The sequence below is a fragment of the Sander lucioperca genome, chromosome 22, assembly GCF_008315115.2.
Source record: "Sander lucioperca isolate FBNREF2018 chromosome 22, SLUC_FBN_1.2, whole genome shotgun sequence".
NCBI classification, from domain to species: Eukaryota; Metazoa; Chordata; class Actinopteri; order Perciformes; family Percidae; genus Sander; species Sander lucioperca.
This window is the reverse complement of record NC_050194.1, coordinates 23,205,788-23,330,787: the sequence shown is the minus strand read 5'-3', so window position 1 is coordinate 23,330,787 and position 125,000 is coordinate 23,205,788. Positions and strand designations below refer to the sequence as shown.

The following is a 125,000-nucleotide window of genomic DNA, read 5'->3' as shown; positions in this document are numbered from 1 at the left end:
ACTTCCTTTACCCCTCTTGTGTCTTCATTTATTTCTGCATCAAGAAGCAACTTTAAGGAAGTGGCACATAGACTGAACATGCTATATCTTCTGTCTCTTTCAAATGTTTAAGAATACAAACAACTTCTGAAAGTGTTTTAAAAGCACGTAATTTGAAGAAAACTCCTCTAGTAGCCATGTCTTTTTTGCCACATTTTCACCCTGATCTGTTCTTTTAAAATTCTCTCCTTAGAAACTGTCTAATTTCATGTGCAACACAAAGCTTTGATGTTAATATCAATAAAGAAAGAGGATGTGAAATGCAGCCGAGAGCAAATGACATCATCATTGGTGCATAAAGACGCCAGTTCACACATTATTTCAGTGCATGTTCCAGTTTATTCGTTAGATTATTTACAGAGAGAGAGAGAAAAAGTGACTCTTTATATACCTCTGTTGCTGCTTTCGTTCTGTTTATCAGACTCGTAAAAGTCCTTGAATGCCGGCGGTGTTGTTCCACCACACAAATGGAGTGGAGTACACATTACTTCTCATTAGTGTTGCGGAGAGTTCATTAGTGCTGAGGTCTTCATGTGCGCTTAGTGTTACCCAGGAGAACAACCTGACTCACACAGTTACTTATAGGAGAGAGGAGCTATACAAGAAAGAAATGTGGTATATTGACATTCTATAACATTCTATACACTTTGACTTAAGAGTTGGTATAAGGAGGATGCATGAACTTTACTCTACATTCACTGAGAACATCTGGAAATTGTTAACAGGAGCAGAGGTCCCCCCAAGACAGAAGATACCTTTTTTGGAGTTGTGCCAGATAACAGGCATTGATTGGTCAGTTCTGCGGTCGAATCATATACTCACACATATCACGTCCTATGTTAATGTATGCATGGAATATATACGTTGTTCACACAAAAAAAAGGCAGAGCGACAAATTTTGAGGTTTGGATTGGTCGTTCTCCAAGCTCGCTGCAGGAGTTTGTAAAATTGATGCTGAATCTTTGCTTGTAATAAACCTTTTTATAATCAAGATCAGTGTCGGCGGATTCCTCTTCATACAGCATCACAGCATTACTATTTAAGACACCACAGAAACAAGGCTTTTTTTTAAAAACTGTTAATCTTTGTTGGATCTAGCCGTTTGCCTCCTGAGTAAATCTGAGGGAAGTTTTGAGTGAAATTTCATTATAAACACATTTTGATCCGAAAGATCTGATCTTTCCTCCACTGGGTTTGTCTCTCTGTTAATCTCCTAAATAAAACCAAGGAGACAGGTTGCTGTTAGAATACCAAAAAAAAGAAGAAAAACAGATGAGATCTCGACTGTCGGTGGGCACAAAAAGAAAAATCTTGAACCTGAACTGGCGATTCTAATGTTTATGTTTATGTGATGGACCTCAGCACAGCTTCTGTACGTGCAAATGTGTTGCAGCATAAACATCAGTGTGCATCATATTGTGAGCTTTGTACAGGGTGTGATCACTCTGCGTTGCTGCTGCTGGCCAACAGGTTGTGGTTTGTGAACATCCCAGCACCATTGACCACAGTGTAGCGTCTACCTACACACTGACAGGAAATAATTAGTTGTCTTTGGTTGTGAGTCAACGTAGGTCCTGTGATCAGGGGGAACAAACGTGCATATTGTTTGTGAAATCTTTAACCGCTGCACTTAAACATGACTTGCTATGAAGAAAAAAAAAAGCTACGGTCTGACTTCAAATTGAAATTACATTATCATAACTTAAAGTTTCCAAATGCAGTTTAACTACTTGTGGTTTATGATGCAACATTGCATCCTCGTTGGTGAAGACCGATGCACATTTTGATCGTGCTTTTTTCTTTCTTTGCTGCATGATAAATCTAACTAGAAAAACATGCATTGGAGACTTATTATTTCTTAATAACTGAAACCTTCAGACAAATGTTGATTTTTCTTTAAACCTATAGTGTACTTGTAGCCCAAATCATTTGATGTGACAAAGTCTGAAAATGCACACTGTCACACATCCCACAGCTGAAAACAAACAGAGGTTTATCTGCAGGCTGTAGTTGGATATTAGCTGACTAGAGAACATATTACTACGTAGTGAGTAAAAGAGGAAAAGTGTAGGGTAGTACTTCTATATAACTCGCATATAATTCATAAGTCGCGTGGTGGTGGCTAGGATTATATATATACTGATTTACAGACACTCCAATTTGAAGTTGTTAAATAATAGAGTACACGTTGCATTAGCCTTACACACTTGCAAAATACCTGTCTGTACACAACTTTAAATATTTCTTTTTACACAGACTGATATAGGAACATACATACAGTATAGAATAATTGGGCGTCATTGAAGCCCGCTTCGATTTTATGGTCTCTGTACTAGTTCTCTTAAGGAGCATTCCAGTTCATTCAGTTTGGTTCTGTCAGTTACAATAATCACCAAGTGAATTTGCTTAAATCTCTGAGCTAAAAACAAGTCTGATGGGACAAAAAACACATACCACACACCTTCTTTCTTGTGCAATTCTGAAGAGTTTTCAGGGTTTCCCCAGGACGTGGTTAGTGGAGGTGGTAGGTGCATTTCCCATTTGTAAAAAGTATGTTTGTTTTTTTATTCCCAACATTGCAACATCCGTTTTCTTAAAAGTATGATGGATCAATCAATTAATGTTACCTGCTGAGCTGAAGCCAACAAATCCTGACGCATCTTGTCTTGTGAGGAATTCAGTTACTGGGCTCACTCCTTAAATACCTCTGCTTGTTTTATGTTTCAAAGTACAATAATTTCTTCTGATGTTGGTCTTTATTCCAGGCGAGGCAAAGCGCCTCTACTGTAATACGCTGCAGAGGCCTCTAAAATAACTAAAATGAAACTGTCTAAAGGCCTGCTTGCACCAGGATTTAAAATGAATGATTAAAATTCAACCTGGGTGAACTTTGACCCGCAAATTTGTACCATTGGCCAACACCAAGCTGTTTTGACAGTGTTGACCTTTTGAGGGAACAAAAAGCATGAGATTTCAAAATGGAGAACGCTATCGTAGCTTATTAGCTGTGTTGCACCATTCACTTTCATTTAACTAGCCTAGCGAAGTAAAAACTGCTCTACAAAAGAGGAATGGTTTGCAGACATTTATGAGACAGGAGTCAATGGTACAAATACTCCTTTTAAAGCAACACCAAAGATTCTTTTGTACCTTAAAATAATGTTTCCAAAATCGTTTCAGTGGTTCATCAACTCGTAACAGGGTGAACGGCACTTCTGCATTCGCTTTGCTGCTCTCTATCAGCTATAACCGCACTATGCAAGTTTGCCAGATTGGGTAGCGCATCTGTAGTTCGAATGACAGCGGTAATGGACAATTCTGCTTCCAAGCTGTAGGGGGACCGAAGAGGAAAAGTGCTTTGGTGTTGCTTTAAAGTGCCCATGTTATGAAAAAAATCACTTTTTCTGGGATTTGGAGTATTATTTTGTGTCTCTGGTGCTTCCACATGAATACAAACTTTGAAAAAAACCCATCCATGCTGTTTTGAGTGAGATACAGGTTTCTGAATGTGTCCTGCCTTCAGTCTCTGGGTGAGCTGTTCAAAATGTGCCCGGCTTTCTACATAACTAGCCGAAAAGAACTGGCTAGGGGGCTAACCGTTAGCATACTAGTTCGTTCTCAATGGCAAAACACTGCTACAACACACACAAATTCACCCTAATCTACAAAATAAATTGTATAGAACTACTTACATGTCCCTGTTCTGCAGGTATTCCACGCAAAGTTGGAAGTGCGCCCTCGTTTAGAAGAAGTCTCCCGGCTAATCCTGCCTTGTACAGGCCGAAGTTGGAGAAACAGCTAGCTAGCTCGTGTAATCCTTAGCTAGCTGCTATGCATGTGCGACTGCCAACAAAGATTTTACAGAAGTTGCGAGGTCTCACTCTGTAGCCAAAACAGAGACCTGAACACAGGGTGAAAAGAGGAGCTGCAGCAATGTGCAGTACAACAAAAATATGGTGTTTTTTGAAAATTAAACCATGTAAACCTATTCTGATACAATCTCAAATTACAAGTATGAACCTGAAAATGAGGATAATATGGCCACTTTAAATAAACTGTGTGCACCTATTGTCCTGTTAGTGACTGAGATAAGCTAATGAGCTAACACGTTTGCTGACATCTTGGAGCGATTTCATTTTTCTCTTCAAAACCTTTTTATTGGACAAAATGTAAAGCAAAGGAGAAATGGCTATGCCTGTGCTGTCCCAGATCTCAGCAATCAACAAGGTAAGTACAATGTTATCATAACCAACAGAACCAGTGTCCGAACCCACTAAAATGATGTCCAAGTGGTAATACACCAGTTATCCTTTTATCTGATATGCTTTGACCCCTGTTGGTAAACTCTCTTTAACTTTTTTATAAGAAGTTGTAGCCTGGAGCAGAGCATCCAGAGCTTGTAGGGATTCAATGTGTTGCTCAAGAGTACTTGGACATGAAATCTTACATGTCCTACAACATCCTGCTGCCACAATCACTGCCCTATGTGCTCTAATGTACCACATTTCATCTCCTCAGTAACTTCCAGTTTAAATGCATGGGTGGGTGTGTAGGGACATCCCCTACATTAGAAACTGCACATGGAACTGAAAGCCTCAGATTAGCTGACATCAGTATAACTTTGTTGTTTTTTTCTTTTCTCTTTTTCAAAAAGAAGTTCAAGTCCCACAAGCAGATCTCAAGTTAAGATTCCACTTGTGAAAAAAATGAAACCCATGTATCAAAAGAAGAGTATTGTCATTGTTGAAACCCTGCAGAGATAATTTTGCTGTTTGGAGATTAAGTTTTTTGTATCAGATCTCCGAGATAGAAATATAGTACAGTTAGAAATTCTGCCTTTTTTTCTCAAAGCAGGTCAGAAGTCTTGATCTCATGCAGCCCGCTGAGTGCCTTCTTTTTTCTTTCTTTTCTTTTTTTTTTTTTTAGATTTTTTTGTTGGGTGGTCTGGGCAGTCGTGACATCAAACTGTTTGAAGGTCAGATCTTGAGGGAGACGAGGAGAATCCCAGTTGATAATTTGTACAGAAAAATATCCCATGCGGTGGGATTTTAACCTCCAACTCCTCTAATATACAGCAGTGTGCAAGCACATGGGAGAAACACCAACATGAGACGTGGTGCATTAACATTTGCAAAAATATATCTTCATATTTTTTTGCCTTACAGATCGACAATATAAATAGGAAATAATACATCGAAAATATATATGGGGACTGAAAACGGATACATTGTATAGGCTTTTCCAACTTAAAGTTTAGCTTAGATTTTTGAACAAGCAAGCATAAAGGTATATTCTGACTAAAACTTTCCCTTCACTCGCATCAACACCACCGCCCCGCCCTGCAGGGCATCATCATAAAACCGCCATCAGGCTGATCCAAACATACTTTCACATTCATATTCTCCAGCTTGATTTGTCAGTAAATGAAATGTGAGACTGGAATGTTTTATACGTTCTTAACTGCCATGAAAACCTTGTTTTCGAGAAGTGAAAGTGAACTGGCATCAAACCCTGATGGCCATACAGAATTCCTTCACAGTGTTGTGTTCTTTCCTCACTTCAGCATCAAAAACTTAAAATCTTCACTCATACAACTATTCTGTCAGATCATTTTAATAAGCCAGCTTCTACCAGATGGCTGTCCTCTGCTCTTACTCCACAAAATCCTCTGCAACATAGTGTACATAGTGTTTCTGTAGTTTTGTTTGAGAGATAGAAAATGTCCAAGCGTACAGTATTTAAAGCTAAGTGGTGACAATGGTTTGTCAGAAAGGACGCCTCAGATCTCCCTGATCTTTACCGATGCACACTGAAACTAACTTTTTGACATGCAGAGCCCTCTGAACCTGCCAGCGTGCCTCTCGAACCTCGTCTTTGGCTTACTTTGCTATAACTAAGTGTACTACACTGTGAAGCGAAAAACAACACGATACCTGAAACTGTCTGAAACCACACAACAAGACTCACAACAAAACAGCAGCAACCAGAGCCAGTGATTATACAGGCAGAGCTGTCTGAAGGGCGATCGGTAAAGGACTCAGAAGTCCAAGAGAGACCCTGGTTTAAGTACTTCCCAAATATACCAGGCCCCTGCATCCATTTTGCATCCCTAACTATCGATAACTGGTGATTCTACGTTTGACTTTCCATTTGGCCACTTCTGCCAATCTTGTTACCTAATCTATAAGAGGAGAGCGCAGATGTGTGCGGGCTGGTTTCCATGGCAATTAGATCTTGCTGTTCTCCAGGTGGGAGTCAATGTGCTTGATGAGGGCATCGTCAGGGTAACCGATGGGGAATATCAGCTGGCAGAGAGGGCAGCTCCGCATGTCGCTCTCCTCCGTCTCCATCCAGAGCTGCGGGGCAACACACACACACACACACACACACACACACACACACACACACACACACACACACACACACACACACACACACACACACACAAACACACACAGACATTAGACATCAGGATAAAGCACTACATCTTCTACATCTTCACTGGATTGTATTAATCATTCTGTGGGAGGCGACAAAATTACATTACTACTTGGTGAGTGATCACTTCAGACTTACACAACAGGGTTTTGCCATGAAATAGACCTTTGTAGTAAATCCAGGTGGAAACTCTCATCCAAACACTGATTCATTGAGTAATCCAGTTAAATTTAGAGAGAAGAATAGTTATCAGAGGAATGTCTCAACATCGTGGGAACTATATTTGCTTTCTATCCAAGAAGGAGATGAGAAGATCGACACGGAAGTGCCCTCCAGAACGACACATAAAAGCGTGTTCTGATCTATCAGCAGGATGACATCATTAGTCAGTGCCAGTGCCTGTAATGGGCCAGTTCACCAGTACTGAGTACCCACACTTCTGATTTTTGTCCACATGAGTACCCTTATTTCTGATTGTTATTAACAGTATTATGAATAGGCTGATATGTAAATGATTTATTTGGAGAAACCAAGCAATTCTATGTGAAATCAGACATTCAGCACCCCCATATAGCCCGAATGGAATGATCCTTTGTTTCATTACCACATCTTCAGACACTGCAATGATTCGACTGTGTGATTGGTAGTCGAATCAGGCTCTTTAGATTGAATAGTCAACTATTCGGGGTCACCCCTACAAGAAAAAAACCTACAAATGTATCCAAGACCCATGCGATGATCATGTCATGCAACTGCTAATTTAGGGTACTGGCACCTTTTTGGGTCCAATTCAGGCAGTGGTTAGTGCCTTCCAAAACTGTTTAAATCATTTTTACAAAAATAAAGGCATTTTCTAACCTGACAAATGTTAAAGTTAAGGTTAAAAAAACAACTGTTTATTTATATGATGTATCTTGTGTGTTTAAGTTAGAGTTGGAGTTATTTCTTGAGTAACAGCAAGTAATCCCTGTGTGCCGTCTCTGTCACTAGCATGGGTTGCCATATTTGTATGGTGAGCACAGGTTCTTGCTTTGGTCTCTGCACAGGCACGATGGTACCAAACTATGCAACCTTACTTTGAAAAAGCTGTGCACAATATTTGCATTCAGTTGTTGTTTGCCAAGAAATAGTTCCGACACTCACTATCTCACTCTAAAACCACAATAGTTGTTTTTCTGTTCATGTACTGTACAGGTTAAACAAACGAGATGTGTTATTTAGCCGTCAGGCTTTAAAGATGTTGTTTGGTGTATATTTTCAATTTGGCCAGAGCTGTTTACCCTTTATGCTAAGGTAGGCTAAACACACTAGATTGATATCAATCTTCTCATGTCATGCTCAGAAAGGAAGCAAATAACTGTTTCTGTTTAGTAATTACTTTTAAGGAACTAGAAAGAGATGTGATAAAGACAGAGGTCTTAAGATGATTGTGACATCGAGTGTGCAAAAGGCTCATTAGTTATTTTCTGTGAAGCAGCTCAGCACTCCCACAGTAACTACAGTTGTGACAAAGTGACAAACAAAAAATGCTTCACTGCTGCAAATTCATAGTTTCAAAATCACTCAAACATGTAGCTATACTATCTCTTTTACATCGATGTGATCGAGTTTTACATTTTGTTTGAACTCACATTGATTGAAGGCCAGGACTGAGCGTGCTCGGCTGACATGTACCCCGGCTGCGGGTGGCAGCTGAGGTTGTTAGACCTCTGAGGGATGGGGAAGACTGAGCAGGATGCTGGGCCTCTCATGACGCCACTGGGCACTGCCGAAGAGAGCACGCCCAGCGTCCGTGGTGGGCTGATGGGATGCGGGCAAGTCCACTCCTCCTCATCTTCAGAGGACTGTGGGAGCTGGCGGGCCGGTGTGGAAGGAGGAGGGGGCTCAAAATGCAGGTGGGCCACCTCAGACAGAGGGAATGGCATCTCTCTTGAGTGGCGCATGGAGCTCTCCCCGAGGCCCCCGTCTCCTCCTGCACCACCCTGATGGGGAGACGGGGAGCCTCTGTGCTGCAGTCCACCATGAGGAGAGCCCACATGTTGTTGCTGCTGTTTTGCGTAGCCGTCAATGTAGGGCCGAGGCTTAGGCAGGGTGGCGACAGGGTCCAGGGAGAAGCGGGGTGGGCACTGGTAAGCGGAGGGATCAGCAACCTCGGAGTAACTGCGACGGCCCTGGAAGCTGGCCCTCAGGTGCTGGCTGGGTGGCCGGCAGGAGTAAGAGGCCGGACCGCCATTGACGTCCAGCAGGGGTGAACGGCGGTGCATGTCTGGAGAGAGGCGCACCGGTGAGCGCCTCTGTTGGATTGGGGAGTGGTGTGGCGGAGGTGGGACCGGAGAGTGGCGCTGGGAGATGGGCGAGTGGCGCTGAGATACTGGAGAGTGGCGCTGGTGGTGGATTGGAGAGTGGCGCTGGACTGAGGGAAGAAAAGAAAAATGTGTAAAAACACATTAGAAAAGAAGTTTGGTAACCTGACCAATAGTACAGTATGTGGACACACTTGTGCATATACTTTTGTGTACTCTTGGTCTGGGGCTGTTCATCATGGTTTGGGGTAGACCCCTTCTTTCTAATTAAAGGACATCTTAATGCTACGCTATAATACAATTATATTTTAGACAATAGTGTTATTTCAGCTTTGTAGCAACAGTTTATGTTTGACCTTTTACTGTTTTAACATGACAATGCCCCTGTGCACAAAGACAACTCCATAAAGAAATGTTCCAGTCTGTTGTGAAAGAACTTCATGAACTTGACTGGCCTGCACTGAGCCCTGACCTTAACCCAATCCAACACCTTTTGGATGAACTGGAACACCAACAGTGAGCCAGAACTGATCGCCCAACATCAGTGTTGGACCTAACCAATGCTTTTATGTCGGAATGGCACAAAATCCCTGCAGCAGGTTCAACATCTGGTGGAAAGACTAAAACCAGAATAGTGGCAGATTAATGTTCATGGTTTTGGAAGGTGTTCAACACCCGCACATGGGTGTAATGTTCAGGTGTCCACATACTTTTGACCATGTTGTGTAAGAGGCGTCAACAACACTTTTGTACCAAAACAGTCTATATGCATTTTATGAGAAGACATTCATGGCAGTTTAAAAAAAAAAAAAAAATCCTACAGATGCTGCATCAGGGTATGAATAGAAATACACATTATGTTCCTCTATGTATTCATAAAAAGATAAAGATCTGTACAGTTGTACAGTTTTGTGTAATTACAAGATATGTTGATGAGTCAGTCACAACTTCAGCTCCACTTCCCATATCAAAGAGGAAACATCATTTATGGCCGGTTGGTTGAGGTGTTAAAAGAAAGGGGGGTGTTTGTGCTCTAAGGCATGCTCAGAGCCTCCGAATGAGGTGGAAACCGTCCAATGGGACTCTTCAGTTCACATTTACTTCTGCAGTATAACACCCAGGAGAGCTTGTATGGCTCCGCACAAATTCCCACTTCTCTGATTATTTCAACAATTCACGAAAAATATTTGTTTTGTTGTTAAAGATAGCCGAGAGGCATATGTATCAGCCACACAATCCTATAACAAATTATGCAGAAGTGCCATTTAAGTCACATTTTCTAGATTAATAGATTAATGTGAAACAACCTGCCTTTCGGGAAAAATTAAACGCAGTTTGGGGTTTTTTGTGTGTTCTCCCTACTGTTGTCTGCTTTAAAATGCACAGTAATTTATTGATTTATGCAAAATCCTTTTCCAGTTTGGACTAGCTACAGCTAAGTAAAGGTAATGCGTGTGGTGCCATTTGGTTTGTGGTAGGCAGACAATGCACTGTGTGTGACTGTGTGTGCAGGAAGGGAAAGGTGTTGCTACTGTTTAGCACTTGTACGCTGCTTTGTATGTTGGTTTCTATCTCAAATCACAACCAGACGTTCTTTGTTTTATGTCATTAGACAGCACATGCAGAACTGTAGAGACCTACAATAATGTATTTAAAGTATTTTACTTAATTTTAAAACATACCTGCATCTATCGAAAAAGAAAATGTAACTATTTTTGTTGAATTTACAAACAATTAGGTATAAATTATGTTGAAGGTACTGAAGTACGTCTCTCAGTAGTAGAATGTAACTTAACAGTACTTAAGTACAAATTTGAGGTACTTGAGTATTTAAATGTCATGCTACTTCAGTATTTCCACTCCACACAGATGGAAATATTGTATTTTCTATTCTACCACATGTATTAGTTACCTTGCTTAAAGATTTTATACGCAAAACATGATGATGATGAACTCATAAAGTATGTTGCAATGTTACAGGTAAAAGTATCCAACAGCTGTACAACTATACTTAAGATAAGATAAGCCTTGATTGTCTCCTATAGGAGAAATTCATCTTGGGCATTCGAGAGAAACGAAATGGCGACACCTCACACAATACCTCCCCTACCTTTCCTCACAATCACAGAAGAACAGAAGAGAACTCACAACACATTGCACTTAATTTTGATAATGATTGCACATTTCCCGTTAACTCATGCCGTGGTCAATAACTTCTGTATTGCACAATTGCATAATACCATATCAAATATAACATAGCATAGTTATATATAAAAATATTGCACCAGTACCCTATCAGGCATTGCACATCCTATAACCATAATGGTAAGTACCACAAATATTATTGAGTAGTATTAGTCACACATACACCACTGCAGCCAATACACACACACACACCTTATCTCTTATTCATTCATTATTATTCATTTGATTGAAAGAGGCACAAATGAGTTTGGTAACCTGTACCTTCTGCCTGAAGGCATCAGCTCATACTCACTATACAGGACGTGATTTGGGTCGTGGGTGATTTTGAGACCCTGTTTCCTCACCACCTCCTCGAAGAGCTCCTGAAGAGGAGTTGGTGGCATTTGGCCAATTCTTTTTCCAGCCCTTTTTATTACGTTTTGGAGCTGTGATTTTAATTTAATGGACAGGTTACCGAACCGAGCCATAATGCAATAACGAACAATAGATTCAATGGCTGCCTTGTAAAACAGTAGCATGATATCTTTGTCCACTCCATGAACTCTAAGTTCACTGTCACTGACTCATCTTTGAGCAAACAAACTCCACTTGATGGGACCACTGCAACTGACAGTCTAATTGTATGCCTAAATACTTATATGTTGTTACCTGCTCAACAAGTACACCTTAAATTTGGAGTGTGCATTGATCTCCTATAGACCTGGGGTCAAAAATAATTTCTTTGGTTTTACAGGTTTTTTCAACTGCTTACACACAAAATCTTTTCATGTCACACGATTTTTGAAACCTCTCACTCAGAGTGCAAAATTACACAGCAAATCTCCAAAACTATGTTATTTCTCAGCCTTTCACTCAGTTTTCAATTGCATAAAACACTTTTTTCAAAACACTACACACAATTCTCATAACCTATCAAAATGCTACACTTATTTACCAGGGCACACACACACACACACACACACTCCTCACATGTGCAAACACATTATGTCATAACTGAACACTAACCAATCACTGCTTTAGTATAGGCCTATACAGAGGTCAAAGGTCAGATTACCTGTTTTGAACAATGGATGCCAACAATAGACAGAGAGCAAGGGGAGGAGGAGGGAGAGACAGGGGACGACAATGAGGAGGAGGAGGAGGAGGAGGAGGAGGAGGGAAGAAGAGGAAGAAGGAGAGCCATCTCTGATGAGATCAGGGCCACACTTATTCATCATGCGATCAACCACGGATTGAGTAGCTTTACAGTGGTGTCCACACTGCATGCAACTATCTAATGACTATTACAGCATTACAAATCAATCAGACTTTGTTTTGCACAAAGTGCATACAATTCTCCCCCCCCCGCCCCGACACACAAGCACGCACAAACACACACAACACACACACACACACACACACACACACACACACACACACACACACACACACACATATTCTTTATTCTAAAAATGATACCTTTGGTTTACATATGTTTGTACTTTTGTTTTCTTGTTTCATGCTACTGTATACAACACTGTGCTACTCTTACAAACGTGATGTTTTGCCCAATAAATATTTTCTGTTTGTTTACAGTGCACTTTTCAACCACTCTCAGCAGATTACTTTCACTCTAGAACATTGTAAATGTAGATATAGGCCTATGAAAGACAAAAGAGTTTTAGATTTAGAACAACAGTGTATACATGGTATATCCAAAAATGTACTATTATGAAAAAAGTGTTTGTGCATACAATCAAGCAAATGCTTCATTTTGAGATGTGTTTATGGTATTTTGAACGCAGTGTTTAATTTTGAAGGAGATGTGAGGCATTTTGCATTTTGTGTGTGCAGTTTTGGGAATTGTGTGTAGAGTTTTGAAAAAAGGAGACAGTTTTGAAAACGTGTGTAAGCAGTTGGAAAAAACTGTATTTACATTAAGTGGCAGGTTATGCCTGTTGCACCACTTCACTACCTCCTCTATCTCCTGTTTATAGATAGCAGTGTCTGAAAGTAAAGGAGAGCTTACACAGCCTTGAGGGTCACCTGCACTTATGTTCAGAGTATCAGAAAGAGTAGAGTTGACTCTTAACTGCTGCTTCCTGTCAGAAAAGAACCATACCATCTAATAATGAAGGGGTTCACCTCCATCTGTTGTCATTTACATAACAGTGTCTGAGGGAGAATACAATTGAATGCAGAGCTGAAGTCCATAAATAATAATCGAACATAAGCTGATGGATTTTCAAAGTGCTTTAAGATAGCGTGCACAGTTTTGATTAAGGCATCGTCAGTACCCCTGCCATTATTATAGGCAAATTGGTAAGAGTCCAAGAGATGCTGTACCTCGCTCCTTAGCACTTGGAGAGTATAATTCCATAATATAAGAGTAGAACACTTAACAGCGGGCATTTACTTTTTGATTATTTTGCATACTTTTTATTTTGAATGCAGGACTTACCTGTAATTAAGTATTTTTACAGTGTGGTATTTCTACTTTTACTCAAGTAAAGGAACTAAATACATCCTCCACCACTGAGGGAATGTGGTGATAGCGACCCAGGATTTCACATTTTTGATATGCAGTATTTTACATGCTAACCTGGACTAGCCTGCTCATGTGACGCTTTCCTCAGGATCTCCGTCTGCTTGGAGCTCAGCGCTTGGAGGCGTCCCAGCTCCTCTGTTAACTCTGTGTAGGCCAGAGCCAAGTTCACCCTGCAGGAAGGAGGAAGGGAGGCAATTATGTAATTATCATAATAATTGTCATTACAGAATATCACAATGCTGGTGGAATGTTAATGTCTTAAAACTGTAATCTGTTCAAAGCTTGTGATGGTAGTTTTCTGGAAAAGGCACAAAAAAACCCGCCAGAATTGAAAAATGCCAGGCCTCCTCTTCCAGCTCTCCCCTCTCTGTCCTCAGCCCCTCCTTTCATACAGTAACCTGTACGAGTTCTAGTCATTCCCCGTTGTGATTAGGATCCTGATGCCGTTATATGGCGGCAATTCTATGAGAAGTACCATCCTGTTTTCTTTGTAAAGCCCTTTGAGATGACAAACTGTACGAGGCTGTAGCTCGCTACATAAACATGAACTTGAAATAGCTGAGACTTTGGCTATGGTTAGCAGAAGGATAAACTAATACAAAACATTTTCTCTCCATCTCTAAAACGCTTCGTCGATACTGACACGCGTTTTACTGCGTTTATTGCCGGACTTTATTTTATTGTTAGACTCTTTTTAAGTCTGTCTTCCCTTTTTTTGGGCATTGCTTTGCATTGTCTGCAGTTGTTGCCAATGCCGGAGTAGCAACTTCTTCTGCAGGATTTTACAGCATTTAATTAGGTTTTTTACCAGCTGAAGGGAGGCGCACGTGCATCTGCGTTTTGTAGAACAGCCAATAGGAACGTCCTCTCTCTGAAATGACCTGTGATTGACCAAAGTCTCCCTTCACGAGCTAGATTTTCTAAAGCCTGAAATCAGAGCCAAGAGGAGCTGCAGACGTCTAGTTCTTGCTCAATGATACAAAAAACTGCCTACCCCAGCTTTAGGTAATCAAAATGTATACCATGGATGGAAGTTAATCAAAGTCTTTATTTAATATTGTAAGATTTATGGAAGTGCATCACAAATCCACACGCGTCTCCATCTCCTCTTCAAACTGAATGAGCTCTGCAGCACTGACACATCCTCACAAATCCGGGCAGCTAATTGAGAGAATTACAGGCTTTATATTTTTAGAGTGCAAGTCACGGCGCATAATTTGAAGTGCATAAAATCGCACCATTTAATGCAAGATGTGTCATGACTCTCCCAGGGGCCGCACTGATGGAGCAACTCTCTCTCCGAGAACCGTAAACAAAAGCTGTGTCTTTTTTAGCTTCTGTGTCTTCTAACCATGGCAACAAGCTGACTTTGAGTCAAATCATTAGCTCGAAACTGATCTGAGTCCCACAATATAAATTACTTTATAAGCAATATACAAGCAGATATAAGGAATAATCTCTATATGTCTTGAAGCATGTATTTGATAGCTTAGATGGGATTAAGAGTGATCAGTGATCAGTATGTGGTTAATAGCAGAGAGATTTGTAGGTTGAGGAGGATTTTTGTTCAGATAGAGAGAAGCAACTATAGTAGTTAGTCACTGCCGACGCCATGTAGCTGCCCTCAAATCTGATAACGCACACCTTATCTCAAATGTCTAACCAATTTTTATAAACTCCCCAGTCTTGACCTGAAATTCACTCATTCCAGCACTGTCAGCGGTAGATTAGAATGTTAATTGCGCGACTGGCGAGACGTGAAAGTCACAAATCTAACTTCAAATCTGTTAAGATAATCAGTTTATCCTGCCAGCGTGAGTCAACTTCTTGTATCTAGACCTTTCAGAGGTTTGATTAGTTTCATAAGTGCAATAACAAATGTAAAGCTGTTAGAGCTGGGACACTGCACTGAACCTTAAATACTCATCAAAAACCATCTTGCTCTTCTATCCTGTATTTATGTCTCTAAATGTTTGAATTTTCTTTAAAAAGTTAGTTTTTTTAATTCGCATTTTAATGTTTTTACGATGTTTTTCTCCACTTTTTTCAATGTTTTTAATGAATTTCGTACAGCACTTTGAATTGCCTTTTGCGTAGGTGCTTAAAAAAAACACCTCTTATGAGGGCAAAGGTTCAGTCAACTTTAACACCTGCCACTCATGATGAATGGAACGATACATTTACCCAAATGCCAGATCGTTGCCAGGCTCAGATCTGATAACCATGTTTACCCTCTTTGTTGATGAGAATTTGACTGAGCTCATTCCTCCATTAAGATTGTGCCAGATAAAAAACACGTTTGCATATCCTGGGGATTTTTATATAAAGAGGAATAGCTTTCACTGCAGCACCAGTAAAAAGAAAGAAAACACATATGTATCCTGCCTACACAGCAAATAAAACAAACTGTCAAATTAACAGTATGTTCCCCGGCACACCCGCGCACTAACTTAATCGTGTCTTCGCACTGCATATATTTTTGTACTAATAACAGTAGATAATTTGTTTTCTTTAAACTACAATCTAATTCTTTTTACATTTACATACAGTATATCTGCAAAGAAGTGCACTGAAAAACATGCTTGCTGTGATGCTACGACACACTGCTACACGTTCCTCATCCCAAAATCATTTAAAATAAAGTTAGAGACTCCATTTCAAGGAAGCGCACAATTTAAAAAAACAAAAAACAAACTGAAAATAAGTCATAACTTCCACTGGTTAGTTGGCTTTTGCGAGTGGCCCACCTAGTTTTCCACCAACTCTGCTATGACTCAAACAGAGTGGGGTACCAAACCCCCTTTAACCCCCCACCTTAGAACAAACAACATCCTTCTTTGTGGTAAAAGTCGGTGGAACCTGGTGCTTTACATTGAAATGATTCACAATCATCTAAAATCTCCTGCAAACGTATGCATACATTTTAGTGCATCAGTAGGAAAATAAAAACTATTGCGTTACTTACTGGCATGGTGGGTGGAACATGTAGTAGGCTATAATGTGATAGCGCCCAGAAAAAGTAATTATCCTCTCTACTCCCGGAGACCCTCATCTCCAGCTCTCCTTTGACTTCTTTCTTTCTAAACACCGGTGTATACTGAATTTCTTGACAGTTAAGATTCATGCACCTCTTCCTTTTTCACACTTGTACTATCTCACTTTTCAATTTTGCTTGTGTGTTTTGACAATCTGTGTCAGAGGTCTGGGTCAGGCTGCAACACCTCTTACTCCGGGCCCCGCGTAGTAAAGCAGATGTGTGAACATCTGCACACGAGTGCACACACACACACACACACACACACACTTAACCGAGTTTCTCAATCATTTTCATTGAATTCAACTTTAGAAAGTCTTTGAAAAGAGGTCTCACGTTTGTTTGTTTTCTCTGCCATGTCTAAAAATAAGTTCAGAAATTTGCCAGCATGCGCCGGTTCTTTTTGTTTCCTCTTTCTTCGCTTTGTATGCGCAAACATACTGCACAATGTACAGTACCGTGCGTAGGAGGGGTGTGATAATGCAGATGCAGCAGTGATGAAAGCTACGTGCCACTAAATTGATCAGATAAAACAGTTTATATGTGTGTTTGTGGGAGATGAATTGAAGAGAGTGTGGGCAGAAATCTGACCTCTGATCCGACCTTTCAAAGAATGAGCTGTCACTGCAGCTGCCTGCGTGATCTGAGCTCCTCTATGTTAACTACAACTTAAAGGAATGATACATTTTCCTTTTCAAGGGGGGGGGGGGGTTCTAACAGGTAAATACACGGTGGTAAGGGCGATGTGTCGATCCCAAATATTTTTGTTAACTTGTCACTGTGTGGTTGTGTTTTCTGGAGAAAAAAAAGTTAATTGTAGCCTACTTAAAAGAAATGAACAAACTGAATATGGGTCTTCACTGCATGCCTCCTGCCTCATGGAGGGCAGGTGTTAAACGGTGGGGGCTTTTCACACTTGCATGAAGCACTTTCAGCCGAACACAGAGAGGTGTCAAACTGTCCTCACACACGTCATACTGCACCAAACATTTAGTGTGTTAAGATTTGCTACCTTTGGGGCTAGATAGCAATTAAAATTTTCAAAAATGGATTTCCAAAAACTGCACTTGGTTTTAAAAGCCAGGCTCTATTTCAGGCAGAATAAAGTTTTCTAAACTTTTTTTTTTTAAATTTCCAACAAGAAATGGGAGATCAATTTAAAATCATCATGTCTGTCGTGATTTATTGGAAACTGCTCATATTTTATGAAAGCTGAAGGGGGATTAGTCAGTCACTCTACAGAAGTAAAGAGGAGGGGGGGGTTACTGCCAGGTGGCTGCTAACATCTACAGCCGTGTGGCTTGTGGTTGGCGAGGGCAGCTCATTTACGTATTACTAGTTATGAGTGAGGCACATGAAAATCCACAAATGTAGTCACGAAAACTCTGACAGGTTATAGGATTAGCCACAAACCGCCTCTTACGAAACAGAAACATTTCCAAAACAAGAATAAAGAAGATCAAATTATTTTTGTTTGGTTTTTTAGGTGAAAATTTCATGAATCCATCAGTCCAGTTGCTGGTATATCAACAGTTTCAGTGTACATGAGAAGCTTTAAAAGTATCACAATAAAATGAAGTTACTAACAAAAGTCTCCATTTTGAAATACCAGCAATTTCCTCCAACACTCTCCTAAAGTGCTGATGATTATTAGGGCAAAGCTGGTGTTAATGTGATCCACAGCCAGTGGAACAATGTACAAGTACAGTTACTTAAGTACAAATTGCAAGTACTTTACTTGAGTATTTCCATTATATGCAACTTTATAGTTCTACTCCATTACGTAGCCACTCAGAGGTAAATAGGGTAAAACCATCTGACAGTTTTGGTTACTTTTCAGTTTTTCATCCCCTTCCTGTCCAGTGAAAACTGTTGAAAAATGTTGGATGTTTGTGATAAACTGAAGGATGAAGTGTCCTTTTATGTGTTGAGACAATTCTACTACTACTTCTTAAGCTACATAGTCTTTAAAAAGTCTAAAAAAAGCTGAAAACAGGGCTGTGTTTCTGATACCATGAAAAGTCTTAAACCTTTTTAAGAGATACGTGGTTCTCACAAGACAGCGACGCTACAAACATATGATGATCTTATATAGAATATGATGCATTTTTTTACAGCATGAAAATGAAACATTAATGCAGCAGGAATATTAATCCAGAAACATCAGATATAATGGGAAAACTCTGACAGGGAACATTTTACTGCACTGAGACTTAAAGGTCCAATGTGTAGGAATTTCTCCCATCTAGCGTTGAGATCATATATCGCAATCAACTCTCTCGCGCCACGCAGTTCAAAGTACATATTACAGCTACAGTAGCCTTCACGCGTCAAAAAGCCGGTCTCTTGCTCTTTTCAATATCCGTTTTCTTTTTCTGGGCGAAGAAGAAGACTCCTGTTCCTGAAATTTGGATTTTGAATACATTCAAACTTGCCGGGGGCCGGGAAGCTACGATACCCATTAGCAGCATTAGCAGCACCTGTGAGTTTATCATGTGGCAGCGAAAACACGAAAGGCGGAGCAGTATGTCCTGTATGTCCCTTACCGGCTAATGTATTTCAAGATGGAGCATGAATATGGAGCGTCTACCCCAGTTCATGCAAATGCAAATGTAAAATGTCAAGCCAATAGGAATACTTGGAATTGATGGTGGTGGTAAATATTCATGAAAAAGGACAAGTTTGTGAACGGGCAACACAGAGTTTGATAATGAACAACTAAACACGTTACACACTGGACCTTTAAAAGTACATTTGCTGATACATACTTTTACTTACATGTAAGTAAGGTTTTAATTGCAGGACCTTTACTTGTAGTGAAGTATTTTCACAGTGTGGTAGTATTTTTACTGAAGTAAAGGATCTGAATAATTTCACTTCCACCACTGTCTACACAGCACATGAAAAATCTTCCATATCAATCTGTTCAGTTTACACTAAATGAACCCAATTACAAGAAAAAGCACCAGGAAACAGAGTCGAGGCATCACAGCTTTTCAGTAGGAGTAAGTGATATTGTTGAGTAAAACCAAAAGGTGACCGTGGTCTGGAAAAAGCAGTAGGCTTTCACCACACACTCAATACAAACTCAGCCTCTCTTCGCTGCCGCACCATTTACTTTCAGTTTGTTCCCCATCGAAACACTCTTGGGGTTTCACTGTGTGGAAGTCATCTGCCCAACCTGCTGTGGTTTTTACTTCTTTTCTTACCTGTAACACCTTGTAAACAGTAATGTGATGCCTGGGGCAATAAGATGATAAGCTACTTTCTTTCCTCTCAGCACAAGTTTATCTCTTTGGCTGTAAAGTGGCAGAGAAATAAGTGGAAACAGTGCTGCTTGAATGCTCACTATTGCTCTTTTTGTAGATTTCAGGTGTGGAAGCATAAGACAGAGAATGTATAGATAGACAAAACTGGAATTAATGCCTCTTAGAGATGAGGAAGTGGACAGGAAGGCGTCCTACACTGCGCTCACACTGCCCCCTACTGCTCAGTCTAATCTCTTGCCAAATGAGCAATGTTTCAGTTGAATGCACATATCTTGCAGTATATAGTAAATACAGCTGTTGTGCTCCAAGAATAAGGCTCCTTTATTAATGCTGCATTTGAATGCAGTTAGCCAGCGATGGCGAGCTTGTCTAGTTTCTAATGAGGCCCCCGGAGGTCATCACATCAGCCGGAGAATAAAGATTTAGATGAGGAGCGGCTTTTAGTGAAACATTTCTCCTTTTGCTCTTTCTTTTCTCTGACGTTGCCATAGATCAGGGGTCACCAACACGGTGCCCGCGGGCACCAGGTAGCCCCCAAGGACCACATGAGTAGCCCTCAGGCCAGTTCTAAAAATGAAAATTGAATATTGATATTATCTGTTTCCCACCTTGTTAAGTCATTGTTGATAATTATTGTGAGAAATCATTAACGTAATCAGTGTCTTCACATAGATGAGTATCATTAATCATTAATAATCATATATAACTAAAGGCAAACTGAGCAAATTTGTTACTTCAGAAGAGTGTATCAAACTGGTAGCCCTTCATATGACTCAGTAACCATGAAGTAGCTCTCAGTTTCAAAAAGGTTGGTGACCCCTGCCATAGATGATGCTCCTTAACCAATATCTCTTCTTCCTGACATAACTACCTAGTTCCTTCCTACTACCCCCCGCACCCCCGACCCCGTAGAGATCGGCTGTAGTCACTTACTGCTCATCTCCCACCTTCTTTATCCATTCCACATCACACTGCTTGCACGGAGAAGTCATTTCCTGCCGAAGTAGAGCGTGAAATTAGATTAGCATGCAGGTGCTGGTAGAATATTGGACAAAATCTAACAGCAAGAGCCCATCAAGGCAACATGTTTGAAGTTTACATCATATAGAAATAAAGTGGACGTGGGTGAAAACAGGTCTATTGATAATTATTATTCAAGCACTGTGTGTGTGTGTGTGTGTGTGTGTGTGTGTGTGTGTGTGTGTGTGTGTGTGTGTGGTGTGTGTGTGTCTACATGTATGTGCCGCTGTGGACCTTTTTTATGGCATTATGTGTGTATGTGAAGTCATCCCAGAAGCATATATATTTCATATATTTAGCAATATTGCCACAACAAAGAGAGAGATAACTGCATTTGAAAAGTTGAGATTGTGTTGTCTTTTTAGTGACTAATGAGATGCTCTGATGTGGCATTAAATGTCAGCAAATCAGCTGTAGGAAGATCTTAAGGAATAGTTCAACATGTTGAGATACTTTTTATTTTTTGCTGAGATGAAAACCCACTTTACCTTTACGTGCTAAAGGCTGGTTAGCTTAGCTTAGCATAAAGATTGGACACGGGGGAAACGGCTAGCTTGGATCTGTCTGAGCTAGCTGTTTCTTCTTCAAAAGTTGAAGCGTACAAACCTTAGGTTATCTTTGGACAGAGCCAGGCTAGCTGTTCGCCCCTGTTTCCAGTCTTTGTGCTAAGCTAAGGTAACCAGCTGTATATAGCTTCATATTTAATATAGGCCTACAGACATGACAGTGGTATTAATCTTCCATCTACAGTAACTCATGGCATAAAGTGAATAATAGTACTTCTCAAAATTGCGCACTAACTAGTAGGGCTGGGACAATATGCTTTTGTCCAGTTCCGATTCTGTCACGATACATGGGTGCCAATTAGATTTGTATTGCGATTTTCATTTATTGCTCTTCTAAAAGTATTGCGATTAGATAGTATTGAGTATTGCGATTTTCTATTCCTTCTTTAACAAAAACAAAAGTTGAATAATACACTTCTAGAGACAATATATCATGAGAAATTTCTAAAAACAAATTGTTTTCTAAGAAGAATGCACATCACACGTCAGTCAGTCAGTCTGACAGTTATTTCATTTGTAAAGAAGAACATAACGTGCCATTTTCTGCTTTCGCTCTGTTTAGCTGGAAACGGATACGATGTAGTCGCATTCGACGGTACCGTATAAACACTACAATATTTAGGTCAATCATTGGTTTAAAAAAAACCCACGATTCTAGTGAAAAGAATCGATTCTAAAATCATCACAAAAAAAATCACGATACATACAATTTCCGATTTTTTCCCCCCATCCCTACTAACTAGGTACAATATTGATTTCAGCACTAATGGAATAAACTGTAGCATATTCAGTCCTCTGTCACGTCCTGGGTAGAGCTGGACTCTGACACTGATATGTTGGGATTTTAGTCCATACACAGCTCAATGCCTACAGCTTGAGCTTGGCAAGGTCAGGGTTTTGTGTCCCACTGGAGCCAGGAATACATTCCAAATCATAGGAGAATCATGTCTTTAAATATTATATCTTTTTTGTGTTCTTTTGTTGCAGAATCATCCGATATCAATGTTTTGGACATATATTTTGACATTTACATTTCTCTTAACACTTTATCACAAACCAATCAGGACATTCACGAGAATCCATCACAAGATATTATTTTGGGGTCAATTGCGTCTCTGACAGTATTCTTTACATAATTTAAAATGTCCAGGCACAGTACAGTCCACTCGTGTGGCAACCCAAGCACTCTAAAACACACACTTACCCTGTCCCTCTGGCTGTTCTGCAGCATCCTCATCTCCTCCTTCATTCTCTCGCACTCCCCCTTCAGCTCCTCTTCCCTCTGACATGCCCCCTGGGCCTCGTGCCGCGCCCCTTCCAGCTCGGCCTCCAGCCGCTGCAGCTTCAGGTCGGACAGGGTGTCCAGGCTGCGGGAGCTCTGAAGGGTCAAAGCTGGACAGTCCAGCACTGGGAGGAAAGAGAGAGAACATGTCAAAGTGAACAAAACACTTCATTTTCATTGCTTGCATTTCAACAGCCAGGTTGTGTCTGAACTTTCTGCCTGTTAAAGGGAAGTTTTTTCCCCGCAGCTGTTGCACCAAATGCTTGCTCTTTGGGGCAATTGTTGGGTCTCTGTAAATTAGAGTGTGGTCTACCTGTAAAGTGTCCGGACATAACTTCTGTCATGATTTGACACCATAAATACAATTGAATTGAATTGCTTTTAGCCCTGACTAATGCAGCGTTCTGCTGTCCACGGTTGTTGTACAGTAGATGAGTATGAAAAAGCAGAAGAGCTGACTTCTTCCAAGGGCAGCATCTTTCAGTTCGTACCTGGGTGATGTGATCTGTGTGGGAATGTTAGTGATTCAGCTCCGCTCACACAGACTCAAGTCCTTGAGCCAGAAGACAAAGTAACAGTGCATCATCTTTTATATCCCAGCTTCTACTGCCTCCTCACCCGGGTGTGGACACATACTGTACATGGATATCTCCTCATATTCACTCACACACACACACACACACACACACACACACACACACACACACACACACACACACACACACACACACACACACACACACACACACACACACACACATACACACACACACACAGCTACTAATCAACAATACAACCTTGCAAACTCAAACAAATTTAAGGAATAAAAAAAAAGCTAATACACCCCTTTTTTCATTAAATACGAGAGCTTGATGCAGAATTATACCTCCTCTTCATCAAGGTATGCCATCATTTAGAGGCATCTGTTGAGGTGGCGGTGACACATTTCTTCCAGGTTTCAGTCAACCGCCCACGTCGTTGAAGGGAGCAGAGTTTAGCATCTACTGACTCTAGAACAGCTAAAGTTTAAAACACTCTTCTACACTCTTCTACAACAGTGGTGGACTGCATATTTTATCTTGAATTCTGTGCTGCTGTCTCAAAATGAGGGAATCTGCTGACTTGGTGAGGCTTTATAGTTCAAAACCATATGTGGTTTAAGGTTTTAATCACATTTTTCTCTCATAAATGCAGTTAAAGCAATGGAGTGACCCGCCTTGTTTGATGCATCTGATACAGGAATGGATTTGCATCATAATAAGTCAAATTATCTCACAGGTTTTCTAGCATTTGGTGATGCAGTCTAATTACAATAGAGATCACTTGGCTGTACAGATGGAAGCAACAGGCTGAATAATACGGAGAAATCCTCAAATTTATAGTACCAGGCGCAAACAAATGTTCTGAGTTTCAGTCACTAGCAGCCACATTGATTTGGAGGTCTTTTTTTCTGCGACTGTGACTGAGGAGTTAGAACAAAATGTCCAAGCTTCTCTCCAACAGGCCAAAGATTCACCTGACCTCAACTAAAAATGCTTTTCTGGCCAGATTGTTGGATTTGATTAAAGATACAGAGAAAAGATGAGTGGCGAGTGACTAACAGAGATATTGGCTGGTTGATATTAAAATGTATTTTCTTATTCAACTTATTTTTTACAGTAACTATCAAAATGGTTATCAGAGTTGAGTAGTTAATGAACCGAAATATCCAAGCAACCGTCTGAATTTTGTATTTTACATTTTCATTACATATATTTATTTATAGATATATAAATGAGGGATGTGCCGGTTTTTAAAATATCATGTTACGATTATTGTGGCGATAATCACGGTAATGATGGTAAAAGAAATTGTTGGCTGTACTGTTGCCATCAGAATTTCTTTACAGTAGAACCGGCACATCTCAACTACAGATCTACATCCTGAGTGAGAGTTGACAGCCACTCACTGTGTTGGTCCGGTCCGGCGTGCAGCTGCAGATACTGCATGTCTTTGCTGTGCAGCTGCATGTTGAGTTTCTGTAGGGAGTTTTCCCTCTGCCTCAGAGCTGACTCCAGGCCCAGGATACGCTCCACATGCTTCTCCACCAGACTGGACTGTAATCACACACATTTTCAATGCTTTAGTAAAATATTCCAACTACATGACACGTGCACAGGATTAACATAGTTACAGAAGTTATATACAGTACGTTCTTAGGCACTTATGGCCAGCGACACACAGCCAGGCTACTTTTTCTACTTTGTAACTCGCTAAAAGCCAGTTTGTGAACATGTCCCTTTCTGGTCTATATATCCCCCCCTACCCCCAAAAGTGATCAATGCTACTTCACCAATAGATCATATTATCAATAGAAGTCTTTTAAACTAAGTAAAGTCTCGCTGCCTGGAAGGCACTAGGATTAGGCAAAAATCCGAGCGGAAGATGTTGGTTGTGTCTAGCTCCGTGACGCCGGCTACGGAGCTAGACACAACCAGCAACTGCAATTTGTAGATGTGTTTAGCCGCCAAGACTGCGAGCCGGCTATATACACACCGCCAGATGACGGTCTTTTCAGGGCCATGGTAGTTGAGTTTAGCAAGAAAAAGTTAAGTTTAGGCACCAAAACTTAAAAGAAAAAAGATTGTGGTTTGATTAAAACACTCCCGAGGAACGACCACATGTTTCCTGTGTGAACGTATTTCGTTTTCGCTGCGAAGTGAACTCCGCTCCCCGGCTTGAAAGCGCTGTGTTTTATGTTGACACCAAGTTGTGCTATTTCATTTTGAGTTTATTTTTCCTTTGATTATTGAAGTTCATAAATAAAAAAGTGTTTTGGCATGCCTGGCCGAGTGGTCTACATTCACATCCTGGCACTGATATTATAATACTGATATTTTCAACCAGGCATTGGTGTTTTATTTCAGCCTAAAAACTTTGAGGTATGTACTTTTATGCTGGACTCAGTAAACTTTGCTTAACTGAACTCTTCGTCTCAGATTGATCCTTGTGTTCTGGTAAACTTAAGTCCGATGTGAGAAGGCGCAGGAATTAATAAATTGGAGTCAGATTTGACAGGCCTTAGGGCCTTATTTTGGACATAATTCCCTCTACAGTACATGGAAAACTACATTTTTAACCCTCGTGTTGACCTTGGGTCACATTGACCCATTTTAAATCTTTGTTTTATATCAGAAAATATGGGACGTAGAAATAAGCTCTGAAAATGTGTAGAAGAAAAAAATTAAAACGTTGGAAAAAGCAAAAACAAACTGTGAAAAAAAGGCGTCAAAAATGTCGTTTTTTTCAAGGTTGAAGGGAAGACAACACAAGGGTTAGGTTTTTCTGTCATTGTGCAAAATACACACACATAATGATATATATATAATATTATGTTGATGAGTGAGTGGAGGTTAAAGATCAGTGTGGCCCAGCAGTTAGCTGGAGCAGTATTAACCGTTGCTGCCACAGACTTCAGGTGACATTGACACTGTGTCAGTCCTCGGCAGGTGGCAGTTCCAACGTTTTTTGGCTCACTTCCTCCCGTAATCATTCTGCCCACATAAAACTGCTGAGGCTGCTCGGCATGAGGTGCTCAGTGGACTTCACTGTCATATGAGAGGGTTTATTATCACAGAGGGGATCTGGGAAAGACCAGCCAGCCAAGCTGTTCAGTTGGAAGCGTCTACCTGGGGCTGGATCGACTTTGATTTGTAACCAGTTACAGAAATGTGCTTATAAAAGGAGATTCTCACAGTATGAAAAATGCAACAAAGGAGGATTAAGCTAAAAACTAATCTTAGCATCTTTTTTTTTTAATTAAAGGAAGTTGCAGTTTCTTGGAAAAGAAATATTTACCATACTTTCCTAAATTAAATCTTTCGATATTGATGTGGCTTTACAGTCAATCAAGAGTTTGTCTGTGTCAGAGGAGACATTTCACTGATTAACTCTAAAAGGATTCTTCTCTCTGAAGGACTGTTGACTCAGTATTAGAAAACGGTTTGCTCAGAGTGCAATTACTTTGAAATGAGCAGTGTACTCTAAAGTAACCGGTCAAAGTGTCTGTCTGTTTTCTTTATCGTTCCATCAGAGCGACAAAAGGAAAAGTAATGTCAGGAGAGAGAAAACAGACAGTCGTAGTATACATTACTGTTTCCTTCATTTACCATTTACACAGGGTAGTGATAATACAATATTACCCACTGAGGTAATGGGGAGAACGTTAATGTTTTCGTTTTGAGGTATGCAACAGAAATATAGAAACTACAAGAATGTATCAAGAATTTGATATTGTTTTCAGTTACATATCTGTATGGAAAAATTCAGGTGACGTGTCCTGCGTGATAGCAAAAGTCAACGTTGACTTATTGTAACTTACTGTTGCAACGTAGTTACGTACTTAGCTAACACCACATACATAAGCTGCAAATACTTTCATGCACGCTATGATCTTTTCACATCTAAGTTATTGTGTAACCTCTCCACAAGCAGCACCTACAATAACAAAGCCTCTTATGATGATATACAATCGAGCAATTAAAATTTTGGACAGGAAGCCGATGAGATCTCATCATTGCCATGTTCTCAAGAAATTAAATATGTTACATTTCGATTAATTGTACTAAAATTGCAAATCTTAAACTTGTATATAAGTGCCTACATAGCCAGGCTCCCCAGGTGCTCAGTGACCTAGTGGTTCCTCTTAGAGCTTTGGGTTCTGTATCGCGCGGTGCATCCAACGGGAACTTTAAGATGCCCTTTTGTAAATCTTCATTTGGTCAAACAGCCTTCTCTGTTCGGGGGATCAATATGTGGAATGCATTATCTACTGAACTTAAAAATTTATCCTGACTGGGATCATTTTAAACTTCTTCTGAAACAGTTTTTGAAGAGGGAGCAGTCATGTAGTCATGAATGATCTGGTGCTCCTGTTGTATGGTGATATATTGTATTAGTCTGTGTTGTGTATTGTTTTGTCTGTATCTCCTTGTGAGTTTTTGCATTTTAAGTCATGTATCTATTGTTGAATTTGTGTTCTCTACTGTCCCATCTAGGGACGTGCATTGCAAATTAGCTTAGGCTATAAATGCTGTGGTGTGTGGCATAGGTCTATGCTACATACTTGTCCCCATACAAATAAGCATAAAAAAACAAAAGTTACATAACTAACGTACTAACATGAACCTAAACCACAATCTTTTCCTGACCTATTAGTTTTTTAACAGGTCAGGTTCTGCACCGCAGCTTGCGCAGGTGCACTGGCTGGAGTTGCCTGAACATGTGTAGGATAACGCACAAAAAATAAGTATATGTTGGCATTGTCATGTTGAAACAGGAAAGGGACAGACATGATTGTCTTGAATATTATTGTGTTGTAGCATTAAGATTTCCCCTACATTGGAACCAAACCATAAAAACAGCTCCGGACTACGTTTACATAAATACATTACATGTATGCAGAGAGGTGTCCACATACTGTTGGCCCCATAGTGCATTTGGTGACTTAAATGTAATCATCTCTTTTATGTTTAATGCATGTTCATGATGTCAGCCATGCCGACATATACACTTTACATTCAGCAGAATGTGAAAGAATGTATTAATGAGCCATATGGCTTCTGCGTAAAACTAATGCACAGTGTAGTGGACTGAATAATGTCTCAGACCATTTTGTCGAGATCCCTCTGGAGGTTGCTCTTCTCCATGTGAATCTTCTCGTAGGCCTGGATCACATCCTCCAGTTGCTCCTCTCTCTCCTTCCTCTTCTGGAGCTGAAAGCCAGATACAGAGAAAAAGGCATTGAGACCGAGGAACAAAACAAAAAAAATATGGGTTGGAATAGATTCACTTCATTTTTTTTCCTCCCTCATTGTCAGTTTTCAAACATCCTCCCAAAAAGCAAGAAAAAAAACAACAAAACCTTTCATAGTGAGAGTCGGCAAATGTGTCACTTAAGAAACTGTTGTGTAACCAAGAAAATTTAGGACACCGAAATCCTGACACCTCAGCATGTACGCCTCCCCCATCCATCTTGACACACCAGAATTTCAACAATCATCTTTAGCACTATTTAAAAAAAAAATGAATGTCTTACTGTTCTTTCACACTGTGGCATAATAAGGGGGTGAATGTCACTGGATGCCATAATCACATACTCTTTGACAGATCTGAGGGAAGTGACGTACACCAAATTGAGTGAAAGGGAGAGATTTTCAAAGCAGGAAGGGAAGTGTGTTTTTGTTGAAGAATATGGTCACTTTAGACAAAAGGGAAAATGAGAGTGGGAGCAGCGGCAAGGGAGTGAGATAGCCGGCGAGGACAAAGAGGTTTATCACTGCTGTGTGCCGGAGCGGTGAGGCCTATTCAGCGTGTCTATGGTAACATATGCTTGTATAAATCTGGCACTAAGGATGGCTTGTCAACAGCATCGTGACTGAGGAGGGGGATTACTGGGAGTTGGATTTCTGTGAGGAGATTTTATCATTATCACCTTTTTTCCATTTTCACTTCTGTCTGGATTGTGATTGGTTTGTTGTTTTAAATGGCCTCTTGGGTTCAAAGCTGTCTGTTTTGTTCTAGTTTTCTTGGAGAGTGTTTTTAGTTTAATTAGTTGGTATAAAACAGTTGGTGTGATTGCAGTGTGGAACTGAGGGTTTTTGTTTGAATACATCAGAGAGGATCACTTAAACTGATAGTTCTCCGTTTTTACAAATAGGATCTTATTTCCTATCTCTATCAGTTATGATAACACTGTATTTATCATAGTAAATGCTAAGCTCCAGAACACGCTGACATTAGCCAGGTTTCCTTCTAAGTGTAGTGCAATTTTGAACCGGATTTCCAGAGAATCTGCAAAAAAAAAAAAAATGCAAATGAATTGCGCTTCCATTAGGGCTGCACAATTTATCGTTTTTTTTAATCGCCATCGCGATGTCAACTTGCACCATAAACACATCGCAAAAGACTGCGATATTGCACTGAGGTTTTTTTTTGTTGTTGTTTGAAAGAGTATGAGTAGAAACCTGCACTTTAAAATGTAACTAGCATTCATATTTTTTCTATTGGTGCCTTTTGTGTTCAGTTTAATTTGTTCAATAAAAGAATGTTGGAAATATTTTTTTTGTTTTATTCAACAATGTGTTGTATTTTAGCAGAATACAGAAAGCAGCAGAAAGGCAGAACTGCGTACACTTAATATCTTTATTTATCGCAATTGCCGGGTATTGCATATTTTCCTCATATCTTGCAGCCCTAGTTTCCATCCACTACTGTTGCATGTGTCCATACACCACTTGTTGAGGTAAAACTGTTGTTATCAAGGCCAGATAAACAAAAAAAAAGGGGTACTGGGACATGGGACATGCTCAGTGAGCCGTGTTACATTTCATCACTCTGAACGCCCGTTCTCAGAGCAGTGTGACCTTGTGTGTGCCACGCTAATCGCTTCTGCTGCTCCCATAAACCATTTCCTTCCTCTTTCTAGCTCTCAAGCTTTTTTTTTTTTTTTTGTATATATATATATATTTTTTTTTTTGTACAGCTACCAGTTCAACCACTGCCTTCCTGTGTCAGTCATTTCTCATTTCTATTTCCCCACGCTCTCGTTCACACAGTCATAGAAAATAATAGAGTTGCGAGCGAAGAGAATGAGTTGTCCTAGCACATTATGGACGCTGACATTCTCCTCTCTCCCTCATGACCATTTTTTGGAAGGGAGTTGCACTCAAGTATGCGGCAGAAAACTTTAAAGTAGTAAAACAGGTTTTTAATTTCTTTTGAAATACTGCCGGTGTAGCGGGCACACATCTTGTTTTAAATTTTAAATCATGCTGTATATATATTTACTAATTCATTTCAAAATGTGTCATCCCAAGTCTACTTTCTTCTCTCTTAAGGCGCACATATTCAGCAAAAATCTTGGCCAGGTTCGTGCCCAATTATAGTGCGTCTCAAAAATAGAACAGCAGAGTGAAAATCCCATGTCACAATGCTCCTTGGACGGTTTCTTAAAAACACCCAATCTCAGTAATATTTTGCTTGGGCAGCAGCTTTAGTGCTTAATTAGTTTTGGACATCTTTCAGTGTAGGTCCACCAGGGTTGGCCTATATTTTCTTTTTGATTCAATTAATTTGCAATGTAGGGAGGGATTTCTGCAGAATTCAAATACTGAGAAAACCATTTTGTGTGATAAGGTTTATTCCAAATGAATATAGTAAGAATGGACTTTCCTCTTGTTTCATACATATCCCATCTTGCCTCTGCCTTCTCTCATTTCGTTTCTTCTCTTCCTCTCCCACCTCTCGTCCCCCGTCTTCCCTCTCTCCTCCCTCTGTCCGTCTCACCCTCTTGTCCTCATCTCTCCTCTTACCTCGTGTGTCAGGACGTTAACCCTCTGCTGCAGGTTGCCATTTTCTGAGTGCAGCAGTGCCGTCTCTTTGCTCTCAAAGGAGCAGTAGGAGTTGGTGTCCTCTCCAAACTCGTTAATCATAGGGAACTGCAGGAAAAAAAAGAAGTTAATTACATCATAGAAACATAGAATTAGATATGTAATAAGACTGAGTGTTGAGAACAAGATAGCTTACAAATATATATATATATATATATATATATATATATATACTGTAAAAGAACCCTTTTACTTATTTATACTTTTTGTTTGTGTGTTTAAACTTCTTTTCCCTGCTGTTTTCTGCAATTTTTGATGATTTCACACTGAGATCATAAAAGATTCATCTTGTATCAACTGCAACTTCAGTTTGGCCCAGATATTACTCCGGGGATCAGGGTGTTTTAACTTCTTCATGAGGAAATGTTTCATTCCTCATGAACTAGATTTTATTTTTCACTTCTCCTAAACTATTCTGTGAATTTACATAGCAAGTTGCTTTAGTCGTACTTTCGGATTTCATCCCACACAATGAAATCTGGGGTGGGTGTGTGACTCAGCTGCTGTTTGTCCACCCATCAGTCACTTTGTCCATCTGTTTACATTTGACTAAACTCAAAACTACACCCATTGGTCCGAGAGTGTTTTTATTGCCAATCAAGATATCTCAGATGGCAGGGGAGTGTCACATCTCATCGCACCACTGTGGCATCATTAGTGATTAGGCAAAAAGGCTGGCGACAATTTATATTATTTTATTGACGACAAATCCCATGAAAAGACCAAATGAAGGAATATGTCACCCAGTGCAACAGTGTGGCTCATTCATGTGTTTTTAACAACAATGGACCTCTACGGCACAGAGGAAGATGATATATCAGGCTTTGATACACACATAATACTTGTTAGTAGATCCAATAATTGTGTGTTTAGTTTTTTTTTTGACAGTAAGAAAAATAAAGATATTAACATATGTATATTATTATATAATTATATTATTATTGCATCTTATTGCCTCACAACTCATGATTCCCGGGGGAAAACATATTTGCTGTTGTATATGATATGAGGTGCAACTATGATGCAAACAGCATTGTGAACATTTAAATTATGGAGAAAGAATTGCATTATATGCAGCTGCAATTATGCAGATATGACTGATTATGTAATCATAACTGTAGGAAATAGGCTGTGCCACATTGACTGTTGTTTTACTTGTGAAGTAAGCAATTTGTCTAGTTATAGTGCTAAACTGTTGTCTGGTAGCAACTGCTGTGCTAGAAACACACGAGAAGAGTTATATAACTGCATGTGGTTCACCCTAAATGAACACATTTACATTTAGAGTGCCTACCATGAGCAGGGAGGGCTTTTCATTTTCTGTGTGAAGTCATTGCCGCTGATGCGATGTCTATTTGAGGAGCAAACAACCCTTTTCCATTTAGCAGAACACCTCTCTGTGCTTAGTTTAACAGTAAATGTTCGCAACAAGGGCAGAACCCCCTTGGGGTCTCAAGAATCCTCATACTGCCGAGCATCGGGAGCTCTGAACTGGAGAACAACCTAACTTTAACCCATAGCAAGCACTTACATCTGCATCTTTACAGCAGCTGTACTCAGGCATCTTGTATTTAGAGAAAACCTGCAGCAACACTTACCTCTCCTTTCAAAAAAAAAAAAAATAAATAAAAAAAGGCTTAAAATAATAGAAAAGAATCCAGATTTTTGCAATTGGGCAAAAGGTCTTTCCAGATGTGCATTTGGACATTTCAGGAGTTAATGTTGTGATTATTGTTATGATTGATTATCCAAATCTAAAAAATATTTACATATGCACAGTTATGATAACTCCAAACAGCCAACACCATGCTCTCCCCAAAATCAACACCTGTCTCTCTGGGAATGGGCCCTGAACAAACTGCCGCTTGCGAGTAAGCCAACAGCGATGTGGCAGCCTTCAGTAACAGCTGCACACTCAAAAAGATGAACGGTTTTTTGCACTGATACATATGTCAGGAGAGAAAAGACAAAGTCAAAGCACATTTCCATCATACTGCTCTTAATTCCTCCTATACTGGGAAAAAAAAATCAATCATAAAATACCTTTTCTAAATCCAACAAAAAAACTCGGCAACACAAGCTGAGGAGAAAGTAGGTACGTTACACCATATAATTCCTAGAATAAGTAGAACGCCATACACTCATGTTAATTATAAGAATATCCAGGATTTCTTTTTTCTTTAATCCCCTTTGTTCTTAATTTCAGCAATTTATCTCTCCCTTGCTCTTTGCATCATTATCTCATTTTACTCTCTCAGTTCTCTTCCTCTTTCTGTGTCTTACACTGCATCCTTACACCCATTTAGCTCCCTCTTTCCACTTATTTTTTCCACTTTTCCTCACTTTCTGTCCTCCCACGCTATTCCTTTACGCTACTACCCCCCCTGTATATGTGTCCTTTGGCCAGCTACTGCGAGGAGGTGGATTTCTGCTTCACCTGCTTTCTCATCCAACCGAGAAGTAGTCTGCTTTCCACCATCAAGCAAGCAGGCCTGGCTATGCAGAAATGTTTGCAGTGTCACTGACTTGAAGACAAGAGAAGAAACTCTGTTTCTCATAAAGATCCAGAATAATATTTTGAATAGTAAAAAAATATTTGTGCTTGAGCTCATTTTTTTGGGATCAGGCTAGACTCTTTATCTGTTTTGAATATCTTGGGGATGAGCCCTTCAGAACTCTGTGTGCAGCTCTTTGACGTGACCATTCTTCATATACAGTAACTATTTCCCCGCTGACTCCCAATCGATTTCACCAATAATCCTAATGTATAATAATTAATCAAACTGATATTGTCAGCGCCAGTAAACCTAAGATAAAATCAAAGAAGAAGTAACAAAATAACTACTTACTACAATTTACTAAACGAATGGTCATACATTGGTTGGGACAAAAGTTATAATATAGTTTTTATTTTATTTTACTTTTGAGGTTTTTTGTACTGCTTAATCCTAATTCTCCTCAATCGAGATTTCATTAAATGTTTCTCAGTAAGTCATCAAAGTATCCAGAACCTTCTTCACGTATCCCAAGTCCAACTGCTCCTGCTATTTTCACAACAATGACAAAAAATAGCTTGAACTTGAACCAACTCTGCCGACATAATTTGCAAACCGGGATCCAATTAGGCAAAATCATGTAACGGTTTAAAGCAAAAGCCTGTGACCTCTCCTCTTCATTACCTAGATATCATGCAGACACAGATTCCATGTTAAAGCCTTTGAACACCCACACAGGTGTTTTCAGTTATTCTGGCTGAGTTGAAGGTGGGCCGGAGCTTTGATGGGAACTTATTAGGTCACAAATTCATTCTACCAATATGGATGACAAAGGTGTCATTTGTCCCGCCCTAACAGGTGCAACAACACTAACAGTGGACTCAGGAAGATGTCAATCATTCAGTCTAACCACACCCACACAGTCTTGCCATGCGTTCATGGACATCGGAAAAACGTTTTTCCGAGTGAAAACGTCATCATTCACAATTTGATGAATCAGAGGTGGAAAACTCAGGCCAGATTTTGCTAACCGAGTTTCCCAGTTGGTGACGCGTTGTTGATAACTGACGTTTGATGTAGGCGACTTTGGTTCACTGAACATATTTCAATGACAATAAACTTATTTATTGTGGACAAATGCCTCTGCTGAGAAACATACACAGACATAACATGTTTCAAATTATTCATAAATAGGCCTATGTATAAAAAAACCCAACACCTTATCCGTGACCTTTCCCATTGGTTGTCCTGCAGATAACACAAACACACCTGACGATGTGCTGTTTGTATGCTCGCATAAGAAAACAGCAGCAAATTATTGTGGCCTCCATGTTTTCACCAGGTTTTCACACACCTGATGCTCTAGGCTACGGCCAACAGTTGGTGGCAGTCATGCAACAAGTTCATCCCGACCATCCTAACTATGTGAACGCTGGTAGTCGGAAAAACAACGTAATCACGGGGGCGGTCCCTGTCATTGGTGGCATGAACGCGCCATTGGAAAAGGTCCAATCAGCCACATTAACTATAAACACCTGTGTGGGTGTTCAGGGCCTTTAATACCAGGCGTAAACATCATCAAGATCATGGTAACTTTAAAGGGCTATGTTTGCTCAGCTACATTAGCTCCTGTGAGATATTAATTCAGTTTCAACAAGGGGTGATGTGTGCCAAACTTCTTTTACAGCCCCTCAGTTGCTCCCAGGGCTCCTTGCCGTTGTTACTCAATATTATTTTTCACTTAAACAGGAATTAGAACATCAATAGCCTTCTGCTTAGAAATAGTAGAATGATTTATCATGTTTATTTCCCCGCTGGTCAAGGATCAAAGCCCACCAAAGCTTTCGCTCCTTTTATCTGTGTACAATGTCGCTGCCTCCATAATGCTAAAGGGTGGACAGCTCACTCCCCTTTTAAAAAACTCATAAATCAAAACATAACTGGCCTTATCCTTGTCAGCACTGGAGGCTTTCTGTCTGATACCAACAAGGACAATAATAATTGGTTTAAAAAAAAATCTCCTCATCCTTTGACTTTGTGCTTCGAAGTGAAAACTCTTTACCTTGATCTCATAGATCTTGAGCTTCCTCTTGATACTGGTGTTCTCGCGCTCCAGGCAGGACAGCCTCGTCTTGATGTCCTGATAGGCGGTGATAAGGGCGAAGTGGGAGGCCGAGTAGACATCGTCGGGGGGCAGCTGCGAGGAGTGCCACACCACACTGCCACAGCCATCCTCCTTCAGGCCTCCTGCGTCGCCGCCTCCGCCCAGCAGCCCCAGCTCCCCTCCTCCGAACAGAGACTGCATCACTCAGAGCCTCAACCTGAGGACAGACAGTTATGTGCTTATTCATTATGAAATCACCAGATTGTTTCCATTCAATTAAATGTACCTACCAAAAAAACACCATTTCATATTCCTGGCAGGGGTCGACTATCAGTGCTACGGCAGCAGTGCTAAAAAAAAAAAAGGCAGACAAACACAAGAAAACAAAGCCACAGTCGTCTGAGAGCAGTCGGATTTCTGGCACACACAATGTAAAATATTCAAAAGCAAAATGGGTACAGAGAGAGATGGGAGGCAGACTGAGGGACACTGTTGGTCCATGTGAAATTTAAAGATGACTCAGTATATTTGAACAAAGAGAATCAGGATTATTCATCTCTGTGTGTCATGATTCAAAGAGAAGCTTAAGTGAACTTTAGAGGCAGACGTGATTGCACATCAAGTCGGTGCAAAGATGCAATGCAGTGGACGCAAATAGATGGAGAAGTGAAGTGAAGACAAAAATGTGAAAATGTGAAAATGTTTCTAGTTGAGCAAAGAATTTGCCCTTAATCAAAGACTGAATTCAATTCACGAATGTACAGAACAACCTAGAAAAGAAGGAAAATAACTTGGTAAGTTCTGAGATCAGTCAAGAGGCTGAGCTCACACACACACACTCTCACACACACACACACACACACACACACACACACACACACTAGCAATAAGGTTCCCAAACTACAGCACACCTCCATACAGATTCTTTTTTTCGGCGTGGCACTTAGCTTTCAGAGTACACTTTTTTGTCCCTTGAGGGCTGAGATGTATCTTTCTTTGAGCCAACTTACAGTGGTAAATCTTCCCATCACTTCCATCTGATGATCGTTATTTCTTACTGTTGTGTGACTCGGAAATGCATCGTGTTAACAGTGGCCAAGAACGACCGGCGAACCAAAACAGTAAAGTTGCAGCCGGAAAGCTAAACAATGAGTTGAGAGAAGCTGCAGATTCAGCGGATAATTCTCTGTAGGTTCATCACTCTGAGCGACCCCTTTCACATTGTCTTTACATTTAAATTTGACACTTTTAAATTAAAAATAAAACATTGGTTATAGCAGCTTTGAAGTAAATGGCCTTGGCCCTTCCCTCAGGCACCCCAGATGCAGATGCAGAACCACTGGTTAAGTGGTCAAATTTGCACGAATAATGCGAGATTAGCCTGAACACACTTTAAGATTATCCAGGTTTCTGATCATCTACGGGGATGTGGGCCTGTCTTTGACTCCTCCACATCGAGCAAATCTGTCATTCTGACAAGCGAGGCAAAGCAAGTATTTACCACTATGTTGGCTTTAGCTTCCCCATCTAATTGTCAGCAACGGAAGATGAGAGACTTACCAGAGTCAGCTTTATACTTTTATTTCTGCACGTAGAACATCATTACATCAGCTATCCTCATATTGTTTGTGTTTTCTAACTTCATGCACCTGCACTATCTTAATACAGCCTTAAGTATTTCTTTTTTTCTCTCGCAATAACTACATATCATTTTTGGTGAGAGCTGCCCTGCAGGTGCATGAGTAACCAGTGTGTGTACAGCAGCTAATGTGTTAAACAGACTCTGATTCACACATGAGTCTGGTTAATGCTCTTGTTCCATTTCACAGTACTTAAAAAAATATGAGCTGTGACAGCCTATGCTCCTTGAGTGGCATGATGAATGAGCTGGGTAGTTAGATGACAATACCACAATGCAGCCAACCAGCCTTGTCCTGCCTCCCCCGGCCATAAAGGCTCTGGGCAATGCTGTCAAAAATGATAAATGGCAACTGTGATGTCCCCGCCCTCTTTATATGCAGCCACGGAGGGGACATGTGCACATAAGCCATACTAGACACACCAAGAATGATCTGATTTACAGGTACTGAGGGAGTTACACAACAGCTAGTTGATTTGATGTATATACTGGAATGGATGCCTGGATACCAGCATTGCCTTGTGAGTCAGCGATTGCCTACTGAGCTATTTTCATCTGCTCCCTTCCTCCACAGTTGCTATTTTCCTTGTGTTTTAAGAGAGAGGGGAGAATAAAGCCTCAGCCAATCTACGGCTCTTTTCCTAGCTGGTCTAACAGGATGATCCAAAAGCACTCCCACATGCACACAAACACACGTCTGTGCACATGCTGCCAAAAAAAAAAAACATGGACAGAGCAGGAGTCGCACAAAGAGAAAATGCATGTGTGGAGAAAAACGCCTGTTTGATCAAAGAGATGACACACACACACACACGCACTCATGCACAGACAGACTGTCACCTGCCAGCTGACTGGAGACTTGTGTTTGCACTGGAAAGATATTATGGTCCTGTGATGTGTACTGTGCTGACATCATGTTGTCGAGTCTGGTGCACTTTTCTCCGGCCAACACGCTGTCACTCTGATATCATAACTGTACTCCCTGTGTATCATATATGAGCTAAATAGATTTCAGACTGTTATAAAAACAACAGAGGATAAGAATTCTAAGTATGGAAATATGTGATGGAACATAAGCTTTCACCGTGCTGTATGTAGTGACTGCATTTCCATAAAAATCCTACGGAAGGGCATACACCATCCGCCTACATTCAGACTTGAGGACATAATTATGCATGGACCAAAAATCGGATCAAATTGCCAAGTGGGTTTTGTGATTCAATTGTGCATGGAATACAATACCTACTCACATGCTACAGTGGAGACGGTGCACTGATAGATGGCCAAATGTGGCCTCGGACTGGATTAAAAAAAAGTACAGGGACACGGGAACATCCATTTCGTCTGTGCTCCTCTCATTGGCAGCACAGAAATGAGGAATTTATCACACACACTCTCACAGCTCAGACTAAGCTTCCCTTCCTCGATCCCTCTCTTGCTCTCAGCTCCTCTACCCAAAAATATTCCTCATCCAGCTTCATCCGACCCCTCCCCTCCCTCCTCCTTCCCAATCACACACTATCCACTCTATCTCCTGGACCTCTGGGCTCGTTTGCTGAGGCTCTCAGGGCCCCACCGGACTGTAGAAGTGGAAGCATGCTCTTCATTCTCAACCAGCTCCCTGCTTCATTACAGCGATTACCACAAGAAGTCATACATTACCTTGGCCCCACATGAGACTACCTCTTCCTCTGTCTCTTCTCCCTTGTCTCCAGAGATTAAAAGCAGCACCCCTCCCATCCCTGTGTGTCACTGTATACAGCCCTGAAAGGGCCGAGCACTGCTGCCGTCATCAGTGGACCTGCAAAGGCTACAGCCATGAACTGAGTGGGTGACTAGACGCTATTGTATTCATAGTGGCAATTTAACATGTAGCTCTCCTTTTCTTCTTAAACGTCACAACAACAATCTGACAAGGTCGACATTTCCTTCCAACATTGCTTCAGTCTAAATCGAATGCTGTCACATTTGACATCACAGCTACAGCAACACAAGTTGTAATTCCTCTCTCTCCTGTCCTTTCCATACAATCCTGTCTCACCCGTACTACCTGTCGTCCTGTCTAATAATGGAATAGGCCTACATGAAGTAAAGTATGTGATTAAGCAAGCTACAAGAATGAAAACGATTAACTCCTGCTAGGCATTTTCACATACTTCGTTGTAATAGATTCAGTTTCAGATTAGTTTATTGTCATTCAAACATGTTCTGAAATGAAGGAACGAAATTCGTACCCAGGTCCAGCAGCGTACACAATAAGTAACATTTGCAGTGTCTTAGCTAAAATATCGTCTTTTGTTCCCCTTTTAGTCTCACAAAGCAGTGTGTTGGTGTACCCTATTGTGACTCCTGAAAATACCCTCTTAAGAGCCCAAGTGAATAGTTTGCTTTAATGTGTCCACAATCTTCTAAAAACTGAAAAACATTCTCTTTTAAAAATACAAAATGAAACACGGTAACAACACGTTAAACATGCAAAACACAAGCAAGGTCAAAGATGGTGTGCTCTCCAGGCTTCATAGCTTCATCTAAAGAATCAAACTTGGTCTACATATTTACCAGTTAGAGGCAGGAGCTATGTATGAATTATTAGCGATCTGTTTTTACATAATGGCTTTTTTTTTCATACCTTACAATATGTTGAGTTCTCCACACATTGAGCAACCACAACAGAACTGTGAGGTTGTGAAATATTAAATGTGCTTTATATTTAACTTCGAAACAGAAATTGTAATATCGCAAACACTTGATGTATCCTCGATTTCAAGTGACATACAGCTAGAGTATTCAGCAGGGTATGAATTGAACGATGAGTAGAAAAGAACAAGCCTCATACATTCACAAACATTCCTAACCCAATCAAATGCCACAGCTGGTGCTGTATGTAAATACTGCAAATCATTTTTGGGGATCCTTTAAGGATTGAAGCAACAGATTGTTCACTCTGTTTGTGTTTTCTAGTTATCTAATCGTGGATTGCAGTAGTGGAGCAAATGTTTTTTTTGCAGATGTTTGATATTGATGCGTTCTATTCTGGTTCCTGCTTTGTGGAATGACCCTTTTATACCGTAACACTAAAGAAAAAAAAGTATCTAATCATATGCAATTCATTTCTTCTCTATAAAGCCAGTGTTTAAAGAAGGTCTGTGTATTTCTGCGTCCCTGTTGTTTCCCAGGGCATAAATATATGAGAGCAGTAGAAATCATGCCAGCTAGGTCAGGGCTGTGTTTTCCGGTGAGAACAGAACCAGGATCGAAGAGGAAACAGGGAGTGATTCCCTGCGGACTGTGATTTTAATGTTGGATCTTGTATGAAGGAGATGCAACCCCTTTCCTCCCGCTCTTCTTTCCCCCAGCCAGATTTCAAAGTGTTCCTTTCTCTCTTTCACCAAACCCCTCTGTACCTTTTCGCTCTTTTCATCCCATCCTTTCTCTGTCCCCTCCTTTATCTCCTCCCTCCACCCTGCCTCACACTGTAAAACAGTCCAGCTCTTCTCAATGCCACCCTGTGATCCCCACAGGCTGAACATTTGGCACCTCAGACTCAGACAGTATGCCTGTGAATGGAGAGTCCAGGGCAGAGGGTTGGTGTGCTTGCTCTGCTGCACCTGTTTCCTCTGCTAAAGTCTCCTTTTTACAGAGCTGGATGGTACAACACACACTGACAACCTATTAACATGCCAGCAGGTGGCGTTTGATTGTGTGTGAATGTGTATCGGTGCGGACATGTGAGCCCATGCACCTCAATGTGTATGGAAATGAGTCGGTGCAAAGAGAGTGTGTGTTTTATGTGTGGCAGTACAAGGACATATCAGCAGCAGTGCAAGCAGGAAAAGTGCTGTGTGTGTGTGTGTGTTTGTGTGTGTGTGTGTGTGTGTGTGTGTGTGTGTGTGTGTGTGTGTGTGTGTGTGTGTGTGTGTGTGTGTGTGTGTGTGTGTGCTTGTTTTACTATATTCGTGGGGTCCAAAAACCAGGGAATACAGTATACTTGTGGGGTCTGCACAGCAAGGTTAAAGGTCTGTTTGAGGGTTAAGACTTGGTTTTAGGATTAGGGTTAGAATTAGGTTATGGTTAGGGTGAGGGTAAGGGTTAAGGTTAGGCATTTAGTGGTGATGGTTAAGGTTAGGGTAAGGGGCTAGGGAATGCATTATGTCAATGACGGGTCCCCACAAAGATAGTGAAACAACCATATATGTGTGTATCAACCCTGTGCACTGACATTATTTAATGGATCAGACATGTCTGATCCACATCATATACTGTTTCTCATTATAAAACTAACAACTATTAAAAACTAAGTGTTATAAATTGCTAGACAAATATAATTTAACATTTGCCAGTTATAGCTCTTGGTATCAACACAATTCCCCACTCTCACCCTCTCCTATACTCATGTAGGTAGCTACTGTACCCATCTACACATTTATGGATACACTCTATATCTAGGCTATATGTATTTACAGGTACATATTCATGGTGGGGGTGGGTGAGTATTTGGTATGAAAATAAATATAAAACAACAGATGGACAACAGACGTACAGTATCTTTTAACATATCAGACTGTTACTGTACCCTGTATATACACACACACAATTGTAATATTGTTGTTGCAGTGCTGCACACTTACTATTCTTGATATTAAAGCCTTCCTACAGTGGTTTATACAGGTTTTAGGCCCCTCACTTAAAACAGAAACCAACCTCCGCTAATATCCAAAAAACAAATTCACCTTTATAAAATTTAAGATTAACCTTCAGGTATAAAAACAAAACAGAGGTGCAGTTCTTCACACACAAAAGCACATGATGTCTAGCATAGCCATGGTTTAGATCAACATTTACTAACTTAAAGCTATAGTGCGTAGTTTCTGTCTCCCCCATTCTAAGGAATTCTAAGTAATGACAACAACACTGTCGGCGCGTCCACATGATACAAGCCTTCCATGATCGTGCACAGTCCCCACCCCTCCTCAACGCAGTTGCTAGTAGCAACATGGAGGATTAAAAAAACATGATGGACTCTTCAGAAGAGGTGATTATCTTCAGTCTGTGAGATGGTTTGTTTGTGTGTGTGTGTGTGTGTGTGTGTGTGTGTGTGTGTGTGTGTGTGTGTGTGTGTGTGTGTGTGTGTGTGTGTGTGTTTCTTTTTAAACTGTGCGGTGTGAACCTAAAATGAAATAAAGATACAACAAAGTAAAAGTTTGGACAAAAGAAAATGATTTGTGAGAACACCCATTGAGCCATATGCTTTTTGGTAACCAGCCTAATAACTCTTAACTCCAACCTGATGTGATAAAATCCAACCATCTGGGACTCCAGACTGGTTCAAACTAAAGCCAAGAGATATTAGCAAATACTATTTGAGTCAGGTACCTTGAGAATTGTCATTCTCACCTGCCTGGATGTGTCGAGAACAGTGTTTGAATTTGTACAGAACATTGGCATATTCGATTTCTGCAACTGAATACCGTGTTGGGCAAAAGGCCTGTTTCCTGCTCAAAGAATCTGTGACAGGAGGCGTACAGGAAGATGTGCAGCTGTGTGAGGTACAATATTTGGTCTCGTTAAGTCGGACCTCTGAAACCCAAGCCATTTTTGAGCGTTTTTTGCTCCTGTCACATTATTACTCACTGTGAGCTCATTTTCAGTTTCACTCTATCTGCAAGTTTTGCATCTCAAATTAACAAGCACAACCATGGGCAGAAGTAATAATAACTCCTAAATGTCTTATGAGCAGTATAACAAAGTTATAATGGCATAAACATAACAAAAAGGAAAAACGTAAGTTACATTTATTTGATTTTTTTTTTTTTTTTTAAATAGAAAAACAATTGAATCAGATAATAACTCATTTCCCTAAGAGAACACATGTATACACAATACAGGGAAAAAATAATGTTGGCTGTAAATCATTCACACAAAGAATTAATTACTGTCATGATTGTGTGTTTCTGTTAGTGTTTCCTGTTTTATTTTGTAGTCTCTGTTTTCTCCCTTGTCTTGTCTAGTTTTACTTCCTGTCTTTAGTTTTCCGGCCCTTGTGATGCTTGTTTGCTCTTTACCTCCTGTGTTTAGTCTCTGTGTTTCCCTTGTCTGTTGTCAGGTCATTGTATTTTCTGTGTCGGAGTGCTGTGTATTAGTCTGCCTGTTTTTGTCTCCGTTTTGCTTATTCCCGTGGTTCCTGGCCTTTGTTGCTTCGTTTTTTGGATAACCTTGCTTGCTGTTTTTGGACACCTTTTGTTGTATGGATTTTTTGTTAATAAATATTCAAGCTCATCACATCGCCTGCCATCTCTGCATTTGGGTCCAACATTCTCTACTGTTATGACCGTTACATTTTCACAGGTAACACCAGTGGTGCAATGTAAGAGCTTTAGTTACTAGTTTTGCATTGAGTACTTTTACTTTTAATACTTAAACTACATTTTCCAGATGATACTTTATATACGTTTAATGAAGTAACATTTTCAATGCAGGACTTATACTGTAACAGAGTATTATTGCAGTGTAGTATTAGTACTTTTACTTAAGTAAAGGATCTGACTACTTCTTCTACCACTGTTCACCACTAGGCTGCGCTGTGTTTTGGTGCAGGTCTCAGTCAGTTTGGATGAATTTTCATCAAGTGGTTGTGCATGGCAGTAAACAAACATGGCTGCCTCCACGTAGCTGAGAGCTGTAGAATTATTTTGCATTTTACAGCTCCTTGATCATGCAAATGGTTGATTTGGCAGTGTAATGATTATATAATCAATGTACTATGTGAGGTTTGTATCCACTTAGTATTTTTTTGGCCTAACTTTGGAGTTTTTTTACATAATGGCAGCGCTGTCAACGTGGCGCATTCAGGGATCCCATTTTAAGAATCTGATGAACAACGTTTTTTTCTGCTTATTTCTAGGGGAAGTGTTTTTTCTTTGGCACTCTTTTAAACAAAACATGCTTTTTCTAAGCCGCCGTCGGGTTTTGGGGTTAGGATTAATACATTGACATACATGTCTGTAGCATTGAATATTGATGTATCCAGTATCAAGAGTTTTTATACAGTATTATTTATTTAACTGGTGTGCAGTTTGCTACAATCTATATAAAAGGGTCAAAATATGTCTACATCCCTTAAAATAAAATATTGTATCTGTTCCAATATCATTACCATCCCTTTAATCATTTTTTTATGTGTCCTAGAAGCATCTTCTTCCTTGCCTTTGCAGGCACAATGCCACATTTCTTGGTACATCACGGCCACCTTTCAATCACTGGAATAATGTGAAACCTTTGGCAGGAATGTTTCATCATCACCTGGTCGGCTTTGCATATACAGATACAAGAAATATTGGGGTAAAAACTCTCTTCCATAGCACTACAAGTGGTCAAAAATCCCAGAGATATATCTAAACATACAGGAATCAGCCTGTACAATGTTTTTAGTTCTATAATCTAATAAAGAAAATAAAGAAATGTATTGCTAAAAACCCCCAATTCTCAAAAAAACACGAGTACCTGACTTCAATGTCTTCAATTTTAGCTACCCCCCTGATTTGTATCCTTAAATTAATCATTCATAATAAATCATATTATATAATAATAGGATTCACAACAATCCTGAGTAACAACTCTGTGTCTGTTCTCTGTTTCATAAAGCTGTTGTTGCTGGGAGGCGACTTGGTCACATAGAAGACACTTTGTACTCTTAAAACACATGTACGCTGTACAGTACACACACGCAGCCGGGTGCTGGGCTACATGCCACTACTTTCCATATCCACAGTACACACACACACACACACACACACACACACACACACACACACACACACACACACACACACACACACACACACAATACAAAGCACTTACACAAAGCCTGTCAGTACAGGAGAAAAACACCACCTCAAACAAATGCTGCACTGTGCCATACCTTGCCATGATTCATTACTCCGCGTAGGCAGGCGGGCTGTGTGTGTGTGTGTGTGTGTGTGTGTGTAAGGCTGCTGACATTCAGGAGATTGATGGCAGGGGCAGGATGGAGACAATGAGCTGTGTTGCTGTATTTTTTTTGTCTCCCCTGTATTTTTTTTGTCTTCCCTTTCTGTTTTCTGTCTGCTCCATCACTCTTTTCTCTCTTCCTCTGTAGCTCCCCTCATCTTTCTTTCCACCAGAGCTGGATTGAAACCGTCAATTCCTTCCCTGCAATTTTTCTTTCCACCACCCCCTCTCCCCTTCCTCTCTTGCTCTTTCTCTCTGTCATTCATCTTGATATTCAGCAGCAAAGTTCATCACAGCCCCCCTGAGCAGAGGAAAAAAAAAAAAACCTCTCTTGACTTTGAATGAGAACTTTCCCCACAAAAGACATTAATCTCCTCATTATTATTACAACCAGTCCAATACTTGGATTCCCTCGCTGTGAGATCTGAGTCAAAGTCGAGCAAGCTGCAGCCCAGAAGCAAAGAGCAGAGGGAAAAGGACGGAGAGGACAAGATAAGAAGCCCACCCTCCTCCTACCCACTTCGCTTAGCCTTCCTAATTAACCACCACCAGAGCAGTCATGAACAGTTGCGGTGTACATGCTACACACATATATGCTGACACGGTGAGAGAGTTTGATTACTCACGAGCACTAGTGTGTCTCCCAGTGAAACAAAGCCTGTAATTTGGTCTCAGCTGTTAAAAAGGGCATTAAAAAAAGATTGCGATGCTTCCTCACAATGCACAGTTGGTACGCCTGCAGGATGGAGTGAAAGATGGCTGCTCAGGACATATGAAATGCACTGTGGTGAAAAGAGAAAGTGAGATGCAGTTAGCTGTACAACTGCACACGGTCCAGAAGCAAACATCAGACACCACAGTTACCTGGTGGACATAGTGGAGCATTTAGCAGCTAAAGAGACCGATAATGTGTTGGTAGCGATCAAAACAGCTAACAGGAGCGAGAATATTGGACATGTATTCATCAGGTGGCCAGAAACATGACTCCAGACAAATGATAATATATATAAAATATGTAAGTAAGTAACTGTTTGCTAACACGTTAAACATAACAACTTTATAAGATGATAATATGACAGATATTGTCTTTTCAGATTGTTCTGCTGCCCCCAAGTGGCTACAAAAATTATTTCATGGAGCTTTAAAGTTTCTAAATAAAAATAGTTCTGTATTCACAAATAATTGCAAAAACAACTACTATTGCGTATTGTACGTATGTATAATTGTTAGTTGTAAACAATTGAATTGATAGTGAATTTCTCACATCTGTAAAAAGTAAAACAAATATATATATATATATATAATTTAGTGTAGAAACGATTATTCAAATAATTTGGCACCAGTTTTCAAATCTGATTAACAGTTTAATGAGAGACTGTAACCTTTGTGGAACAGCAGCCATTGTGGCCCCAATTAGCAAGAATAAACACAAGGGTAAATGCTAAAACGCTTTGAGCGGTCACGGAAGGCTTGTATCATGTGGACGCGCCGACAGTGTTGTTGTCATTACTTAGAATTCCTCATGGGGGAGACAGAAACTACGCACTATAGCTTTAATGAGAAAGTTATTGTATATTATACAATAATTATATTTATATTGTATATAAAGTTACATAGTGTGACTTATCATTTATTAAGAAAATAAGCCAAACACTCACTGCTTCCAGCTGTTTAAATGTGAAGATGTTCTTGCTTTGCTTTTTTATCTATTTTATATCTTTGAAATTAAAAGGACTTTGGATTGTTGGTTCCACAAAACAATGAGTTTGATGATGGTCCCTCGGGCCCATTGTCGTTTTTTTCTCATTTCATTATACACAATTTATCGATTAATGTTAACAAAATAACCAACAAGTTGATAATGAAAATACTGCAGCCATAATTTAGAACTGAAGCTTTCTGATCGCCATATGTCCAAAGGGAGGGTCTGATCCTCTGAGAGTCTTATGGTTTATTTATCAATAGTTTGTAATTATTATTCTCAGCTCATTGTAGTTCTGGAGGGAGGATTAGGTAACGAGGACGACGTTGTAATGCAAAGTTGTAATGGTACAGCGTAGTTTGACGATCTCAGCCTTAACGTGAAAAGCCGTATCAATCAGATCCCATCACACAAGCACACACACACACACACACACACACACACACACACACACACACACACACACACAAACACACACCTCTGTGTGCTTCCCCCTTACGGTAAATTCATACATTAATGCCAGCCAGAGACATGGACAGCTGTAGCAGCTCGAATCATTCCAGCATCAGTGGCCCTGACTCTCACTCTTGTCTTGTTCCCCCTGCTTCACATCCTCCTCCAATGTGTCTGTTCTGCTGTCATGCACTGACTAAAAGACAGACTGATAATCAGACACACAAGGTTTGGCACACACACACACACACACACACACACACACACACACACACACACACACACACACACACACACACACACACACACACACACGCACACAGCTATAAATGACTTAAATGAATAATGATGGTATTCCAAAGATGCATGAAATGAAAAATGCATATAGAGCACATAGAAACACAAACACATTAATTGTGAATGTATTTTTAGATTTTAATTTCATCCCATTCAAAGGAATTTAATTGCTCTCAAGTGGAACTTTTTGAGACATCATATGCATGCAAAATGCCCCAAAAAAAGCACATTACATAACAGATATACCCACACAGATTTATCATAAAATGCAAAGCATAACATGGTATTATGCAGGCAAAGGCTTATCCAAAGAGAGCTGAAGCCCATCGTTATATATAACAAAAATCTTTATTCCATTTCTTATTTATATAGCAAATTAAAATCCAATCATATCCAATTACATTATCCAAACTGCTGTAGATGGAGCTGCAAAAAAACAACAGAGGTTAATTCCAACTCTGACCTCTGTTATTATAAGAAATAAAGATCTATAAGAACCTGCTTAAGAGAGGAAAATATAACCAAGTGTTTAATTGGCTCCCAGTGCCGATCTGACAATGATGCCGCTGCTTGTTGGATGAGTCCAGAGACAAGATGATGTGTGAGCACTGGCTTGGATCAGAAAGAATATATGATAAACATGCGCAGTGCATTGTGGGAGCAGAGCGTGTGTGTGCACGTGTGTGACATAATCTATACACAATGGATGTACCTCTGCTTATCCAGGTGTCATTAAAAGACAGTGTGTGTGTGTGTGTGTGTGTGTGTGTGTGTGTGTGTGTGTGTGTGTGTGTGTGTGTGTGTGTGTGTGTGTGTGTGTGTGTGCGTGTGTGTGTGTGTGTGTGTGTGTGTGTGTGTGTGTGTGTGTGTGTTTGTGTGTGTGTGTCCTCTGAATGAGTGTGTGTGCTCTAGTGGCACGTGTGCCTCTTTGTCGAGGTGTTAGCACATTACTTTAATGAAAGTCCTTGGCTAAGGACTCGACCGATCAGCCACTGAAGGCCACTCCCCGATGTGTGCGTGTATGTGTGTCAGGCACACACAAATTAAACCCTCCCCTTCTGCTGCCCTGTGGTGCTCATCTTCTCAGAGACTGGAGTGTAAAGGAAGGTGTGTAGTAAATGTCGAGCAACTTTTCTGAAGTCTGTGGTTGAAAGTGGGGGGGGAGTTCTGGGAAACAGACTAATACCTCAGAAGTCGGAGCTTGGAATGACATCACATCCGAGTTGACCACGTTCCATTAAAACAATTTGGGTTTCACTGTGGGGTTAGCTCTATCCAGGTTAGCTATTGTTAGCAATACCAGTTGATAACAACGTGTGTGCGTACAAACAGCGTATCAACATGTCCACAGATAAAGTTGGACACGACTGTGTGTACAACTGATTTAGTGAGACACAAATAAGACAGAAGTACTAATAGACGGATAGAGGATGTTACTACAGCTTTCACTACTGTTCATGCACGGAGCAGCCATGTTGGATTTCGACTAAATACATTACTTGAGTACTTTGATTTCCTGACTTTACACTTCTATTCCACTAAATGTCAGATGGGAATATTTTACTTTTTACTCAACTACATTCATTTTATACCTTAAGTTTCTTTGCAGATTCAGATTATTAATACAAATATAATCAACAAATGAATGATTATGTATTATTGTGAATAAAGGTCACAAAATTCACAAGCTACCTGGTAGTGTATGGCCCCACCTTTACCAGCTGTAACATTAAAGTGATGTATTATATTAATGCATCAATAATTATAAATCAAAAACTTAATTAACATTATTCTGAAATGGGCCATTCTGAATATTACTTAGTAATAGTAATATTATAGTACTTTTACTTTTGGTATTTTGATGCTACAGTACAACAGTAAGTTAGCACCACCTTAAACATCTACAGCAGTAAAATGCAACATACACATTAATGCAGAAGGAATATTAATCCAGAAATGTAAATGTTGCTGATAATATTTACATCATTTTACTTTAAGTAAGGTTTTGATTGCAGGACTTTTACTTATAGAGTATTTGACAGTGTGGTGTGTTAGTACTAAGTACTGAAGTAAAGGATCTGAATACTTCCTCCTCCAGCAGTCACCATGTTCTGATTTCTGAGAACATTCATATGCAGCTGCCAGCAGAGTGAGTCTACATCCACACTACTGCGTTTTGGTTTAAAACAAATACCTTTTGCTACGTTCATGCCTCGCATCCCCACTACTCCGGCGTTTCTGAGCCACCAAAAAACAGAGACATTTGGAAACACTGCTGCCCCCGTTTAAAGGTCCAGTGTGTAACGTTTTTATTTATTTATTATCAAAAGCTGTGTTGCCCGTTCACAAACTTGTCCTTTTTCATGAATATTTACCTCCACCATCAATTCCAAGTATTCCTATTGGCTTGAAATTTTACATTTGCATTTGCATGAACTGGGGTAGACGCTCCATAATCATTGATCATTGATCTCAACGCTAGATGGGAGACATTCCTACACATTGGACCTTTAAGTTTGAAAACTCTGGGGTTGCTTTGTATTTTGGACGAGCACAAACGGAGACCTTTGGAAACAATGATGCACTTCAGTCATTCTTACAGTATCGGTTAGGTAGCTTACATACCTTTCAGTAACAGTTCCACCTCGTCATCAGTCCAAGATAATAAATCCCTTGTAAATGTAGCCGTTTTTAATTTGAAATTCGTACCTTTATTTTGAAAGGAGTAAAAAAACGGAAGTAGCGCCTGTTAGCTCCGTAAGCTATACACAGAGACTAAGGCACCTGTAGCGGTGATGTTACCTGCTAGTTGTTTCTTTATTTTATTTTTTATTATTACTCCATGCTTCGTGGTGTTCGCTACAACTGTGTGTAAGTTGAAGAATCATATTTTTGACTGTGAAGATTGCTTCTGGGGAATGACTCTGCCGTTGGTTGAGAAGCAGGCTAAAGTGGTCAGTAGTGCTCTGTATTCTTTATCAGCATTAGCTACAATTCTAAGCCATGCTATTTATGTAATATTGCAATATTTGATGTTCTCTTTTATTTTGTTTACCTGAACTTTTAGTTCTACGGTGTTAATAAACATCTGTAAAAGGAACCGGAGTCTCGCATCCAATCAATGGGCGGCATATCCCTGCTCTTACTTTTCACCATTGTTGTTCTTTCTCCAAAGTATTTTCTGTATTTTCAACTTATACATCCATGATTTTCAACCGCAGAGTAACTGCGGACAATGTGTTGTTGCTGTTAACACCGGCACGCGCGTGCCCAGTGAATGCCAATGGTCATGTGATATGCATTGTCAGACGTGTTAAAGTTTTAAAATGAAAACGTAGCAGCGTAGATGTAGCCTGAGAGAAAGAAAGAGAAGAATGGCAGAGGAGTGAGAGAGAGCCATGCAACACTTGCAAACAACTACAGTTGATCACAGCACAGCTGAGAGGACGAACAAAGACAGAAGAGGGAGGGAAAGGAAGAATGAGGGGATGAAAGAGAAGGAGCAGGGATGGATGAGAGGTTTGCAGGCTGTGCTTTCTGTTTATAGTAACATGTACAATGGCTTCTATTGACAGCCAATTATTACACACAGCCACAACAACAGACTTGTTAGAGCATTGAACCCTTGTGTTCCAGTTCACTTGTCTTTGCACACTTCACACGTATAGACCTGCACTGGAGAGCATGCTGATCATTAACTGAAGAAAGACCACTCATCCACCACACAGAGAAAAGGCTCACAGCTTGTTTTTTGTCTGTGTATAGTAAGCCTCTGCACACATGTAGCGCCTTTCTATCTTTTATCAGCTGGCGTAAATAAAAGATGCACAGGGAGGTGTTGAAAAAGGGTCTTTGACGGTATCATCAAACCACACAATAAAAGAAGGCGATACATGAGAGCAGGAGAGTTTTTGACATGGGTTGTGAACTCTGTGTACTATTCTTTGTCTTCAGCTCAAATAGCAACAATAGTGATGGCAGTACAAGTCAGGGATGAGCTCTGGAGAGAAAACCTTGTTCTTAAGGAGTGTTACATAAGACATTTTGTCCCAATGTGGCAAAATGACGGGAAGAGTATGGAGATAGATCCTCCTGAAATATCGATATCATCGTATTGATTTGCCCTGGGAACCGTGAATTCATTGTGTCCGACCTTTGTGTACAGTTCATCTGGTTATTGGCTTTCAGTACCATGGACAGCAGCCCACGCAAGCAACAACACTGCCAAGGCCTGAAGGATACACGCTGAATACGTTTACATGCATATAAAATGTGCTAAAAAGACAATATTCCGACTAAGCTGTTTACACAGCTAATGAAAGTGAATATTCCACTAATTTTGCCGTTTACATGCAGCCTTGCAAAATAGGAAGTTTTCCACCGGTGGTGGACTTGTTGGACCGTGCGAACACAGCATCCCTCTTTCATTCCTTCAACCACCTTCTTGAAAACGTTGGCGTCGCGATGCGTGCACATATCCAAAAACCTGTTGATATCCAAGTCTTTCATGATGTTTAAAAGCAGCTGTGTTTCTCCTTCCGACAAGAAATGTGGGTTTTTTGGGCATGCATCTCTACTTTGCCTCCCTGCCTTTTACTGGAACATTGCTATATTTCTTGGTGTTGCTGCCACAGATTGTCGATCAGTGGAATAGTCTGGAACAGATCAATTAGCATAGCTTGCGTGCACTATGTGTTTTATTTACTGCCCTCTGCAGTTAGCTGGAATGTGTATCAATTCAATTCAATTCAATTTTATTTATAGTATCAAATCATAACAAGAGTTATCTCGAGACACTTTACAGATAGAGTAAGAGTAAAGCCCCAACAATTCCAATAGTTCCCCCAAGAGCAAGCATTAGCAGTGGCTATTGCGACAGTGGCGAGGAAAAACTCCCTTTTAGGAAGGGACATGTGGGTATCACATCACCCACATGTCCATTCACACGTCCTGTGCGTGCTAGTGGAGGATACGATACAAACTAAACAGGGACCTGCATGTCATAACATCCCTCCATAGCGCCACTAGTGGCCAAATATTCTACAGGGCTCCTTTAAACACTGCTGCAGCTAAATATAAACCTGATGTGTATGTTTTCCTGACCGGCACTGGCAAGCTAACAAGCCGTTTTCTGTTTCTGTTTGTCATCTAGCAACAAGCGAGTCCTCTGTGTTTGGCCTACAAAAACACACCATCTAAGACTACAAGGTTGTAAATACAAAGCAGCTGGTCCCCTTTAGTCACTAAAGTAAAGACCTACATAAGACCACCTCTCCTCTGCTCTGTAAAATAAAATGATGCAGCAGACAGAGTACAAACAGAAACTCACTGCTTCCTCTCAGTCTCAGTCTTGCTCAGTAGCCTGAGCTACTGAGTTTCAGTTGTATTTCGGCTACATATTTATTGGAAAATATATGCGCTGTGACCACGCCCTGCTGCAAACACAAAGATTATCTCACACATGGAATTATTTTTTTGATGATTTGACGACAGTTTGTTAGTTAGGTCTGAATCCAGACAGCACAGATGGGACAGTGTCGTCAATAGGCCTTTTTTTTGTCTTTGTGTATGTATTTCCTTTTCAGAGGAATAATGTCACAGGATTAAAATAGCAAATATTTTCTTACACGACTGGGGCATTCTCAGAGTGTGAGAAGATATTTTTGGGTGGACCAGAGGGAGTTTAGGCAGTCCAGTAACAAGTGACAAGCAAGTGGGTAACCTGGTTTCTCTGAGACACAAAAAGAATCATGTGAATCCCCAGTGAGCATGAAGACTCCAGGCCCAAAACGGACTTTCTACTTCTTTCTGGAACTAAGATATCTCCAGTGTCACACACACACCAGGTCCTTTCTATAGTCTATTTTTCTCTCTTTTTACTACAACTCTCTGTAGGTTCTTCAGAGCCTCTCTGTCATACAGATAACACACACACACATGCACACACACACACAGACGTACTGTGCATATGACTCTACGCTATGCCTCCACGGTCGGCACAGTGCCTTGTGTGGGCAGAGAGAGTGAGTGGTCACATTACACTGCAGTTACATCACATTCCTTCAGTCTCCTAAGCAACCAGGTGTCCTCTAACAACAAAATCAACATAACTAGAGCATAACCCTGTTATGTCATCCTCCAGTTGTCACACAACACACACAGTGGTGGTGTTTGGTGCAGTCAGTGGAACAATGAAAGCAGTCGGGACAGGGGAGTGGGAGGTGTGAGTTTGTTGCTTCTGAGAGTAGCAAAGCAGAGTTTGGGAAGAGGTGAGGCTTTCTTTCCTGAAAGAATAAGGCAAAGTGATTTATCTAAAGCCAAAACTCTGATAGAGAGGAGAGTTTTGATGCAGGTGGGCCGCCCATGGCTTTTTCAGAAGCAAGTGAAAAGAGAGAATCACTGGTCACTGCCTTGGCCCACAGATATTACACCACAGTTATGTAAAAATATGGAGAGAAAAGAAGGTAGAGAGAGAAGACAAACCAAGTGAAGCCAAAGAGGGGTGATGGTTATAAAGAATGACAGAAAAATGTAGCTCCTCATTCTTTTACCGTGTGTTCAGGCAGAAATGAAAGCGTGGCATGATTGCATACAAAATCAATGCATTGTCAATACAGTCTTACCTTAGGGGAGGAAATACAACCAGTATTTTTTAACCTGTTATCCAGCTGTAGTTTGCATCTTAAAGGTATTTTTCCAGAATGGAACCAACATTTGAACACATAGTATTTCCAGAGCATGTCCACTGCTATAGCTTACAACTATACATTGGCAGTTTGTGTTGAATCAATAAAGACTGAACAAGTTGACTGCAAATTCACTTCTGTCTGAACACACCTTTAAATTAAAACGCTTTCTTTCTCAATGCCCACAAACAAAATAAAAATCATTTTCAATCAGGTTTCCCAGAGTCACAAAATTGTTTTACTCCTGAGGAACCACATGAATGGAAAATTGTGGTATATTACAACTTGGATCTTATTTTTGTAGTTTAAGCCATAATTTCTATCAGTTATGATAATTTTGCACAACACTGACATGAGCAGTCAGATGATCAGTGTCACCAAGACACTTTATTTTAAAGGTAAAACTGAAAGTGTAGGCAATGTCATCAATAATACCTAATTTTCCAGAAAAAAACTGCACACAATTGGGTAATATTTTCTTACTGTTTCTGTTAAATTTGTTTAGCCTGCACACTTGTTCTGATTATCTGACTGCATGTGTTTTATTTTGCCATGTTGGACTTCTTTTTATTGATGTTGTAATGTTCTCAGATCTCAGCAGTTATAACTTTGCGAGCATGATGTTATTGCCCACAGAAATGATGACCCGAAGTACAAAAATAAGACCCCTTAAAAATGTTATAAAATCTTGTAAACTCAAGCTGCATGATTCACACTGAATGGCAGGAACATCAAAGAGAAGATGACATAATGAAAGAAAAAAATAGAGAAGTGAAGGGTACATATGAGGTGTGTGTTTGTGCGCCCGCCTCCGGGGTTTTCGACCCTGTTATCTCCTGAAAGTAATGGAGGACGAACCCTCAGAGGCGTTGTTTCCTGGAATTATCAATGCTTTGATTTGGCACAGAAGTGTCCTTCAGATGTAACCGGTCTGGCAGCCTTTTGCACTCTGCAATAACCCTGATTAGTAAACTCTGGCTCGTGCTGGACGTGATGGACATTACCTCCGTGCTCCAGGGAGCTGCCTGTCTGTCACTGTCTAGACTTTGGCTGCTGTTTGCTTTCTCTCTTTTTTTTTTTTTTTTTTTTTGGCTCAAATATCAAAGGGGATTGATACTCTGTGTGCTCTGGAACCAAACACTTTTATCAACCATACTTCAAAAAGAGCCTCTCATCTGTGTTTTTATCCTGGCGAGCCTGAGGACATATTGTGGTTAATTGGATTTCAGTGCTTGCTGTATTGAAAATAATTAACACTTAGTCACCAGGCGTGACTGGTTAGCATCTTTTGGAAATGGTCATTATCTCCTGTTTTCGTCCAGAATGATGATTGTATGCAAAATTCTAATTTCGCAGAAGTTATACACAGAAACCTACTGCATTGACAAAACATCTGACACATATACAATACAGTATTTTGATTCATTCAAGAGCCAAGCCTATAGAAAAATCTGATGTACAATAAAGACAGGAGCACAGCAGTGCAACATTTCCTCTTTGTTCTCGCTGTCTCCCCCTTCCTTTACTCCTGGTGACACATAAAACCATCTATGAATATTCCATCAGCCAGCAGGGCCTCTGCTCTCCCTCTTCATTTAGTGATTCAGTCTGTAAGTATCTTACATAAAAGTCCATATTTATGTATATGAACATAATCATAGTGTGTGTCGATTCACAGAGAGAGCAGACCAAGGAGCAGGGAACATTGAAAATGAGTATGAAAAAGTGGCAAAGACATTGGAGGAAAATGGAATAGGTTTTGCATAAATTAGCACTCTGTGAATTATGTCTGCACTGTTTCTAGGCAGGACACTTCCTCTGTGTGTGTGTGTGTGTGTGTGTGTGTGTGTGTGTGTGTGTGTGTGTGTGTGTGTGTGTGTGTGTGTGTGTGTGTGTGTGTGTGTGTGTGTGTGTGTGTGTGTGTGTGTGTGTGCTGCAGAGTGAGATAAATGACCTCATATTCTCATGTCTGAGCCCGGGTCTCAGGTCCTCAGTGCAAACTACAGCATCATCTAGCTGTAGAGTTATTAATGCAACTTCAGAACAAAAATGTTCCTGTAAATGGTGTTAATCGTGTTGTGATGCTAGAATCAAACTTTTATGACTGGAAAATGTAATAACTTTAACCACGAAATAAGCATAACAAGCAGTCTGCCGGTGGGTTAGCCATTACAAACTTGTGCTGTGCAGCCAGAAATTGTTCAAACACACAGAACTTTATTTCTAGTGGAAGATCCTGAAGAGTAGGTGGTGATATTTCTGTGGGGAAATGATTAGGCGCCACATTTGTATGGCAATCTGTCCAATAAGTTGTTAACATGTTTCACTCAAAACCACAAATGTCAACCTCATAGTGGTGCAAGAGGAAAAGTCAAGGGGGCCCTAATGTAAGTAGGATTCATCCTCTGGGGATACTGAATGTGTGTACCAAATTTCTTAGTAATATATTCAATATTTGTTGAAATATTTGATTCTAAACCAAAGTGGTGGATGACCAATCATCAGACCAATTTACCTAGAGCCACGCCACTAGCATGAAATTATACAAAGACATCTAGAATATCTCCATTTGATTGAATGGTGCAGCCATAAACAACATGGAGAGTTGGGTTTGAATATTTCACAAGATCATAGAGCTTCAGTGAAGAGTTGGAATAGGCCATTGACTGTAAAAAAAGTAGACGTAGCCACCCTGATGTCACCCATTGGTTTGTGGACTACCTTGAGTTTTTTGGCCGTCACCATTTTGTTTTTTTGGAGCCGGAAATTACCATATTTCGACGAGAGAGTGGAGCTGGGGAGGACCATGGGGTCGATCCGACTAGGAACCCGAGAACGTAGCTGTGGTAGCGACTTGTCAATCACATGGTTGCTGCACCCTAAAGCATACCTCGCTTTATCGTCTTTTTTCTCTAAACCATAATTTACAAAATGAACACCATGCTGTATTGAAGAAGACTTTTAACTAGCTAGGGTCATTTTGGGGCGTTCCATATACTAAGCGTCAGTCCTTACCGCAGTGGCCTGGGTTTGAGTCCGACTTGCGGCCCTTTGCTGCATGTTCCCCACCCTCTCTCTCCCCTTTTTAATGTCTTCAGCTATTCTATCAAATAAAGCCCAAAAAAAAACAAAAATAATCTTAAAAAAGAAGAAGAGAGATAGAAAAGATAGACTTTTATACAATCGAACTTTGAGTCGCCCCCTGCTGGCCATTAAAGAGAGTGCTGGTTTAAGGCACTTCTGCATTGGCTTCACTGTTTAGGCCTGGTGGTTGCCACTTAAAATAGGCAGATAAAGAATAAAACAGAAAGGCCCACACTGAAAATAAAGTTAATCTTTAAAGTGGCTATTTGTAACTTTCAGTTTGTGTTGATTCTAGTGGCCCCTTTGGACAAAAGCGGTACTGTTTTTACCACACCTGCTGTCGTAAAGGTCTTTTCTTCACAGTGCTTTATTGCCCACTGTATATTACTTAGTTAGTGTTACCGGGAGGTCATATAGTTGCAATGAATGTTTGCGCAGACAGAAATTCATTCATATACAATAAGAGAACACGTTACAGACGCATCTTGCATTTCAAGTGTTGCTTACGGTAACTTAGTCTACTTTGGATGTCTCGTGAACTAAACCGGGTATCACTGTCACTGTGTCACAAGCCAAAGAATTAAGATATTGCAACCAACGTAATAATAATAACTTTATACACAAGTAGGCTAAAGGGGAACAAAAAGAATATAGTAGGCCAACACAAACACGGACTGAAAAGAAATAAAAACCGGCACTAAATGGAAGGGGGACATCATTTAATTTAGGCTACTGACTACGTACAACCACGTCTCACATTGTAAAGGATAAAATAGACATATTACATACCTGAGGGCAAATTCGGGGTCAGATATGAATAATTTACAATTGGCTCCATCTGTTGAATGCCCATCCTAGATTTACTCGGGTTTTCGCCCGTCGTCTGTCACTCTACCTTTTAGTTGTTCTTCGTTTAGTTTCCTTCTTTTCTGTGATGGCCCTGCCCCAGTATCAACCATAACTACAACAGATAACTTCTAAAATAAAATAAAAATACAATTAGGCCTATAGAAAGAAATCTCCTTCTACATTTCACCCGGGTGGATCCACTAACACAGGCTTTTCCGGTGTTAAACCAAAATCTGTGACCCGTCAGAATGTGTGCTCTGTAGAGCTGGTCTACCTGCCGTAAATCATTTTGTGACTTTGCGGGAAAAATCTGACCCAGGAAAGCATCAATAAAACTGTTTTTTGTCTAAGACTGTTTTGTCGTTACATGGCGTTGCTCTCAACTAATTGACATCTCTAGTTCTCAGATTCTGTCAAAGACGATGGTCAGATTCAGGGAAAGCAACAGTAGAAAGAATGCACGTCCAGACAATAAAGAACATCAATCTGATTCATTACTATATCCTCACAACAGAAATGGCAGTATTCGTCGTTTGTTAAAATGCTCAAAACAACATGTTTGTATTTAATGACGAGGACCTTACATGACCTGTGTAGCCCGCTCCTAATCTCAAGGCTACATTAGCCGCTACTAGCAAAACAAGTTGCGTTGTGGGTAATGTAGGCACTAGGTTTTGACAAAGAGGAAAAATTAGATTTTGATGCCATTTTTTTTAACTGTCTATCGTGAAACTGACACTGTCATAGTATTTTAACCATGTATTGTGTCTGCCTAAATCTACTTTAAAGGGTAACTACCATTTTATTTATATTTTTTTTGTGTCTAAGTAACTGATGGGAACAACAATCTTTCACATCGATCCAGTATTAAACAAGGTCGCTGAAGTCGGCAGCGGCGAAGCGAACTACAATGTAAGTTAATAGGGCAATTGTCCAAATTGTATTTGTATTGTATTGTAGTATCTGACAACATTATGGAAAGGATCCCTTCAGAGATAGACCTTTAAAACCTATTTAAGACCATTCTGTTCAGCAGAAACAGTTCTGAAGTTGCTAGCGGTAAACCCACCAGACTCCATTTAAAAAGTAATACTTTTAGCGTGTATAGAGCCAACATATTTTCACATGTAAATCAGTAAACTATGTGTTTATTTCAATCAAAACTAGAGTTGTGATGGTTGGAAAAGTAGAAAGACGACCCAAAATGGCTTTTCAGTTTTATGTTGTTTCTGTCAACTTTGAATGAAATGTATTCTATGATGATCAAATTACTGTTTATTTACATGGAGTCTGGTGGGTTTAGCCAACGCAATTTTGCAAATGTTTTTATGTTTAAAAAAAGGATCTTACTCTTAACAGAAAGGTCAACCTCCATTGAAATCCTTTCCATAATGTTGTCAGACACTTAGAATATTAATCTGAGCCTGTCAGCGGCAAAACGAGCACTTCTGTGAAGGTAAATACAAGCTGGACAATTGCCCTATTAACTTACATTGTAGCTTGTTTCTCCGCTGCCGACTGCAGCGATCTCGCTTAATACTGGACCAATGTCAAAGATTGTTGTTCTCATCAGTCACGTAGACACAAAAACACAGGAAAATAGGGTCCAGTTTGAAAAAAAACTGTGGTTACCCTTTAACTATGGTATTAAGAGATCAAAAAACAGCCATATAAATCATTTATAATGCTTTTGGCGCTACAGAGAGTCGGTCTTATAGGCTATCATCTGTCCTGAGAGATGACGGATTGGACTTTAAACTGAAGCTTTTATATAATATGCATATATATATATATATATATATATATATATATATATATATATATATATATTAAAATTCAGAAAATGCAATCAATTCTTGCATTTGACTTTATTTATTTATGTATGAGACGGAAATACAAAAGTAACAAAAACCTGAGCCTTGTGTGAATTTACTGAATGCAATTATCCATGTGTTTGGGAGAAGAATACTGCTTATGATAATAACTGAAAAACATATGTCATATTTAAATGTTTGTCAGAATTTAATCTGCAATTTGCAGAAAGAAATGCAAAATGTGCCTCTTAACTTTTCTTAAATCAACTTAATAATCTGCTCCTTTCTTGACTTTGCAATGCTGAGGCAACACTTTGCAAATGCCTCTTTTTTGTAAAAGGGCTAAAAAGTATTTAGTTAGATTTCTTTGATTTGAATGAGGCCTAATAGTGTGCAACTTTGAGTGCAATTTTGTTCTTTTAAATAAGATCTACATGGTTTAATGTACGGATATGATTTCCCAGATTCAGCAGCATTTTCCACAACATGGAACAAGTCGTGTTGACAGCGACTGTTTCGGCTGTGATTCCCATTTGCTCCTTCAGTTAATTCATTCAGCAGAAAAAAACACGTCTGTTCAATCAAAGGTGCCAATGTTCTCGGTCTGAATGCGTCATTAACAACCCCTCCCACCCCAAACACAAACGTATACACACACAAACGCACCCTCTTTCGACACTTTGCAGGAGTTACTCCAGAACAACCCTCCGCAAGGTAAGCTGGAACAATGCGAACGCTCTAATTAAATCAAACAAACACTTGGCGGGTGTGTCTCTGATTATGAATCATCCACGATGATGGTTTCAACCTGTTGTGATACATTCTCTGTAAAGTGTCTTGTTGCCATCAAACAAAATAAAACAAAGATATAAGGGAAAGTGTCCTTGGTCATAATCTAATAATTCTCAAAACAAAATCAGACTGAAAGGCCATTTCCTCGTGAGAATGAAATCACTGGCATACTCTAACCTCACTTCACAGCGAATCATGTTTCAGAAAAACAGCATCAACAGCACTCATCTGCAGATAACAAAGTAAACGATACAACAGCTTCAAGCATGGAGGAGCTCGCTGGGATCCAATTTAAAAGTGTGGGGCATGATTAACAAGGGATGAAATGCTGAAAAACAAGCCCAGATCCATGAGACTGTACAGAAGTACAGTGGATATGTGATTGGTAATTAGCAGGTAGTCTAAAGCCATCATTCAATTACTTAAATTAGCTTATCTGGACAGGACACCCTGGAAACTGACAAGAAGGGGGTGCTGAATACTTAAAATGAAGTGGTGGTAATCAGGTGACCAGTAAGATAAGCAGTTTGTGACCTACTGACCTCGCTATTAGGCCACTGCAGAGACAGTGACTGACAGATTTTGGCATGGAGCTAGTTATCATCAGGCCTGTGTGAGCATGTGAAATAATGACCTGAATCCGAGATCTGAATGCCAACAGCATGAGTAAGTCGTCAGCATAGGCACTCCTCTTAAATAGCTAGAGGTTATCCGCCTGGTTGCATTTCAGCACCACGCCGTTGTCCACTCTTTATCCACTCCAAGCTTTCTTTGAGGACAATAACAAAACCTCACTTCATACAACAAAAAAAGCCTGTGTGTTTGTTATAAAGGCAGGACATGAGACTCGCTACTACAACAAACTGAAACATCTTCATCATGATATTTAATGCAGTTAAATTCAAATGCTCTTCCAGTAAAAGGAGAAAGGCGAGCAATGTCTTCCATTTTGGTCTCACCTTGCATTTATCTATCCTTAGTCTCATGTAGTGTTTGTTTACCTTGCACGGCAGCTGGATTCTTGCGATATCACAGGATCGCGCGAGAATCGCAGGATCACATATCACACCAAAATCCATCTTGTCAGGCTTCATGTAATGTGTTTGTGTCTGAACTACCAGCTTACCGCACCAATCGGCATCTGGTGAGGAGCCACTGGCAGCTACGGGCGTGGTTTAGGTGTGTGTGAGGTGGACGTGATAGACAGGTGGTTCATCGAATCACCTGCCAGGTATTTTTTTTGAAAGTGCCTGCACTTTCCCAAACAGTTTCCAATTAAGGCTTCTCAGGTGGTTCTGTGTAACAAACCATCTGGCTCGTCAGGTTAGGTGTTTGTAGCTCCAAGACAGACATATTGCTTTCATCTTATATTATTATAGTTTGTAGCCATGTTAGTGTTGTGGAGGAGGAATGGCAGTCTTGTCCGTGTTCCATCACTGTGGTGCAGACTGAAATATCTCAACAAGTATTGGATGGATTGCTATTTGCGATTGCAAATTTTGCAGAGAAATCCATGGCCCCCCACAGATTAAATTGTAACAACTTTGGTGATTTCTTAGCTTTTGCTGTAGCACCACCATAAGGTTGACATGTTTGGTTTTGAGTGAAATGTCTTGACAACTTTTGGATAGACTGCCATGGAATTTGGTACAGATTTCCATGGTCCTCATGATCCCCTGACTTGATCTAGTGCAACCAGCAGCTCAAATGTTCAAGTCAAATCTCTCAACATCTACTGGATGGTTTTGTACAGACTTTGGCGAGGTTGAAATTTGACATCATAGCTTTTTATGTAAGTGAGTTTGTAGATTTTATTTATCAGACTCATACAATTTTTGGTATTATTATAACATTGAAATTATACTTATAAAACTGTAGGTACTCCACAGAAGGGTCCAACAGTTCACAAGCCCCTTTCCCTTAAAAAGTCCAGCTTCACATTCTGTGTTTTAAATTACATTTTGACACCATTTTAGATTAAAAAAGCCCCTACTGGCCTAACATTTCTAAATATTCTCACAAGGTCTTAAGTTCTAACAATACAGAAATGAATGTTTGTATTTATATGCTTACTATTACTTTTGACACATTAACGTTCAAATGATCATCCAAGGGAGTGATCTACACTGCCAGTTCAGCTGCGATGTCTTCATAAAAGGCTACCCTGAGAGCTGTTACCTCTACAATAATGTAAAACATCATCATTCAGATGTTCAGTACATCTATATTATGCAAGCTTTTTTTTAATATAAGGAGAAAGGATGAATGTGTACGCATGGATATTTAGCCTGATGTGTAGTGTTTGTATTTACAAGACAAAATGTTCCAACAGCTTTATGAGCACCCCCTTTTTCCTTTCACTATTAACCTATTGTTTTACAGGAGATATTAGATAACATAGTCCAACCAAGTTTTATATATATATATATATATATATTTTGTACAGTCCAGCTGATACATTTGCACAGGAGTATCCTGATTTTTTTTTTCCCCACTTGGAAACTAACATGCGGTGATAAAACCATGCCAGAGAACAACTACCCGACAGATGTAGGCTACTTTCGCTGACCGCTTTCCATCCGCACTGAGCTGAAGTTGATGGTTGCCTGCAGCCATGGCATCGCTCTGTCGGATGCTGATGTTGCCAAAGCGCCGAGCGCCGACGCGTCTCCTTTAAGGAGATGTATGCATCAGCTGTGGCCACTGCAAATAAATTGCGCGTACAATAAATAAACACAGCAGATGATGCTTTTTTTTTTTTTTTTTTTTTTTTTTCAATCTTACATTCCCGTGTGTTGGACTCGTTTCAAAACGACGCTGTTGTTGCGATTAATGACTGTTTGACATTCAGTTCGCTCTGTATCTTAAGCACACATTCTATCCATCACATTAAAAAGACATTGCACGGATTGTATAAGGAGGATAACTCACGCGCTCCCGTTGATCGATCCTTAAATGCCATCGCTCGGGAGTGTGGGAGGCGGGTGAAGAGCACCCCAAATAAAGCGCTCGGTTTCACGGTGTCTCCGGTGCTCGGTAATAGCCTGCTGGTCGCTGCTCCGGTCCTCCTCCTGTGCTCCTGTGGCAGGGACAAGCACGCCTCCTGTAGCTGCTACTCTGCAGAAATGAGCATCACATCGCACACCGTGAAGCCCCACTAGTGTAGGATGATGATGTCGCGGGAATAAGAGCGTCAGTCTCTTCTTTTAACGAGAACATCTATGTCTCCTGCATGCTTGAGTCACCCCGCATTTTAGAGGGAGAGCCAAGGCAACGGATCTCTCAGCAACCTGCAGAAAAGACTCATGTATCTAATATTCTGATTTCGATATTTGTCCCCTTAGGAATTCAGATTATGGCCAACCTCAGAAAAACAGAGTCCTCAACAGGAGAGGCACAAACAGTTCAACAGCTTACATTTAGAGCCACATGGCTCCACCAATGGCCATATCCTCTATACATGAACACTCTTCACACCTTCTGTTTTTCAGACTGTGAAGAAACAGCGTCTTTATGTGGCGAGAATTGGCAAACTACATATGGTGTCAGGGAGGTCCGTGTACTTGGCGGCCAACGGATTTTCGTTTTGAAAGGAAAAAAACAAAAACGAAAAACGGCCAGTTTCCCAATTACCATTAGTAAATAGGAAAACAAAAAACGGAAAACAACCCATTATTCGTTTTTTGTTTTGATATTAAAAAACGGAAAACGAAAAACAATCTCGTTATCCGATTGTCTTTGATGTATTTGTAGATGGAACTCGGAAATTAAAATGTGTGTATAAATCTTATTCCTTTGTCAGTACCCGATCTGTACCGCCTGTAAAATCCGTTCTGTGCACTGCCTGATCAGTTCTACGCTTGCGCGAACACCGGCAAACTTCACAGCTCTATGCACGCATTGGCGTAAGGATGTTTGGACATTCCCGGTTACCGGAAGAAAACATTAGACAGTGACAGTAGACCGTTATGATGGCAGAGATGAAGTTTACAAGGTGTTTGCTGGAGTTGCCTAAAGTATCTGTTAATGATATATGGAGGGTCGTCCGGCCATCCAGTACAACACCATGTAGCAAATTAAATAAAGGCTTCAAATTTTACGTTTCATCATTTCTTTGCAACTTTGAAGGTAATTTGCTAACGCTAGCTAGCCTGAGCTAGAAGCCTTGCTTTGGTGTTTTAAGTCATGACTCCGTCCTGCTTCAGGTTAACCATGCTTTTAATAAAGTTTAAGCATGTGTATACCTCTCACTTTATGTGTTTGTACTTTTATGAAAGTATCAGGTAAAACAGGGCTACAAATGAGATCTCTGTGAGAGACCAGCTAACTCCTAGCAAACTATTATGTAGCTCAATGCTGGACATTTCACCCCTAATTCCGGTCACTTTACTGTATTTGTATTTGTTTAGTATTTGGTTTAGAAGCCTTTATTGGTGATTTTTACGGTACAAAGTCCTGCTACATACGTACATAGCTAGCTATATGCTCCGCTATGTCGCGTTAGCATGCAGCTACAATAGTTAGCTATGAGTATGCTAACGTTAGATTGTAGTGGAACGAAGCAGCACTTTCTAACGTCAAAAATCACAGATAAAGGCTTCTGAACCAAACACTACACAATCGGACATGTTTCAGCAGGAATGTGACCCGGAATTGGGGAGAATTTAACAACATTGCCAGCTAAAATGACCGTTAGCATGTAGCTACTATAGTGTTTACTGCCGTTATCATGTAGCTACTATAGTGGTATACAGCAGTGGTGGCTGGGAGAGCTGTCATCCCATCTTCAAAAGGACACTTATGTACGTTTACACTTCATCGCATTAATAATAGACAGTCTATGGTTATTAGTCAAGACGAAGTTTAAAGGTAAAAACATTAACGTAAACAACACAACAACGATGTCGCTACACGGTTTTGGATCAGTGACAAGTTTCGAATGTTTGTAGCTATGACTATTGTATAATAAATCCATCCATCCATCTTCTTCCGCTTATCCGGTAGAGGGTCACGGGGGTAGCAGCTCCAGCAGGGGACCCCAAACTTCCCTTTCCCGAGCCACATTAACCAGCTCCAACTGGGGGATCCCGAGGCGTTCCCAGGCCAGGTTGGAGATATAATCCCTCCACCTAGTCCTGGGTCTTCCCCGAGGCCTCCTCCCAGCTGGACGTGCCTGGAACACCTCCCTAGGGAGGCGCCCAGGGGGCATCCTTACCAGATGCCCGAACCACCTCAACTGGCTCCTTTCGACGCGAAGGAGCAGCGGCTCTACTCCGAGCTCCTCACGGATGACTGAGCTTCTCACCCTATCTCTAAGGGAGACGCTAGTCACCCTCCTGAGGAAACCCATTTCGGCCGCTTGTACCCTGGATCTCGTTCTTTCGGTCATGACCCAGCCTTCATGACCATAGGTGAGGGTAGGAACGAAAACTGACCGGTAGATTGAGAGCTTTGCCTTCTGGCTCAGCTCTCTTTTCGTCACAACGGTGCGATAAATTGAGTGTAATACCGCACCCGCTGCGCCGATTCTCCGACCAATCTCCCGCTCCATTGTCCCCTCTCTCGCGAACAATACCCCAAGGTACTTGAACTCCTTCACTTGGGGTAAAGACTCATTCCCTACCTGGAGAAGGCACTCCATCGGTTTCCTGCTGAGAACCATGGCCTCAGATTTAGAGGTGCTGATCCTCATCCCAGCCGCTTCACACTCGGCTGCGAACCAATCCAGTGAGTGCTGAAGGTCACAGGCCGACGATGCCATCAGGACCACATTATCCGCAAAAAGCAGCGATGAGATCCCCAGCTCACCAAACTGCAACCCCTCTCCACCCCGACTACGCCTCGATATCCTGTCCATAAATACTACAAACAGGATTGGTGACAAATTGGCGGAGGCCAACTCTCACCTGAAACGAGTCCGACTTACTGCCGAGAACCCGGACACAGCTCTTGCTTTGGCCGTACAGAGATTGGATGGCCCTGAGAAGGGACCCCCTCACCCCATACTCCTGCAGCACCTCCCACAGTATCTCCCGGGGGACCCGGTCATACGCCTTCTCCAGATCCACAAAGCACATGTAGACCGGTTGGGCATACTCCCAGGCTCCCTCCAGGATCCTTGCGAGAGTAAAGATCTGGTCCGTTGTTCCACGACCAGGACGGAATCCGCATTGTTCCTCTTCAACCTGAGGTTCGACTATCGACCGAACCCTCCTTTCCAGCACCTTGGAGTAGACTTTACCGGGAAGGCTGAGAAGTGTGATACCCCTGTAATTGGCACACACCCTCTGGTCCCCCTTTTTGAAAAGGGGAACCACCACCCCGGTCTGCCACTCCTTAGGCACCGTCCCCGACTTCCACGCAATGTTGAAGAGGCGTGTCAACCAAGACAACCCCTCCACACCCAGAGCTTTAAGCATTTCTGGACGGATCTCATCAATCCCTGGGGCTTTGCCACTGTGGAGTTGTTTAACTACCTCAGCAACTTCCACCAGGGAAATTGACGACAATCCCCCATCATCCTCCAGCTCTGCCTCTACCATAGAGGGCGTATTAGTCGGATGTAGGAGTTCCTCAAAGTGCTCCTTCCACCGCCCTATTACCTCCTCAGTTGAGGTCAACAGCGTCCCATCCTTACTGTACACAGCTTGGATGGTTCCCCGCTTCCCCCTCCTGAGGTGGCGAACAGTTTTCCAGAAGCACCTTGGTGCCGACCGAAAGTCCTTCTCCATGTCTTCTCCGAACTTCTCCCACACCCGCTGCTTTGCCTCTTTCACGGCAGAGGCTGCAGCCCTTCGGGCCCTTCGGTACCTTGCAACTGCCTCCGGAGTCCTCTGGGATAACATATCCCGGAAAGACTCCTTCTTCAGTCGGACGGCTTCCCTGACCACCGGTGTCCACCACGGTGTTCGTGGGTTACCGCCCCTTGAGGCACCTAAGACCCTAAGACCACAGCTCCCCGCCGCAGCTTCAGCAATGGAAACTTTGAACATTGTCCACTCGGGTTCAATGCCCCCAGCCTCCACAGGGATGCACGAAAAGCTACACCGGAGGTGTGAGTTGAAAGTCTGTCGGACAGGGGCCTCCTCCAGACGTTCCCAATTTACCCGCACTACCCGTTTGGGCTTACCAGGTCTGTCCAGAGTCTTCCCACACCCTCTGACCCAACTCACCACCAGATGGTGATCAGTTGACAGCTCTGCCCCTCTCTTCACCCGAGTGTCCAAAACATACGGCCTCAGATCAGATGAAACGATTATAAAATCGATCATTGACCTTTGGCCTAGGGTGCTCTGGTACCAAGTACACTTATGAGCATCCCTATGTTCGAACATGGTGTTCGTTATAGACAATCCATGACTAGCACAGAAGTCCAACAACAAACAACCACTCTGATTTAGATCAGGGAGGCCGTTCCTCCCAATCACGCCTCTCCATGTGTCTCCTTCATTTCCCACGTGCGCGTTGAAGTCCCCCAGCAGAACTATGGAGTCCCCCACTGGAGCCCCATACAGGACTCCATTGAAGGTCTCCAAGAAGGCCGAATACTCCGAGCTCTTGTTTGGTGCATACGCACAAACAACAGTCAGAGTTTTCCCCCCCACAACCAGCAGGCGTAGGGAGGCGACCCTCTCGTCCACCGGGGTAAACTCCAACGTAGCGGCGCTCAGCCGGGGGCTTGTGAGTATCCCCACACCCGCCCAGCGCCTCACACCCTGGGCAACTCCGGAGAAGAAAAGAGTCCAACCCTTATCCAGGAGTATGGTTCCAGAACCGAGACTGTGCGTAGAGGTAAGCCCCACCAGATCCAACTGGTAGCGCTCCACCTCCCGCACAAGTTCCGGCTCCTTCCCCCACAGAGAGGTGACGTTCCACGTCCCCAGAGCCAGCGTCTGCTGCCCGGGTCTGGTCCGTCGAGGCCCCTGACCTTCACTGCCACCCATGTGGCAGCGAACCCGACCTCAGCGGTTCCTCCCACAGGTGGTGGGCCCATGGGTTGGAGAGAGAGGTGCCACGTAGCTTTTTCGGGCTGTGCCCGGCCGGGCTCCGTGGCAAACCCGGCCACCAGGCGCTCGCTGACGGGCCCTCCATCTGGGCCTGGCTCCAGACGGGGGCCCCGGGCTTCCTCCGGGCAGGGTCACTCCATCTCTACCTCGTAGATCTTTATTATACAACAAAAAAACCCTATTGTATAATAAAGATTTAATAAAAAAAGATTTAATAAAAAAGTTGTAATGTTTGGTCGTAAAGTGTTAAAGTGTTCTCTTAATACATCCATGGTTGACACATGGTACAAACATAGACTGTAAATCGCACATGGACATTGTTAGTTAATTATGCGCATGCACAGAACGGATCTTACAGGCGGTACTGGCCAATAAATGCTATTGAAGGGCGGGTCTTGGCGTGGCGGGAGTAACTTCCGGGTCACGAAAAAATACCAATGCAAAATTAAGGAATACGACTTATACACACGTATTTTAATTTCCGAGTTCCATCTACAAATACATCAAAGACAATCGGATAACGAGATTGTTTTTCGTTTTCTAATATCAAAACAAAAAATGAATAATGGGTTGTTTTCCGTTTTTTGTTTTCCTATTTACTAATGGTAATTGGGAAACTGGCCGTTTTTCGTTTTTGTTTTTTTCCTTTCAAAACGAAAATCCGTTGGCCACCAAGTACACGGACCCAGGGACTGGAGAGACCATTTAAAATGGTCTATATTTGACCCTAATTTTGGTCAATGCCCCATTTTTGTGGTGCACATAACCTCCGGTGCCAAGAATGAGATATGATTGTTTTGTTGATGTCTCTTTAGTTAATTTTGTTTTGATGATCACAAATCATTGTCTCTCATCCTTACTTTGTTACTTTGTCAGAAAAAAAAAATGTGTTTTTGCATAAATATCTTTATTTCTGAAGTGAACATTGAAAATGATCTTGCACATATACTAAGTTGTCCCAGCTGGGTGTTTTATTATTGTATCTTTTAAATTGTATTTGGTATCTTATAATTAGATGGCTTGTACTTAGTGACCACAAACAATTGTTTTCATTTTTTCTTTTTCTTTTTGTAATATTCAAATATGTTTAATTTATACTCCAAATTATTTCTCAAAGACTTGAAATCCTTTACAGCCACTCTTATTGTCTACACTAGACATCTTCCTACATTAACATGAATAATTCCACTGTTAATTTCAGTGTAACCTATGGAAGATTCTCTTAACCATTTATACAGTACGTGGCAAAAAATATGTGAATGTGGTATTATATGTTATATGTGGTATTGTATAAAGTATTTGCACACCCATATGTGATTGTTCAACATGTCATTTCAAAACCATGGACATTAATCTGCTGCTGTAACAAGATCCACCCTATGGGAAGTCTTTCCATCAGATGTTGAACCTGCTGCAAACATTTTCTCCCATTTATTTATTAACAAGAGCATTATTGAGGTCCAACACTGATGTTGGGTGATCAGTTCTGGCTCTCAGTCTGTGTTCAAGTTCATCCCAAAGGGTGTCTGTGCAGGCCAGTCAAGTTCTTCCACACCAAACTGGGAAAACATACAGTATTTTTTTAAGGAGCTGGCTTTGTGCACAGGGAGGAAGAAAGGGGTAAACACAAACTGTTGCCACAAATTGGAGATTTCCCTTCAGTGCCCAAACATGACAAACAGCCCCAGACCAAAAGTGCACGAAAGTGTGTATGCAGGGGTGTCTACATACGTTTGGCCATATAGTGTAGGTAATTATTTACTTAACGTTGTGTCCCCACAGAGCAATTACATTGGATAAATAAATACATACAGTGTACAAGTACTCTGGCAGTTTACATACAGTCCACTGCAGTCAGGACACATTATGTGTCATCATACTGCACTACCCCATATAATATGACCTTTATTTTCTCTGCTTGGATGGCAGAAACTATTATTTTAACCAATATGGACTATACCAGAGCCTAATGGAAAAAGGGGATATTTTGGGTGCAGAATATGAGCTTGGTCAGAGTCACTTTTACCAGCATGTTATAAAACATCCTACTCATGCAAGGTGTTGCTCAACTCCTGTGATCTTCCAGACTGTCTGCTTCAAAGTATTTAGGCTTTTAGCTGCACAGGAAGGTCACCAACCCGGGTCAAAATACTAAAACTTATGATCCTCTTCAGGAATGTGAAGCTCCATAAACACTGTCTTGGTAAGAAGTCTTTGTTGAGATCAGGAACAACATATCTCAATGTACACTCCAAGTTTCCTTTAAGGACAGACGTGAATTCATGATGAATAACTGCGGGCTTTTACCTTTGGACCTTTGGGAGATGGTTGATCTTATTACACCATTTCACTACTCTTCCTTTATACTGATATTGTGCTATTCTTGTGCATTAAGCCCAAGATAGCTGCATCATCTGAGAATTTGATGACACAATTACCAGCTTCTGCGGCCGTGTACGTTACTCCATACAGGACAGGAGAGCAAAACACCGACAACAGACTCCTCTAGATCATGTGCAGGATGTGGATTTATTTTTGAAGAGAAGAGAAGAGACCATGCATAGAGTTCAGTTATAAATATATTTGCTGTGGGAGTAGTAATAATAGAAGTAGTAACATATCTAAGTATTTTGTTTCATATTGCATTATATAACTCATGTCACTACTATGGTCTCAGGCCAGGATAGGCTACTAGCACTGCATTATGCTTTTATATTATGACATTATATGCCATTTCTCTTCAATTTGTATTATATACTTCATAGTATTGTATTACTACTGTCTACTGCACATATATAATATATGACATGATTTCTTTTTTTATTTTATATTATTATGTATGTAGTACTGTAAATCTATGACACTTCATAGCTGCCGGAGTTGCACTATTAGACTTCTTTTGCACATATTTTTTCACATTTTACTGATTTAGTCTAAAGTATTGTGATGTATATATAATATATAGCTTTTTAATGGCACCTCTCTGTCTCTTTAATCTCTTATTTTAGTTCATTTGAGTCTTTTATGTGTGTTCTTACCTCTTAGCCTGTCTCTGTGCTGCTGGAAACGGAGATCAATGAAGTCTTATTTTATAACAACGTGCTGACTAATACAATGAACTGATATGCATAAATGCACCCAGGCACCATGCACTTTGATGTTTTATGTATGTAAGTTTATGCGCAATAGGTTATATCAAGGTTCAAACACTATTTCTATTGATCAGTAAAGTGATTGTTCAGCTAGGAGACTAAAAAAAGCATAAACAGTTCAATATTATTGATGGAACTGGGCTGTTTGTGGATGTAAGTGTAACTAAATACCAATGCTTTTGTAAATGAATGTTACATTCAAGACTTTTTATCTATTTTAAAATGTTGTTTTCCTGGAGTTTGTGCTGTTAATTCTTGGATTTGGATTGCATAGTAATCTCAGTGGTCATATAAAGTTATGAGGTTTTCTCCATTAAAAGTATGCTGTATACTCCAGATACAGATATTCCAGATACAGATATTTTTTTTAAAAAATAGAACACTTTTAGGAAATACTTCCTGGCAGGGCATCAAGCTGTGGAAGTGCTCTTCTGAGGATATGCCCTTGTGAAATTAATTGTTTCTTTTCTCCTTAGACATATAACAGCAGTAAACAGATGAGATGAGCACAAGAAACAAAGCTTCCAGATCAAAATTTGATTCAAAGAAATGTTCCTGGTTGAATTTGACAGGCCAGAGAGTCCTGAATCTGAACCTTTCAGACTCTGAGCCTCTGATTACAGGGATAACATTGGGATTTCCTTCAGTGGCAGAGCACACAACCATCACCCTGGAGACATACATCCTCAAATAAATCACATACTTGTGGATGTTCCTTATATAACATACCCTACATATTTTTATGATGTGATGAATTTACTGGTCCATACATTTTCTTCACTGCAGCTTATTCATTATTTCTCAGGGGACTGAAACCAATCCAGCACACATGTGGGCAGAAGAGAAATATTTTTGAAACATCGCTCTTGAGCCTAAGTGCAACCAAATTATGTCTACTGTAAAAGAAATTTTGCCCAGAAACAAGAACCAGCCCATCAGTAAATGATTAATAATTACAATGCTACGTATAACACTACAGGTGAAAGTGACTGGTATAGATTTAAGAAAATAAAAAATAAATTGTATTTAAATGTCAACATTTCACTTGATGTTTAGGTGCAGTGTTCTACAGTGCAATGATACATTTGTAGGAGTATCTTAAATTCAAATATATATATATATATATATATCAGTGTAAGTGTAAGTTATATTTAGAATATTTTCATCGCTTTACCTTGCTGTCAGACAGCCCTTTACGCTGGGAACTGAAGGTGTTATCTCTCTTCAAAGACGCCAGACTCCTTTGACAAAAACAGTAACTTTACCTCACAGAACACTGGAGTTGCTGGTCTGCTGCTGCCTCGATCAATTAGTTTGTGTGCTAGTTTTGTTTTTTCCTAACCCTTTCTAAACCCAAACGTCACACAATAACACTAACTAACTAATCGAGGCAGCGATTGACCAGAAACTCCCTTGTTTCAGTGAGGTAAAATTGCTGTTTATTTCAAAGGAGTCTGGTGGCTTTGAGGAGAGCTTAGATAAGAGCTTTAGTTCCCTGTCGGAAAAGGACAGCAAGGTAAAGCGGTGAAAATATTCTAAATATAGCGAACACTGAAACTACTTTTGTAGGTGTCTAGAACACGTTTAGCTGCTGCCCCCGTTCACAGCAGGACATTGGTTAGCTTCTGTGTCAGTACTCCTGTCTGCTTCTCCAAACTGGGGGCGCGGTGACTGCCATCTACTGTAGCTAATACATTGACTATGGAGAAGTAGCTCATACATCCCCACTTCAAAATATCCAAACTGTCCCTCTAACATCTCTGACAATCAGTGGACAGTCAGTCTGACAGAGAGACAATGAGTTGAACACGTATTAATCGCAACACAAAGCTACAAGTTAAAAGTAGAGATTTTAGACATGTACAGTTCCTAATAGCTTTTTGAATAATCTGCAACTGACACGCGTAACTAGATGTACAGATAAAGGTATTTAAAGCAAAAGAGCCAAGTGTTCTTTCAGATGTTCTTTCACCTTTTGATTCAATATTCATCCTGATGTCAAATCCTTCACATCACTTTGTCCCGCTCCACCACTCTCCTGTGAAATTCTGACTCTCTCTGTGCAACACTGTCTCCTAGAAATTTAGTTTTTTAAGAATTACGGATGGTGGGCGTACAAAGCGCAGGACGTTGACACCAGAGAGCTGGATTCGCGTCATGAGTCCTGTGTGTTGTTGGGTTTTTGAATAAGCTTAGGTAACAATCATGATTTTGCTTAAATGTTAATAAAGTGAACATGCCCTGTGTGCTGTTACAAGTCAGCGTTGACTTTTATTAACATTTAACCAAGACGACCATCCTTACCAGACATTAACCAAGTGTTTTGAGTGCCTAAACATAACCTTAAAACTGTTTAATTATGCTTTAGTTGGCACGAGTGGATACTGTATAGAAAAGAAATTAAATTAGTTGTCAGTGATTGTTTTGCAGGAATGATCAGGATCATGTTGACAGCGGTGGAAAGTAACTAGTAAGTAAGTACACAGCTGTTGCCATTACGCCTTATTTATGTTTTTTTTGCCTTCATAAACAAGTAATTTGACTAATATCTCTATGACTGTATGCCTGGTTAACAGGTAGAATTCATTAGCAGCAATCAAATCACTTTTTGTGTTTGTTTTATTTTTCTGACAAGAGAAACAGAAGAGTAAAATGTGTAACTAAATCTTGAGATTGGCTTCATTCAACCAGAGAGCAGGAAGAGACAGAACGGAGGTTTAAACAGCTGAGATTCTTTCATTCAACCCTTTATTTATACTCAAGAGATCATTGAGGGGAGACCCTCATTCACAACGGCAATGAGTCAAATTACAAAAACAACTAACAACACAGAAATGAAGCGACACCATCATAAGAAAATAGAAAATCAATAAAACTCTCTGAATTGGAAAGATTTTCAAGATTTGATAAATAAATTAGGAACAGGAGGATGCAAAAGAAAGTACAGTTTTGTGAAGCAATCACAAGTAGAAGTTTGCAGGTTTATAACCAGATTTCTAAACTGTCCAAAAGACACAAGTGAGTTGATTTTCAGGAAGTGTTGTAATACTGTTCAGTAAAGAGCTGCCAAGATATTGGCTGTGATGCGCCATGTTGTTGTCTGCCAACGAACAGAGTATGAAGAAGAAAAGATTTAGACATTTTCCTATTGTATTAGCATTTCAGTATGAGGTCTTAATAAGAAAGTGACCTCGTGGCCTACAGAAGCTCCATCTGATTCAGTAGGCTAGGCAGGGAATACATCATGAAAAAATCTAAAACATTTGTTGAAACATAGTTCAAGTTTTTTTTTTTTCTTTCATTTAAACTTTTTCATTGTTGGCTGTCAGCGGCTTCTTTTAAAATGATAATAATTGCTTTTTAAAAGTTCAATTCATATGCTTGATTAGTGGAACGTCTTCTCTAATCTGCATTCATATAGCGCTGCCATTGTCAGTTGTTTCATGAAAAGGAACTAAACACACTGTGAATGTCTAATGATTGCACTGGCCAGACAAATTGTGAAAATGCAATGGGCTTGATTAATTATTACATGTTTTGGGTCTTTTGGAAGCAGACTGTAAGCAGGACCGTGTAATGAGTGAGAATAGAGTTCAGTAAGAAGATTTGATTTCCACTTTAATCAGGGGGATTCTTTTGTTCTCTCTCTCTCCACCGGTACATATTCCATACTGTATGTACGGGGATGATCCCCCTGAGTTCAGGTACGTGGAAGAATCACTGATAGTTTGATCGGAACCGTCTCTGAGCGGCCTACAGCTGGATAGATAGTCCCTTCACTCAGAGAACCAAGGTTACAACATAACCGAGTGTTATGATGAAGTCACACTCTGTAAACTGAATATTCTAGGAACCACTTCTGCCTAATGGGCCATCAACAGCTCCCCCTGGCCCACAGCGAGAGGAAATTTCCACTGGAGTTGTTGTCCAGTTACACACTCTTCAATCAATACAACACTGACAGAATGCCCAAACAGTTAGGCCTGATATACCAGCTGTTTGTTGACAGTGGGGAATAGGAGTGGACTATACTGGCAGGAATGCATGCTGATGGAGAGCGGAAAAGTACTGGGTGCAGCCAACAACTACCCCCTCTTCCCCCCAACCCTTCACCTGTTAAGCACTCTTCACTAGATGTGTCTGTTTTAAACCCCAGCAGCCTGCAGTTTCAGGCATCAACAGAATAAAATTAAACTTATAGAATGAAAAGAGTTCTAATCTGTTGTGGATTCATAAAAAATGTGCTGCTACTCTTTATTGGCGACTGAAAGGCCACAATTAAAGCCATAATGACGAGGAAAACTATCCAGTGGTTGTAGCAAAATGTACTTAAAAGTATCAAAAGTGAAATTATGCATCATTATGCAACCCTGAAACAACCCCTGGTATTTAGGGATGTACTGATTAGACATTTGCTCTCCCAATGCCAATTCCGATAACAAAAAAGAAAGAAAAAAGAAAAAGAAATACTCAGCAGATATCCGATAGCCGGACCTTGCTGTGGTGCAAAGACCTGAATCAGTGAGATGCCCAATGTTACTTAATGAATGTTACTGATAATGGAAACACTAACTTTTCTAAAGATGCTGATAAAGAAACTGTATTTAAAGTGGATCAGTCATCTCTGGCTGATACCTGATCTGCTTAATAAGGGCAGTATCAGCGCCGACACCACTCTGGCAGATTACTTCTAGTCACTGATGCATTAATGTGTAAATAGCACTTTTAATGTTGTTGTAGGTCGAGGTGGAACTAACTTTAACTTCTTGGTATAGTTTCATCTAAAACAATGCATCATATTTTGAGCTCTCATATGTTTTAAAGTCTTAATTTGCAAAGTAACTTGTATCTGTCCAATATTTCCCTCTAAAAATGTAGAGGAGTGGAAGTGTCAAGTAGCATTAAATGGAAATACTCAAGTACCTCAAAATTGTACATAAGTACTTTGCTTGAGAAATACTTGAGCTACTAACTGAGCGACTGATCAAGCAAAGAAGAGAATAATAACGTGGAATACAATCAGGAAAAGAGAGTTACCAAAACCTGAATCAACATAATTAAGTCCTAGAAAAAGACTAAACAGGTCTGACCGCACTGCTCAATACCCATTAGACATCTGGGAATTGCAGTGCATGCACCTTAGCATTGTGTCACACAAATAAATAGCCAAGACATTTTACAGTTGACCACTTTAAAGCTTAGAAAATGCCCTTTCAAATCAAATCAAATGGAGTATCATCAAATTTGATGGGAGTACAAACTTTGGAGAAATTGGACTCCACATATATTAGGGTGGTAAATAAGGATGATTAGAAACAATCACAAAACCTACTTTCACATGCGTGTGGAGTAAACTGCAGTGAGAAAGAAAGCCTTCTAGGCCACGTCCACATGTACTAAAACAATCTTTTTCCCCCCCGTCTTCCCTAGCATCATTTCAAGAATATTTGCGTCCAAACGGATCCATTTGTAAATGACTCAACACGCTACTTCATATTCCAGGCCTATAGGTGGCGCTGTTTCTGCTACAGAAATTCAATTGGTTGAAGAAATTGCGCTGTATACAAACAGACAGTAGAAGAAGAAACCAAACACAATCGATACGCAAATATGTGGCTTCGCCGTCCAAACAAAGACACAAGGGCGGCGTTTTCGAATTTTTTTCACCCTGGGACCAGGTTTAAAAAAAGTGCGTCTTCAGGCAGTGCGTTTACAGAATTCGTTCGGACAATCGGCCAAAACGATGCAAAACATGTGCGTTTACACCAAAAAGCGTTTCCGTGTGGATAGGCCCTAAGCAAATATGAAATGAACTGGCCTAAATAAAGGCCATGTCTTTACTTTACTGCTCTCAATTTCTTGTGACCAAACACAAATACATCTCCAACCCAGGTAATAAATCTACTGCTGACCAAAGCCTGTTCTTTCCCAGCAGGAGCTCCTTCAGTTGATTGACACATTTTTTACCCCCTGTACTCTCTTTCAGAGGACACATCTGCCTGAAGGACGACATATTTTGCTGTGACTGGCAGATTTTAAAGTGTTGCGTGACAAGTGACACGTTCTGTTGCAGACTCAAAGGTATTTAAATCCAGACTGTACTGCAAGCAAAACAATAAAAAAACACCTGGATATAAAAGATGCTGATATCTTGTATCACAGGTGTCCTGCTCAAAATACTTTGAGCTGGAAGATTAAGAGCACGGTTGTAGCTGATATAGTACAACACAAAGCCAAGCAGCTGACATTTGAAAACAATATGACTAATACTTGTTTGGATATTGTCTAGCAGGGATCAGCATATTATCTGCTGTGAGCTGGTAAAGCTGAAATGAGCCGTGATATTTTGTGGGGGCAGATCATTCTGCAATATTAAATTCAGGTTTTTATCGCCCTTCGTGCAAAGTACAAAAGGTATAAACTAATGTTTTGATGAAGAGGCACGACAGACTGGCTTTATAAGGACAATCCCAACTGTACTGACACAGCTGCTGCTTATGTAATGGAAGATTTGACCAGGACACTGTGTTCCCTGACTAAGGAATTTCTAATCAAAACATAGGTGGCAAGCTTCCAGTGGATCATTCACAGACGGTGAACTTCTGCCCATTAACAATTTTAGACCTTTTTACGGGGGCTTGAAATACATAATATTTTAATTATTATAATATTATAATAATAAAAAACAATATTTTTAGTTTTTTTTAAATCAATTTTAGTGCTTAAAGTTTTGTTCAAGTTAAGTTCAAAGTTTGCGAACTTGTTAGTGACAGAGGACAAACAATTACAGGTTCAAAGGGCTTGAAAAAGGTTAAATATCCTGTGTCGCTGTCGGCGATGCTATGCACCTGTAACCATAGACATATAGAAAATGGACCAACAGATCCCGTTGCTCTGGACGGAAACCAGTGAAGGATATTAGAAGTACTTTTCCGGTGAGCGCTGAGCGTTACTGAGCAGTCTCCAACTGAGAGAGACGACGTAAATGTGACGTGAGCAACCTGTCTGAAAGTTGTAAGTCTTCTGGTAGCTGTGCCAAGAGAAATCTCAATCATTCCCAATCTTGCAGAGATGGAGAGCGTAGGTATATGTAAGGAGATAACATAGGCACATGCTAATTATTGCTAACTAAAATGCTAGTTAACATTAGTAATTAAACTTAAACAGCTAATGTGAGTCGAAACTGCTTGCGAGCTTCTCCTGTACTATGCGGTAATTCCTCTACTATGCGACAGTAAGTCGCGTGGTTATGACACAATCGTTAGCCTATTTTTACAAAAACGTCTGCTACGGAGCCATAACGTGAGATACAAGGTAATGGAGCCTTTTATACATTGTCGTGTTTCTTAAGAAATAAACAATGGACAAATAGAGTCTTTAAACGCTTCAGATGTAAAGTTATTCGCTGTCAAAGTGGCGCCAAAATGAATGGCAGTCAATGGGATGCTAATGGGACGTAGTTTTGGCTAATCAGAGGAGGTTGTGCCAGACTCCCGTCTTTGGCTGAGTCTCTATCTGATCTGTCAGAGGGAGAGCAGGAGACGGTTGTGAAGTTTAACGTTGGTAGTTGCCAGAGAAGAAGTTGGTTATTTCATGGTGCAGATTAGAACCCAAATTTAAACGTAAGCAACTAAAATTGCTGAATGTTAGAACATTGTGTCAAATTGGGTCGTTATTACTGTGACTTATAAAGTGTCAGGTTTAGTGTTAATAGTGTCAAAAAACATTAGCTGACGTTGTTGTTCAGTGGCTAGCTCCGAGATTATCAGCTAATGAAATGACTTAGCAGGGGGGGGTGGTTAACACTTTTGCAAGGCACTGCATCTGTGTCACATTCTCATAAGGGGCTGAGCCCCCCTAAAGTCTGATCCTAGAATCACCCCTGCTTCTGCCCTTCAGGAGGAGGAAGTTAATAAGGAGCAGAGGGCATCTGACTGTGTTATCATCCCGATATGGATGAAGGTGGATGGAATTCCCTTCAGTTTATGAGCAACTTCAAACTGCATGGCCTCCCCCAAGAATAAGCCCATCGGCAATTTATTGAATTGAATAAAAATCAACATGAAAACAGATCTACAGAAAGCCTTTTAGTACAAAAACTCTCCTTGAGCAGCTGCAGCAGCTCTTTTGTTTGACTGATAGCAAATTGGCCTCTTGTATGTCTATTTTAAAACAAGTAAAACCGTTAATGTTCACTAATTCAGCCAAACTGAGCCTGCTCACTACCACTTAAAACCTGCTCATAAGCATGTCAGATATAGTCAAAAGTATTCATACTTTTACTCTGGGACTGTTTTTACGGTACGGACCTGGCCGTTTAATTCCAATGAAAATAAATCGTAATGATACAGAATACAATGACATTTAAGACAATAAAGTGCATCCAACTTTGCTCTGTGGTTCCAAAAAGAAAGAAAATCTTATCTGTTTCTCAGCATATTAAATTATGTGCAAAATGCAACAGTGTCTAGTGCCTTTTTCATGTTTGTAAGGGAAATCTCCAACTGTGTGTCAACGGTTTGTGTTAGTCCCTATCCTGTTTTAACATGACAATGCCCCATGCACAAAGCCATGCTTCAAAAAGAAATAGTTTTCCCGGTTTGGTGTAGAAAAGGTTGACTGGTCTGCACATAGCACTGACCTCAACCCCATCCAAATGTAATGTAATGTATCCTTACGAGATCAATCAAGTAGGCTTCTTCTAACACCTTTGGATGAACTGGAGCGCCGACTGTGAGCTAGATCTGATCACCAACATCATTGTTGGACCTCAATAATGCTGTTATGGCTGACTGGGAAGAAATCCCTGCAGCAGGTTCAACATGTGGTGGAAAGCCAGGTATAATAATAATTATAATTAATTCATTACAATGTTTTCACTCTGTTGTTATTACACACATTACACACAGGCCTGAAATACACACACTTGCTCAATACCTATACGTGCACTAATGGAGAGATGTCAGAGTGAGGGGGCTGCAGCTGTCAATGGACAGGCTGCCCCAAGCAGTTGGGGGTTTGGTGCCTTGCCAATAGCACCTTGGCAGTGCCCAGGAAGTGAACTGGTTCCCAAACAAACTGCCTACAGACTGAGCTACTGCCTCCCCTAAATTAGTAGGCTATTGTTGATTATAAAAAAGTTAAAACATTGGTGATGTTTTAGAACAATATACTTTTAGGTCAAAAATGTAACTTATTTAATGTAAACTGCTGTGAGACTGAGTGACACTGAAACTGAGCCGAAAATGATTGTTTCAATGCTGATTAAGCCTAATCCTCACCCCAAACCCTAGCTTCTAAAGAATTGAATAAGTCACGTCTGTTATTTAGCATAAAGGTAGAAGCTCTGGAAGACCTATTGTTTAATCAACTTTGAGAGCCATCCCCTGTTGGGCCAGACAAAGAATGAGTATTCCTGTAGTTTGGAAACAATTGACACTGTCTTGGATTAGGGACACTTTTTCCTTTGAAGACATCTGACCAATACGGAGGGATTTAATTTGAGGAACCATCCTCAGCTCCTTAGGATAAATTTGGAGACTTCACAACGGTTAAGGACTGTTTGAATGTGTCTCCCGAAGGGGAGGCATGTTTGGCAGTCCACTGCTTACAGTGTTGTACATGTATTGTCTATGATGTATTGTATTTTGTCAAGTCACATGACTGTTTTTATGTGACTCCATCAGGGAGAAACGTAGATCAGTCCACTGTCAGCTGCAGTGTAACATTTGCTTTTGTCATGTCAGTTTTCACCATGTTGTTTATTAAACCTTTTGCTTAACTTTCAATTGGAGCAAAGCCTTTCTCCTTCCTTCTCAGAAATCAAACGATCACGTTGTGTGCTTTTATATTTTCTAACACTATCAGTATATTCCTATTCCCAGGAACATTATTTTGTAACTTGGGTGTTCAGTTAATCACCTAGTTATTTATATAATAAAAGCCTCTCTTATCATACCATTCACTAGCCCCGCCCCTCAGCGCTTCCTATTGGCCAATCTGGAACGTAAATACAAAGAATCCCTCCCTCCCATTGGCTGAAGCTCGCCTCTTTTCCGCGGTCCCCTCCCCTATTTTTAATAACAGGGCTGTTGGAGACTACTAGCCTAGCTCCCGACGTTTTCGTTCACAAGACCAAGGACCCTCTACAGCAAGAATGAAGTTCGTTAGGTTTATAATGAAAAACGCCGCCTTGGCCAGTGTGCCAAAACACATCGATCATTTCTCTAAGTTTTCTCCTTCACCGCTCTCCATGAAGCAATTTCTTGATTTCGGTGAGTATTGATCCGCGTTCAGATGGGTTATTAACTAACTAACCTAGCTAACTAACACGGAGCTCTGTGGACAGGGACTGTTCGAGCTCTGTAAACCTGATCAGAAAAGTATCAGTGACAGATTATTATCTAATGCATTATTTGTCAAATGGACCACCATCCGCTCTGCAGCAGCATCTGCTCATAGTGCACAGTGTTGCATCAGATCTGTAGCAAGCTCACTGGCTGCACTGTTTGGGCCCTGTGAAGGACACATTGAATGGCTCCTGCTAACATATTACTAATAGGTTATATTTTTCTTTTAAAAAAAAAGTCTTTCAGCAGCTTGCAAATCAAGCAAATTGTCCAGAGGAATGTGTTATTAATAGGGATGGAGGTAATGGTTATTTTCATGATCTATTCATTGTTTTCACTAATTAAATAAGTCGTTTGGTCGAAATGTTAGATAATGTAAAAAAAAAAAGAAATCCCAATATTTTATTGACCAAATTGCCTTTTCCAGGTCAATCTATTGATCTACTATGATCACTTTAACTATTGATTCATTATCCTAGGAAGTATTGTTCATTAAGTCTATAAAATGTCAGGATATTGTGGAAAATGGCCAACCAACAGTCCAAAACCCAAATATGTTCAATATGATTTAAGTTGAATGAGCTTCAGCTCTGATGATTATTGTCTCTGTGCTGATTCAGGTTCCATCAACGCCTGTGAGAAGACATCTTTTGTTTTTCTGAGACAGGAGCTCCCTGTAAGACTTTCAAACATTATGAAGGAGATTAACCTGTTGCCTGACAAACTGCTCACCACCCCATCTGTGCAAACAGTGCAGAGCTGGTAAGTCCAACCAGGAAAATTGATTTATTTGTATTGTTGTGATCCAAATTGCGTAACGTGTCAACTGTGACATTATATCCCACAACAAGAGAACAAAACAAGTCTCTCAGCCTCTGTGGCTATTCATTAAAACCATGTTTGATACCAAATTTCATCCCCTGACGAGTGAGACGTGTACAGTCACAGCTGTTGGCTTGTTTATGTCCATGTAGTAGGAATGTTCACCAATTGAAATCCTTCCAACTTGCTCTGTGCAGGGTGGGGGCAGGCTCTCAGCTCTGAACCTTACCCTAGTTTCACGTCACACTCTTGTTTTCAAGAGCTGCCTGTCTTTCCTTTTGTGAGCAGTGACCTACGGCCAAAATACCCTTAGAAAGATGGAAAAACAGCCTTTTTAAAACCACAAACTTTCACTTATACAATTACTGCAGGCTCACTCGACTGTTCCTCATTTTACAACATATGTTTATGCGTGTGATTATAGATTATATAATTGAAACTTTTATTAGTTTTTAGTCTTTTAGTTTGGTTTTGATTTCACTGTAGTTTTAGGAGTGCAAGTACTTTTTATTTAATTTTTACTTTAGGAATTTTAGGAATTGACTACTTTTAATTTAGTTTTAGTTGTGAGGAAAGCCTTCATTTTTTTATAGCTGAAAAAGGCAGGATGAAAGAATGCATGACATCAAATAGGAATACGGGGTTTTATAGCAGCTGACATCCACTTTGTTGCATTGCTGCCACTTTCTGCAAGTAGTTACTGTCACAACAAGTCAAACAGAACAGGGCAAAGGTATGGTATACTGTAGCAACCACAGTGCAAGTGGAGGGAGAAAAGGAAGCTGATTTTACCTGCAATTCTATTTTGTTTTAAGTTTGTGTTGTGTGTTCATTGTAGTTTTTGTTTAGTTTTTTGTTAATGACATTATATTTTTCACAGCACGTTTTAGTCTTTAAGATTTTGTTAACTGTAATAACCCTGCTGTGAACATCTTTATGATTTTTTTTTTTGTCAGGTACATCCAGAGTTTAATGGAGATCCTTGAATTCCTAGACAAGAATCCTGATGACTACAAAGTCCTGGGAGAGTAAGTTCCTAATTTTCCTCAACAATCTCACATTTTTTCTTGAGTTTGTCACTCTAAACTGCTGGTACGTTTTCAGAAACAACACTCCCGCACTCTTTAGGCTGTGTGTTTATTTCACATACTTGGGGGGGGGGGGGCAAGGTGCAACTGCTGATAGTTTGATGCTCTTAAGATGCTTATTTCCCACACATGTCTTAATGTAGTCTGTTCTCCCAACCACTCTGTCCCTTTTGAAAGTGATATAACAGAATGAATGACATCCGGATATCTTTATGTCCTTCCCAGGTTTGTCGACGCATTGGTTACCATCAGAAACAGGCACAACGATGTAGTGCCTACTATGGCCGAGGGTATCATAGAATACAAAGAGGTCTTCCCTCAGGACCTAATGACCAACCAGAACATCCAATACTTTCTGGACCGCTTCTACATGAGCCGCATCTCTATTCGCATGCTCATCAACCAGCACAGTGAGTAACATTCACATTTCCCTGGATTGTTGGCATGCAACCAACGCAACTAGAGATATCACGTTACGTATTTTTTTGTACCTTCACACACATATGAACATGGTATGAAAAACTTCTTCAAGATTTCTGAATTAGATTACACATTAGCCTTAATTTGGTTTGATCAAATGTTTTGTATTTTCATCCCAGGCTCTGTTACATTTTAATTTTATTGACATCCAGGGGGAAAAAAATAAGTCTCTACCCTGAAATAATCCTTTGCCTCAAACTTTATTGTCAAATCAATTATGGTTTTTCATGTGGGATGTTTTTGTTCGCCTAGGGAGCAGTTTGAGTCGAGTTCACATCATAAATTTTATACATGCAACATGCGGTACAAAATGATTGGGGGAAAAATAGGGGTGTTGAAATAAGTCATTGCATTGATGCATCGCGATGCGGACAAGGATGATTCTGTATCGATTTAGTGACAGATCATAATCGATTATTGCCTACTGATTGTTGATGTTACTTATTGATTTTCCGGTCGCTTTTTTTTTTTTTTAGAGCAGATTCAATAAAAAGGGGAGTTCATATATATCTGACTGCTTGAATTTGTTGTTGAAAACCATGTGTAGCAATATATAATAATACTGAGGAAGTGATGCATCGTGATATCGATTTGAAGCGTTGACAGGATAATCGTTATCGAATCGTGAGACCAGTGAAGATTCACACCCCTAGGGTAAACGGAAGAAAAACTACTGCATTTGTTTTGTTTCTCCTTCTTCCATTAGTCAGCACTAATTTATTTTATGGCATTGATTTCAGTTTTTTTATTTATTTATTTTTTTTTATTACATCATCATAAGACAGATTGGCTGCCTCTGGATAATAACATGCTATTTAGAGTTGTTTGCTCTTGTTGCTCGTAGAGTTATCATCATCATCATCAGTCATGTGTGGAACAAAGACTGTTGATGCGTATCATGTTGTGATAGTGTAATCTTTCAAAACTACTGCTGCATGAAGGGAAAACCATTATGTTGTGTGTTAAGTGAATTTAGAGTAGCAGCTTGTACCCGTCTTACGTCAGGTTTTGGCTTATGTTTTTTTTTGCCTGCACTTTATTTAAGCATTTCTTGTGTTATAACTTCGGTATCAAAGTTCTATACTTCTGGGCACCAGCCAATGACGGACTGGCCATCTGGAATTTGGGCAATTGCCAGAAGGGCCGCCTCCCTATGGGCCACTACTGATAATATGTCTTTGGTTAATTTTGATAAGTTATTTTATGCATGCAGCCACAAATATTTTTAGACTGTACTGCGGCGAGGTGCGTGGAAAGAGTCACTCGGAAGGCAGAGTTACTAATTTCCAAGCTAGGTTATTGACAAAAATAGAGCCGGCGTGTTGCAAATGCCAGGGCCGTTTTTAGATCCCAGTCCGTCACTGGTACCAGCCATGTAGCCATCTTCTGATCCCGGACCACCCCAACCAACCACCCCTACCACCCCCGTTATACTTTCTGTTGGTGCCATTACACAGGTTACACCCAGCAGCAACCTGCTGTGAGCCCTGGCGCTAGGGGTTTGCGCAGGCAGAATTAGAGTTTCTACAGCTAACATGATCCCCAGCTCAAATTTTTGCTGAACTTATGTATGTTAATGGTCCAACATTTACAGATAACACACTGTGCTTTCTGTTCTTCCTAACTTGGTTCTTTTGTTCTCTGCAGCTCTTATTTTTGATGGTACCCTCAACCCTGTCCACCCAAACACCATTGGGAGCATTGACCCTCACTGTCAAGTCGGAGATGTAGTCCAGGGTAAATACTAAATCTGTATTATAGTACTTTTCTTTTTTGTACTGTGATCATGTGTATACAAAATATTTCCTTTTTTGTTTTGTATTGTAATCATAATTTCTGACATTATTGTCGCTTTTTTTCGGTCAGATGCCTTCAACAGTGCCAAGATGCTATGTGAACAGTACTACCTCCGCTCCCCAGATCTGATACTACAGGAGATATGCGGTAAGCTTACTTTAATTTAAGCTGGCAGTTCAAACCCAATTTTACTCTTAATGCCGACACCCCAAATGGCAAAAATCCTCGTTGTTTGTTCAGGAGATTTAAAAAGGAAACAAGTCCTGTGTGTGTACATACAGTATGAGTGTTTGAATGTAGATAGAACGTTCAGCCAGGTGGACCTGAGAGGCCTCTAATTATAGCTCTGGTAAAGGCTGAATGAGCCCGGGCTGACTGCATCAGACAATATTGACACAGACCCTTTTCTCTCTCCATCCTCTCAAACCGTAAAACCAGAGCTTCGCAGAATAATTGCCTCTGGTGGAAAACGTCCACGAGTGGTGAGGATAATGCATTTGAAATGAAGTGGAATGATTCAAGAATCTTTGTGTGTTTTTTTTGCAGTCAAGGAGAAGAAGAACTATCCAATAAGCATCGAATACGTGCCCTCTCACCTTTACCACATGCTGTTTGAGCTCTTCAAGGTGTGACACGTACTATAGTTTTGATTTATAGACTGACGGATATTACAATGGAAAGTACATTTTAAAAACTACGTTAAGATCACTTTTACTATGTCATATTATCCTTTTTGTAGAATGCCATGAGAGCCACTATTGAGACCCATGACGACAGCAACAACCTTCCACCCATTAAAGTCATGGTGTCTCTTGGAGATGAGGACATGTCAATCAAGGTGGGTAGCAAGTTACAGTACAGCTTCTTGAAAAAAAAAAAAAGGGTGTTCTTTTGGTTAATACAGAAATTGAAAGAGGGACTTTTTGGTTGCTGTCAAATCTTTACAATCTGTACAACACACAAGAAGTCTTTTTGGTGTGAACTTTGTTTTTGCATGTTCTTGCTTGTGCAAGTTTGTCCCAGGAGATTCCTCCCATAATGGTCACATCACTCACTAACAGCAGGCGGATTAGAGTTTTGGAATTGTCTGTGGGAGGGGAAAGTGTGTTTTTATGTTTGTAATCTCAGTTTAATGAAGCTTAAAAAGATAATACCCTTTCAAGTTAATCTTTTACACTGTTGTTATCGCACAAGTTCAAATCAGTGTGGTATTACATTCATTATTCAAACAGCTGTATTGAATACAAAATGTGGTATGCCTTTGCTCTCAAAACTGAGAATACCACCCATTGCTTTGTCATTGCCCTAGTCTGGTATTGCCAGACCTATCTCCAGACTATCATTGTGCCAAAATCTTTCTCTAAACCTGTTATGTGATGACTTCACCCTCAATTAATCCCATTGCAGGCCGCAAAGCTACTAAGCTCTGATAAGATTAACTACAGTACATGGGGGCCTTCATGTTGTTACCAGGACATGTTAATGCTTGTTGTGACTCAACATGCTTGTTGTGATACCTACACAGTCAATGATGTACCACACAATAAAAACTGTACTGCACATTGCTGCAGCGGCCAGTCACTTGTTGTGTTGCAGCCTTGGAGCACAGTAAGCAGCGCTCTAGTGTGGCTTTATTTTACGTTGAAAAAGCCTGGTAAAACTGCAACCCACCATTGAATCAAAATAAAACTTTCCTCTTATTGATGAAATAAGCATGTGACCCGTTTCAATTCCACCCCTCAAAGAATCGGAATCGAGAATCGATAAGAACCGGAATCAGAAGGAAGAATCGCAATTGGAATCAGAATCGTTAAAATCCAAACGATGCCCAACCCTATTCTTTTCACCCTGTGTGTTGAGCTCTCTGTTTTAGCTACAGAGTGAGACATCTCACTTCTGTTCCATCTTTGTTGGGAGTCGCACATGTGCAGTAGCTAGGTAAGGACTACTAGCCAGTCAGAAGCAGAGTATGAGGGCGTGCCCTGACAGTACCTAGGTAAGGACTACTAGCCAGTCAGAAGCAGAGTATGAGGGCGTGCCATGCTAGCAGCTAAGTGAGCATTATAACGTGTGTTCCAAAGTGACCACGTTTGTCTCTGAAGTAAAGGCTGGACTACAATAGAGCTGTTTGGAGCAGTTTGTGAACAGTGTTTTCTGTTGGAGATGGTAAGTCCCTTTGGGGGGGACTTTGGGCTTTTTCACTTTGTAAACCTATAACCTGCACAAAAAGATATATAACACAATAAAGGAAAGGGAACAAGCCAAAAAGCATAATATGAGCACTTTAAAGCTGCATTAAACAATATTTTTATATCAACAATTGATCCAATTTCTGTGTGAAAGGTGACAAATCCACAGGTTATCACCGGACTCTGCAATTCCCCTTAGCTTAGCCCATATTAATATCTTTAAGCTCATTGTTTTGCTTTTACTGCCCACAACTGTTTGTTCACTCTGAACGTACGTACGTTCCAGCAGCAGCAGGCAGCTATTTTCAGCGAAAAAAGCTTAAATAACCCCACTGTGCGCTACCCGTCGAGCGCCAAACAGCCGACAGACAAAGTTAGTGACTAGCTGGTGAACGTAGTGGAGGATTTAACAGCTAAAGACCAGTGGTAGAAGAAGTATTCAGATCCTTTACTTCAGTAAAAGTACTAATACCGCACTGTAAAAATACTCTGTTACAAGTAAAAGTCCTGCATTGAAAATGTTGCTTAAGTAAAAGTATCATCACGAAAATGTACTTGAAGTATTAAAAGTACTCAATGCAGAAAAATCCTCACATTTTACAAACTGGAAACGATCCAAACAGTTGTGTGTTTAATCGTCTTATCATTTCAGCTGGACTTGTAGGCCGTTGTATGATGCTGGGTAGTTTAATTCATAATAAAACATATTGTAGGGGCGCCCGGATAGCTCAGTTGGTAGAGCGAGTGCCCATATATAGAGGTTTACTCCTCGACGCAGTGGGCCCGGGTTCGACTCCGACCTGCGGCCCTTTGCTGCATGTCATTCCCCCCTCTCTCTCCCCTTTCATGTCTTCAGCTATCCTGTCAAAATAAAGGCCCAAAATGCCCAAAACATAATCTAAAAAAAAAAAAAAACATATTGTATAAACTGCATGTGTTTTGTGTGCAATAATCTTAATTCATAAAGTAACTAGTAACTAAAGCTGTCAGATTAATGTAGTGGAGTAAAAAGTACAATATTTCCCTCTGAAATCTAGTGGAAAGTGGCATGAAAAATAACTATAAGTACCTCAAATTTGTACTTGAGTACAGTACTTGAGTAAAAGACATTCCACCACTGCTAAAGAGACTGATATTTAGTTAGCAGAGCCCAAAACAAAGCTAATAGGAGAGCGAATATTGGTAATCTTAAAGAACAAAAAGCTATCAGTCATATTTCTTTTGATTTCAAAATACTTGCATGTTACCCTTAAATGTTGCTGTCCTAGATGGAGACAAAGGTGAGCATGCACATTCTGAAAAAATGTTTTGGAATGACTTGCGATGATGGAATGATTCACCTTGACGATATGTGGAGTAAACAAACAGTAGGCCACTTCGCTTTTACCGTTAAGTAGATGCCATGTGTTCAAGGACCTTAGTCATTCTCTCTCCTTTCCCTGATCTGTCTCACCACTCAGTATCCGCCTCTGTCTGTACAGGTGAGCGACAAGGGTGGCGGTGTCCCCTTTCGAAGGATCGAGAACCTTTTCAGTTACATGTACTCCACTGCTCCTGCTCCACACATAGGAGAGCGCACACGGCCTCCACTGGTAAGTAGAGATGCAAGCGGTCGGATGGCGGGATTTCATTTATTAACTCGATTTCACTCCTACATATATTGAAAAACAAATGAGGCATAAAGTCGTACCATATGCCATTTGGTATCATTTCTATACTGCCTACAAGTATCCACATGCTTGTAGGCAGTATAGAAATGACACCTTTTATTTAGACTCTCTATTCTATTCTATTTAAAGATTGAAATCCCGGCCTCATTATTTTTCTCAAATAATGAGTGACTTACAATCCACAAAGCAAACTTGACAACAGCCCTGTTTGTGTGCTGCTGCATGCAGTGTAACAAAGAACAAAGCCTTCTGAAACCCTTGATCCCCTCTTTCTCCCTCCATGCAGGCTGGCTTCGGCTACGGTCTGCCCATTTCTCGCCTCTACGCCAAGTACTTCCAGGGAGACCTGCAGCTCTACTCCATGGAGGGCCACGGCACAGACGCTGTCATCTACCTGAAGGTGAGCCAGCATGGCGATCATGCATGAAACTGTGACAAGACGGCAAGGGTTTGAAAGTTCGCAGCACAGAAAAAACTGCATTGTGGCATCATTCTTTTGTTTAACAGAAACACTCTGCAGACCCGTGGAGCCAGTGCAGGTATGACAAGATATTTGTAATTACATCTGTCTTCTTGACCCTCCAGGCGCTGTCCACGGACTCCATCGAGAGGTTGCCGGTGTACAACAAAACTGCTCTGAAGAACTACAAAGTGAGCCAAGAGGCCGACGACTGGTGCATACCCAGTAAAGAGCCCCTAGATCTGAGCATCTATAAGATGCCCAAGTGAAAATGTGTGCTTCAAGCCTACAGTACATACCATGAAGCCTTCAGTATTTCTGTCTTCATAGTCCCATGTCATCATCTGTCAAGGCAGATGTGGGTGCCAAACCTTTTTCTACTGAAAGGGTCATCTCCAGACTAAAGCATACAGAGTGCCCTCTTATTGTTTAGTCTGGTTTTAGCATGTTCATGTTGCTCTCAGACCCTGTTGTCCTATTTGGGTTCTCGTAGGAAAAAAAAAACAGCTACTAGCTGAGTACCTCTTACACTTCGGAGATGCAGCTCCAATGTTGCATCACGTGCAGGTGGAGACAGAGGCAGCACCCAGCATGTTATCGGTGTGGTGTTATGACAAAAAATTGTTATGGGAATATGAGTGGACCCAATGCAAAGTAACAGGAAGGTTTAAATAGTCCAGCTTAAGACCCTAAACGTGCAGTAAAGTAATTACAGCAGGCGTTTGAGGAGCGACATATGGAGGTATTCAGTTGAACAGGGAGAGACCTGTTGTTGAACAATTGGAAGAGATCCTCCTGTAGGAAATGTCACCCAAGCCTTATTGTAGCAACTTCACCCAAAGGCTCCTTTTATTGAAATGCTTGAAAGATTCTTAAATATTACTAATATTGAACCTTGTTAAAATTGTAAGTACTGTATTACAGTTGATTTTGAACAAATGTATGACTTTTAAGTTCACTCAACTTAAAAGTCATACATTTGTTGTGCTTTCTGATATTTGATTTTGATGTTTCAGCACTTAAGGTATTCACGTTGACTGGTAAGATAGTGTTATCTTAACATCAGTTCTTTTGGACCAGGCTGAATGTAATCTGCTCTCTTCTTCTGTGCATTCATTTGTATTAATGGCAGAGGCAGAGAGTATTACATAGGGACCATAGTTCTCTCTGGTATACCAGGTTTCACAGCCACCAGAAGATTCGTCATGCTTTTGTTTTGGAGGTTTGATGCTTTTAGCTGAGTTCAATAGAGGCTTGTGTTATTAAAGCCCAGAAGGCAGTGCATGCCATGTTTGAGTTCTCTACAGTCTCAGATTGGTTATTACACTGTGCCATATGAGGAAAGAGTGCCCATGACCATATGTGTTTTCTTTTGTATCACATTGATATTAACCATGCAGTAAGTTAAAGGTTATTTTTATAGCTACGCTTGTTGCGACTGAAATGTTTGTACAAAGTGTGAATACAATATAATTAATAATAATAAAGAACATCTTAAGTACAAAAGCTTCTCTTGTGTGATTTCATCCTGCGTACGGTGTGTTAGAGTAGACTACAGTTGATTAGGTGATTGATTGTTTCAGTCAGTGGAGGATCCCTGTGGGGTTCAGCTGTGTGGGACGAAAAGGGAGAAACAAAGTGGAGATATTTTACGTCAATAGCAATATCCATTTTGAACAAGGCAAAATAGACTTTCGGCACTTCTTAATGCAGTTTGCTCACCTGCTCTTATTTATTTAGGGAATTGTTGTAGTTGTTTTTAATGTAATTTTATGTGAGTCTTTCATGGGTGTATGTTTTTTATGTGGTCAGTGAGCCCCTAGTCTATATCCACGACGTTTCACTTCAGGGATTGCTCCGATGCCGCAGGAAATCCCGCCGGATTCATGTCTTTTCGCCGATGTCCGTTTCTTTCCGCTTTCTTTGTGTTGGAATGTTAAACTCCGGTGGATTTCTGAGGACTATTGTTAACTCCTCAGATCTCTGCAGGGTAAATTGAGACAGCTAGCTAGACTATCTGTCCAATCTGAGTTTACTCTCGCACGACTAAAACAACTTTTGAACGTACACGTGTTCCACCAAAAACAAGTTCCTTCCCGAGGCTATTTTTCAGCGGCTCCGTACGGAGCTTAGTGCCACCCATGACGATTGTGATTGGTTTAAAGAAATGCCAATAAACCAGAGCACATTTTTTCTCCCATCCCAGAATGCTGTGTGGACTAGCCAGACCCTCCTCAGCAGGGCTGTGGAGGAAGGTCTGTATGAAGGTAAAGCGAGACCCTAAACGAAGACAATTTTCTATCATTATGTGATAGACAATACATCTTTTTGAATCTTATGTCACCGTCACTGGATCTGTTCTGAAGCTGGTGATGAGTTCAGGAACTCTACCCTGCAGTCATCAGACCCTCAGGCTCAAAAAAAGTCTTACCACTGAAAGATTCATGTCTGTAGAAGCTCCCACCCTTCTTGTGTTACGGCACTTTTATGCCAGCAAATGACGAGCTGGATCACACTTCTAAAACTTTCCTCCTTTGGCCCACAGCCCAATAAGACAGAGGTCACCATGGAGAGACAGACAAGTCACAGTCTCGTGGTTGTTTGCGATCAGGGAAATGTGAGGCTCATGCAGCTAAATGGTGAGAGCCTCTACAGAGTTCTAATAATAGATAATAAGCTTCTGTTGGCTTTTTGTGTCTCATATGTACACTATATGGAGAGAGAGATGTTAGTATGTTAGTAATGGCAGTGGTGAAAAGTAACTCAACACATGTACTTTTTAGGTACTACATTTCCTACACTTCATACACATACGTACTGTCTAGCACTTTCTGTGTATACTTACTTAGCAGCCCTGTGTGTGTGTGTGTGTGTGTGTGTGTGTGTGTGTGTGTGTGTGTGTGTGTGTGTGTGTGTGTGTTAGAATTTGTGTTTTGCTATACTTTGTTTGTTAATTGAAAAGTTTTCAAAATGATTTAGTTTAAAACTACCCCACAGTTGAAATGAGCTACACCTAAACCAGCTACAACATTACAATTCTGCTTGATTAATAATTCACAATATAATAATACAGTATATATTTCTTAGTATATGAAAAACATGACATTCTGAAAGGGAGCTGTTTGCATAATGAGTACTTTTACATCAACTTTAGTACCTTTTGCCTACTTTAAGGGAAAGTTTGAGTGCAGAACTTTTTATTTTTCATTGGGGTTTTGCTTCTTTTTTTTTTTTAATCTATCACTTAAGTAAAGTTTCAGAATACTTCTTCCACCACTGAGCAACGACATCATAAGCTGATACTCTTAAAGAGAATGTTCAGAAGGATCAACCAAATACTGCATCTGGCTTGAACTTAACTGAATTTAGACCTTATCTCTTAAACCCAGCTCCTTTCCCTCTTTAAATTGAATAATGTATTATATAGTTGACTAAGCATACAGATGTTATATTTAATTATTTAGCACATTTTCTCTTGGGACACCCCTGTTGTTGTTTTTGTTTTTTAAAGATCTTGCAGATGGCAGATGTCCACTGAGGCTCATTTTACAGTCAGTCTTATGTTTATACCTGGGGTTCATACGAGCCAACAACAGCTGATCTAAATACAGCCAACGGACAAGGATGTTTACCCCCAGGCCGCCACAGCTACATCGAGGAGTGGAAAGAATCCAACAGTGCCCTTCTCCTTATCTCAGTTTATACAAACAAAAGGCTGATAATAAACTCTCCATAGCAACAGGAACAACTGCAACTGCAGTACCGTGGCAGGAACATCATGTCCAATATCTGCATGGGAGGTGGTTAAATGGTTTAATAGATAGATAGATTTATTTATTTGAGTTTATTTCATTCATCAAACAATCAACTGAATGCAAAACGCAAAATTTCAAGTCCTGAAAAAAAAAGAACAGAAAGAAGATTAATTTTATATAATCTGCCCCTCTTTCACAAAACATACATTAACAAAACAAATCATTTAGATACATAAAAGTGATTTAAATACAAATTATTTAGACCGATGAAAGTAATTGATAGTATTGCATGGTTAAAATGTTAGCTAAAACTAAAGGATGCATTAAAAAGATACAGTAGCTAAAATTAATAAATAAACATTAGAAATACTCCGCTAAATGGGTAAACAGTTTAAGTAGCTAAAAGCAATGAAGAATTGTTTGAAAAAGAAGCCAGAAGTACAACATCGATTATTTGTTCATTTGTATGAAATAACAGCCAACGTTTGGAACATGACCGGTGGTGTCGATAAACGGTAGCACTTGAGTGTAGCTTACAAAAACAGTTGGAAACCATTCAAACCACAACAGAGGTTAGATGTACACTAATGTTTGAGGACAAACAACCTGGCTCAGCTCAGTTAAATCCCTCTGTGACCTTTGGCCTGGTGCTCTTACTCATACCGACCATCACAACCTGCCAACACAGTAGCTGCCAACAGAGACCGTGCTGCTGCCTGGCCCACGCCAAATATTTTCACATTGTATGGTTGATAGAGTTTCTCTGGGTGCTTTGTCATTGGAGTGTTGTGAATGCCTTCATGTGCTGCAAGTGTCTGAATTGAAGCATGTGTTGCAGGTTTTCTCTACGCCAATTTATGTCAGTCTTCCTGTCATATATCCAGGGGCGATTCCAGGATTTTTTTAAGTGGGGGGGCACCGGGGGGGGATTAATCAGTCAGGAGTAGACCTATGATCAGTCAGGGGGGACCAATAATCAGTCACATTTTCTATGCTGTTTTAGAATACAGCATAGAAAATCTGCTTAGAAATATAGGAAATATAGAACATAATGTAATTCTGCTAAATAAAATTAAACAAATTGTATATCAGAATACAATACACATTTTCTATAGGCTCAGTCTGCCACTTTAAAAAACAAAAACAATTCAGTGCTGGTTCCATGGTATCGGAATTTTGGATAGTCACCACGGAAACGTTAATTGGTCATGTGACAAGGTCTGGAAAAATTGGCAGATAGGCAGCCAAGTGACAGAACTCTGATCTAATGGCGCTTTTCCATTACATGGTACCTGCTCGGCTCGCCTTGACTCTACTCGCCTTTTTTGGTTTTCAATTACGAAAAAAAGTACATGGTACCTGCTAACAGGTACTCTTTTTAGTACCACCTCATTTGAGGTTCCAAGCGAGCTGAGCCGATACCAAAAGGTGACGTGAAAGCGACAGACGGGGGTGTCCTGAACAAACCCGCCATTTTACAATAGTCTAGCCAGCTGTGGTTTTTTTTGCTGCCTCCAGCTTCTTTTGAAACAAAATGTGTCTTCTGGCTGTGGCAACAACAACACACCTTCCACGTTCTGTGTGTGTGTCGCGTTAGGTCACGGCAGTTTACTGCGGCGCCACTATATAAGACGACCAGCCACGCTGAGGCGGTACTAAAATCTGCAACGGAAAACGGACGCACAGTGAGGCGAGTCGAGTCGAGGCGAGTAGAGTCGGTACCATGTAATGGAAAAACGCCATAACGGAAAACACAACTGTCAGATTGACAGCACTTTAGCCCAGGGGGGCACTGGAGGGGGGGCACCAGGGAGGGGCAATCATATTTCTAGGCCCACCCCTGCATATATCCACACGAAAGCTCTGAAGAACTACTGGATCATTATAATGATGGGGTAATGGTGCTCAAGTTGGATTGGGTTGGATTAGTTTGCACACATACGTGTAAGCAGTATAAGCAGTTAATCATTTAACTCTCTAATGAGCAAAATTTGCTGTATTTTGTTTGGGTCCATGTGAGTGAAAGGAACGGGGCAAAAATAGCACTTGGATTTAATAATATCCTTGGCTTGCTCAGTCAGCCATATTTAATATGATTTATCATGTTAATGATTTATTATTTTTCCAGCACTTGCATGGCCTTATACTTATATTGTTTATATTCTTTTTATCCTTATATTTGAGAATGTGTGACATGCACCAACAACACCATGACAAATTCTTTGTATGTGCAAAAATGTACTTGGCAATAAAGCCCTTTCTGATTCTGATTCTCTACATGCTCTGGTCCGAACAGCAAACTGTTGACTGCATAGTACAAGGTACATTTGCATTTATTGTACTCTCTTAATATCACAGATAGTACGGATATTGCCTGCTTCTTATAGTTCAAATTGTATGTAAAATGTAGCCTTTTTTCCAATTTAATTCTCATCTTATATTGTTGCCTATGTGTTAAAGACCTCATACTGTATTATGCTCATTTTCAGGTTCATAATTGTATTTACAGGTTGTGATGGATGCTATGCAAATTGTCCTTTTCATGAGGTACATCAGGCCTTCACACTCACAACACCTCTGTCCAGGGCTGTAAGCAAAATGTTGGACATAATAAAGTCAAAGAGACCATAAGAATTCTCTTCCCATTACAACTCCACCCACCAAATAAATGTATGATAGCCATTTTTATCTATTCCTTTAACCTGTTAATTATATTTTCTGTCAAGTTCATCTCCCAAGTTATGGTCTTAATGTTGTTTTAAAGTTTACTCTGCTGTCTTGCCCTAAAACAGTCCAATTTTAAAATATTTGTCTCCTCCTTATGCCATTAACCTCCCAATTTTCCAGAAATACAAAAGTCCTGCCCTATAAATTGCAACATCTAATTATTATTATCTTATCTATTATTGTGTTAATCCCTAAATATAAATATAAATATACAAGAATGTGCTGGCTTTTTAAATGACACTGCAACATTTTCAATCTTTGCTTAAAAAAGCACACTACGCTGTATTGCAGGAGATGGAGAGTCCAAACACTACTTCAGCAGCAGCAGCAGAATGCTCTGACTCAGGTAGCCTCTATATAATTACCTTACAATATGTCTCTATACTGCACATCAGCTACTGGATGTTAATTTTAATTTACAGACAGAGAAACATTCTTTACATCAAACAATGATTTGATGAATGTATCTGTAAATAATATCTATCCATCTATCCATCTATCTATCCATCTGAAAAAGGCACTTGCCTGTGTTTTACACCAGGTGGGGCACTAACATCAGTGTAAACCTGCTGGGTAACTGGTGGCAGTCTGTTCTTGGTGTTCAGCTCAGCGGGAGGCCTCATTCAGAGTCCACATGGGCAGATCAAAGAACTTCATACATACCTGATAGTTCAATTGATAATAGTTCGAATAGTCAGTAGGTTGAAATGAGAAGGCTGCAGTTTAAGCCATAACTTTCATTCATCCCCCATTGAGAAAATTCTGATGAGGTCTATTTTTTCCTTTTATGGTAACAGAGGGCATCATAAACGTCAGGCCAAAACATTACGTTTTTTCTGCGAGTGTTTCACATCTTGGCCCAGTCATCGCTGAAATATGTATCAGGAACATTGGAGCTGTGGTCTTCAGAAATATTTGACCAGCCTGACCAACACCTCTCCACAGGGCGGGGGGCGGGGATAGAGAGAGGAGGCTTCAATCCCATTGGTGGATGGTCGACCGGGACAACAGGAGACAAACTCCAGGAAAACTGACGGAGCTGGCGCACGATGTAACGGGGAAGGTTACATTTCTGCGTAAGGAGGAAACTTTGTATGGACATGAGGATATTTTGGGACCATTTGCTATTTCTAACAGAAACGCCGGACCTATAAGGAGAAAAAACGCATAGTTTACTTTCACTATTTGAAGCTACAGGGCATTTTTAAACAGTTTATAACCTTAATCAAACATGACTGAAATTACTGTTTGACTAGTGAAAATGCGCATCGACCACACTGCTGTCCACTGAGGAGAGTAGGTGCTGAGAAGCCCGCCAATGTTCACCTTTTGTCGGCACTTCAAAGCAATTTGTTAAAACATTCATCCACGGGCTTCAGTGAGAAAAAAAGGTAGCAGCATGGCAGAGCACGAGAGCCTGGAATATGGAAAAGCAGATTTTGTGCTTTTGGACAACGTGTCTATGGAAGAGTTCATGACTAACCTAAAACTCAGGTAAGCCAACCGTGCAGCGGCCATTTAGTTACCTTTGTAAATCCACTCATGCTCAAGGGAATAAAGGTTGAGAAACACGTCAGGAAAAACTTCTAAAAAAGCTATCTTTTTAGCATCATTTTAGCCGAAAATGTGTTATTTTTAGCCCCTCAACAGGTGCTACCTGGCTCATTCAGAGTGGTGTTTTCTCTTGTATAGCTCGGAATTGGTCCCTACTTAAAATATAGCAATGAAAACGAGTTGCCAAACAACCCAGCATGTCTGTCACTGCACCTGCAACGATACTGTATGTCATTTTGTATTACAATTGTTGGAGTGATGCCACTGCATTCATTTGATGCCCTCTTACGATCAAACCGGTAATTCCCTTCGAAAAATGCTGTGTGAGACTCCACCCAAGACACACACACACCCGCACACGCACACACACACACACACACACACACACACACACACATTATCATGCAGACCGGTTCCTATCAGCTGTGTTGTCAGTGGCTCATTGTCAGCATGAGGTCAAGCATTCTTTGTGAATGAAGAGAGTAGTTGTGTGTTAACATGACGTTTCATGTGGACTGTGACTTGGAATCAGTTTCACCACCTCCTTTCCTCACCTCTGCCATCTGTAATTAGTGCAAACTGATCCCTGATTATTGAGTTTGGAAGAGCTTTTAGTGCTCAGCAGGACGTGGTCATGGTACAGTAGATGTCAAAAGGACATCATTAGTGTAGCTTGCTACAGTTGGAAACGCCTTTGCAATAAGAAAAAGTTGCCTTAATAGTAGATCTTTGACAACACAATGGCAGGTGATAGAACAGTAGTCTAACTGATAACATTAGAAGTTATAGTGTAATATTAACACCATTAAAAGTAAGTTGTTATTGTCCAAGTTTGATAGAAAAGGGTCTGAAACGATCATGTCAAGTCCAAAATCAAGGACTTGTATGCATAGAAAACCAAATATTACTTACTGAATCACGTGTTACCTCACTCTTATCAAAGAGCCAACGATCGTTCAGTAAGTGAGCGGTTTTGCTTTGTGGGAATTGAGTATCATTTTTTTTCTCTGTTGTATGTGGTGATTAAAGCTGCAGACACACCGACCAGACGGCCGACCCTCGGCAGAAAAGGCAGATGGACTGATCAGTCTCCCTGAGTTGGTCAAAAAAGTGCCTCGAAACACACCGAAGAGACGAGACGTAATACGTCTCCATAACAGCAGGCGGCACTAATCTGTATTGTTGCCCAAAAATGAAAACCAGCAGCTGATTGGACGAACGCGTCACGTGGGTCTGGTTTCTCCGGAAATTCAAAGACAGACTGTCATGGCGGCTCGTTCAGAATACGATCTCATATTGTACTAAAATAGTTCACCGACACGTGTTTCTGAAAACATTTTAAGCGAGAAATAGGCCATGCAGTTGCTGAATCTGTCTTCATTTCAGATCAACAAAGGTCAGTTTAAAAGATTTTCGTCAAATTTTGAGAGACTGTAGTCACGCTCATCCGCTCCCCGTTTCCGGGTTAGCACTCTACCAATCAGATGGGTCATTTGAGTACGACTGCCGGCAGTGCCCGCCCCGCCGATTATACATGTCAAATCGGCCAAAATGAAGGCCGACGGACGGCTTGGTGTGTCAGCGCCTTAATGATGACATGGCTTGACCACGAAACTCTGACATAGGCTGTTCTCATCTACAGATGATCCCAAATTGGAATGGTTATTTAATTTTGATATGTTTAAGTGTGCTAACTTGGAGTGGGGGGGAAATTCGATACAGCATAGTATCGCGATATTTTCTGTGGCAATACTGTATCGATACACAGATGCCGAGTATCGATCTACTATTATATACGTGTTGGTCAGTTTGTCTGCTTGACAATCCCATTTCGCAAAAATAAAATTGAGGTTTCCTTTTGGGGACATCATTTGAAATAGGGAAACATTTGAAGTTGGTAAAAGGTAATAAATTGCAATATATCGCAGATTATTGCAATATGTTTAAAATCGCAATAATATCGTATCGTGATGACAATGTATCGTGGGGCCTCTGGTGATTCCCAACCCTACTAACTTTGTCTAAACCCCAGCCTGGAAAAGAAGGCAAGATGGATTATTGAATTAATCATTAATGAGATTTTCCTAAGTTAACATTATGCTTTATCATGAATCTATAAGCTAATACTTTATTGATAAGATGATTAGACTGCATTTATAATGTTGCAACAAGACAACATTGCAATTCCAAGGCCATATACATGACATGACTTAAGCATTGTGTAAGAAGATGTGAACACATACTGTATATGTGCAGAAGTCTTGTAGTGATATGAATTTCGTTGTAGACATGAAGGCCTGAGGATCTGATTTTGTAAGTTATTCTTTCTTTCTGGATTCTTTGTATTGGATCTAGTTTATATTATTTCATAGCAGCCTGGGTATACTGTAGTTGTTTGCATGACAACACTTCATAAAAACTCCTTTGTCATCATCTCACTTGTTATAATTTCTCGGTGCTGACTGCCCTAGTCGTTATAAAGTGGATTTTCAAGCCAGTATTCTAGACACACTGCCAGCAGTGACTTGTAGAATAAATATTTGGAGGGTTTTAAGGATGCAGGTTTCTGTTGTTGGCTAGGCTGCATGTTATCCTTTCTGTGGCCAATTAGAGTGGGCTACAGGGCCTACTTATACTTACAAGAAGGAATGTCCTCCATACCAAAAATGTTGTGATTTCCTTTCTGCCATCAGGGTGATAAATGAAGACGACATTCATCTGCTTGTTGATGAAGTGTAGTGCACCTTGGTGATTTCAAGTACTTTCTTTGCCCTGTGTGTAACTGTTGATAACTTAAATCTAATCCACTGTGGTTCTCCTGCCTTAAGATAGTTTGTGTCGGCATTTCCAAACTTTTCATACTTGATTCTGCATCAAGTATGTTTGTTTTGTTGTTTGGTCTGCCTGCATAGAGATTTTGAAGAGTTATAATATATTGAAATATGTCACAACAGAAAGGAGGGTTGTCTGTGAGAAGTGCTCTATGAGAAGTCGTTGTCAGAGCAGAAATTATTTTGACGACAGACTCTAAAGTACAGACAACGATATTATACTGTAAAGTCAACTATCAAAAGTTTCAATTCCAAGTTATTCTAATTATTGGTTCTTTATTTGTGATATTTTTGTATTTTCAGATGTATAAAATGCCCACCGATGCCAAACATTTGATTTTCATCCTAAATGGGAGAATTAGCTGCTTTACTTTGTCTTACAATACAGTACATTGAACATATTTGTGTTTTGGACTGTTGGTTGGACAAAACAAGACATGATAGCCATTTGCTAATGCTTTGTAGACCAAACAATTAATCGATAAATTCGAAAATAATCAGCAGATGAATCGATAATGCAAATACTTGGATCAATTTGAAGCTGAAAATGTCTGAGAGAAGAGAGTGGCAGGTGTGCATGTTTCATAGAGGACTAGGCAGTTCTGGTCAACAGTGTCTTTATGGCCATGCCTCTTAAATTACATAAGTTGTGGTGGTGTGTACAGAAGCTCTGGCAGCCAGGCAAGAAGGCCTGAGATCAACTAGACTACATCAGGCAGAAAATGGGAGAGAGTTGGGAAATGAGGCCTGTTTGTTTTCCCTCCAGCTAGACAGCTCGGTCCGGAGATGGCGTGTGCAGATTGCTATTTGTAGAGGGTGTGACCAGCCAGGAGTGCTTCCTTTTTGCTCCTTTTCCCATAGTCTGAGGGTGCGCGCATGCATGCATGTGTGAGTGTGTTTGCCTGGGTGGATGGATCGCTTAAAGGAGGGATCCAGAGGGCATGAGGCATCTAATGGTCTCCATTTGTCCTGGTACAGTTATCCAAAACATGTAGGGCTGGAGCACGTCTGCACATCTCTCCTGGGTGTATTTTTCACTACAGTACATGTGGAAACTGCCTCACAGTTAAATGCTTGGCATCACGAAAAAGACCTCCTGCACACCAAAGCTCAGCTCTAGTCTAGACCCACTTAACAAAATTAATGTATTTCTTTTTCTTTCTTTTTTTTTTTTTTACTGGAAAAGGTTCATCAGGCTTGTTCGTTGAAAATCCCTCAATTTCTTTTTTTGAAGTGGGTCAAAAGCCGAGCTTTGGTGTGCAGCCAGCCGTCATTTAGCGACTCGACCATTGCCTGAGTTTGAGGAGCAACCAACTGAATTACACTGCGGTGCAGGGGATTTCTACTTGTGCCATTAAGTGCTTGCCACGTTGAGTTGGTAATCAAGTCCCCAAATGGCTGCATGTGAGGCATGATTTGGAAAAGATTGCTCGTTTCCCCTCGGTGAGGCCAGACATGGTTGTTCAAGTTGACATTTACTTTGTTTGACTTGAGATTGAACTGCGTGGCCTGTTCCAGAGAGCCTCCCGTCTCTAAATAGAGCCCAGCAGATGCCCAGTCTCTCTGTAGAGATGTCTGGTAGGATAAAAGTTCAAGCCAAATTCCTGGAGGGTCTTGGGAATTTGCCTGAATCGACCAGTCAGCAGATAAGATTTCTTGGGCTGAAACTGTGCGGCACAGCCCATTGGACCAGCGTGTGTTTATATAGGAGAATCAACTGATTAAAAATGACTCATGACAGGAAAATACAGCAGGTTACAGACTGAAGGGAATTATAGTATCAAAATACATGGTTTTTTTTTAACGTAGATTGCTCTCTGGTTCTCTAAATTGATTTTTAACTGATGCCCACAGGGATGCCACAAGTCAGGCATAGTTTGCTACAGAGGAGTTTCCTTAAAAATAACAGGGATACAGTGTCTTGCTCATAAGCTCACTAGCTCTTCAGCAGGAAGGATGAATAGATAGATAAATACAGACAAAGTTACAGGAAGCTATTTCAAACTAACAGTAGTGAGCAAAGGAATCTGCACGCTGTAGGTCTAATGGTCCTGTAGGCTTACAGTATGTGTGCCAGGCACATTTTTACTGCAACTAAATGTCTTTATAAGGCAGCATTGTTCTGTCTGTCCCTTGGAATCCAGGAAAAAACATTCCTGCTAAACTTCCATGTGTTTCCCAAACAATTATGGAAGGATTTCTTCAATTCTTCTTCCAAATGGGTGTCTGATATTCCATAGTGAAAAAACTGAACGCACTACACAACTTTTTGAGCAGATGATTGAAAATTGGTCAAGAAGAACGTGTCTGCGCTTCACAGGAATTTGTTTTTAAATTGTTGGGAGTATACGACAGGGGGGGGCTTATATCCCCCTCAGAGCCCAAATGAGTGCACTATTTTTAGTCCGCTTAGCACACAACACAGTCGGATTTGCCCAGATGTGGTATGCCCCCCATAGCTGGTTCAAATATGTTCAACTAGAGGCTAAGAATTCTTAGCTCATGACTGCACCGGTTTTTTGTTTTCCTTGTGGGCTAGAGATAATAATTTTCAAGATTTGTGTATATATAGAATATCATGTCTAATAAGTGAAAATATTGTGCTGAAATTCTAAAGGCTCCTGTTTGTTTGACTGAATGAACTGCTCCGAGTGATTTGACCTTTGAACCCATCTATGGGGAGTTAAAGAGGACTTAGAACAGGAAGTCTCTAATAATATGGAGCAGGCCAACCAAGCAGGAAAGCTGGCATTTCCCCTTGCCTTTGCTCCTCACATTTCATTGTTTCCTGCAGCTCCTCTTCATAGCTGAGTTGAGATTCCTGTGTGCAGACAGGCACAACATGTTTATGAGATTGAAAATTGTGGGGGATTTAATTCTCAGGTGGCATTGAGACATGCTCTTAAAGAGTTAGGTAACACACAATTCAAGCATTCCAAAGTAAAAGTTTGTCGAAAGTTGCATTTCTGGTGTTTCCTGGATATCACCATGAAATTACAGGCAAAATATTCGCATCTGCTGTTTTAAGGAACAATGGCTCTCCTGTTTTAACTGGTATGTAGACTAGAATAATTTGGTGCAGAAAGGGACAACCCAACTCTGTCTCTCTTCATCCTGCAGAATAATCAGAGGGATCAAAGTACCCACGTGGCTAAGGTAGAGTAGGGCTTGCCAAGGTCTAGGGTCAGACTTTGTACTCCTCCTGTGAGATATGGCTCCGTAAATAAGCCTCATTTAAGTCTTAATTTTAAGGGAAAGCCCAGGTCATAGTGAAAACATTTTTGTGCCATACGAGGATCCTTTTAAAGTTAAAACTATTGGCATTTGGCATCAAAGCATGTTTAGCCCAGCGTCCTTTCCTTAGCTCACATATTTGCTCTTTCATGCCTTTGTTCATTCTTCAGCAATAAAACCAAAGTTCATGTGCAGAACACACAACTCTGTCTGACATATTCTTACCGTGCAGCAAAGATGAAAATGGGTGATACTGTGCAGCAAATGCCTCTAAGAATATTTAATCCCAACCCGCTTATTAAAGTTTTTTCCGCTTAGCGTTGGTCAGCGACTGGAAGAGAAATATTTATAGATGAACGCTAAGATAAACGTGTTCTCCTGTTAGCTTCTTGCTCATTTGCCCAGTAGCTCTTTCCGTTGGGCAAGAACATCAACGAGGGAGTACAATGTCAATTACAATCATAGGCTTAAAGGGACAGGATCTGGCCGATTGTGCTAGTAAAATATGCTTATTTTATATTTTTGTAGTCAAAACTTCATGAGAACTTCTTATGTAAGTGTTGCTTCAGTTCCTCAGACTGAGACCCGCGGGAGATTTTGGGCTAATCATGAAGGAGAAAAAAAAAAGAGTCTCCCCTGAACTGACGGATTCATAGAAGGCTTTTGGAGAAATGCCTCGTAGGCCCGCTCCCCTGCAATCCAGCAGTGAAAAGTCCAGTCTCGCCACAAGAATTTCCATACAACCGCCTGTAATCTGAAACACATTACCATCCTTACATAAACAGGGGCTGTGCTTGTGAAGCTTTATTCCCCTCTAAAATAAGTTCACCAGCTCACAGAGACGTCTCATTTGTGGACTGCCTGAGTTGGCAGGCGGGGTCGTGAGCAGGCCATTTAGCACAAGCTCAAGTTTTTTTGCTTTTTTTTTTTGGTGCCTTTTGTGTCATCTTGCCATTTCATTTGGCCACTGCCTCTCCCCTTTTTCTCTTATAACTTTATTCCTCTTATACTATGTAATATGTGTCCCATACGTATGTATAATATGTTTCATCACTGATATTTTAAGTTACAGTAAGAAAGAGATATGGGGTTTAATAAAACCTCGTATCAAACCTCAATATTTCTTGAGTACTGGCCCAAATGTGTCTGTAGCATCAAGTATCAAAAGCATTGTAGTGTCAAGTATAGAAACGTGACAAGATGATTTCTGATGGAGATGTCATAGATTTGTAGATTTTCTGAGCACTCCATCCATCTTCGTCCGCTTATCCGGTGTCGGATCGTGGGGGGAGCAGCTCCAGCAGGGGACCCCAAACTTCCCTTTCCCGAGCCACATTAACCAGCTCCGACTGGGGGATCCCGAGGCGTTCCCAGGCCAGGTTGGAGATATAATCCCTCCACCTAGTCCTGGGTCTTCCCCGAGGCCTCCTCCCAGCTGGACGTGCCTGGAACACCTCCCTAGGGAGGCGCCCAGGGGGCATCCTTACCAGATGCCCGAACCACCTCAACTGGCTCCTTTCGACACGAAGGAGCAGCGGCTCTACTCCGAGCTCCTCACGGATGACTGAGCTTCTCACCCTATCTCTAAGGGAGACGTTTTTTTTTTTTTTTACAATGAAGAGTGGAATAAAAAAGAAAGTATCTCTGGTTCTGCTGCATCTTTTTTGATACTTTACCTTTTTACCTGTTCATCATGAGTCCAACAGTGTTATAGAAGTGCAATGACTTGCATACCTTTTAATATGATAATAAAAAAATAGTGTTAGGTTTTTTCTCCTCAAACTAAGGTTTTGATATCAGTACCAAGACTCAGGTATTGCATTGCCACCTGTATTGAAATGATCAACCGATACCAGCCCGAGGCTTTACCTCTGTAGACGGCTGAGAGGATGAAACCGTCTTGATGACTCTGTTTATCAGTGAGGAAATGTAAGGTTTCAGTCTCCGTTAAATGCTAATAAAATCCTGGTTGTCTCTTGGATATTTAGTTAATAATCTGGATTATCTTCATCACCTTTCCCATAGTTACTGTCTCACTAGAGGATTTAATGTTGTTAGGCGTCACATTAAAGCTGTCTGGCTCATGATTTAACAAGCAACCGCATCCTCTGTCTGCAACATTAACCCCAGACACAACACCCGAGAAGCCTTGTTCTCCGCCCCCCCCCCCCCCACACACACACACACGCACACACACACACACACACACACACACGAGACACTCTTATCTCTTATCTAAGCCTCGTTCACTGAAGCAGTGAGTGTTAAGTTTTTTTCAGGAATCGGCTTGCATCATGTGGCGTTATGTGTGGGAATCCCTAATGATGCATGTGACTCAGATGGATGGATGTGTGTGTGTGTGTGTGTGTGTTTTGTTTGTTTGTTTGTGTTCCGTGGCTGTGATGTCATTCTCTGCCTACTACACTGTTGCATTGTTCTCTTGTCCACCTGTTGGAGTTGTGCCCTGAGCCGCGGTGGGGGGTGGAACAGCTTACTCACTTTCACAGCCAGCGCCTCCCATTACACACACACACACACACACACACACACACACACACACACACACACACACACACACACACACACACACACACACACTTTTTACTGAAACTACTCAATGCACTTTTAAATCTTTAAACTGTGGTTGAAAGTAGCAGAGTACATTTACTCAAGTGCTGTACCTGAGTACAATTGTGAGGTACCTTACCTGAGTATTTCCCATTTAATGCTAATTAATACTTCTACTTCACTACATTTCAGAGGAAAACAACTTTTTTTTTTTTACTGCACTTCGTTTATGACAGCTGCAGTTACTAGCTACTTTTCAAATTAAGAGTTTAATTTAAAAAAACAAACAAAAGCTTATGAAATACAAAAGAAAACCCCTGACGAAGTTGCAGTTCCACCAAAGGGTGATTTAGTTTTTTCTTCATTCCTCCTTCCAAGTTCAAATTCAAGTTTATTTAATTATCATTCCAACTTTATCCATACAAATACACATGAATGAGATGTCATTCCTCACACGACATGCAAAACACAAGACATTTAAAGTGTGTTGTGTTTTCATTGATCATCTCAGAACTCCTCAGAGTTATCTTGTGACCCTTTTGAAGGGGGCCTCCAACCTCCTATACATTAATATCAATAATGTAATATATGATCACAGGGGCCAAGAACTTTTGATACTTTAAGTACATTTTGCTGACTTTTGAATATAAGACTTTCACTTGTAATGGAGTATTTTTTTTTTTTTTTTTTTACATTGTCGTATTGGTACTTTTACTTGAGTAAATGTTTTGAGTACTTCTTCCACCGCTGTCTTTAAATAGAACAGGCCTTTGCTCTGTATAGTTAATAATCCCATTGTTTCTATCCCTGTTCATTTTTCCCTACTCCGTCTATTCTCATGCTGTTATTCTTTGTCTGTTTTTGTGCTCTTCCCTGCCCTTCTTTTAGCCCTGATAGAAATAATGGTGCCTTCCTAAAATAGCCCGTTGACTAATGTCTGGTGGTTATTTTGTATTGTTTCCTTTCTCCTCTTTTTTCTTTTTCTTTTTCTCTTTCTCCAAATCCATCCAGTCATCCCTGTTCATAGCCAAGCCCCCTGTGATTTTTACATCAGCTGCTTCTGGCCAGTGTGTTACAACCTATGGTTAAAACATAAACAAGTTCTCGTGTGGCCAGGTTAGCTCAGTTGGTAGGGCAGGCGCACATATATAGAGGTTTACTCCTCGACACAGCGGCCACGCTTCAGCTGTCGTGTAAAATGGCCAAAAAAATTATCTAAAAAAAAAACAAAACATAAACAAGTTCTGCATGAGGCTACCAGCTGGGTCCAAAAACCACACCACCACCCCGCCGTTCATTTCACTGGAAAGCCCTTTTTATTGAATTTTGGAAATTAAATCAGATTAAAATCATCTAAATGCATGTTAGAGTAACAGGTGTGTGTGTGTGTGTGTGTGTGTGTGTGAGTGAGAGAGAAGGTGTGTGGGTGGAAGGCTGCGATCCCAGTCAGCAAAGAAAGGAGGGTCAGCCACCTGATCTTCAGCCAGGCTGTTTACACATGGCTCCCATTTCCCATAAGTATCCAGACCTGCCAGCCTCATGGGAACATCCTGTTGTGTGAATGGAAACAACATATGCTGCTAAGTACTCTTCAAGTGTTATGGCTTTGTCTTTTAGTGTGCTTGTTGCACTGTCGCCACCGCAACTTGAAGATGATTGTTTTTAAACTCCTTCAGAGGGCAGGCAGCAAAGATGTAACTTTAGCTAAATAATTTCCTGTCACCATTAATGCCTATTAGAAGTCTAAATTCACTTAATGTAAACTGAACACACCCAGGTCTACCTCCTACGTACTGGATGCAGAGGTGAAATTGATATCGATTCAAACGCTGTTCTTGTGGAATCTGACCTGAGACTGACTTCTGTAGAACAATGTAAAGCTGGGAAAAAGGGAGCCTCTTTATTAAAGCTGGTGAAACGGATGTGGAAATTCTGCCTTGACCGGTCTGTGAAGTGTGTATTTGAAGTTGGTTTATAAACAGGAAAATGTGACATGTCACACTACTCAAAGCATCTTGAATCTATTACTGGGTGATACGGTTTGAATCAATATCACAGTATTGATATCAGTTTTCACTATCGATATATGTATAAAAAAAAAAAAAAAATCACAGATAAAATGATCATATTGATGTCCAATGCAATGAATCATCTTCAACTGTTGCATGTATTGCATCTGACAAAACTCTGAACATGTAAACAACAAACACCTAAAGTTATAATCATTAACATTTTGTAATGATATTAATGGCTGGTATTATATCTGTTATAGCCATTAAATGCACACGTAGTAGGTTGCATTGTCAGTGGCGGACTCTGCCATTCCTGTGGTGGATACAAATGATTTGCACATGCACAAGGGATTCACAGGAAACCAATCATGCAGATTGAAATTCAGAAAACATCACTGTGAGCACGCAACAAGTCTTGTATGACTATGTCTTACACAATCCGTCTCCCTTGCTCAAGGCCAACTGTGTTGTTAGCAGGGAAACTACCTCTTCTGATTTTGGGAGGAGATATACAGTATGTGGGCCTGAGGGAGTGTGGATGTGTTATGTGTTGATGGCAACATCTCCTACAGACAGTCTGGGAGCTGCTGTTTAGCACTAAGCAGGCTTTACAAAGCAGCGGAAAATCCCCTAATGCAGAGCCCAGATGTCTGACGGCTGCAGACCGTGAAGGAGGCCTCTGTCACACTGTACATGAAAGAGTGGAGTAGAGCAACACTTTTGACTCTTCTGGTGGGTCCCCAAAATGAAAACTGGAGCAGAGTAGATCTTCATTAGCCACTAAGGAGCAATAACTGTCATAGAGAATTGATGGATGTATGTCCCATATTACGCAATGACGAGCCAAGTTTACCCGTTAATCCACAAGACCTCATCTTAATTTCCTCCCTGGGCTGTGTCCCAGCTGCTGCAGCTGACCGTCTTGTGCAAATCAGTTACGGCTAAACTACAATAACTATCTTCTCGTTAGGGCTGGGCGATCAAAAATCAAATATCATGATATAAATACCTCAATATTGATATTGTGACAATATTGTAAGCTATAATGACTAAGTGGGTAAAGGCAAATAATAGAGCTGGGAGAGTTTTTAAAACCGAGAAAAGACAACACTCATGTCATATTACCATATCCAAAAACTAAGAAGATATCTAGTCTTAGTATCAGTATATCACAGTATCGATATATCGATATATTGCACATTCCTACTTCTCATTGATTTTTAGCACTTGCATGCACCTGTCCCTTTCGACCTGCACATTATCTTTGCCTCGCATCTCTCCATCTGTTCCGAATGGACTCCTACCTGCTGTTCTGTAAGAAAACCAGCTTTTGAATGGCAAGATATATCTTACCCAGCCAGCAGCCGTATGGATAAGCCCTAAAGCATACTGCTGTTGGTCTAAACAAGTGCAGTGATAGCAATGAACTCTGAGATAAAAGTGGAACAGGCGCAGATTATCTCCCGACCCTTCATAATTCCTACAATGACCCTGAAGTTCAAACACATAATGATGACGACACGTGCCGGCTCAATATGGGCCTCCACACTGAACTAATATAGGACACAGTACAGTTTAAATCAGATTACTTCATTACTACAACTTTGATGGCTCACAGAAAGTGTATTTAAGTCTCGATAAACGTTCTCTGTAGCCTTGAAATTCTGTTTTGAATTGAACTTTACGAGAACTTTACAGGCTGATAAAGTTTTTACGATGCATCATCGATACAGTACAATGAGCAGTACTTTTCATTTTGGAATCGCTCAGCATATGACCTTATAACTTAAGTGACAAATTTGGGTGTTAAAGGCAGACAATTATGTCATAATTACACCCGTGTGTCCAGCCTCAGGGTAGAGATGTTGAGGGTGGCATTCTCACATAATTCTTTTACTCACATTTACCTCTTAATTATTTTCTGTTGGGAAGAAGGGAGGGATTGTTGGTGAGAAAATGACATAAATCGCTCGCGCTCCTCCCTAAGTTAACCATAAAAGAGACCCACCCAAACAAGATCGGAGACAGTGGTTGTGCTCGGCTTTGCTCTGTAATTCACATCTGAAGGGAGTGTGTGTGCATATGTGTATACATGCTGTAGGTTTGTGCATCAGTGTGTGTGTGTGTGTGGCATTAGGGTTCCTTGGGTATTTTTGGGGCAGACAAAGTTCTTTGGTAGAGTGAAAAACATTGGTCACATTTCCCCTGTGTTTTTGTGTAAGCCTAATCTTTGAAGTTACTTTTTAACATCTTTGCACAGTTGTCTGTATCTGATTTATTTTGTGAGTGTATGTCTGAATGAGCAAAGGTGGAGGGAGGGAGTAGAGATGTTGGTAGAGAAGTTAACGATACCGCCAACAATTTCTATTTCTGTCAACATCGTGATTATAAGGGCTGGGACGAAATGAAAATTAATTGTTTTCTAAAAAGAATGCACATCACAAGTTAGTCAGTCAGTCTGACATTTATATCATTTGTAAAGAAGTACATATTTTTTTCTGCATTTTCTGTTTCAGTCAGAAAACGGATAGTATATGTAGTCGCGTCAGCATTACCGTACAAACAGAAACTATTAAGATGAACCATTGTTAAAAAAAAAAAAAAATTGATTGTAGGTAAAGGAATCGATTTTAAAAATCGTCGCAAAAAAAATCACGATACATACGATTTTCGATTCCCCATGCATTTTATATGAGTGACAAAGAAGAAACTCACTGCATCGAGATTGCACACATTACGTTGTTCTTCATGGGTCGCTTCGACTCTGGCCATGGTATTTGTTAGTCGTAGTGCAAAGAAGGTGGCTTATAAGAACCCAATATGACTGAGAATGACTCAGAATGGGCCTTTGGGGGGGTGACTACACACGATAGAAAGCATGATCGGTTTGCTACCGTAAAGGCAATAAGTCTGTGTTACTTTATTTGACAAAAAACTATATGCATTTGCCTGTTATTTTTGACTATTTCATAAACAAAAATGTCTATTATGCTTAGTAAGTAAATGAAACCCCAATCAACAGAACTGCTTAAAAAAAAAAAAAATATTTAAATATCACCGGGAGGTCCAGGACAGCCAGACTCTGGACGGTAAAACCGAGATAAGCGCTCCTATTCAAGTTTATGTTCTGCTTTTTCAACTGATGTTTGGTAAATTGCTATTAAACACAGTCGGAGGATTTGAAGTGTTATAGTTTCTCTCAATTCTGATCATTTTAGCACTGGTAATTTTTTTTTTTTTTTGGGGGGGGGGGCGCTAAAAATTCCTCTATGAAGGAAAAGCCCTGGTTCTCATCTAAAGTACGGCTTTTTCATTATTAACACCCACCAAGAAACACTTTGTTCAGAAACCACAAACTTCGTCTTCTATACTGTACAGGCAGATCTGATCATAAACTGAAAGAACCAAACAAATTGCACACTAAAATTCAATTCATGATTTTTACATAATGGAGGACCAGAATGTTGTAAATACAAGTGATCGAGGTGCAGATTTTTTTTTTTGTTCCATTCTGTACTATTAACACCCCGAAGAAAACACATTTCCAGTCAACTGTCTCAAAAATGTGAACAACCAAGCTGCTGTTGTTTTTGGAGTTTTTAGTGTGTGTGTGTGTGTGTGTGTGTGTGTGTGTGTGTGTGTTCATTCTTTTGCAGAATCTTAAAAAGCTGCCGATAATAACCAGCACGTCCCTCAGTGGGAGTCTGACTCTACACCATTATTCAGAGGTCTCACAATTTATGATTGCTGCTTGCTTGCTTGATCTTTTTTCCTCCCTTTTTCTCTTCACACCTTCTCTACCTCCTCTCTCTCTCTCTCTCTCTCTCTCTCTCTCTCTCTCTCTCTCTCTCTCTCTCTCTCTCTCTCTCTCTCTCTCTCTCTCTCTCTCTCATTTCCTGGCAGCTCTTGGGAGGGGTCCTTTTGGAAATAGATCACACAGCCGCAGGTCACAACAGTTCAGACACACTTCCCCTCACAGCTGGACAGACAGAAAGATGAAGGGGGAAACGGAGGATGATGCAGAGGGAGTTGCACTGTTACACCTGAAGATTTATGGACCCTCCCTTCCAGTTTTATGTACTTTCAAACTTTAACGCATATCTCAACCTTTTATCCAACCCGTGGCTTCACATTGCTCAATTCAGTCTGATAATTAGAAAACAAACAGATGACCATGTTACCAAATTTAAATTTCATTTCCATGCAATCTTCTATTATGCCTATCATGGCCCATAAGGTTCTCTAATCTCTGTTCTGTGTGTCCATTTAAATCCTCCTAAATGAGAGTGGAACAGATGGTTCAGCCAACCCTGTATCTCAGTTGACACGCTCCAACTGATTGATTTTTCTCTTCTCCCCTCTCCACGGGAGGATAATAGACACAAACATGATTCGTAGATGCTATTTATAAACTCAGAGTTGGGGAAAAACACCAGAGCACCTGTGGGCCTTACACTGATTGAAACTCTGCCTGTGTTGCTCTAAACTGTGCAGCAGCTTCACAAAGAGTCGTGTTGATGTTGGATGGTTAGACTACGGTTTGTTTGTCCAGTGTGTAATGTTTAGTTATTGGGTGGGAAAATGAAAACTACAATGCCAGACTGACACTCCCGATGATAATATTTATACAAATATCCCCTCAACGTATGCTTGAATGCTATTCTTGAAACAGAATCTAGCAATATTGCTAATCTTCCAGTAAGTGCTATCTCTGTAGTACAGCTGGGGAAATTCAAACTCATTGTTAGGGTAAAAGTAAGTCTCTACCTAGACCTACATTGAGTTGGACATTACTGAAGACATTTTAGTTGAACTAACTTGACTAATGGCCAGGATGTTGCCTTGTTGAGCTCGTAGGGCAGCAGGCAACATATCAATAAAGCATCATATAAATAAAACATGTTGAAACACAGACAAAGATCATAAACATAAAGGGTGAGCTAACAACTGAATGTAATATTGAAATACAAAGATTGCAAAGAAAACAATAGGCTCCAGAAACAGTTTTTCTTTATGGTATATCAACTTTGTCAGACAGCTAATATCGGTAAAGGACAGAAAGCATGCAACAGATGTTACTAATCATTAATCATTAATGACAAATATACAAACTAGGCCTGCACGATATTGGAAAAAAACTGACATTGTGATATTTTTTTTCTCCATGCGATATATATTGCGATATGAAAAAGACAAATTTTTACAAGATGACATAAATAGTTCTATTTGGAAATAATAAATAATTCTTGACTACTGGGCTGATTTTGTGGGAGAGTGCATCTACATAGAAAATAAAAATGAAAGAGCACTGTAACTACTCTTCTGAAGTGATTTTGTAGAGGGAAATTAGATGGTTAAATACACTGGTTGACTGACATGACACCATTGTATTCATATAATATTATCAATCCAGGCTAAAGTGAATGATAGTAATAATGCATGTTGCTTCCTCTAAATTTCAGGTTGTGGTCGACTAGCGTGGCCTGCTTGTTTGTTTGATAAATTGATCAACATTGATTGTGATTGGTGGTTTGCTGTGCATGAAGAGCCTGCATGTCACGCACTAGCAACAAACTGTGTATCCAAGAACACTTAAATCAGAGTAAATTACGTTATATCAGACACAGACTGCTGTTGTAGATTAGTGTTACGTTTCCAGCGTCGCGGCTCCGAACCGTAACGCGGCTGCGGCTAACTATATTAGCTTTAGCCTGGCTGGTAGCAAGTCAAGTGGGTTTTATTGTCATTTCAACCATATACACTGTATATAGTGAGACAAAACAACGTTTCACCAAGGGTCAAGTGGTGTTACATTTAAAATATATAGAAACGAGATTTGAGACACACATTATAGATACATAAAGTGCAATTACTACTTAAAGTAGTGTATTTAAGACAGACAAGGGACAGGACAGACAACAAAAGACAGGGCATAAGTAGACTTGTAACACTGATTGTTATGAGTTAGGTTCACAGTGAGGTGGAGGTAGAATATATACTGTAGAATTATAGAATTTAGCAGCAGAGAAAAAGTGCAGGAGTGCATTTCAGTTCAGTGTGAAACATTTGCATCATCTTTTGTTGTTCAACAGTCTGACTGCTTGAGGGAAGAAGCTCTAACCCATTCTGGAGGTGCGGGCAGTTAGACCTGATGGCAGTAAGGAGAAGAGTGGGGCGGGTGTGTTGTGTCCTTAACAATGCTTATGGCTTTACGCAAACAGGGAGTGTTGTAGATGTCAGAGAGGGAGGGAAGAGAGGCCCCAGTGATCTTTTCAGCCGTCCTCGCAATCCGCTGCAGGGCCTTTCGTTCTGCAGCAGTTACCAAACCATGCTGTGTGATGGCACTGCTGAGGATACTCTCAATAGTCCCTCTGTAGAAGGTTGTTAAGATGGGAAAGGGGAGGTGTGCTTTCCGCAGCTTCCGCAGAAAGTACAGGCATTGCTGGGCTTTCTTTGTGATGTATGTAGTGTTCTGAGTCCATGTGAGGTTGTCTGTGATGTGAACGCCCGGAACTTTGTGCTCTAAACAATCTCAACTAGAAGGTCATAGCAGCTTTATGCGTGAAAAATGGTTGGGATATGTTGTGATAACGTTGCGTTAATCAGGTGATTTATTTCATCTTCGCAGCGAACATAACACACTGACCACTGTAGCTTCACTACCATGGAAAAGTATGTGCATCACTGTGTCAGCAGCAGCTGCCGCTTACGGTACTTTTCTACACACGGAGAGCCTCACTTCCCATAACAAACCCCGTCGGACTAACGTTACGTCACATACACACACACGCTGCCCACATGGCTACCTGTCTTAAAGGGGAAGGGTCGCCGGTAACGATCATGTAAAAGGAGAATGGTGAAAGTTTACTTTTCTATCAAGCAGCAAAAAAAGTTTTAGCATCAACATCGCAACGTCCTGCGATGTGACTGTCGTGCATGCGCACATCGCGATGCAGATGATGAAACAAAATATCGTGCAGCCCTAATACAAACCCACATGTGATGAAAACGTCCTATTGAGCCGCGAGAGCACCACAGGAAAACATCTTCAGTGATTTGTGTCAGTGCTCAGCTTGCTGCTGGTGGTAAACTTAGGTATATATTTTTGGGTTAGTTAGATATTTTTCATAATTACAACCTTGGTGAAATGGATGGAAGATATGGATTCAATCCCTTTTCATAGTACATGTCATTTTAAATATTAAAATATACCAATGGGTGACAAATGACTGTAAAACGAGAACAAAATGAAGTGCCTTAGGAAGGCGCTGGGTCACCACATCTCTCAAGACCAGCTGTAAAGTTTCTGTCAGTGTAACACCCTCATTGGAATCAGCTCAATGTCCAATATGGAAAATACCTGTGTGGATAGCAGACCCCTTCTCTCTATGTATACCCAAGCTTGGGACACCGGATACACCTCTCCCATCACGTAAACCCATTGTTAACAATCCCCCAGAAGCTATTGTACATGTGCGTTAGGTGGGCATCTCGCTGTGTTGGCCCATGTACGGGGAGACGTCTCAGACAAAGACCTCCGATTGACATTTGAACAATGGAGCTGGCACACAGCAGCCTCCTGACTGAGGGGAGGGAGGGCACAATGGCTCTTTTTCTGTAGCACCAGGGGAGGAAGAGCCAACAGCATGGTAGCTTAGCTGCTCAGAGAAATTATAGTGGACCTGCTTATTTTATGCAATTGTTACAATGTGATGTATGCACGTGTAAAACTGACCGGTGGTTGTTTTAAGTTTTTGATGTTCTTTATTATGGGTTTGCTTTTATATATTTGATATATATTATATGGTACACACACAGCCACATAATTTGTTAAATAAATGATTTGCTGTGATGCAAAAGGGATGATACGTGATATAATTTGTGGTAAATAGGCTTAAACATGCAACATCTTCATGGTATGCAACATTGATGTTTAGATTCTGGCAGTTAGAAAGTAGCATTATATAACACTGAAGCCTTTCTTTATCCTACCATGCCCTGATCGTCCCACACTGTCCAGGACACATTAGCATCCCATGTCATTGTTAGCCAGTCGTGCCAGTATGTGCATGGTCTGACATACAATATGAAAACTCGCACACGGATGAGCTAATACGAGCATGTGGTGAGCGCATGCAGCTGTGGTAAAGCATTGTTGTTTCCAGCTACTGCTGTAGTTAGAGATGGCCCGATACCATTTTTTTTCTTCCCGATATGGATTCTGATACCTGAACTTGCATATTGGCCGATACCGAGTACCGATCCAATACCAGTGTGTCATATATTTTATTATGTTTTAACAACTGTATACTACTATCCCTGTATGGATGTGATATGATTTCTATCTTTGTTGTCGGTCTGGCTCAGGTTAAACTCTTTGTGAAACATGAACAAACACAAACAATGAACGTCACAGAACTTTCTTTTATTATCCAGTTTGACACTCAGTTATAACGGAAAAAGAACATAAATAAACTACTTTAATGTAGATTTTCTTTAGGGCTTTATTACGTGGTATCGGATCGGTGCATAAACTCCAGTACTTCCTGATGCCGATACCAGCGTTTTAGGCAGTATCGGAGCTATCAGTATCGGAACATCTCTAGTATGAGTGTAGTGCATGTAATCCCGCCTCATAGCTTTGTGTACTCTTCCTCTTTCGCTCGTAAATGTACTTCATTTCAATTAAATCGTAAGCATTCTATGATGGTATGAAGTCCTACCTACTTTTACATTCCCCTTCCTGTTTTGTGTTCCCACTAAAATGCATTAACAAGACACTTTTAAAAGTTTAGAGAAGATGCAATGGATTGAAAAGGCCAAGGCTTGTTACCATTTAAAGAATCAAGGTTTCGGAAACACCAACAGCCTCACCCTTAATGTTTTGGTTGATGCCCAAGGCCCTCTGGAATGACAAATATTGTGCTCATTGCAGCAACATCAACACTCTTCAGTACTTGATTTGCAGTTCTACCAGCAAGTCTGCAAAAAGAAATTATATATCAATATCTGGCAAGCCTTAAGCAAATATAAGTGCTTGATTGATTTTATCTGGCAAATGCTTCAAACCCACAATCACAAATGCCTTGCGTGGGCCTATTAGGACCGTTTTGGAATAATATGCTTTTGGCCTTGTTTGCAAGGCAGCGGCAGACTAGGTTTGGCAGCTGTGAAGAAAGAGGCCATTCTTCTTTTGAGAGAAACTGGGATCCTACTCCTCTTTGGAGTGGAAGGAAGTCAGGCAGGCGGCCTGGGGTAGAGAGAGAGAGAGATCGAAAGATTGTGTGAGAGAGTAGAGCACAGAAAATAAGATAGAGCTACAGCAGATCTCCAAATGTTCTGGGCATCAATTACACCCATATAATAATGAAAATGAAGTTTAATTATATAGCACTCATCAAAACCAGAGATTACAAAGTGCTTTAAAGGACAAAATGAAAAAAGAAAGAAAAGAAAAATATACACATATGTTGTATATGAATTCCAGATAAACCAACCTGCATACTGTTCACATGCAGACAGGTGTGATTGTTGACCTCATTGGGTGTTTATTAGTAAGGATCGACCGATACTGGTTTTTCAAGGCCGATAGTGATTATTAGTAGTTAATGAAACCGAATAACAGATATTTGGATCCAATATGCATTTACAGTGAAAATGGAAATCTTTAAGTCAAAATTAATGAATGTTACAAACTCCAACACAAATCTTTGTTTAAATGCTTTAAGCAATTATTTAATAAATTAGAAACTTTCAACATAATACCCAGTAAAAGATAGTCAGATAGTGTTGTGGGCGGGACATTAAGTCAGACTCAGTGGTGAGGGAAACCGAAGCAGAGGGACAGACACAGAGCTGTAGCGGAGCCAAAGTAGACCACTTTTTATTTAATTAACTTTATCAGTTATTAGGCACATAATACGCCGATACAGATAATCTGCAAACGCGGGCTGATAATCGGTCTATCTGGCGGTCTTTCCACCAGATTTTAGAACCTGCTGCAGGGATTTTCAAGATAATCAGTGAGCCGAACACCAATGTTGGGTGAGAAAGTTCTAGCGTCCTCCCAAAGGTGTTGGATGGGGTTGAGGTCAGGGCTTTGTGCGGGCCTGTCAAGTTCTTCCACACCAAACTTCAAAAAACATTTCTTTATTGAGCTGGCTTTGTGCGCAGGGACATTTTCACATTTAAACAGGAAAGAGACAAACGCAAACTGTTGACACAAAGTCAGAAGCACACTATTGTCTATAAAAGCATTGTATGCCGCAGCAGTAACACAATGGACAGAAATGGGGAGAAACATTGGTGTCCAACATAGTGACTTCCTTATTGACAGTGATAGAGGGTGTGAAGGACAGATGGGAGTTCAGTGTTCTAATATCTATGACTCATTTACTAATGTTCAGCTTGTTATAAAGTCCAGTCAAGTGTTGTGATCACAAAGGTAACATTGTTTTGTTACTGAACTACATTTAGTCTTGATTACAAAATAAAATTTTATAATGTTTTAAAATGTTTACATTTTTTGAATTTCCTGCATGCTGGATGTCCCTGAGTGACCCCAAGGGCAGGTCTGCGTCCAGCTACACTGTTGTAGTTTCTAGGAATTTAATTGGCAGGTGCAACCCGAAACAATGTAACATTGATTTGTATGGGGCTGCTTTTTATATGAATTGCATTTTTTTTAAATTATTGCAATTCTGTAATATAATAACAATTGCGTATTTTCATACTGGACTAGACAGTACCCTAGACTGAAACTAAAGGTTTTAAAGGAGAAGTTTAACATTTTTGGAAAAGCACTTATTTGCTCTTTTAATTTTTGTTTTTTATTAATCTTTATTGAACAAGGACCATGCATAATAACATAAATGCCGAACTGAGAAGAGATGATTTATGCCAGATTTAGATCTGCAGTCCCTGAGCTGGTACACACAGAACAGTCACCAGACACTAAAACAATAATTTGCATTCAACACCATTACACACTCTCTATCACACTAATTATATACAGATAAATCTACGAGCACACATCAACATATAAATACCAGCACATTCAGTACAGTATACAATTACAACTATTAAACTATTACAACTCTTTGCCAGAAAGCAAATTAACGTATTTCCTAAATGTCAAACTATTCTTTTAATGAGAAAGGCAATGCATCTCCAATTCTTTGTTACTACTTTTAAAAAGCCAATGTTTATTCTTTAAAAGGTGTATTTCTAGAAAAAGTGCAAACTTCAGCCTGTGTTTTACTTTTTTTTTTTTTTTTTTCTTTTGTTATATCAGAAATATGGGTTTCTTTCAACCAAATTGCCCAAAAATAAACTGGATGCATGGATGTGCTTCGCAGGTCGAATTAATGATTACTTCCATTGAATTGTGGGTGTTTTATTCAATTTTACAAGCATTAGAATTTTTTTTTTTTAAAAGGTTTCAAAACAGTATCCCGACTCAACTTTAACAAAAAAACATTCCGTGATACACTCCAAATCCTCTGAACTATCCGTCAAAAAAAATTCATAGTTACTGCTTTTTGTAAACTCAATAAAAGTTTTTTAAAAAGCATCACAAGCATAAAAAAACAACAACAAGAGTTAAACATGTTTTTCTACTTCCTTCCCCTGGGCCTGTGACTGCCCTGCCAGTAGTTTGAATCTTGGCTTGCATGGAGTTAGTGTCACTCTCACGCACATGTGTAGGTGCTCATAGGTGAGCCTGGAACGGTACTTGGTTTTAATAAACTTCCTAGTGGAGAAAACTGACTCACGGCTGTAAGTCGATCCAAACATGGTCAAGGTGTGTGTAGTGCTACGTTGGCTAGACGCTGGGAAAACAGTCTCAGACACAGTGTAAAGCCAGAAAGTCGCAGGTCAGTTGCTCCATGCTGTCATCTCTCTCACACCTCTCTTACGCTGTTATTCTGTCCGTGTTCAGTAGCGCTGCAAAGGTTAATCTATTGATTGATTACAACTATTAAATTAATCGTATACCATTTTGATAATAGATACATCGGTTTGAGTCATTTTTTTTATTTTTATGAAAAAAAGTTTTTTGAAGAAACAACTCGCACATCCAATAATTCTTCTGTGCGTTGGAAGATAACATCAACTTGGAAACAAAGGAACAAATCCTGCACCATGCTATTGCTATAGCATCACCTCTTATTTACAAAAACGTAGGTTTCGGTCCCTCCGGACCTTCATCAAGAGTATGAATTTTTTTTTTTTAAATCTGGCACGACCTCTTGCTCACCTAGTAGAGTGTAATCCCTATGTAGGCGGAGTCAGTGGCAGCGGCCCGGGTTTGAATCCGACCGCGGCCCTTTCCTGTCTTCAAGCTTCCCTATCAATTAAATGCCATAAAAGCCCAAAAAAAGCTGATTCCAGCTTCTTAAATGTGAATATTTTCTATTTCCTTCACTCCTTTATGACAGTAAACTGAGTATCTTTGAGTTGTGAACAAAACAAGACATTTTAGGACGTCTTCTTGGGCTTTGGGAAACACTGATCGACATTGTTCACCATTTTCTGACATTTTATAGACCAAACAACTAATCGATTAATCAAGAAAATAATCAAAAGAGTAATCAACAACGTACTGTGTACTGTCCTCTCCAGTTTACTGTCTGCGAACTGCGGTCTGCCATTTGGAGATTCCCGTTTTAAAGTATGAAGTCCAACATATTCCAAGACATTGAATTGCAACTGTGCAATGTTATGTGTTTATCATCCCACATGTGCATGCTTACAGTATAAATAAAGAAAGCGATGTTTCAGAACTTTGTGTTTTACCTGCTTGAACACAGAAAGACCCAACAGTTACACACCTTGAAAAAAAGACTCATTATGGAGTGAGTGTGGTAATAAATTATCAAATGCAAATAGAAGGATATCTGATATTTGATTTCTAAATGGCCCTCTGATGTGTCCTCAGGTTTGAGAAGGGGAGGATCTACACCTACATCGGAGAGGTGGTAGTGTCCGTCAATCCTTACCGTGCCATGAACATCTACGGCCGCGACATCGTAGAGCAGTACAAGGGCCGTGAGCTGTACGAGAGGCCGCCCCACCTGTTTGCCATCGCTGACGCTGCTTACAAAGCCATGAAGAGGAGGAACAAAGACACTTGTATTGTTATCTCAGGTAACAGGGGACGCCCACCTGCATGGGCCGCACAAAGATGTTTTACTCTCTTTTGTATTCTGCAATTCACATGTCACTTTTGGATCGTATTTCTTCTGAGCATTTTTCTGTCCTATTTCCTACTATTATGTACAAAAAACGTCCTGCTAAATAATACTCTATTTCCTCTTATACTTAGGTGTTTTTCTTTCCGGAAATATGTTCTGGAGGAAATGTCTTGAAAAATATTGACCTCTGTTGAGTTAATGCAAACAATCCACCTTATTTATTCTAAAACAAACATTGTTATGTGATCATAAGCTGTGTGTCAGTGTGGAGACACCATGCAGAGGATGAAGCACCACTCAGTGGTCAGAGTGGGAACTGAGCCCCTCTAAACCATGATGTCATGTCATGAATCCCCATACCAAAAACCAAATACCACCCCAAAAATGTTCTTTGTTCTGTGTTTTTTGTTTGCAGGGGAAAGTGGAGCAGGAAAGACAGAAGCCAGCAAGTACATAATGCAATACATAGCTGCTATCACCAATCCCAATCAGAGGGCTGAAGTTGAAAGGTGAGCTGCTGTTATCGACCCTGTTGAACCTGAACACACTGCAGAAGCTGTGCACAGGCTTGGTTTGGTGACTAAACAAAAAAACAGAAAACCCAGTCATACCGTGCATATGGATATATGTTTTGCTTATCCAAGTGAGACCAGATACACGAGATATTTTAATGTGAGGTGAAAACTGTCAAAACGACACCCATACAGTTTATAACAAATATACTCTTTCTCAAATTAGAGTTTGTACTATGGTTTCTACCCACAAGAAGAGTTGTTAAAAAGGTGCCCATTATGATTATCTATTCTCTAGGTCACCTTTTCTTGTCTTATCACAGTCAATGTAGTTAGAAGTAAGCCATTATCATATTCCAGGAATTAATACCGCTAGTAGTCAAAGTCTGAGATCACAGAGAGATAAAGTTACAGCTCAACAAGGCTTTGGACAACATCACTGATAACTGACAGCCCACACCCACTATAGCAGAGGAGAATATTATTGCACCAAATTACAGAAGGCTTATTTTGAGGTGTGTTGAAATCGACTAGATATATATTAGAAAGAAAGCAAGAGATGAGCTTTGTGAAGAAAATGTAGGTCAGCGATAAAGATAAGATGTGTGCATGTAAAAGGTTTTAAGATCAACCCAAATACAATGTGCTGCCGATACATTTGAACGTATAGAAAGTATGAGTACAGCTGTACACAACTAAATAAACATTAAATACCAGAGAGGACATAATAGTGTAGAATATAATTTCACATGTTGGTCATCTTGATCTAATTTGGGTCAAAGGACAGTCAGTCCCCATGTGACAGGAATATGTGTAGCCTGATGTTTGAACTCTTATACAGTATATATTTCACAGAATCCAACCCAGTGTCAGATTTCACTGTAAAATTTCCTTTTAAATGTACTTTTTTCTTTCTGCTGCCAGCTAACTTTTGGTACCACAATATTATAACTTTACACACCGAAAAGCTGTAATGAAAGTTCAAGAGATGTGTGAGATGATAATGTCGTTTGAATGGTAACATTAGCCTTCAAGTTTTGAAACTTGGTGTAATAAAGGTCACACTTTGTAGGAGCTCAGTCTATTACCGTAAGCTACTGAGATGACTAACCCAGGAATGACCTGGCTGCCGCTGCTGTGTTGTGTTCAGTACAAAATCTGCAGGCTGTTCTTCGGCTGCAGAATAATGATCTTGTTATTGCTTCCACCGTGCATAAATATGAAAGGGTCCATTTTTTCAGTTTCGTTTGGTACATCAAACTCTCAAGCTATAGCTAAACAAACAATCTTCTAGTGCCACCGTACTCAAAAACCCCTTTGCGCTTCCGGGTCAAACACCTGACAGCAGCGACTCTCCTACCTTTATACCTGAGCCCTAGATAAACAGCACAGTGACACCCAATGCACAAACAGTAAATAACACTTCATTGCGATTATTATATTCAATAGTATTGAGATTTTCTTTTTTGTCTTTAATAAAAACAAAAGTTGAATAATACACTTCTAGAGAGAAAATATCATGAGACATTTCTAAAAACTATTTTTTTTTCTAAGAGGAATGCACATCACACGTCAGTCAGTCAGT

The 125,000-nt window shown here is 40.4% G+C and overlaps 3 protein-coding genes and 1 long non-coding RNA gene across 5 annotated transcripts in view; 3 read left to right on the top strand and 1 right to left on the bottom strand.

Moving 5' to 3' along the window:
- Positions 1-4,394: 4,394 nt before the first annotated feature.
- Positions 4,395-64,440, bottom strand: tbkbp1 (TBK1 binding protein 1). Of its 2 annotated transcripts, none has more exons than XM_031315392.2 (10): positions 63,945-64,440; positions 35,670-35,928; positions 31,035-31,160; positions 28,332-28,436; positions 24,632-24,779; positions 22,606-22,808; positions 20,749-20,810; positions 13,567-13,682; positions 8,109-8,890; positions 4,395-6,395 (listed from the first exon to the last, which is right to left on the bottom strand). In XM_031315392.2, exons 2-10 carry the CDS (start codon positions 35,910-35,912, stop codon positions 6,267-6,269), a joined length of 1,914 nt encoding a protein of 637 aa, XP_031171252.1. In that variant the 5' UTR covers positions 35,913-35,928; positions 63,945-64,440; the 3' UTR covers positions 4,395-6,266. The 2 variants fall into 2 exon arrangements, with proteins under 2 accessions (XP_031171252.1, XP_031171251.1); XM_031315391.2 differs by having other exon boundaries at positions 35,670-35,922.
- Positions 64,441-64,484: 44 nt separating this feature from the next.
- Positions 64,485-81,565, top strand: LOC116061309. The gene is made up of 3 exons (XR_004107690.1): positions 64,485-64,495; positions 73,684-73,687; positions 81,465-81,565. It is a non-coding gene; the product is annotated as an uncharacterized LOC116061309 (long non-coding RNA).
- Positions 81,566-82,216: 651 nt separating this feature from the next.
- pdk2a (pyruvate dehydrogenase kinase 2a) lies at positions 82,217-92,532 on the top strand. The gene is made up of 11 exons (XM_031315342.2): positions 82,217-82,445; positions 83,141-83,282; positions 84,299-84,370; positions 84,656-84,840; positions 86,558-86,647; positions 86,777-86,854; positions 87,254-87,333; positions 87,447-87,545; positions 90,378-90,488; positions 90,853-90,966; positions 91,152-92,532. The coding sequence occupies exons 1-11, from the start codon at positions 82,328-82,330 to the stop codon at positions 91,293-91,295; spliced, it is 1,233 nt and encodes a 410-aa protein (XP_031171202.1). The 5' UTR covers positions 82,217-82,327; the 3' UTR covers positions 91,296-92,532.
- Positions 92,533-98,464: 5,932 nt separating this feature from the next.
- Positions 98,465-125,000, top strand: part of myo1d (myosin 1D) — a 111,199-nt gene continuing 84,663 nt past the window's right edge. Inside the window, exons 1-3 of the mRNA XM_031314768.2 lie at positions 98,465-99,002; positions 122,648-122,856; positions 123,319-123,412. Of these exons, the coding sequence (XP_031170628.1) occupies positions 98,908-99,002; positions 122,648-122,856; positions 123,319-123,412 (398 nt within the window). The 5' untranslated portion in view covers positions 98,465-98,907. The remainder of the gene's footprint in view (positions 99,003-122,647; positions 122,857-123,318; positions 123,413-125,000) is intronic.

What these genes read in the sequence shown, in the direction of transcription:
- tbkbp1 (XM_031315392.2), bottom strand. Translation starts at nt 35,912, where the DNA reads ATGCAGTCTCTGTTCGGAGGAGGGGAGCTGGGGCTGCTGGGCGGAGGC. An exon ending in TCAAGATCTATGAGATCAAG is followed by an intron (nt 31,161 to 35,669) that starts GTAAAGAGTTTT and finishes TTTTTCCTGCAG; the next exon opens with TTCCCTATGATTAACGAGTT. An exon ending in AGTCCTGGCCTTCAATCAAT is followed by an intron (nt 6,396 to 8,108) that starts GTGAGTTCAAAC and finishes GTTGCCCCGCAG; the next exon opens with CTCTGGATGGAGACGGAGGA.
- pdk2a (XM_031315342.2), top strand. Translation starts at nt 82,328, where the DNA reads ATGAAGTTCGTTAGGTTTATAATGAAAAACGCCGCCTTGGCCAGTGTG. An exon ending in AGTCGGAGATGTAGTCCAGG is followed by an intron (nt 86,648 to 86,776) that starts GTAAATACTAAA and finishes TTTTTCGGTCAG; the next exon opens with ATGCCTTCAACAGTGCCAAG. An exon ending in AGCGCACACGGCCTCCACTG is followed by an intron (nt 90,489 to 90,852) that starts GTAAGTAGAGAT and finishes CCCTCCATGCAG; the next exon opens with GCTGGCTTCGGCTACGGTCT.